The sequence below is a fragment of the Salvelinus alpinus genome, chromosome 21, assembly GCF_045679555.1.
Source record: "Salvelinus alpinus chromosome 21, SLU_Salpinus.1, whole genome shotgun sequence".
NCBI classification, from domain to species: Eukaryota; Metazoa; Chordata; class Actinopteri; order Salmoniformes; family Salmonidae; genus Salvelinus; species Salvelinus alpinus.
The window spans coordinates 23,957,388-24,071,739 of record NC_092106.1 but is presented as its reverse complement, the minus strand read 5'-3'; the positions used below and the strand labels follow the sequence as shown (position 1 = coordinate 24,071,739).

At 42.2% G+C, this 114,352-nt stretch overlaps 4 protein-coding genes and 1 pseudogene across 5 annotated transcripts; 2 read left to right on the top strand and 3 right to left on the bottom strand.

Moving 5' to 3' along the window:
- The first annotated feature begins 47,648 nt into the window (after nt 1-47,648).
- Nucleotides 47,649-72,921, top strand: esamb (endothelial cell adhesion molecule b). Of its 2 annotated transcripts, none has more exons than XM_071357431.1 (7): nt 47,649-47,991; nt 56,334-56,479; nt 59,783-59,984; nt 60,339-60,494; nt 68,485-68,607; nt 68,704-68,833; nt 69,041-72,921. In XM_071357431.1, the coding sequence occupies exons 1-7, from the start codon at nt 47,946-47,948 to the stop codon at nt 69,891-69,893; spliced, it is 1,656 nt and encodes a 551-aa protein (XP_071213532.1). In that variant the 5' UTR covers nt 47,649-47,945; the 3' UTR covers nt 69,894-72,921. The 2 variants fall into 2 exon arrangements, with proteins under 2 accessions (XP_071213532.1, XP_071213533.1); XM_071357432.1 differs by lacking the exon at nt 47,649-47,991 and adding an exon at nt 57,741-57,853 and having other exon boundaries at nt 56,367-56,479.
- Nucleotides 72,922-72,959: 38 nt separating this feature from the next.
- Nucleotides 72,960-80,298, bottom strand: LOC139548092 (isobutyryl-CoA dehydrogenase, mitochondrial-like; annotated as a pseudogene).
- Nucleotides 80,299-80,331: 33 nt separating this feature from the next.
- Nucleotides 80,332-82,593, top strand: thyn1 (thymocyte nuclear protein 1). Its single transcript, XM_071357436.1, has 7 exons — nt 80,332-80,641; nt 80,820-80,870; nt 81,016-81,230; nt 81,599-81,760; nt 81,846-81,941; nt 82,087-82,237; nt 82,348-82,593. Exons 2-7 carry the CDS (start codon nt 80,822-80,824, stop codon nt 82,392-82,394), a joined length of 720 nt encoding a protein of 239 aa, XP_071213537.1. The 5' UTR covers nt 80,332-80,641; nt 80,820-80,821; the 3' UTR covers nt 82,395-82,593.
- Nucleotides 82,594-82,684: 91 nt separating this feature from the next.
- LOC139548091 (vacuolar protein sorting-associated protein 26B-like) lies at nt 82,685-86,272 on the bottom strand. Its single transcript, XM_071357433.1, has 6 exons — nt 85,504-86,272; nt 85,203-85,359; nt 84,740-84,904; nt 84,363-84,538; nt 84,127-84,269; nt 82,685-83,914 (listed from the first exon to the last, which is right to left on the bottom strand). The coding sequence occupies exons 1-6, from the start codon at nt 85,724-85,726 to the stop codon at nt 83,777-83,779; spliced, it is 1,002 nt and encodes a 333-aa protein (XP_071213534.1). The 5' UTR covers nt 85,727-86,272; the 3' UTR covers nt 82,685-83,776.
- Nucleotides 86,273-86,362: 90 nt separating this feature from the next.
- Nucleotides 86,363-100,243, bottom strand: jam3a (junctional adhesion molecule 3a). The gene is made up of 9 exons (XM_071357435.1): nt 99,831-100,243; nt 90,811-90,879; nt 90,595-90,708; nt 90,335-90,487; nt 89,564-89,766; nt 89,313-89,412; nt 88,749-88,881; nt 88,415-88,466; nt 86,363-88,260 (listed from the first exon to the last, which is right to left on the bottom strand). Exons 1-9 carry the CDS (start codon nt 99,877-99,879, stop codon nt 88,225-88,227), a joined length of 909 nt encoding a protein of 302 aa, XP_071213536.1. The 5' UTR covers nt 99,880-100,243; the 3' UTR covers nt 86,363-88,224.
- Between the last annotated feature and the right edge of the window lie 14,109 nt (nt 100,244-114,352).

The window sequence follows — 114,352 nt, the reverse complement described above, 5'->3', positions numbered from 1 at the left end:
AGTGGGTCAGAAATTTACATACACTCAATTAGAATTTGGTAGCATTGCCTTTAAATTGTTTAACTTGGGTCAAACATTTCAGGTAGCCTTCCACAAGCTTCCCACAACAAGTGGGGAATTTTGGACCATTCCTCCTGACAGAGCTGGTGTAACCGAGTCAGGTTTGTAGGCCTCCTTGCTGGCATACGCTTTTTCAGTTCTGCCCACAAATTTTCTATTGGATTGAGGTCAGGGCTTCGTGATGGCCACTCCAATACCTTGACTTTGTTGTCCTTAAGCCATTTTGCCTCAACTTTTGAAGTATTCTTGGGGTCATTGTCCATTTGGAAGACCCATTTGCAGCCAAGCTTTAACTTCTTGACTGATGTCTTGAGATGTTGCTTCAATATATCCACATCATTTTCCTCCCTCATGATGCCATCTATTTTGTGAAGTGCACCAGTCACTCCTGCAGCAAAGCACCCCCACAACATGATGCTGCCACCCCCGTGCTTCATGGTTGGGATGGTGTTTTTCGGCTTGCAAGCTTCCCCCTTTTTCCTCCAAACATAACAATGGTAATTATGGCCAAACAGTTCTATTTTTGTTTCATCAGACCAGAGGACATTTCTCCAAAAAGTATGATCTTTTTGCAAATCGTGTCTGGCTTTTATATGGCGGTTTTGGAACAGTGGCTACTTCCTTGCTGAGCGGCCTTTCAGGTTATGTCGACATAGGACTCGTTTTACTGTGGATATAGATAATTTGTACCTGTTTCCTCCAGCATCTTCACAAGGTCCTTTTGCTGTTGTTCTGGGATTGATTTGCACTTTTCGCACCAAAGTACGTTCATCTCTTGGAGACAGAACGCGTCTCCTTCCTGAGCGGTTTGACGGCTGCGTGGTCCCATGGTGTTTATACTTGCATACTATTGTTTGTACAGATGAATGTGGTACCTTCAGGCGTTTGGAAATTGCTCCCAAGGATGAACCAGAATTGTGGAGGTCTGCTATTTTTTTTTCTGAGGTCTTGGCTGATTTCTTTTGATTTTCCTATGATGTCAAGCAAAGAGGCACTGAGTTTGAAGGTAGGCCTTGAAATACATCCACAGGTACTCCTCCAATTGACTCAAATGATGTCAATTAACCTCGGCAGGACCGAGAAACCCTGATGAGTGCATACATTTTCATACTTTTTTTGGTACTGGTCCCCTGTGTGAATCAAACCCACAACCCTGACGTTGCAAGCACCTTTCTCTACCAACTGAGCCACATGGGACCCTCAGGTTGTCTTTCTATCTCCAACATCAATCTTCATTGTGTGTTACATTTTTCCCTCTTCCTTTGGTAGAATGGCAATCGCCATTTAAAATTAATAATTTTTGGTACTACTGGTGTTAAAAATAGAAACACTACTCCTCCTTGAGACAAAGTGGAGTCGCAATTCAACGGCTCAGACACAAGACGTATGTGGCAGGGTTTACAGACAATCACAGACTACGAAAGGAAAACCAGCTTCTTACTTCCAAACAAACTAAACACCTTCTTTGCACGCTTTGAGGATAATACAGTGCCACCGACGCTGCCAAGGACTGTGGGCTATCTGTGGCCAACATGAGTAAGACATTTAAACGTGTTAACCCTCGCAAGGTTGCCGGCCCAGATGGCATCCCTAGCCGCGTCCTCAGAGCATGCGCAGACCAGCTGGCTGGTGTGTTTACGGACATATTAAATATCTCCCTATCCCAGTCTGCTGTCCCCACATGCTTCAAGATGGCCACCATTGTTCCTGTACCCAAGAAGGCAAAGTTAACTGAACTAAATGACTATCGCCCCGTACCACTCACTTCTGTCATCATGAAGTGCTTTGAGAGGCTAGTCAAGGACCATTTCCCCTCCACCTTATCTGTCACCCTAGACCCACTTCAATTTGCTTACCGCCCCAATAGGGTCACAGACGATCACCATAACACTGCACACTGCCCTATCCCATCTGGACAAGAGGAATAACTATGTAAGAATGCTGTTCATTGCTATAGCTCAGCATTCAACACCATAGTAACCTCCAAGCTCTTCATTAACTTGTTATGGATAGGGGGCAGCATTTTCACGTTTGGATGAAAAGCGTGCTCAGAGTAAACTGCCTGCTACTTAGTCCCAGTTGCTAATATATGCATATTATTAGTAGATTTGGATAGAAAACACGCTGAAGTTTCTAATTTTATCTGTAAAATGGTGTCTAATACTTGTATGTTTGAGAAAATTGAATTATGAGATTTCGGCCCCACAAGGGTGCGTGCTCAGCTCCCTCCTGTACTCCCTGTTCACCCATGACTGCGTGGCCATGCACGCCTCCAACTCAATCATCAAGTTTGCAGACGACAACAGTAGTAGGCTTGATTACCAACAACGACGAGTCAGCGAACAGGGAGGAGGTAAGGGCACTCGGAGTGTGGTGTCAGGAAAATAACCTCTCACTCAACTTGCATCCCCCTATCCACATCGACGGGACAGCAGTGGAGAAGGTGGAAAGTTTTAAGTTCCTCTGCGTACACATCACAGACAAACTGAAATGGTCCACCCACACAGACCTTGTGGTGAAGAAGGCGCAACAGCGACTCTTCAACCTCAGGAGGCTGAAGAAATTTGGCTTGTCACCTAAAACCCTCACAAACTTTTATAGATGCATAATTGAGAGCATCCTGTCAGGCTGTATCACCAGCTGGTACGGCAACTGCACCGCCCACAACCGCAAGGCTCTCCAGAGGGTGGTGCGGTCTGCACAACGCATCACTGCGGGCAAACTACCTGCCCTCCAGGACACCTACAGCACCCGATGTCACAGTACGGCCAAGAAGATCAAGGACAACAATCACCCAAGCCACTGCCTGTTCACCCTGCTACCATCCAGAAGGCGAGGTCAGTAGAGGTGCATCAAAGCTGGGACCGAGAGACTGAAAAACAGCTTCTATCTCAAGGCCATGAGACTGTTAACCTTTACAGCCCCGGCGTTCCGCTAGCGGAACTCCTCCCACATTCCACTGAAAAGGCAGAGCGCGAAATTCAAAAAATATTTTTTAGAAATATTTAACTTTCACACATTAACAAGTCCAATACAGCTAATGAAAGCTACACATCTTGTGAATCCAGCCAACATGTCCGATTTTTTAAATGTTTTACAGGGAAAACACCACGTATATTTATGTTAGCTCACCTCCAAATAGAAAAAAAGCACAGACATCTTTCACAGCACAGGTAGCATGCACAAAACCAACCAAACTAACCTAGAACCAACCAAACTAACCAAGAAACAACTTCATCAGATGACAGTCTTATAACATGTTATTCAATAAATCTATGTTTTGTTCGAAAAATGAGCATATTTGAGGTATAAATCAGTTTTACATTGCAGCTACCATCACAGCTACCGTCAAAAATAGCACTGAAGCAGCCAGAGTAATTATAGAGACCAACGTGAATTACCTAAATACTCATCATAAAACTTTTCTGAAAAATCGATGGTGTACATCAAATTAAAGACAAACATCTTGTGAATCAGGCCAATATTTCCGATTTTTTAAGTGTTATACAGCGAAAACACAATATAGCATTATATTAGCTTACTACAATAGCCTACCACACTACCGCATTCATTCATCAAGGCACGTTAGCGATAGCAATAGGCACGTTAGCGTTAGCGAATAAACCAGCAAAAGATATTAAATTTCACTAACCTTCATAAACCTTCCTCAGATGACAGTCCTATAACATCAGGTTATACATACACTTATGTTTTGTTCGAAAATGTGCATATTTAGAGCTGAAATCCGTGGTTATACAATGTGCTAACGTAGCATATTTTTCCCAGAATGTGCGGATATTTCTATTAGACTCTCACCTATTCTGACCAAATAGCTATTCATAAACATTACAAAAAAATACATGTTGTATAGGAAACGATAGATCCATTAGTTCTTAATGCAACCGCAGTGTTAGAATTCTAAAAATATCTTCATTACGACATAAGACTTAGTTATGGTAAGGGAATAACCAAAACCTGAGCGCAAAGCTACTAGTACACAGTTCGACAGATATATGAAATAGCATCACAAAATGGTTCCTACTTTTGCTGATCTTCCATCAGAATGTTGTACAAGGGGTCCTTTGTCCAGAACCGTCTTTGTTTGGATTCAGAACGTCGTTTTTCCCTCTTGAATTAGCAAGCACACTGGCCAAGTGGTGCTAAGCTCTCCTTCGTGAACAAACGCAAACAACGCAACACGCCTAACGTCCCGAATAAATTTCAATATTCTAATAAAACTATATTGAAAAAACATACTTTACGATGATATTGTGACATGTATCAAATAAAATCAAAGCCGGAGATAGTATTCGCCCATAGCGACAGCTTTCCAGTAGGCAATAACAGGTCCCTCCACACGCCTTGCAGAAAACAGAAAATGGCGTACACGTCGTTCCAAGAGGGTTTATTCCACCTCAGACCGAGATAATCAACTAATTTCTTCTCTCACTTCCTCATGACATCTAGGGGAAGGTGTATGACGTGCACGTATAGTCATACGTATCATGCCCATTTATAGGCAGGCCCTTGAACACAGCATCGATTTCAGACTTTCCACTTCCTGGTCAGAAAGTGTGCTGCCAAATGAGTTGTGTTTTACCCACAGACAAAATTCAAATGGTTTTAGAAACTAGAGAGGGTTTTCTATCCAATAGTAATAATAATATGCATATTGTACGAGCAAGAATTGAGTACGAGGCCATTTAAATTGGGTACGATTTTCCCCCAAAGTGAAAACAGCGCCCTCTGGTCCTCATCAGGTTAAACAGCCATCACTAACACAGAGAGGCTGCTGCCTACATACAGACTTGAAATCATCGGCCACTTTAATAAATGGATCACTAGTCACTTTAATAATGTTTACATATCTTGCATTACATAATCTCATGTGTATATACTGTATTTTATACTATCTATTGCATCTTGCCTATGCCGCTCTGTCATTGCTCATCAATATATTTATATATTCTTATTCCATTCCTTTACTTAGATTTGTGTGTATTAGATAGTTGTTGTGGAATTGTTAGATTACATGTTAGATATTGCTGCACTGTCAGAACAAGAAGCACAAGCATTTCGCTACACTCGCAATAACATCTGCTAAACATGTTGTCCTTCTGAATGCGCTTCAGGCCTAGAGGCTCGTTATCTGCATAAACATGTAACAGTATAACTTTAGACCGTCCCCTCGCCCCGACACGGGCGCGAACCAGGGACCTTCTGCACACATCAACAACAGTCACCCACGAAGTGTCATTACCCATCGCTCCACAAAAGCCTCGTACTCACCTCCGTGACTGGTAGGTGTTTGATGCCCCCATGTATTCTTTCAAGGGTGCTGTCATACAAACAATTGCACACTCACCGAGCATGTCAGTATTCATTGGCGTTTTCATCCACCACTATAAATGGAGTAATTGTCTGAAAGCAGATAAGGCATTCATAGAATTCCTCATACTGTAGTGGAGATCACTACAATATTCATCCGTGCAGCCATGTGCACAACTATACTAAGATGTCTGGACCAATTGAAAATGACTGAATTGGTCTCAAGCTACAGACAGAGCTGTCTGGAATTCTCTGCAATACTTTACCAGCATTGGAGTCTAAAAATCATATACAAAGTTGTTACTCTATTTCTGTCTTTCAACCAATTTATTCTCACTCTTCGAGAAGTCATATTGGAATTTAAAAGGTTATTGAAATTCCTTATTTATGTTTTAAATTTCACACCTGGAATACCTATCCACAGCAGAAAATCTTCAAGTAACTTACATCTCAAACCTACCAAATCCAAGGCAGCCCGCAATCCTAACCATTCCCTTGCCGCAATCTACTGAAGCTGTTCCAGTGAGCGCTGATCAGATCGCTGCTATGATTCTTTGCAAAACACAAATAATTCTATCTCTGTGTCAATTAGGGTCAGCTCGCTTCATACCTTTTATATGCTTTATACTTGCTTTTCACAAATCACTGCACCTGTACATAGCCCATCTGTAAATAGCTCATCCAACTACCTCATCCCCATACTATATTTATTAATCTTGCTTATTTATCTTCTGCACATCTACCATTCCAGTATTTAATTGCTATATTGTAATTACTTCGCCACCATGGCCTATTTATTGCCTTACCTCCCTTATCCTACCTCATTTGCACACACTGTATATAGACTGTATTATTGACTATTTGTTTATTCCATGTGTAACTCTGTGTTGTTGTATGTGTCGAACTGCTTTGCTTTATCTTGGCCAGGTTTCAGTTGTAAATGAGAACTTGTTCTCAACTAGCCTACCTGGTTAAATAGGTGAAAGGTGAAGGTGAAATAAACAAAATGTAAAAAAATACCATGTTGTTCTGCAGCCCTCTGTGGGCAAATATCTGTCCAAGACCAGCATGACATGCAAAGTAGCAGGGCAGTAGAGAGGTGAGATGAATTATAACAGAAACATAGGCTACTGCGTGTAGTGGTTGCAGAGAATAGGGGCTTGCTCTCTCACTTCACGGTTCAATGGTTTGGCGTTTAAAGATTTATAACTGTTACAAAAACTATTCTCCTTTAGGCTATTGTTTACTGCTGCACTGTTAAAAAAGAAAGTGCTTTTTTTTTTAACACAAAAGATTAAATGCTTTAACAAGCTGCCACTATTTTGTGTGTGTTGGGAACCTGAAAGTGTTATTACAGGTAGGCCTAATAATTGATGTACTGTTAAATTAATTGAGTTAATTAAGATGAGCACTTTGGTCACCATGGACATGAAAGGAAGCTTTAGAGTAGTCCTGGGCGATTATATCAAATGAATTTGAATCCAAATATATATTTCGCAAGAATAAATAAAAAAGATGTAGTAGGGTGGGTAAAAAATGTGTTTTTTACTTGTGCACACACACGCACACACACACACACACACACATAAATCATAACCATGGACAGCCACATGATATTTAGCGCCATTGATTAGACTAAATTGTTTTTGGCATCTTTAAGTTTGTTTTCAGTGTATTAAACTAAGCATATATACAGTAGCCTTGTTGATTTGATTATGTTTAATTTGAAATGGTGCTTGAATAACGGTGCTACTTTTGTCTTTGTGCTGACTTGTGGTAACTCTGTGATTCTAAATCGATAGTTGTTTAGTAAACTGTAAGAACATTAACATTGTATGCAATATTTGCTTTGTAACTTCACAGGACAGATGTTGCTCTCCGGTTTTGTGATGAAAAAAATGTGTAGTTTAATTTATTCCGCCACAGTGTGACTGCTGTCTTTTTCTTGTCACGGCCTTATTATATATCACAGTGGCATATTAACGAATGGGTTATAGTTGCGTTGTTTGCTCTATCACAACAAAGGTTGTAATATGGCTTGTTTACTGGCTTGGCTTAGCTTGGCTTCATTAGTGATTTTACCCCACGCACCGCTACTGGTTTGGGCCAACAATTATTTTTAGTTCAGGTGTAACACTTCGACTGAAAGTTGAGTAAAAAAAAAAAAAAAAGATTTAGTTTTACAGTGTAGGGGGCTTAGGTGTTATGTGACAGACTTGTAAAAGTTGTCTTTAAACAATGTACATTTGTCAAAATCGAGTCATCGAGTCATCATAATTTACAGCAACATTTGCTAAAGTTGCCCAATTACCGGGAGGGATGAGGCCAACTTTGTGTCGTGTGCGATGCTCATGTTCAGAACGGCTGTCCAGTCAAAATCCACACAGCTCTGTGAAGTGCAGAGCCAGAGCTCTGACGTCATGTATAAGTAATGTTACTGTACAGCCACTACGTTCCAATTTAGGAGTTTATTACTGCCCAAATCAGCCATTTTCAACCTGTATACGGGTACAAGTGTAAAGGGTTAACCTGTCTAACAATACCCTTTTATGTCTCAACTCCGAAAATTTATGGAGAGCAGACCCTACTAAAACGTCAGTATCAATTCTGGAAAATCAATGCCCAGTTTTTGTTGCGTGCGACATTGCGGTACCATGTACCGCTAGCAGCATTTTAGCCACAGACTGTTATGTGCTAGCTGTTTAATCTGTTTTATAAATGTGCAATGAGCATTTACGCATTTATATAAGCAATGGCAAATTGTTCTCATTCTGAGAAATAAGCATATTCTTATCCAGGTAGGCCACTTGAAAAAACGAAACAAAGTGGACAGCCTAGTATGGTGTTTAAACAGTTGGAGACGGACAGGAGGTGTGTTCATAACAGTTCAACTGTTCTACCTTGTTAGCTAGCAAATACATCCAAGTTGGCTAGACTTGGAAAATAAAGATTAGCTGGCAATTCACTAGCACATGGGCTTGTGATTAAGAGATTGTTTGAGACCAGTGTTAGTGTTCTATAATGCCTGCCACAAGATGTTGATCATTATTAGGGTGCATTAGATGTGCATTGTGCGTAGTTCTGGTAAATTTGTAACAACAACTTAATTTTTATAGACAGACTTGAAAGCCAGATGAGTAGGTATTGCAAAAAAGCCGGTTAAACTATTTTGATAAAATTATAAAATAGTGGAACGTATGGTTGTGGAAGGCTTATATTTACCCTAGGTATAATTTCACAAGCCCTGAATTCATTAGATTATTTTTTGCCTGTTTGATATGCAATGTATTGAGCTTTAATTGTGCAACAAAACGTATTTAGAGAAAACATATTTTTTTTTAGATATCGTTAATCGCTCATCAGTTTGAAAACAAATTGATTGTTACGCCACATCGCCCTACATTAGAGACAGGAAAACAACATGGTTTGTTTTAGAGACGTGGAGAAAAACTATTCCATTAGGTTTTCAGAACTTATTAGAATAGCCATTTCCTTGAATTTGCTTCAAGGCAGGGATAGACAGGCTAGTTTAATCAAATTAGCAATGGCACAAGGTACACACTGTATAAGTGTGCTTGTGTGTGTCTGTGTGTATAGTTCACACTATGTCTTTGAAGGTAGTCACATGATCTGTTTACATATTCCACTAATACTATTTATTTGGATTGTCTCCCAATCAAATTGTCTGTCCAGACTATAATAGTCCACTATGTATGAACTTGAATGCATTTGAACTTGAAGGTTCCAAGTCAATGTGTAATTTGAATCGGGCCTACTTTCTCAAAGGTAAACCTTGAATAGCGGGGATTAAATGATGGTAATACACTATAAATACAGATGTGGACACCCCTTCAAATGAGTATATGTGGATATTTCAGCTGACAAGTGTATAAAATTGAGCGCACAACCATGCAATCTCCATAGACAAACATTGGCAGTAGAATGGCCTTACTAAAGAGCTCAGTGACTTTCAACGCGGCACCGTCATAGGATGCCACCTTTCCAACAAGTCAGTTTGTCAAATTTCTGGACTGCTAGAGCTGCCCCAGTCAACTGCAAGTGCTGTTATTGTGAAGTAGAAACGTCTAGAAGCAAAAACGTCTCAACCGTGAAATGGTAGGCCACACAAGCTTACAGAACGGGACCGCCTAGTGCTGAAGCGCGTAGGTCGTAAAAAATTGTCTGTCCTCGGTTGCAACAGAAACTACGAGTTCAAAAGTGCCTCTTGAAGCAACGTTGGGTTTCCATGGCCAAACAGCCACACACAAGCCTAAGATCACCATGCGCAATGCCAAGCCTCAGCTGGAGTGGTTTAAAGCTCGCCGCCATTGGACTCTGGAGCAGTGGAAACGCGTTCTCTGGAGTGATTAATCACACTTCACCATCTGGCAGTCTGACTGACGAATCTAGTTTTGGCGGATGCCAGGAGGTCGCTACCTGTCCTAATGCATAGTGCCAACTGTAAAGTTTGGTGGAGGAGGAATAATGGTCTGGGGCTGTTTTTCATGGTTCGGTCTAGGCCCCTTAGTTCCAGTGAAGGGAAATTTTAATGCTGTTCCAGACGATTCTGTGCTTCCAACGTTGTGGCAACAGTTTGGGGAAGGCCCTTTCCTGTTTCAGCATGACAATGCCCCCGTGCACAAAGCAAGGTCCATACAGAAATGATTCGTCAAGATTGGTGTGGAAGAACTTGACTAGCCTGCAGAGAACCCTGACCTCAACATCGAACACCTTTGGGACAAATTGGAACGCAAGGCCTAATCGCCCAACATCAGTGCACGACCTCACTAATGCTCTGGTGGCTGAATGGAATCAAGTCCCCGCAGCAATGTTCCAACATCTAGTGGAAAGCCTTCCCAGAAGAGTGGAGGCTCTTATAGCAGCAAAGGGGGGGACCAACTCCATATTAATGCCCATGATTTGGGACTGAGATTTTCCACATACTTTTGGCCATGCAGTTTAGCTTATTTAAGGGTATCCACCCACTCACCCAGGCCACCAACAGCCAGCCAGGTCCCGGTGCCTAATGCAACTGTGTTGGGAATCAAAGCGCAGCGCAGTGGCCAGATTAAGACGTGTTCTCTGTACGGTTGGGATCAGCCTGTCGCAAACTTCCTGCCTCCCCCTTAAAGCCAGCTTGGGCTGATAATAAGATTAGAGTGTGGAGAGACAGCTTAGTGACCTGTACTAAGATACATCAGCCATCCCTCATCTAATCTCCATGAGTGCCACAGGATTGAGCAGACTGGCTGGGGATGGGTTGGCTCAGAGATGGAGTTGGAGTTGGGGTTAAGAGCAGTAAACATCTCTACTCAGCCTTTACACACAAGCATATGCAAATGTCAGCTTGGGCGGTATACTGTGTACAGTCGTGGCCAAAAGTTGAGAATGACACAAACATAAATGTTCAGTCTGCTGCCTCAGTTTGTATGATGGCAATATTTACATATACTCCAGAATGTAATGAAGAGTGATCAGATGAATTGCAATTAATTGCAAAGTCCCTCTTTGCCATGCAAATGAACTGAATCCCCCCAAAACATTTCCACTGCATTTCAGCCCTGCCACAAAAGGACCAGCTGACATGTCAGTGATTCTCTCGTTAACACAGGTGTGAGTGTTGACGAGGACACGGCTGGAGATCACTCTGTCATGCTGATTGAGTTCGAATAACAGACTGGAAGCTTCAAAAGGAGGGTGGTGCTTGGAATCATTGTTCTTCCTCTGTCAACCATGGTTACCTGGAAGGAAACACGTGCCGTCATCATTGCTTTGCAAAAAAAGGGCTTCACAGACAAGGATATTGCTGCCAGTAAGATTGCACCTAAATCAACCATTTATCGGATCCTCAAGAACTTCAAGGAGAGCGGTTCAATTGTTGTGAAGAAGGCTTCAGGGCGCCCAAGAAAGTCCAGCAAGCGCCAGGACCGTCTCCTAAAGTTGATTCAGCTGCGGGATCGGGGCACCACCAGTACAGAGCTTGCTCAGGAATGGCAGCAGGCAGGTGTGAGTGCATCTGCACGCACAGTGAGGCGAAGACTTTTGGAGGATGGCCTGGTGTCAAGAAGGGCAGCAAAGAAGCCCCGTCTCTCCAGGAAAAACATCAGGGACAGACTGATATTCTGCAAAAGGTACTGGGATTGGACTGCTGAGGACTGGGGTAAAATCATGTTCTCTGATGAATCCCCTTTCCCATTGTTTGGGGCATACGGAAAAAAGCTTGTCCGGAGAAGACAAGGTGAGCGCTACCATCAGTCCTGTGTCATGCCAACAGTAAAGCATCCTGAGACCATTCATGTGTGGGGTTGCTTCTCAGCCAAGGGAGTGGGCTCACTCACAATTTTGCCGAAGAACACAACCATGAATAAAGAACGGTACCAACACATGCTCCGAGATGATCTTCTCCCAACCATCCAGGAACAGTTTGGTGATGAACTATGCCTTTTCCAGCATGATGGAGCACCTTGCCATAAGGCAAAAGTGCTAACTAAGTGGCTCGGGGAACAAAACATCGATATTTTGGGTCCATGGCCAGGAAACTCCCCAGACCTTAATCCCATTGAGAACTTGTGGTCCATTCTCAAGAGGCGGGTGGACAAACAAAAACCCACAAATTCTGACAAACTCCAAGCATTGATTATGCAAGAATGGGCTGCCATCAGTCAGGATGTGGCCCAGAAGTTAATTGACAGCATGCCAGGGCGGATCGCAGAGGTCTTGAAAAAGAAGGGTCAACACTGCAAATACTGACCCTTTGCATCAACTTCATGTAATTGTCAATAAAAGCCTTTGACACTTATGAAATGCTTGTAATTATACTTCAGTATTCCATAGTAACATCTGACAAAATATCTAAAGACACAAAAGCAGCAAACTTTGTGAAAAGTAATATTTGTGTCATTCTCAAAACTTTTGGCCACGACTGTATATTTCTATTTTATTTCACCTTTATTTAACCAGGTAGGCAAGTTGAGAACACGTTCTCATTTACAATTGTGGCCTGGCCAAGATAAAGCAAAGCAGTTCGACACATACAACAACACAGAGTTACACATGGAGTAAAACAAACATACAGTCAATAATACAGTAGAAGAATAAGTCTATATACAATATGAGCAAGTGAGGTGAGATAAGGGAGGTGAAGGCAAAAAAAAGAAAGAAAAAAAGGCCATGGCGGCGAAGTAAATACAATATAGCAAGTAAAACACTGGAATGGTTGATTTGCAGTGGAAGAATGTGCAAAATAGAGATAGAAATAATGGGGTGCAAAGGAGCAAAATAAATAAATAAATAAATACAGTAGGGAAAGAGGTAGTTGTTTGGGCTAAATTATAGATGGGCTATGTACAGGTGCAGTAATCTATGAGCTGCTCTGACAGCTGGTGCTTAAAGCTAGTGGGCGGATAAGTGTTTCCAGTTTCAGAGATTTTTGTAGTTCGTTCCAGTCATTGGCAGCAAAGGAAGAGTTGGTTTTGGGGGTGACCAGAGAGATATACTACAGGTGCTACAGGTGGGTGCTGCTATGGTGACCAGCGAGCTGAGATAAGGGGGGACTTTACCTAGCAGGGTCTTGTAGATGACCTGGAGCCAGTGGGTTTGGCGACGAGTATGAAGCGAGGGCCAGCCAACAAGAGTGTACAGGTCGCAGTGGTGGGTAGTATATGGGGCTTTGGTGACAAAACGGATGGCACTGTGATAGACTGCAATCAATTTATTGAGTAGGGTATTGGAGGCTATTTTGTAAATGACATCACCGAAGTCGAGGATTGGTAGGATGGTCAGTTTTACAAGGGTATGTTTGGCAGCATGAGTGAAGGATGCTTTGTTGCGGAATAGGAAGCCAATTCTAGATTTAACTTTGGATTGGAGATGTTTGATGCGAGTCTGGAAGGAGAGTTTACAGTCTAACCAGACACCTAGGTATTTGTAGTTGTCCACATATTCTAAATCAGAGCCGTCCAGAGTAGTGATGTTGGACAGGCGGGCAGGTGCAGGCAGCGATCGGTTGAAGAGCATGCATTTAGTTTTACTTGTATTTAAGAGCAATTGGAGGCCACGGAAGGAGAATTGTATGGCATTGAAGCTCGCCTGGAGGGTAGTTAACACAGTGTCCAAAGAAGGGCCAGAAGTATACAGAATGGTGTCGTCTGCGTAGAGGTGGATCAGAGACTCACCAGCAGCAAGAGCGACATCATTGATGTATACAGAGAAGAGAGTCAGTCCAAGAATTGAACCCTGTGGCACCCCCATAGAGACTGCCAGAGGCCCGGACAACAGACCCTCCGATTTGACACACTGAACTCTATCAGAGAAGTAGTTGGTGAACCAGGCGAGACAATCATTTGAGAAACCAAGGCTGTCGAGTCTGCCGATGAGGATGTGGTGATTGACAGAGTCGAAAGCCTTGGCCAGGTCAATGAATACGGCTGCAAAGTATTGTTTCTTATCGATGGCGGTTAAGATATTGTTTAGGACCTTGAGCGTGGCTGAGGTGCACCCATGACCAGCTCTGAAACCAGATTGCATAGCGGAGAAGGTATGGTGGGATTCGAAATGGTCCGTAATCTGTTTGTTGACTTGGTTTTCGAAGACCTTAGAAAGGCAGGGTAGGATAGATATAGATCTGTAGCAGTTTGGGTCAAGAGTGTCCCCCCCCTTTGAAGAGGGGAATGACCGCAGCTGCTTTCCAATCTTTGGGAAACTCAGACGACACGAAAGAGAGGTTGAACAGGCTAGTAATAGGGGTGGCAACAATTTCAGCAGATCATTTTAGAAAGAAAGGGTCCAGATTATCTAGCCTGGCTGATTTGTTGGGGTCCAGATTTTGCCGCTCTTTCAGAAAATCAGCTGACTGGATTTGGGAGAAGGAGAAATGGGGAAGGTTTGGGCGAGTAGCTGTGGGAGGTGCAGTGCTGTTGACCGGGGTAGGGGTAGCCAGGTGGAAAACATGGCCAGCCGTAGAAAAATGCTTATTGAAATTCTCAATTATAGTGGATTTGTCGGTGGTGACAGTGTTTCCTATCTTCAGTGCAGTGGGCAGCTGGGAGGAAATGTTCTTATTCTCCATGGACTTTACAGTGTCCCAGAAATGTTTTGAGTTTGTGTTGCAGGAAGCAAATTTCTGCTTGAAAAAGCTAGCCTTGGCTTTTCTAACTGCCTGTGTATATTGGTTTCTAGCTTCCCTGAAAAGTTGCTTATCACGGGGGCTGTTCGATGCTAATGCAGAACGCCATAGGATGCTTTTGTGTTGATTAAGGGCAGTCAGGTCTGGAGAGAACCAAGGGCTATATCTGTTCCTGGTTCTACATTTCTTGAATGGGGCATGCTTATTTAAGATGGTGAGGAAGGCATTTAAAAAAATAACCAGGCATCCTCTACTGACGGGATGAGATCAATATCCTTCCAGGATACCCCGGCCAGGTCGATTAGAAAGGCCTGCTCGCTGAAGTGTTTCAGGGAGCGTTTGACAGTGATGAGTGGAGGTCGTTTGACCGCTGACCCATTACGGATGCAGGCAATGAGGCAGTGATCACTGAGATCTTGGTTGAAAACAGCAGAGGTGTATTTAGAGGGCAGGTTGGTTAGGATGATATCTATGAGGGTGCCCATGTTTACAGCTTTGGGGTGGTACCTGGTAGGTTCATTGATAATTTGTGTGAGATCAAGCTTAGATTGTAGGATGGCTGGGGTGTTAAGCATGTTCCAGTTTATGTCGCCTAGCAGCACGAGCTCTGAAGATAGATGGGGGGGCAATCAGTTCACATATGGTGTCCAGAGCACAGCTGGGGGCAGAGGGTGGTCTATAGCATGCGGCAACGGTGAGAGACTTGTTTTTAGAGGTGGATTTTTAAAAGTAGAAGTTCAAATTGTTTGGGAACAGACCTGGATAGTAGGACAGAACTCTGCAGGCTATCTTTGCAGTAGATTGTAACACCGCCCCCTTTGTCATTTCTATCTTGTCTGCAAACGTTGTAGTTAGGGATGAAAATGTCAGAATTTGGTGGTCTTCCTAAGCCAGGATTCAGACACGGCTAAAACATCCGGGTTGGCAGAGTGTGCTAAAGCAGTGAATAAAACAAACTTAGGGAGGAGGATTCTAATGTTAACATGCATGAAACCAAGGCTATTACGGTTACAGAAGTCATCAAAAGAGAGCGCCTGGGGAATAGGAGTGGAGCTAGGCACTGCAGGTTCTGGATTCACCTCTACATCACCAGAGGAACAGAGGAGGAGTAGGATAAGGGTACAGCTAAAAGCTATGAGAATTGGTCGTCTAGAACAGAGAGTAAAATGACATTTCTGGGGGCGATAAAATAGCTTCAAGGAATAATGTACAGACAAAGGTATGGTAGGATGTGAATACAGTGGAGGTAAACCTAGGTATTGAGTGATGATGAGAGAGATATTGTCTCTAGAAACATCATTGAAACCAGGTGATGTTATCGCATATGTGGATGGTGGAACTGAAAGGTTGGATAAGGTATAGTGAGCAGGGCTAGAGGTTCTACAGTGAAATAAGCCAATAAACACTAACCAGAACAGCAATGGACAAGGCATATTGACATTAAGGAGAGGCATGCTTATACGAGTGATCATAAGGGTCCAGTGAGTAGAGGTTGGTTGGGGTCCCGGCGATTCAGACAGCTAGCCGGGCTATCGGTAGCAAACTAGCATAGGATGGAGGTCTGTTTTTAGCCACCTCGTGCATTTCCGTCGGTAGATTAGTGGGGTTCCGTGTGGTCGGGGGGATCAATCCAATTGGCAAAATAGATATAATTATAGTGACCCAAGAAAAATTGTCCGATAGACTTATTCAGATAGCAGCCGATAAGACAGCTAAGACAGCTGATTAGTGGGCCCCAGATGAGCGTTCAGGTAACGTCGCGACGGAGGTGCCAGTTGGATAACTCCCTCGGGCAGATAACGTCGGTAGTCAGTCGTGAAGGCCCGGTGGGGCTCCGCATTGGCAGTAAAACGGGTCCGGATAGGTGATTGTAGCCCAGGAGTGGCTGAATGGAACTCTTCAGCTGGCTAGCTCCGGAATAATTGATGTTTGCTCTGGGATCGACGTAAGCCAATAGTTACACGGGTAGCAGCTAGCTAGCTGCGAAATCAAGGTGTAAATGTCCAGAGCTTGCGGTTGAAATCCGGGGATATGGAGAAAAATAGGTCCGGTATGTTCTGGTCTGAGTCGCGTTCTACAAAAGTGGCGATAGATTATCGAGCTAAAGGAATAGCTGATGACCACAAACCGTGGTTAGCTGAAATACTAACGTTAGCCAGTAAACTGGCTAGCTTCTGGGTAGCTTCAGGTTAGCTTCTGGCTAGCTTCTGGGTAGCTTCTATTGTGGATTTTCAGATTTGAGGTAAATAATATATATTTTTTTGTAATTGGTGAGGCGGGTTGCAGGAAAGCGTTTTGAAGTTGAGTTTTTTGGAAAAGAAAATGTATAAAAGATATGCGAAGAAAGGTGTAAATATATATATATACGGGACAAGACAAGATGAGGACAAAAGGACGTCTGACTGCTATGCCATCTTGGAATGATTTTTTTTTTTTATACCGTATACCGGGGTAGTCCGTCATTGTAAATAAGAATTTGTTCTTAACTGACTTGCCCAGTAAAATAAAGGTTAAATACATTTGGAAATAACCATGGAATGGTTTTTCAATTCCAACAATACCAGTAATTTTTTGGTGTTGACGTTTTTGAATACATTTTAATATTTGTAGCTTCTTTTGAAGTAAATACCTGCAGTCATCGCTGCTCTAATTCACTATATGCAGTACCAGTCAAAAGTTGACAGGCCTACTAATTCAATGGTTTTTCTTTTCTTTTTACTAATTTCTACATTGTAGAATAATACTGAAAACATCAAAACTATTAAAAAACAGGTATGGAATCATGTAGTTAACAAATGTTAAACAAATCTAAATATATTTTAGATTCTTCAAAGTAGCCACCCTTTGGCTTGATGACAGCTTTGCACATTCTTGGCATTCTCTCAACCAGCTTCACCTGGAATGCTTTTCCAACAGTCTTGAAGGAGTTTCCACATATGCTGAGCACTTGTTGGCTGCTTTTCCTTCATTCTGCGGGCCAACTCATCCCAAACCCTCTCAAATGGCTTGAGGACGGATGATTGTGGAGGCCAGGTCATCTAATGCAGCCCTCCATCACTCTCCTTTTTGGTCAAATAGCCCTTACACAGCCTGGAGGTGTGTTTTTTGGTCATTGTCCTATTGAAAAACCAATAATAGTCCCACTAAGCGCAAACCAGATGGGATGGCGTATCGCTCTAAAATGCTGTGGTTGCCATGCTGGTTAAGTGTGCCTTGAATTCTAAATAAATCCCAGACAGTGTCACCAGCAAAGTATCCCCACGCCAACACACCTCCTCCTCCATGCTTCACGGTGGGAACCACCCAAGCAGAGATCATCCGTTCACCTACTCGGCGTCTAACAAAGACACGGCGGTTGGAACCAAAAATCTCAAATTTGGACTCATTTGACCAAAGGACAGATTTCCACCGGTCTAATGTCCATTGCTCGTGTTTCTTGGCCCAAGCAAGTCTCTTCTTCTTATTGGAGACCTTTAGTAGTGGTTTCTTTGCAGCAGTTGGATCATGAAGGCCTGATTCACGGTCTCCTCTGAACAGTTGATGTTGAGATATGTCTTACTTGAACTCTGAAGCATTTTTTTGGGCTGCAATTTCTGAGGCTGGTAACTCTAATGAACTTATTCTCTGCAGCAGAGGTACCTCTGGGTCTTCCTTTTCTGTGGCAGTCCTCATGAGCCAGTTTCATCATAACGCTTGATGGTTGTTGCCACTGCACTTGAAGAAACTTTCAAAGTTCTTGACATGAACTTCATGTCTTAAAGTAGTGATGGACTGTTGTTTCTCTTTGCTTATTTGAGCTGTCCTTGCCATAATATAGACTTGGTCTTTTACCAAATAGGGCAATCTTCTGTATACCACCCGTACCTTCTCACAACACCACTGATTGGCTCAAACGCATTAACTTCGTATGGCTGCAGGGGCAGTATTGAGTAGCTTGGATGAAAGGTGCACAGAGGTGCCCAGAGTAAACGGCCTGCTCCTCAGTCATAGTTGCTCATATTTGCATATTATTATTAGTATTGGTTAGAAAACACTCTGAAGTTTCTAAAACTGTTTGAATTATGTCTGTGAGTATAACAGAACTCATATGGCAGGCAAAAACCTGAGAAGTTCCACTTCCTGTTTGGATTTTTTCTGGGGTGGCAGATTTTCAACCAAGCTCTCATTGAAATTACAGCGAGATAATGATGAGTTTTCACTTCCTACGGCTTCCACTAGATGTCAACAGTCAATAGAACCTTGTCTGATGACTCTAATGTGAAGGGGGTCCGAAGGAGACAGGAATTAGTCACCACTGCCATGAGCTGACCATGCTTTGACCACGCGCGTTCACGTGATAGGCAGCTCCGTTCCATAGCTCAACTGAAGTCAATCTAATTCTCCGGTTGGACCGTTATTCAAAATGTATGTTAACAACATTCTAAAGATTGATTCAGTACATCGTTTGACATGTTTCTACTGACTGTTATGGAACTTTTGGACATTTCGTCACGTTATAGTGGACGCGCTTTGTGACTTTGGAATTGTTTACCAAACGCGCTAACCAAAGTAGCTAATTGGACATAAATAACGGACATTATCGAACAAATCAAGCATTTATTGTGGACCTGGGATTCCTAGGACTGCATTCTGATGAAGTTCATCAAAGGTAAGGAAACATTTATCATGTATTTTCTGGTTTCTGTTGACTCCAAAATAGCGGCTAATTTGGCTATTGTTCTGAGCGCCGTCTCAGAGTATTGCATGGTTTGCTTTTTCCGCATGTTTTTTTTTTTTTGTTGAAATCTGACACAGCGGTTGCATTAAGGAGAGGTATATCTATAATTACATGTGTATAACTTGTATTATTATCTACATTTATGATGAGTATTTCTGTTGAAACGATGTGGCAATGCAAAATCACTTGATATTTTTGTAACTAGTGAATGTAACGCGCCAATGTAAACTCCGATTTTTTTATATAAATATGAACTTTATCAAACAAAACATGCATGTATTGTGTAACATGAAGTCCTATGAGTGTCATCTGATGAAGATCATCAAAGGTTAGTGATTAATTGTAGCTATTTTTCTGCTTTTTGTGACTGCTATATTTCGCTGGAAAAATGGCTGTGCTTATTGTGGTCTGGTGGTGACCTAACATACTCGTTTGTAGTGCTTTCGCTGAAAAGCATATTTGAAATCGGACACTTTGGTGGGATTAACAACAAGATTACCTTTAAAATGATATAAGACACATGTATGTTTGAGGAATGTTAATTATGAGATTTCTGTTTGAATTTGGCGCCCTGCACTTTCACTGGCTGTTGTCATATCGATCCCGTTAGCGGGATGCAGCCATATTAAGGAAAGAAATTCCAAATTAGCTTTTAACAAGGCACACCTGTTAATTGAAATGCATTCCAGGTGAAACTGATTCATGCAACCTTATGAAGCTGGTTGAGAGAATGCCAAGAGTGTGAAAATGCTGTCATCAAGGAAAAGGGTGGCTACTTTGAATAATCTCGAATATAAAATACAACATGATTCCATGTGTTATTTCTTAGTTTTGATGTCTTCACTATTATTCTACAATGTAGAAAATAGTCAACATTAAGAAAAAAGCTTCAATGACAAGGTGTCCAAACTTTTGACTGGTACAGTATATATGTATAACTTTATAAGCTGGATTGCTTGTCTTTGCAATTTGATCATTTTCGTTTGCACTTGTTGCCACATTTAACTAGAAACCTCCATGGAAATTCTCTATTACTTGTGCTTATTTTGTTAGCATTCTGGTAGTAGACACCCAATGGGGTTTTATGTTTTTGGCGCACCCAACTGGTAATACCTTTAATTCCGATGTAAAGGAAGGAATGCATGAGGATATGAATATCTGGATACTGCCCAACACTATGCAAATGTAGCATACTGTTTAGACACGTGTGTCTAGGTGCACAGCATAGACTTCAGACGCACCTCACACACACTTTCTCCCACACTATACACACTAACAACCGCAGATTGTATGCATTCACACACTTGACACACACACAAACTTCCACTAATCTCTGCTAATTATCTCACACACACACACACACAGTTACTTCCCCCAACACACTAGGTTGCTAACTTATCTTCCCTGTTGAACTGTGGGAGAATTAAAGACTTAACCCCTCTGTCGCCAACTGTCACAGACTGTCATCACACAGGCTGTCAGTAATGGGATATTTAATGAATTGAATATGCAAGCTTTTATCAAGACCGAGTAAAGGACTGTTTACAGTAAACTATACTGTAACTCCCCTACCTTTGGTTATGGCAGGTGCATGCATGTTCACTGACAGCTACAAAATAGCTTCCAATACTCTACTCAGCAAACTGGATGCAGTTTATCACAGTGCCATCCGTTTTGTTACTAAAGCACCTTATACGACCCACCACTGCGACCTGTATGCCCTAGTCGGCTGGCCCTCGCTACATGTTCGTCGTCAGACCCACTGGCTCCAGGTCATCTACAAGGCTATGCTAGGTAAAGTGCCGCCTTATCTCAGTTCACTGGTCACGATGGCTACACCCTGCCGTAGCACGCGCTCCAGCAGGTGTATCTCACTGATCATCCCTAAAGCCAAAACCTAATTTGGCCGCCTTTCCTTCCAGTTCTCTGCTGCCTGCGACTGGAACGAATTGCAAAAATCTCTGAAGTTGGAGACTTTTATCTCCCTCAACAACTTTAAACATCTGCTATCTGAGCAGCTAACCGATCGCTGCAGCTGTACATAGTCCATCGGTATATAGCCCACCCAATTTACCTACCTCACCCCCATACTGTTTTTATTTATTTACTTTTCTGCTCTTTTGCACACCAGTATCTCTACTTGCACATGATCATCTGATGATTTATCACTCCAGTGTTAATCTGCTAAATTGTAATTATTCGATTTATTGCCTACCTCCTCATGCCTTTTGCACACATTGTATATAGATTCTCTTTTTTTCTACCATGTTATTGACTTGTTTATTGTTTACTCCATGTGTAACTCTGTGTTGTTGTCTGTTCACACTGCTATGCTTTATCTTGGCCAGGTCGCAGTTGCAAATGAGAACTTGTTCTCAACTAGCCTACCTGGTTAAATAAAGGTGAAATAAAAAAAATATATACAGTGCATTCAGAAAGTATTCAGACCCCTTGACCTTTTCCACATTTTGTTACGTTACAGCCTTATTCTAAAATGGATTACTTTTTTTCTCCATCTAAACACAATACCCCATAATGACAAAGGAAAAACAGGTTTTTATAAATTTTTGCAAATGTATTTTTAAAAATCATCTGAAATATCACATTTACATAAGTATTCAGGCCCTTTACTCAGTGCTTTATTGAAGCACCTTTGGCAGCGATTACAGCCTCGAGTCTTCATGGGTATGACGCTGTAAGATTGGCACACCTGTATTTGGGGAGTTTCTCCCATTCTTCTCTGCAGATCCTCTCAAGCTCTGTCAGGTTGGATGAGGAGCGTCGCTGCACAGCTATTATCATGTCTCTCCAGAGATGTTAGATCAGGTTCAAGTCTGGACTCTGGTAGGGCCACTCAAGGACATTCAGAGACGTGTCCCAAAGCCACTCCTGCGTTGTCTTGGCTGTGTGCTTAGGGTCGTTGTCTTGTTGGAAGGCGAACCTTCACCCCAGTCTGAGGTTCGGCGCGCTCTGGAGCAGGTTATCATCAAGGATCTCTGTACTTTGCTCCATTTATTTTTCCCTCGATCCTGACTAGTCTCCCAGTCTCTGCCGCTGAAAAACATCCCCACAGCATGATGCTGCCACCATGCTTCACCGTAGGGAGGGTGCCAGGTTTCCCCAATACATGACGCTTTGCATTCAGGCCAAAGAGTTCAATCTTGGTTTCATCAGACCAGAGAATCTTGTTTCTCATTGTCTGAGAGTCCTTTAGGTGCCTTTTTGGCAAATTCCAAGCAGGTTGTCATGTGCCTTTTACTGAGGGGTGGCTTGAGAAACATCTCAAGAATGATAAATGGAAACAGTATACACCTGAGCTCAATTTCAAGTATCATAGCAAAGGATCTGAATACTTATGTAAATAAAGTGTGTGTGTGTATATGTATTAAATTAGCAAACATTTCTAAAAACCTGTTTTCGCTTTGTCATTATTTGGTATTGTGTGTATATGGTCCCCCCCCATTCATTTTAGAATAAGGCTGTAACGTAACAAAATGTGGAAGAAGTCAAAGGGTCTGAATACTTTCCGAATGCACTATATGTGCATATAGAAAGCCCTTTCTCCCTGTGAGTAGTAAGGGATCGTGAAAATACAGCACACTGTACAGTATCTTTTTGTTTTCTGTATGTGTACATATGCACTCAGCTGTAAGATTACCCTCAGATGACCCTGTGTAAAGAGTGATTGTGTTCCATGTGTGTGTGGTCTGTCCATCACACCTGTCCATTTTTATTTGATTTTAAATAAAAATAGCTTCTACACCCCGTACCATCAGGCTGCTGAATAGCAACCACTAGGCAGCTATCTGCTTCATGTCCTGCCCCCTGGATTTCCATTCACTTCTCTTTTTGACCTGCACTGTTGGAGCTTAAGAATTTCACTGTACCCTGCAATTACATCTGTGACCCTGTGCATGTGACTAATAAACTTCTATCTCCTCAGTGGTGACCTATTGACCTGTAAATCTCAGGTGCCCATGTCTCTCCAGCTCTGGAGTTGGATGGACAGATGGCTGTCCACAATTAACGGTTGCCTGCCCAGTGCACCTGCAGTATTTTCAGTGCCAGGTGTAGAGCGATGGATAGGAGATGTGTTTGAACACTATGTTATGATGATAGCCTCTTATTAATAGTCTATAGAGACTATATTCTATATCAGATAGATAGACATTGCTGTTGCTTTATTCTTTCCTCAGTTGTTGGTCTTGTCGACAACTTGTAAGCTTGTCTCTAAATCTAAAATAAGAACACAGTAAAATTGTTGGTCTTACATCCCCCAGGATGCTACTTTTCCTGTGTGAATGTTTTTGTACAAAGTAATTATTTTAAAGGTTGCATACATACATATATAGAAATGTATAGCTTCTCATCATGCATATGAATACTAACATTGTTTTATGTTTCTTGGGTGGCTGCGTCTCATCTCCTGACAGAACTGAGTTGTTTCCAATCCTCTGCTGCCTCACCCTCTTATAGCACATGCCTGTTGATCGATTAAACCATTGCTAGGTGTGGCAAGTTTCCCCCTCTTCCCCGGAAAATTACACATGAAATCATGTTAAAACATGTGTTTTTGGAACACTTCGCATGTGGTCATGTTTTCAAATGTGTAGTTTCATGTTATCACATGTTGCTTTACATATTGTCACGTGTTATCACATTAACTTCACATAAGATCACGTGCTCACGTGTTTTTGGAACACTTCACGTGAAATTAATTTGGTTTTTCTGTAAGGGCGTGTCTGCTATCTTCAGCAGTTTGTAGAGAAAAAGCCCAAAACACAACAATTTCTCACTTTTTGTCGTTGACTACTACAGTGGTGAAATAGAATGTGTGTTGCGCACATTTGAAGAAGTTTAGACTAGTAAAGCTATCACCAAAGGATATACCCGTGAATCAAGAAGTGCTTGACTAGCTTTGTTTTTTCATTCATCGATTCCATTATGCATTTTTCAGTGTGTGCTGCCTCTGTCTTCCATATACAGTGGGGAGAACAAGTATTTGATACACTGCCGATTTTGCAGGTTTTCCTACTTACAAAGCATGTAGAGGTCTGTAATTTGTATCATAGGTACACTTCAACTGTGAGAGACGGGATCTAAAACAAAAATCCAGAAAATCACATTGTATGATTTTTAAGTAATTAATTTGCATTTTATTGCATGACATAAGTATTTGATACATCAGAGAAGCAGAACTTAATATTTGGTACAGAAACCTTTGTTTGCAATTACAGAGATCATACGTTTCCTGTAGTTCTTGACAAGTTTGCACACACTGCAGCAGGGATTTTGGCCCACTCCTCCATACAGACCTTCTCCAGATCCTTCAGGTTTCGGGGCTGTCGCTGGGCAATACGGACTTTCAGCTCCCTCCAAAGATTTTCTATTGGGTTCAGGTCTGGAGACTGGCTAGGCCACTCCAGGACCTTGAGATGCTTCTTACGGAGCCACTCCTTAGTTGCCCTGGCTGTGTGTTTTGGGTTGTTGTCATGCTGGAAGACCCAGCCACGACCCATCTTCAATGCTCTTACTGAGGGAAGGAGGTTGTTGGCCAAGATCTCACGATACATGGCCCCATCCATCCTCCCCTCAATACGGTGCAGTCGTCCTGTCCCCTTTGCAGAAAAGCATCCCCAAAGAATTATGTTTCCACCTCCATGCTTCACGGTTGGGATGGTGTTCTTGGGGTTGTACTCATCCTTCTTCTTCCTCCAAACACGGTGAGTGGAGTTTAGACCAAAGAGCTCAATTTTTGTCTCATCAGACCACATGACCTTCTCCCATTCCTCCTTTGGATCATCCAGATGGTCATTGGCAAACTTCAGACGGGCCTAGACATGCGCTGGCTTGAGCAGGGGGACCTTGCGTGCACTGCAGGATTTTAATCCATGACGGCGTAGTGTGTTACTAATGGTTTTCTTTGAGACTGTGGTCCCAGCTCTCTTCAGGTCATTGACCAGGTCCTGCCGTGTAGTTCTGGGCTGATCCCTCACCTTCCTCATGATCATTGATGCCCCACGAGGTGAGATCTTGCATGGAGCCCCAGACCGAGGATGATTGACCGTCATCTTGAACTTCTTCCATTTTCTAATAATTGCGCCAACAGTTGTTGACTTCTCACCAAGCTGCTTGCCTATTGTCCTGTAGCCCATCCCAGCCTTGTGCAGGTCTACAATTTTATCCCTGATGTCCTTACACAGCTCTCTGGTCTTGGCCATTGCGGAGATGTTGGAGTCTGTTTGATTGAGTGTGTGGACAGGTGTCTTTTATACAGGTAACGAGTTCAAACAGGTGCAGTTAACACAGGTAATGAGTGGAGAACAGGAGGGCTTCTTAAAGAAAAACTAACAGGTCTGTGAGAGCCGGAATTCTTACTGGTTGGTAGGTGATCAAATACTTATGTCATGCAATAAAATGCAAATTAATTATTAGAAAATCATACAATGTAATTTTCTGGATTTTTGTTTTAGATTCTGTCTCTCACAGTTGAAGTGTACCTATGATAAAAATGACAGACCTCTACATGCTTTGTAAGTAGGAAAACCTGCAAAATCGGCAGTGTATCAAATACTTGTTCTCCCCACTGTATATCATAACTTAATGGGTCATGATTTAGTGATGAGTCTGGCTGATTTCATAGCAGGATATCTAGGCTAGTCAGAGAGCTGGGTCTATCCCACCAACTCTCCATCAATGGTTGGTGCAATAAAGGTTAAGGAGGCTACAGGTCTCCATTCTACTACAAAGGCACTTGAACCCGTCCTCTGTCGACCCACCACCTGGTACACACTTGGGGTGCTATTTGAACAAACCTAACACGATGGTCAATCTAAGCAGTGGTGGGGGGTTCAGAAATATTTTAGTTATTATGAGCTCGATAGCTGGCGGTAGTTCAGGAAGGCTGGGTTTTGATTAATAAAACAGTTATAGGTGTGACAAAGGCTCAGCCAATCAAGGCATTCCATGGCTGGATACTGCATGCATTTTTCTCAAGGTCTGTAGGTTATTGACGGTCTTTGCGTTGTCATTAACCCCAATTCGGCTGGGGGCATGGAATATTATCATTTTAGGTCATTGTGGATTGATACAACAATTTATTAAATAGCATAGGCTACAGTAATGGGTGATAGCAACAGTAAAAAAAACATGACGTGTTTCCTCAATATGTTTGGAGTGTTGACAGTTAACATTCTAATTGGCTTCAACGAGTATTGGCCTTTACGCATTGCACTTCTCCTCAAATAAAAAATACTAGGCTCCCGTAAATTGTATGTGTGAGGCACGTTATCAATAAGCAAGATATAGCCTAGGACTACCGTTGATATGGCGTCATAGGCTATTCAAATGTTTCAGTCCTATGTTTGGAGGAACTCGTCTTTGGTAATCAGACAAGAGGCGCTCTTTGGAAATGAGATGGAAACAAACCGAATGTAGTATGCACTGCAGGTAGGCCTATGTAAATTGTGAATAATGCAAAAGCATGTTGGCAAAAGCCTTTTATGGATACGCTCGTTGGCTAATGCATGGCCAGGAGAAGAAAGACACCAGACGCATTGCTGTTGAACCAGCTTTCGTTATAGTAGGGTAAGGGTAGCCTACTATAAGGGCTTGCTTGTTTTCCGTTTCGTTTGATTAAAAACAATTGTTACAGTAAAATAACTTAAATGTTTCTAAATCCGAGTATCACTGGATTATCTAATCTCTTGTCCAATGATGGGCATATAGCCTACATGTAAGGGCCATCGGATTATCTAATCTCTGGTTCTACGATGGGCATATAGCCTACATGGAGTTTTTTTTTAACGCACATCCAAAATAATAACAGGAGCTGTTTAAAATAATGTTCAATAGCCTAGATAGATAAAAAGGGCATGTCTGCTCCCTGTTTTGCTGCTGTCAAACTTGAAACCTTTGGTGATTAAGATTTATTTCAAAGCGGTCTCACGAGTCTTGACTACTTGGCGAATGCATTGGGTATGACAAAAAACAACCTTCATTGAGAGGACAGGAGGCTCTGCATGGTTTTTAATTCAATTAAACGAAATGGGAAAACATTTGTTTCTACATACAAGGATTATGGCCACAAAAAGCACATATCTCTTGTTCCATGTGCATATAGGCACTGTGCGTCACGGCTAGATAGGCTTCCACTGTCCAAATCCATGTCATAACCAACCACGTTACTGCTAAAACCAGCTTTCGGTTGGTATTAAATATCCCCACCAGCACATACTGAAATTGGCACTTGGAAGCATGTTTTTAAGTACACACAAGCTCATATAAAACAGATAAATTAACAATCTTGGCAGTAGGGTTTGAAAATAGAAGAGCGCCGGCTTTAACAGGTCGAAATTGCAAATGAGCCTGTGTTTGACAATTGAGCTGTCTTAACGCCCGCCGAAAATAGAGCCCTGTCAGCCGGGGGGTTAGGCGAACCATATAGACCCGCAAAGAGGATTGGGACCAAAAAACCTTCATAATCTTAAGATTTTCACTCTTCTCTTTAAACATTACACAGAGACACAAGGTCAGAGAGAGGGAGAGAGCACTTAAGTTTACAATACACTCTCTCATTCACGTGCTGCTGCTGCAGGTTGGTTAGCCTCAGTTAAAGACCGTGTGAGACCCAAGAGGCTTTAAAAGCCTGTCTCTGTTCATCTATTGTGACAGGGTGTGTGGACGAAACATTTGAATCCATTTAGGCTGTGACATCATCCATACTGATTACGCTCCTCTCGCCACAACGATTTACATCCCCCCACTAAATTAGTTTGAAAGGCTATTAGGAATTATTATCCGTCTCGTCTGTTTACCTTCTTGATTTAACTGTGATAATGTGCAGTCATGGGCTGTGCACATGTTTATACAACATACTGTGATTTTATCATGCACCTTTGGTAAAATAGTATGCAAACTTGTTATATCAAACATAAAGTACAGGATTAGACCTAGCTTCAATCTTTGATTTAGAATAACCCCAGTGCCATTTACATGTAAAGTGGTCCCTATGGATTCTTCTAAATGGTGAGCGCTGGTCTCTCCAATGAGATGTATTATCAGTGAATGACATTCCTTGGTGATGTCCCTCATTAACCCCCTTGATTATCCCTCTTCATTCCTAGAGATTGACAGACCGAGCAAAGGTCCTCTTAAATCATCTTTGATTTAATGTTCTTATCACATATTCCATTGACCTGTAGTTAGGACCTCACCATGTGTTCATTTATTTCAATATTAAACACTATAAATACAAAATGGTGCTTTGAAAACTGCCTAGGAAACTGGTTTAATCAGGAACTGAGTAGCAACAGCAGTTATGAGTCTGCAGGGCTCAGGTGGGGCAATGACTGACAAAGTATTTCCAGTGTTTTCCAAGTACTAGGCTAAGCACGGTGTTATGTCTCTCAGCGTTGGCTAAGCTCCACTGTGGGGGACACAGCTCCACTGTGGGACACATATGTGTGTGTGTCTACTGGATTTGAGTGCTGGCTTGGCATTGATCATCATGTGTCTGTGTTTAGTTTTCTGCGTCTACTGTGTGTGAGTACTGGCTTGGCACTTACCATGGTGCAGGGCCACCTGAGCCCTGGTCCTAGGGTTTTACTGCCTCCCAGCAGCATCCCAGCTAACTATTCTAGGGAGAGAGACTGTTTTTGTAATGTTCCCCTAATGTTTCAGTGTCCAGTTTTCCATTAGTTAGGGGAACATTCTATCTCTGTTAGCAAAAACCTTCTGAGAATTATTTGCATATTTGGGTGTTTAAGGGAATGTTCTAACTTTATGTCAAGCAGAACTTATCTAGAACGTGGTTTTATGGGATGTTGCAATAACATTGTGTCAGGTTTTCTGAGGGTTAGGAGAATATTCCATCAACGTCCCAGCAAACATACACAGCAAATGGTTGCCATGTTCTCATAATATTAGATATTAATGTTCTAGACACATTTCATAAGAACATTGCAAGTACATTTGTGTAAAATAAATAATGAATATTCAAACATGTTCTCAGAATTTACAATATTAATGTTCTAGAAACGTTTCATGGGAAAGTTGCAAGAACATTTCTGTGTATCAGTTGTCAAGATGTCGCCAGATGGTCCCAAAGAGACGTTCTCCCCCCCCCAAAAATGTCGTTACACATCACGCCTTGTTACTGTTGCCAAGCACATCAAGGGAAACCACTCATCTATTCACAACTCTTTTTTATCCTGTTGGCAAGGTTAGGGATACTCACATACTGCTTTTAACACAGTGTTTTCAACTGACATATGAGACACCTGATTACATTGTGCATGTTCATTTATACAGTAATTATTATTCAGCATGTCTTTACCTGGGATTTGAACTCACAACCTCTTGGTTCCAGCCATTCAGGTCTTCCTGCTACGCCACCATGTCTGTCAGGTATCAGTTAATTTGACTTCTCTCTCATCATTTGATTTGATTCTTTAAACAATAAGGGCTTTCTGTATAGTTATCTAATGTTGGTGGGGCATATAAACATATTTTAGTGATATTCCTGAATCACTATGATCAATACACATGTTATACACGTGTATAAAATCGAGCACACAGCCATGCAATCTCCATAGACAAACATTGGCAGTAGAATTGTCTTACTGAAGAGCTCAGTGACTTTCAACGTGACAACGTCATATGTAGGATGCCACCTTTCCAACAATTCAGTTTGTCAAATTTCTGCCCTGCTAGAGCTGCCCCGGTCAAATGTAAGTACTGTTATTGTGAAGTGGAAACATCTCGGAGCAACAATGGCTCTGCTGCGACGCGGTAGGCCACACAAGCTCACAGAATGGGACCGCTGAAGCGAGTAGCGGGTAAAAATCGTCTGCCCTCGGTTGCAACACTCACTACCGAGTTCCAAATTGCCTCTGGAAGCAACGGCAGCACAAGAACTGTTCGTCGGGAGCTTCATGAAATGGGTTTCCATGGCCGAGCAGTGATGTTAAGCTCGCCGCTAATGGACTCTGGAGCAGTGGAAACGCTTTCTCTGGATTGATGAATCACGCTTCACCATCTGGCACTGCGACGGAAGAATCTGGGTTTGGCGGATTCCAGGAGAATGCTACCAGCCCCAATGAAGTGCGAATTGTGAAGTTTGGTGGAGGATTAATGGTCTGGGGCTAGGCCCCTTAGATCCAGTGAAGGGAAATCTTAACGCTACAGCATACAATTACATTCTAGGCGATTCTGTGCTTCCAACTTTGTGGCAACAGTTTGGGGAAGGCCCTTTGTTTCAGCATGACAATGACCCTGTGCACAAAGCGAGGTCCATACAGAGCTCTGACCTCAAACTCCATCGAACACCTTTGGGATGAATTGGAAAACCGACTGCGAGCCAGGCCTAATAGCACAACATCAGTGCCTGACCTCACTAATGCTCGTGGCTGAATAGAAGCAAGTCCCAGCAGCAATGTCCCAACATCTCGTGGAAAGAATTCCCAGAAGAGTGTAGGCTGTTATAGCAGCAAAGGGGGGACCAACTCCATATTAATGCCTATGATTTTGGAATGAGATGTTCAACGAGCAGGTGTCCGTACACTACATTGCCAAAAGTATATCTCTCATTGGGACAGTGGTTAGGGTGTTTGTTGGTGCTGATGGCCTGGGTTCGAAACCTGCTAGTGGAGTCACCCTACTTTCACATTCTTAGCAATATACACTCCATGGCCAGTACCAGGTCAGAGCAAGTAATGTCTGATAAATGCAATTCAAAACAGCAATAGTGATATTAACATACAGTACTGTACCAGTCAAAAGTTTGGACACCTACTCATTCAAGGAGTTTCTTTATTTGTACTATTTTCCACATTGTAGAATAATAGTGAAGAGATCAACTATGAAATAGCACTTATGGAATAATGTATTAACCAAAAAAGTGTTAAACAAATCAAAATGGATTTGAGATTCTTCAAAATAGCCACCCTATGCCTTGATGACAGCTTTGTACATTCTTGGCATTCTCTCAACCAACTTCATGAGTAATTTTATTTTATTTTTTTAATTTTTTTTTCACCTTTATTTAACCAGGTAGGCTAGTTGAGAACAAGTTCTCATTTGCAACTGCGACCTGGCCAAGATAAAGCATAGCAGTGTGAACAGACAACAACACAGAGTTACACATGGAGTAAACAATAAACAAGTCAATGACATGGTAGAAAAAAAGAGAATCTATATACAATGTGTGCAAAAGTAAGTTTCCTTCACCTTGTGAAGATGCTGGAGGAAACAGGTACAAAAGTATCTATATCCACAGTAAAACGAGTCCTATATCGATATAACCTGAAATTGCCGCTCAGCAAGGAAGTAGCCACTGCTCCAAAACCGCCATAAAAAAGACAGACTACGGTTTGCAACTGCACATGGGGACAAATACTTTTTTATTTATTTTTAACTTTTTGGAGAAATGTCCTCTGGTCTGATGAAACAAGAAGTGAACTGTTTGGCCATAATGACCATTGTTATGTTTGGAGGAAAAAGGGGGAGGCTTGCAAGCCGAAGAACACCATCCCAACCGTGAAGCACGGGGGTGGCAGCATCATGTTGTGGGGGTGCTTTGCTGCAGGAGGGACTGATGCACTTCACAAAATAGATGGCTTCATGAGGATGGAAAATTGTGGCTATATTGAAGCAACATCTCAAGACATCAGTCAGGAAGTTAATCTTGGTTGCAAATGGACAATGACCCCAAGCATACTTCCAAAGTTGTGGCAAAATGTCTTAAGGACAACAAAGTCAAGTTATTGGAGTGGCCATCAGAAAGCCCTGACCTCAATCCTATAGAAGATGTGGGCAGAACTGAAAAAAGCGTATGCCAGCAAGGAGGCCTACAAACCTGACTCAGTTACACCAGCTCTGTCAAGAAGAATGGGCCATAATTCATCCAACTTATTGTGGGAAGCTTGTGGACGGCTACCCAAAACGTTTGACCCAAGGTAAACAATTTAAAGACAATGCTACCAAACACTAATTGAGTGTATGTAAACTTCTAACCCACTGGGAATGTGATGAAAGAAATAAAAGCTGAAATAAATATATTCTGACATTTCACATTCTTAAAATAAAGTGGGGATCCTAACTGACCAAAGACAGGGAATTTTTACTAGGATTAAATGTCAGGAATTGTGAAAAACTGAGTTTAAATGTATTTAGCTAAGGTGTATGTAAAAAAAAAAAAAAAAAAAAAAGAATTCCGACTTCAACTGTATATTACCTCAATCGCCCCGCACATTGACTCTGTACCGGTACCCCCTGTATATAGCCTCGCTATTGTTATTTTCTTGCTGCTGTTTAATTATTTTAAATTTTTTACTTAACACTTGTTTTTTCTTAACCAACAATGCTTTAACAAGTTAAGGGCTTGTAAGTAAGCATTTCACTTTAAGGTCTACCTACATCGGTTGTATTCTGCACATATGACAAATAACATTTGATGTAACGGTCATGAGCTAATGGTCATCACGGTGATCAAGGGGAAGCTCCTTTCCTTCACGGTGATTTCCATCTCTTATTGGGATTAGCCACAATGCATTATTCAAGTCCAATCCATCTTCCTGTATCTCTGTGTGTGGGGAATAGTAAGTTTGGCACATATTGATATAGGGAGGAAGACTGTGGCAGTTAGGAGATTTGGAGTGGTCCTCTTTCATTCCTGTTTAGTGTTTTAAAAGGTTCTGCCCACTACATAGAAAAGCCCAATGTGGTTTCATAGCGTCTCTTTCTATGTTTTTCTCACCTTTATATGTCTTTCTGTATGGGAGTCTATGCAATGCTATGTGAATGAAATGCATCAGAAAAGTATTAGCAAGTTCAGGAAAATATCAGGGAATAATTGTGTGTGTATGGAAGATCTGCATTGCTCTATTTGTCATGACCACTAACCATGAACTAGGTGGCGCATTCAGTTGACTTCATTTATTTTAAACCATCGCAGCAGGGCAAATGATTCAGGGCTGACCCTAAAAGCCTGGTCGTCCCTGTAAAGCTTTATTCCATGACCTTTTCCTCTCCTACAACCTACCTGTATCCAACCTCTCCTTACAGGGACCTGAACAATTTTGATTTTCTCTCACTGGCATGAATCTAAAAATCAGGTTTGCTGGTGAAATATTTTTCTCCCTGAAGTGCTTTTCCTTAAGGTGTTTATCCATTGATAAATGAATAATGTGATTTAGCGGTATTTGAGAGAAAGAGGGAGAGCGGGCGGGAGAGCGGGCGGGAGGGAGAGCGAGGGGGGGAGAGCTAGAGAGCCCATGTGTGCATGCAGAATCAATTTGAACACAATCAAAACTTTAAAGGGATTAAAGCGCCTGTGATGAGATAGCATACTCAAAATGGTTTAAAATAGCTGCAGAGATTACGCTAATGTAATCCAATTTAAAGGAGCCTCCTTCAAATATTTATTATTTAAGAACCATCTGTTTGAAGCCCCGGGGTCAGACACGTACAGTAAATGCACACAGTCTTCCACAAAGGCTCTCATTGTCCTACATCACTAACTGCCTCCCACCATCCAGAACCCAACTCACCCCACATATACCTCTCACTCAGTGGAGGCTGCTGAGGGGTGAACGGCTCATAATAATGGCTGGAACGGAGCGAATGGAATGGCATCAAACATGGAAACCATGGCTGTGTTCAAATACTCATACTAACCATACTATTTGTGACGTAAATTGAATATGTAGTATGCTTATTGGTCATAGTATGGATATATTTAGTATACCAAAAGTTCCCGGATGTCATACTAAATTCTCCAAAATACAAAGTATACACTATTTGTACTTTTAGGGCCCATAATGCTTTTCTTCAGAAAATGGCCGTGGTTTTACAACATCTTCAGATTTGAAGAAAATATGCAGCCGAAGTCCGACAAGGGCGGATACAATTTAATTACTTTAACTTATGACAACTTTTAAGAAAATGTTGAGCAATGACAATTTGTTAGCTATGCTATCCTTACAAACTGCATGGCATTACAGCAGTATGTACCGCCGGTATGTTAGCTAGTTACATGATGTTAGTTGGCTACTAATACATCTGGCCATCTACTCCGATTTCAGAACACTCTCGTCTGCGTGTGCCAGAGTGCAGAATAACTTATGAACACTCACCACCCGTTGAATATGGCCGGTGTCAGTAAACGTCAGCAAAAAAAAGCTTAATTAAATTGTTGCCAGCAGCACAGTTACAGTACAGTCACCAACGCTCTGGATAACATGAAAACAGCCCAACCAGCTCTGCTAGGGCGAGTGAAATGGTAAGAGTAAGGTGTTCTCATTTGTGTCTGGAAGTAGCTAGCCAATGTCAGCCAGTTAGCTCGGGTGCTTGACTACCGTTGTGAGGTCAGAACACTCGGATCAACCCTACTCCTCGGTCAGAGCGTCCAGTGTGCGCCATGAGAGCGAAATTTACCAACACACTCGAAATCATAAAATGTCTAGCTAGTCATTTATGCTAACAAGCTAGCAAGAGGTTGTATTGCATCAACATCCGGTAGACAGGCGAAGCGCTAGTACGCTCAACTGAAATGATACCGTTCGTTTACAGTATACTAAAAGTATATACTGTAGTATGTAGTACTGTATATAATCATTAAGTATGTAGAATACAGTATGTTAACATGGTTATTCTAACACAGCTCATGTGTTTGAATCATTTGATACCATTCCACTAATTCCGCTCCAGCCATTACCATGAGCCTGTCCTCCACAATTAAGGTGTCACCAACCTCCTGTGCTCTCACTTTACCTTAATCCTCTTTTTACATAGCCAAACACAGGTTTAGCTTTGTGGCGTGTGGACTGTCAGGACACGTTTTGTAATAAAGCCTCATTTTCCCATCATTGAATGCCTGTTATGAATCCCTTTGGCCTGGCAGTCTAGGGGGGATGGTAACGAGACCGTAACATAACTCATGCAAATTATAGTAGTGAAAAAGTGAGAATGAAATAACCAGACAACTAAATTACCGTCAAACACTCATGGTTTATTTGGTAAACACACGGTAAAGGGGGGCAGGAAAAGGGGCTGAGCTGGACCCAAGGAAAGAAACAAATATCCAAAAACACCCCTAAGCTAGTCTACCTGCTTCAACAACAGCTAGCTAACTAACCAACCAAAAATGGGTGGTCCACCCAACCAAAAATGGGTGGTCCACCCAGTTCTAACTAGTGTTCTTAGACAAAGTATTCCTATGGGTAGTGTACACCCATGGGCGACTTGTCTTGGTACCCCCTTTTCCCACCATCAAACAAACAGTCAAACACCAAAACAAAACTCACAGGGTAACGGACAAAGTGACACGTAGTTGCAAACCACAAGAGATCTAGAGAGAGACTGCATGACAGATCGAGCTGCAGAGAGAACAACTGACAGGGTTTTTAAACCAAGGGAAAGGGGTTGTGATAGGGTAATGGAAACAGGTGTGTCATCTGATTGATGACTGATTGGGGATGATTGCCACCTGTGAGGGGAGAAGGAGAGAAAAGAAATGCACAGGATACACACAGGATACCTGTATCCGTAACACTCCCACCCTTAAGAGCAACCCATGGGGATTGTGAACAAAGTATTACGAAACATCCAAAAATCATTTTTACACACAAGACAAAGCATTGTCTTGCACTACACAAGACAAAGCACTACATTATCAGAACCCTTTGTGGCAGATCTCCAAATTATAATTTTGCACAATAAGCACCCAAACGCATAAGGCGCTGGTTCTAGTTGTATATACGGTGGAGAAACACAAAGGGGTTATGATCAGTATATACGATAACTGATAGGGCACTGGAACCAATATATACTTCATAAAGCAAGAGCTTCTTGTGCAATTGTTGCATAGTTTGCCTGACATTGGTTAATAATCGATAAAATGTAAGACGGGATGATCTGTGTTCAATACAGGATTAAAACCAACTGTAGCTAGCTTTCTGGTCTCACGCCTCTAACAAACAGGGGACTTCGAGTGACCCTCCTTCAAGATGGCCGTACTTCTTCATTACACAAAGGAATAACCTCAACCAATTTCTAAAGACTGTTGACATCCATGATCTACTAATAATATGCATATCTTATCTTCTGGGGATGAGTAGCTGGCAGTTTAATTTGGGCATGCTTTTCATCCGAAATTCCGAATGCTGCCCCCTACCCTAGAGAAGTTAAGAGGTCCAACTTAGTTACATAATTAGCAGCACCAACATTGTCGATACAGTCGTCCAGTCTGGGTAATGGGAACGAATCTGGCATTGTGACAGAATTTACCTTTCGATAATCCGTACATAACCTGGACGTACCATCAGGTTTAGGAACCGGAATGCAAGGAGAACTCCAAGGGCTTGAACTTGGCATAGCCAGGTCATTCTCCAACAAATATCTCACCTCATCCCTCATTATCTTCCTCTTGGAAGCGTTGATACGATATGGGTGTTTTTTGATAGGTGTAACATTTCCAACATTAATGTCATGTTTCAACACGTTTGTGCGAGTAGGAACGTCATTAACCTTTTCTCAATATAGGGGGTGCTGTTTCAACGTTAGCATTTATCGTCTCCAAATTAAACTGCCTCATACTCAATTCTTGCTCGTACAATATGCATATTATTGTTATTATTGGATAGAAAACACTCTCTAGTTTCTATAGCCGTTTGAATTATGTCTCTGAGTGAAACAGAACTCATTCTACAGCACTTTTCCTGATATGGAGTGAGATTTCAGAAATTTTGGCCTCTGGTCCCAGGTCAGTTTTAAAGTCCCTGTAAATCCTATGAGGATACAAACACTGCCCATGCCTTCCTCTAGATGTCAGTAAGAGGTGACAATTTGAATGGAGTCGATTGCGCAATCAGGGCCCGTATAAAACAGAAAAGACCGGATGTACCGTTCTTTTCCTGCTGCGCCTGACGCAAGATGGTCGTCGGACTGGCTCTCTTTCCAAGCGTTGGTTTAGCCACTTATATATCGCCGGTCATGTTTTTACTCGTTATAAGTGTTAAAAACATCATAAGGTAGTTAATTTAAACCGTTTTATAGCAATTTATATCCGTTTAGTGCGATTTTGAGGCATTGCTTTGTGATGCACTTTGAAGCGCCGGGCACGTTTCGGGGTCCCGGTCGAACGTTAGTGGGCATTTCGACGGACAAGAAGACATCTTTCGACCAAAAGAAGATTAGACCCAAGAAAGGATACATTGCCCAAGATACTGATGGAAGAACAGCTCACAGTAAGAACTATTTATGATGATAAATCGCTGTTCTGTTGAAAATTTTTAAACGCATATATCGCCATTTTGTTATGTGTAGCTTCGCTTGGCGGACCCGGTATTGCACAGTAAGGATAATTTTAGAAATGTAAGTCAGCGATTGCATTAAGAACTAATTTGTCTTTCGATTCCTGTCAACCCTGTATTTTTTAGTCAAGTTTATGATTAGCTATCGATTAGACTAGATCACTCTCAAATATAGCGCCCGACATTTTCAGGCCAGTTTTGCTACTATTCTCATTGTATAACCACGTTTTTTTGTGGCTAAATATGCACATTTTCGAACAAACTCTATATGTATGTTGTAATATGATGTTACAGGACTGTCATCGGAAGAATTCTGAGAAGGTTAGTGAAAAAATTAATATATTTTGGTGATCATAACGTTATCGCTCCCCTTGCCTTGGATTCATGCTGGGGTAACGTTTGCACATGTGGTATGCTAATATAACGATTTATTGTGTTTGCGCTGTAAAACGCTTAGAAAATCTGAAATATTGTCTGAATTCACAACATCTGTGTCTTTCCATTGCTATGCTTTGTCTATTTTTATGAAATGTTTTATGATGAGTAAATTGGTAATACACGTTGCTCTCTGTATTTATTCTAGTCGAGTTGTGATGGTGGGTGCAATTGTAAACTATGATTTCTACCTGAAATATGCACATTTTTCTAACAAAAACTATCCTATACAATAAATATGTTATCAGACTGTCATCTGATGAGGTTTTTTCTTGGTTAGTGGCTATCAATATCTTTATTTGGCCGAATTGGTGATAGCTACTGGTGGAGAGAAAAAATGGTGGACAAAGAAAAATGGTGTCTTTTGCTAACGTGGTTAGCTAATAGATTTACATATTGTGTCTTCCCTGTAAAACATTTTAAAAATCAGAAATGATTGCTGGATTCACAAGAAGTGGATCTTTCATCTGGTATCTTGGACTTCTGATTGAATGATATTTAGATGCTACTATTTACTTGTGACGCTATGCTAGCTATGCTATTCAGCTTTTTTACTGGTGGGGGGTGGGGGGTGCTCCCGGATCCGGGTTTCTGACTCGGTAGAAGTTAAAGAGACATGGAAAACTGTGTAGCAGCCTCACAATATCGTCGGCCTGTCCGTACGTTAAATGAACCAGACCTGACTGGAGAGACAGCAGCATTTCTGAGTTGGGCAATCTAACACACTGCTGCTGAGTATTGCGAAACTCTAATCCATCTCCATCAACATCATTAATATGACAGTCCGCTATCATAGCAGTAGAAGCAGAGAGAGTAGTACCTTCCGCTGTTTTTGAACTATCTAACTGGGTGATGGGTCGGGTGTGGTATGCTTTCAACATGTTAATGTGGCACACACGAGATTGGCGTTTTCTATCAGGAGTTTGAAGCACATAAATCAGTTTCAATTAATTTATTTTCAATGAAATAAGGACCAGAGAAACGAGCCGACAGTGAAGATCCTGGAACAGGCAATAACACCAGTACTTGGTCACCCGGCGGTAGTGGACGAGAAACAGCCTGGTTATCATAGTGTTTTTTCATGCTACTCTGTGAGGAAGACAGCGCATCCTTGGCGAGAGCACAGGCTTGGTGTAGGGTGCTCACGAAAGCGACTAACGTAGTCCAACACATTCTCATCTCACACACAACTCTTGGGACAAAAACTGTTCTTTAAGGACTTTCATTGGTCCTCTCACTGTGACAAACACTAGTTCAGCTGGGCTGAACCATAGGGACTCCTGTACAGTTTCACGAGCAGCAAACAAAACTAGAGGAACTCCCTCATCCCAATCTTTCTCAGATTCCAAACAATATTTACGTAGCATAGACGTCAATGTCTGATGCCAACGTTCAAGCGCACCCTGAGACTCTGGGTGATATATGCTTGACACACGGTGCGTAACTGACAAGGATTTTAACACCTGCTTGGAGTTTTGATAGGAAATTGGTACCTTGATCACTTTGTACCACCTTAGGTAACCCGAATGTCGTGTAGAATTTAATTAAGGCTTTACTCACTACCGGAGCTGTAATCCTTCTCAGAGGAATGGCCTCGGGGTATCTTGTTGCCATACACATAACCGTTAACAAAACCTGGTTACCCGATTTTGTCTTCGGCAACGGTCCAACACAATCAACCACCACATGTTCGAATGGTTCACCTATGACAGGTATTGGACAAAGAGGAGCGGGAGGAATAACCTGATTTGGTTTTCCTGTTATCTGACATGTGTGGCATGTCCGACAGAACTGAGCCACATCTTGTTTTAAACCTGGCCAAAATAAATGTTGAAGGACCCGATCATAAGTCTTGGTGATTCCTAAATGACCAGACCACTGGTGATCATGAGCAAGGGATAAAACATTTTGTCGAAAGGCTGTAGGAATCACTATTTGGTTAACAGCATTCCAATCTCCGCCCGCATCAACATGGGATGTCCATTTACGCATGAGGAGATTACCATCAAGGAAGTAAGCCACGTTCTTCTTCACCTCTTCCAATGAGACAACACTAGAAAAACATTTAGCAAGCTTGTTGTCAACCCTTTGGTTAGCAATCAGCTGCTCACGAGTGACTGGTAACTGTATTGCATCAGCAATAAGTTCAACATACTTCGATTCTTCTCTGGGCTGTTTGTCAGAGGTGATCAGCTCCTCAGAGGTAGCACACAACTCATCCTCTTGATCAACCTCTGAACAGAACAGTGTTCGACAAATCTATCACGTCACCCACTTGTCGTGCCTGAGCACGAGTGATAGCACAAGCGGGGAACACATGTGGATAACTCTGTGCCAGCTCTTTGGAGAGAGAGTGGTCACTTTTATCCAATACTTCCAATACGGGTACAACCTTTCCTCCGGCAATATCGTTACCCATTATAAAGGTCACATCTTTTACTGGCAACATAGGACGTACCCCCACTCTGATTTAATCAGTGGAATATTCAGAGTGTACTTTCAAAGTGCAATGGCTGGAGTTTTAGCCTAAGACTCCGATGAGCTTACAGGAGCAGCAACATCCCCTACATGGGTAGTAGGCTCAGGCAGCGGTAACACAAGCACTTGCTCTTCCAACAAAACATTTAACACTAGCTGTTTAACCTCCGCCTGAACTAAGCTCTGCGGGATCGATACAGAATAATGGTCAGCCAAGGTCAGTAAATCAACTCTTCGACATTTGTCAAAACCCTCCCACGTAGGGTTATCCAAAAAGTATTTCAAATCAAATGTAGCCATTTCGAACTACTACACAAGAGCCAACAAATAGCAAACACTAATGCTACATCAGCTATGACGCTCAGCACTGAACTAGACCACCATAACAACCTGCACGAGCGGCATGGGTGTCAGTAAAGACACCCATGCAAATTATAGTAGTGAAAAAGTGAGAATGAAATAACCAGACAATTAAATTACCGTCAAACACTCATGGTTTATTTGGTAAACACATGGTAAAGAGGGGCAGGAAAAGGGGCTGAGCTGAACCCAAGGAAATAAACAAATATCCAAAAACACCCAAGCTAGTCTATCTGCTTCAACAACAGCTAGCTAACTAACCAAAAATACAGTGGGTGGTCCGCCCAGTTCTAACTAGTTTTCTTAGACAAAGTATTCCTACGGGTAGTGTATGCCCATGGGCGACTTGTCTTGGTACCCCCTTTTCCCACCATCAAACAAACAGTCAAACACCATAACAAAACAATACTCGCAGGGTAACGGACAAAGTGACACGTAGTTGCAAACCACAAGAGATCGAGCTGCAGAGAGAACAACTGACAGGGTTTTTAAACCAAGGGAAAGGGGTTGTGATAGGGTAATGGAAACAGGAAGAGGTGTGTCTTCTGATTGATGACTGATTGGGGAATGATGATTGCCACCTGTGAGGGGACAAGGAGAGAAAAGAAATACACACAGGATACACACACAGGATACCTGTATCCGTAACAATGCCACTCAGTCTGAGATGTTACATCGGCCACGGCCCATTTATATACTGTAGCCACCTTGCCACTCATTGTGCTGTCAGTCAGTCTTGCCTAGTCAGTCCCCTGTGAATCCTTCCCTCTCTCCTGTGAAAGACCTTTAGCCCTTCCTTGAGCGTGGTGCTGCAACTTTCACCAGCATCTTCAGATTAGTGGTTAATTTGAAGTCTCCGTCAGCACAGAAGAGGACAGAGAGATGGAGGAGGGTAACTTGAACACAAGACCCTCAGGAGATAAAGACTACGTGAAAAGAGAGATTATAGTGAAAGACAAGAGTGATTCTGTTTAATGACAGTTGGTTTATCTTCGGCCCCGAGGCCTGAGGGCTGGAGGGTGGGCATGGTTGTGTGTTTCAGCAAAATACTGGAATCATTTGATTGTTTTACAGGCAATTTGTATTTTTGAAGGAGCATCCAGGCTGTATCACATCCGGCCATGATTGGGAGTCCCATAAGGCGGCGCACAATTGGCCCAGCGTCGTCCGGGGTAGGCCGTCATTGTAAATAAGAATTTCTTCTTAACTGACTTGCCTAGTTCAATAAAGGTTAAATAAATTAAAAAATATATATGTTGTAGTGATGGTGTTCAAAACGTAGGGAATATTGGTTTGTTGTTTTTCATTGTGGATTTCAGAAGTTAAGTCTATATTTTTAACATACTTGCTTGGATATAATTTAATTACTATCATGGATTATTATGGATTATTGATAATCTAAAAATGGAGGCGCTAAACATTTTGCCTGGCTACCCATCCACATCGCTCCGGGCAAACGCCACACCCACTAACGTTTCTCCTCCACGAAGAGTCTGGATTTGATCTCCTCCCCGACGACTCCTCGAATGCGAACACATTGAAACCGTTTTGATTGGTCCCTGAAACCGATGGGTTGGGCCAGAGCCTGAACACACGTGGGTAGAGCTGCGTTTAGGAAGTAGTCATTGGCTTTGATACTCTGATTGGTTAGAGACAATCCAATCGCTGATGACTTGTTTTGTACAACGCTCCTCACTTAGACGTCAGCAGGAAAGGACTTTTTTGATGGCAGTCTAGCGATATATAGAGCAGTGGAATTAAATTCAGTATGAGTTACCAGGCTACTAAACATTGGCCATTGATATCAAATTACTCCACCACATCCATGTGATTCTAGTCTGTTGCTTAGTTGGTGATTCTTATAAAGATTTGCTGCCCCCTTTTGGCTGCTCATGGTAACTGAGACATATTCTCAGCGGTCTCTTGTTTGAGTTCGACCATCCTGATGGATCAGGCAACCAGCTTGGCATGACCATGACAGTATTTGCTGAGATATTTTTTCCACAGATTTTAGAACTCTACATTTTACTTTTTTTTATATATATGATTAAAGGGCCCACTATACTAATGCCTGTCTGTCATACATTTTTTGGGGAACAGATGAGTCTAGTTTTATTTCATAGGCAGGACACATCTTTACAAAAAATATACCTTAATATAAAACCATGGTAGTTATTAAACATGCCAGTTGACAGTGATGCCTCGCCTACATTGTGTTCTACAGTGGCAGCTTTTCAAGGGTTTATCTGTTGATGGATGTAGATTCATGATGGTACCCATGTCCACACCTTCCAGTGTGTCTCATCTCTCTGCAGCAAAACACAACCCAGATGGAGAGTGGAGACAGAGCTAGGGATTAGGGAAGATATTCCTTCATTTAATAAGCAATTGAATGACACAGTTCCAGGGATAAACCTAGTCCAAGAAGAAGCGCAAGAATAGTCACAGGAATAAAGAGCATTATCCTGCATTAAGGCGGAGTGTATCATTTAAAATAACCATTCCCATTCATCATTCTAATCTACAACACACTCCAATACTCGTTCGCATTAGGATACACTGTATTATTATCCACCAAAAGCCCGGAGGGTTTAGACTTAGCTGCACATAGTTGTATAGAATTGTCCCCATAGGTATGCAGACTATGATAAAAATTCAGGGTCATAAAGTATCACTCTAAATACATTTTTCCATAATGATGCAATCCATCCTAATCCAATCACATCTTACATCTATTTTCCCATAGGGTTCCATGTAGAGTCCTCTGTGAAAATGGTTCTACATAGATGGCAAAAGGGTTCTACCTGGAACCAAAAATGGTTCTCCTACACTCTAAAAAGAAAGGATTCCTGCAAGATCTTTTAGGGGTTCTTCAAATTAAAACTGTGGGGGAACCTCTAAATTCTTCAAAGAACCCCCTTTAATGGTTGCTCGAATAACCTTTTTGGGTTCATTTTTTTACCCCCCCATTATTAATCAGCATAACATAAACAGTATATTTTAGTTGTCAGTGTTTTATGATTTTAGTGGCAAAGCAGAAGTCAAAGATCTAAATATGAGGTAAACTCCCAGCAGAGCGCCAAGTTCAATCGGTATATTTTCTGGCGTGTTAATGTGTTGATATCCTTTGTATCCATAGCCAGAATGATTTTGTAGTGCATGGTGATCGAACAGGTTTCCAGTTATATTAATCAGCCATGTAGGGAGGGTGAATTCTATGAATACAAAAATAATAATTATACAGATGATTAACAAAATGTGCACACGACAGAATTGATACCATGGTTTTTGTGGTAAATGTGAAGGAAACCGTTTTCATACACATACCTTGTCCATAATGTAGAGACCTCTGGGTCTTCATTGAAGAGGTCAGGGAGGAGGAAGATGTCCTATAAAGTTTTAGAGTACTAAAACTAAAGTACTTAAGTAAAAATACTACTTAAGACGTTTTTTGAGGTATCTGTACTTTCCTATTAATATTTTTGACACTTTTACTTTTACTCCGCTATATTATAAATTCCAAAGGCACTCGCACATCTGAGAACTTTTTGCAGGTCAGTGATACTATCAAAAGCAGTGTGCGGTTTCCTTTTTCACTCCACTACATTCCTAAAGAAAATAATTTTCTTTTTACTCCTTACATTTTCCCTGACACCGAAAAGTTACATTTTGAATGCTTAAGCAGGACAGGAAAATTGTCTAATTCACGCATTTATCAAGAGCGCATCGCTGGTCATCCCTACTGCCTCTGATCTGGCAGACTCACTGAACACAAATGCTTTGTTTGTAAATTATTCAACACAGAGTGTTGAACTGTGCCCCTGGGTATCCGTAAATCATTTTTTTTTAAACTAGAAAATCATGTTGTCTGGTTTGCTTAATATAAGGAATGTGAAATTATTTATACTTTTACTTTTGATACTTAAGTACATTTTAACTTCTTATGGCTGGGGGGCAGTATTGAGTAGCTTGGATGAATAAGGTGCCCAGAGTAAACTGCCTGCTACTCAGGCCCAGAAGCTAAGATATGCATATTATTAGTAGATTTGGATAGAAAACACTCTGAAGTTTCTAAAACTGTTTGAATGATGTCTGTGAGTATAACAGAACTCATATTGTAGGCAAAAACCTGAGAAGAAATCCAAGAGACAGTGTATATTTGGTCCAATTGCACTTCCTAATGCTTCCACTAGATGTCAACAGTCTTTAGAACCTTGTTTCAGGCTTCTACTGTGAAGGGGGAGAGAATGAGAGCTGTTTCAACCAGAGGTCTGGCAGAGTGCCGTGAGCTAAATCATGCGTGCGCCCGTGAGAGCTAGCTGCGTTCCTTCTCATTTCTAAAGACAAAGGAATTCTCCGGTTGAAACATTATTGAAGATTTATGTTAAAAACATCCTAAAGATTGATTCTATACATCGTTTGACATGTTTCTACGAACTGTAACGGAACTTTTTGACTTTTCGTCTGGACCTAGTGCTCGCGCCTCCCGAGTTTGGATTTGTGACCTAAACGCGCGAACAGAAAGGAGGCATTTGGACATAAATGATGGACTTTATCGAACAAAACAAACATTTATTGTGGAACTGGGACTCCTGGGAGTGCATTTTGATGAAGATCATCAAAGGTAAGTGAATATTTATAATGCTATTTCTGACTTCTGTTGACTCCACAACATGGCAGGTACCTGAATGGCTTGTTTTTGTGTCTGAGCGCCGTACTCAGATTATTGCATGGTGTGCTTTTTCCGTAAAGTTTTTTTAAAATCTGACACAGCGGTTGCATTAAGGAGAAGTGGATCTATAATTCCATGTATAACACTTGTATTTTCATCAACATTTATGATGAGTATTTCTGTAAATTGATGTGGCTCTCTGCAAAATCACCGGATGTTTTGGAAGCAAAACATTACTGACCATAAGGCGCCAATGTAAACTGAGATTTTTGGATATAAATATGAACTTTATCGAACAAAACATACATGTATTGTGTAACATGAAGTCCTATGAGTGTCATCTGATGAAGATCATCAAAGGTTAGTGATTAATTTTATCTGTATGATCTAAATTGATATTGTTTTATGATGATACCCTCTATCTTTCATATTTGTGCCAATGGCTGTGTTGTTTGGAACTTCCTCCCTTTTAATATTCTTTCTAAAACAGAAAATGGACATAATTCAACGGATGTCAATCAACAAAGTGGTAAGAATATGTTGACGGCTATAGCTGCATTGGGTGCAGATGACTGAACTTCCCACTTATTTCTGCAGGTATACTGATGAGGAGGCGCACAAAAGTATGTACATTTGGTATTGGTTTGTCGCATAATGTTATGCAGATCACATGTAGGCTATCATCACATTTTTATTAATGGTTTCTCTCAGTGGTGGAAAAGTACCCAATTTTCATACTTGAGTAAAAGTAAAGATACCTTAAAAGAAAATGAAAAAAAGTGAAAGTCACCCAGTAAAATACTAGAGGAAAAGTCGAAAAATATTAGGTTTTAAAAACTTCTTACGGCTGAAATCCCGCTAACGGGATCGATATGACAACAGCCAGTGGAAGTGCAGGGCGCCAAATTCAAACAACAGAAATCTCATAATTAAAATTCCTCAAACATACAAGTATTTTACACCATTTTAAAGATAAACTTGTAGTTAATCCCACCACAGTGTCCGATTTCAAAAAGGCTTTACGACGAAAGCAGACCAAACGATTATGTTAGGTCAGCAACTAGTCACAGAAAAACACAGCCTTTTTTTCAAGCCAAAGAGAGGAGTCACAAAAAGCAGAAATATACAAGGGAGAAACCTTACCTTAAATTGAGGAGATCTTAAAAACGCTCAGTTAAGTGCCTGCACCTGCTGTTTTCTCAAATTCAAATCCCAATTTTTCAGTTGGGCAGGTAGTTCTTGGGGGTTCTTGCAGGAACCTAACCTCCTATGGGGTTCTTGGAAGTACCTTTTGGGTGCATTTTTCAGTGGCAAAGACCTTTGAGGATCTTAGAAGAACCCTTGTTGAACCCTTAGAGTGTATTGGGACAGGCGAAGAACCCTTTTAGGTTCTAGATTGTACCTTTTTATCTAAGAGTGTAGCACTGCTCTTTTAGAACACACTCATCATTTCTCAGTAAAGATAATGCCCCCATCTCAAGCAGAAATATTTGTTTTTATCCCTAACAGGTTTAGAGTCAAGCCAAATCAGAAAAAACAATCCAGGGTCTATTATTTTGTGGAATAACACAATGGCTGATACAATGATGATGCTATTAAACTCATGGGTCATCCACTTACTTCAGTCAGTCTGACAGCATCAGCTTCGATGACTGTTTTGGCAAGTTGGGACTTTCATTGGCGTAAGAGTGGACGTTGGCATTCTCCATTGGCGCATTGGTTCTCATTTGCCTTGGGAATTTCTGTGGAACAACAGTCTCTAATAAACTTGTAAGTTCAAGTTGTCAAAGTGACCATGTGTTAGCCTACCTCATCTCTGTGTCCAGCTGAGCTGTTGAACTTGGGTCAGGTGAAGCAAGAGTCAGAGTCAGGTTTGAATTATTGAGCCAGGGATTGTTTAGGGATTAGTCAATAGGTGCTTCACGGCATAAATTAAACAAGGGCCACCATAGCAATTTTGGTCACATGATACCAGGGGAAATAAGTCACTGCAACTATAAGCCCAGAAGAAGATGCCAGCACTTACGTCAGACTGATGCCCAGTTGCGCTCTCTCTCTCTCCCCCTCCCTCTCTATCACTCTTGCTCTTGCTCTCTCTCTCTCTCTCTGTCACTCTCTCGCTCTCTCTCTAACTTGCCCAGCTGAATTCACTTTAATTCCAGAAAGAAAGTAACCGGGGTGCAGTCACACTGCAGCTGTTGAGCAGCCCCTAGCCTAGCTAGATGTACGTGTATGTGCGGACTTGTCCCTCTTGCTGAACGTGTGTTTTTGCGTTTATGGGGACTGGGGGTTAAGACCCTCCTCTTATAGGGTTATTGTTTTTGTGGACTAGGGATTTGAGACCCTCATCACGTCACGCTGAGGGGGTTGTCTGTCTGTGTGTGGAGGGGGTTATTCTGTGTGTGTGTGGAACCTAGCTCCAAGCTGGCAGATCGGGAGGACTCAGATTGCTCGGATCAGATGATCCATCTTCAGCTGACCGTCTCAGGGGACTGGCCAGCACCCTGTGAGTGAGCCTGCCCACCACCATAGTCTAGTTCAATCTAACTCCTCTTTTTCTCCTTCTCTTATCTCTCTAATTTCACTCTCATTCCATTCATTCAATTCTCATCATCCAATCTTTCTCCTTCCAACTCGCCATGCTCCTCTACTTCTCCTCTCCACTTTTATTTTATCATCTGCTCTTCCTCTACCTCTTTTGAATGCTTTGGTTGTAGGCTGCTGGATGATACTTTAGGTTTTATTGCTCTGCCTTATGTCTTTATGATTATCCTGAGTGTAGTTATGAGTTATTTATTGGCATATAGTCTTGATATTTGCTAGTAGGAGATATGGGCTGGTCGTTAAATGTGATCTAGTGAGCAGTTCTCCAACAGTTCAATCAACTAAATGCTTGAGATTATTTTATGCATATCCAGATATTCCAATCATTTCTAATGCTTGACATTAGCGTATGTCTCTTTAGAAATTTCAATCAACTCAAATGTTTGACTATCTTATGTATTTTTTGATTGAGGTAAGCTTATGAATGTATTTATTTTTATTTTTTCTAAAAAGTGTCATTTTGCTGGAGGTACTGTAGGCTATATCATCAATATAACTATGTTACAGTTCAAGTTTACAGCAAACAATTCAGGGTTGTCTGACTACACATAGGAACAAACAGAACTTTGGTAACATAGTACAACATCCCAAATGTGGGTAAATTATTGATTTGTAAGATCTGTGACCTCCATTTTGGTCTGTCAGAACCTCTGTGGAGCCGAGTCCAACTGAATGTTGCCCAGATTACGTAAAAGCCCTCTCAAACAGCTGTGGGGGATGACAGATTTTTATCCACTATTAATCAAGGCACTGTAATTATTCTGCTTTTGATCTTATTTTTTTAAATATTTAATGTGCTCTGTCTTCCCCTTCAATTGACACTGCCTTGCAAAAGTATTCACCCCCTTGATGTTTTTCCTATTTTGTTGCATTACAACCTGTAATTTAAATTTATTTTTATTTGGAAATCATGTAATGGACATACAGTGAGGGAAAAAAGTATTTGATCCCCTGCTGATTTTGTACGTTTGCCCACTGACAAAGAAATGATCAGTCTATAATTTTAATGGTAGGTTTATTTGAACAGTGAGAGACAGAATATCAACAAAAAAATCCAGAAAAACGCATGTCAAAAATGTTATGAATTGATTTGCATTTTAATGAGGGAAATAAGTATTTGACCCCTCTGCAAAACATGACTTAGTACTTGGTGGCAAAACCCTTGTTGGCAATCACAGAGGTCAGACGTTTCTTGTAGTTGGCCACCAGGTTTGCACACATCTCAGGAGGGATTTTGTCCCACTCCTCTTTGCAGATCTTCTTCAAGTCATTAAGGTTTCGAGGCTGACGTTTGGCAACTCGAACCTTCAGCTCCCTCCACAGATTTTCTATGGGATTAAGGTCTGGAGACTGGCTAGGCCACTCCAGGACCTTAATGTGCTTCTTCTTGAGCCACTCCTTTGTTGCCTTGGCCGTGTGTTTTGGGTCATTGTCATGCTGGAATACCCATCCACGACCCATTTTCAATACCCTGGCTGAGGGAAGGAGGTTTTCACCCAAGATTTGACGGTACATGGCCCCGTCCATCGTCCCTTTGATGCGGTGAAGTTGTCCTGTCCCTTTAGCAGAAAAACACCCCCAAAGCATAATGTTTCCACCTCCATGTTTGACGGTGGGGATGGTTTCTTGGGGTCATAGGCAGCATTCCTCCTCCTCCAAACACGGCAAGTTGGGTTGATGCCAAAGAACTCCATTTTGGTCTCATCTGACCACAACACGTTCACCCAGTTGTCCTCTGAATCATTCAGATGTTCATTGGCAAACTTCAGACGGGCATGTATATGTGCTTTCTTGAGCAGGGGGACCTTGCGGGCGCTGCAGGATTTCAGTCCTTCACGGCATAGTGTGTTACCAATTGTTTTCTTGATGACTATGGTCCCAGCTGCCTTGAGATCATTGACAAGATCCTCCTGTGTAGTTCTGGGCTGATTCCTCACCGTTCTCATGATCATTGCAACTCCACGAGGTGAGATCTTGCATGGAGCCCCAGGCTGAGGGAGATTGACAGTTCTTTTGTGTTTCTTCCATTTGCGAATAATCACAGAAACTGTTGTCACCTTCTCACCAAGCTGCTTGGCGATGGTCTTGTAGCCCATTCCAGCCTTGTGTAGGTCTACAATCTTGTCCCTGACATCCTTGGAGAGCTCTTTGGTCTTGGCCATGGTGGAGAGTTTGGAATCTGATTGATTGATTGCTTCTGTGGACAGGTATCTTTTATACAGGTAAGAAACTGAGATTAGGAGCACTCCCTTTAAGAGTGTGCTCCTAATCTCCGTTCGTTACCTGTATGAAAGACACCTGGGAGCCAGAAATCTTTTTGATTGAGAAGGGGTCAAATACTTATTTCCCTCATTAAAATGCAAATCAATTTATAACATTTTTGACATGCATTTTTCTGGATATTTTTGTTGTTATTCTGTCTCTCACTGTTCAAATAAACCTACCATTAAAATTATAGACTGATAATTTCTTTGTCAGTGGGCAAACGTACAAAATCAGCAGGGGATCAAATACTTTTTTCCCTCACTGTACACAAAATAGTCCAAAATTGGTGAAGTGAAATGAAGAAAAAACATTGTTTCAAAAAATTCGAAAAAATAAAAAACTGAAAAGTGGTGGGTGAATATGTATTCATCCCCTTTGCTATGAAGCCCCTAAATAAGATCTGGTGTAACCAATTACCTTCATAAGTCACATAATTAGTTAGATTGCACACAGGTGGACTTTATTTAAGTGTCACATGATCTCAGTATATATACACCGGTTCTGAAAGGCCCCAGAGTGCGCAACACCACTAAGCAAGGGGCACCACCAAGCAAGCGGCACCACGAAGACCAAGGAGTTCTCCAAAGAGGTCAGGGACAAAGTTGTGGAGAAGTACAGATCAGGTTTGGGTTATAAACAAATATCAGAAACTTTGAACATCCCACAGAGACATCCCACCATTAAATCCATTATTAAAAAATGGAAAGAATATGGCACCACAACAAACCTGCCAAGAGAGGGCCGCCCACCAAAACTCACGGACCAGGCAAGGAGGGCATTAATCAGAGGCAACAAAGAGACCAAAGATAACCCTGAAGGAGCTGAAACTCCACAGCAGAGATTGGAGTATTTGTCCATAGGACCAATTTAAGCCATACACTCCACAGAGCTGTGCTGTACGGAAGAGTGGCCAGAAAAAAGCCATTGCTTGTTCGCCAAAAGGCATGTGGGAGACTCCCAAAACATATGGAAGAAGGTACTCTGTTCAGATGAGACTAAAATTGAACTTTTTGGCCATCAAGGAAAACTCTATGCCTGGCACAAACTCAACACCTCTCATCACCCCGAGATCCTCATCCCCACTGTGAAGCATGGTGGTGGCAGCATCATGCTGTGGGGATGTTTTTCATCAGCAGGGACTGGGAAACTGGTCAGAATTGAAGGAATGATGGATGGCGCTAAATACAGGGAAATCCTTGAGGGAAAACTGTTTCAGTCTTCCAGAGATTTGAGATTGGGACTGAGGATCACCTTCCAGCAGGACAATGACCCTAAGTATACTGCTAAAGCAACACTCGAGTGGTTTAAGGGGAAACATTTTAAATGTATTGGAATGGCCTAGTCAAAGCCCAGACCTGAATCAAATTGAGAATCTGTGGTATGACTTAAAGATTGCAATACACCAGTGGAACCCATCCAACTTCAAGGAGCTGGAGAAGTTTTGCCTTGAAGAATGGGCAAAAATCCCAGTGGCTAGATGTGCCAAGCTTATAGAGACATACCCCAAGCGACTTGCAACCGTAATTGCTGCAAAAGGTGGCTCTACAAAGTATTGACCAGGGGGGGGGGGGAATAGTTACTCACGCTCAATGTTAACGTTTTTTGTCTTATTTCTTGTTTGTTTCACAATAAAAAATATTTAGCATCTTCAAAGTGGCAGGCATGTTGTGTAAATCAAATTATACTAACACCCAAAAAACATTTTAATTCCAGGTTGTAAGACAACAAAATAGGAAAAATGCCAAGGGGGTGAATACTTTCGCAAGCCACTGTATGCTGTATGCAAGTTAGGCACTACACCCCTTGTATAGCGGATTTATGTGCTTTATTTTAAGAAGTTATTTGGCCACTTTAGTTGTGATACAAACCTTATGGAAACATATAGGCCTATAGGCTAGGCTACATGAGGTGTGCAACTATGATTTGAAAAGTTGCAAAAATAGGCATTGTTCTGATGCTGGGCATCATTCACAAGTGATAATATATAATTAACAAGTGATAGGCTAGTATTGTCACCCATCAGACCCCTTGACTTCTTTCACATTTTGTTACGTTACAGAGTTATTCTAAAAATGAATTAAAAAGTTTTTTTGCCCTCATCAATCTACACACAAAATCCCATAATGACAAACCAAAAACAGGTTTTTAGAAATGTTGGCAAATTTATTAGAAAACCCCCCTGAAATAACACATTTACAGTTAAAATCGGAAGTTTACATACACTTAGGTTGGAGTCATTAAAACTTGTTTTTCAACCACTCCACAAATGTATTGTTAATAACAAACTATAGTTTTGGCAAGTCAGTTAGGACATCTACTTTGTGCATGACACAAGTAATTTTTCCAACAATTGTTTGCAGACAGATTATTTCACTTATAATTCACTGTATCACAATTCCATTGGGTCAGAAGTTTACATACAGTAAGTTGACTGTGCCTTTGTTTAAACAGCTTGGAAAATTCCAGAAAATTATGTCATGGCTTTAGAAGTCTGATAGGCTAATTGACATCATTTGAGTCAGTTGGAGGTGTACCTGTGGATGTATTTCAAGGCCTACCTTGAAATACATCATAGGACATCATAGAAAAATCAAAAGAAATCAGCCAAGACCTCAGAATATTTTTTTTAGATCTCCACAAATCTGGTTCATCCTTGGGAGGAATTTCCAAACGCCTGAAGATACCACGTTCATCTGTACAAACAATAGTACGCAAGTATAAACACCATGGGACCATGCAGCTGTCATACCGCTGAGGAAGGAGATGCGTTCTGTCTCCTAGAGATGAATGTACTTTGGTGCGAAAAGTGCAAATCAATCCAAGAACAACAGCAAAGGACCTTGTGAAGATGCTGGAGGAAACAGGTACAAAAGTATCTATATCCACAGTAAAACGAGTCCTATATCAACATAACCTGAAAGGCCGCTCAGCAAGGAAGAAGCCACTGCTCCAGAACCGCCATAAAAAAGCCAGACTACGGTTTGCAACTGCACATGGGGACAAAGATTGTACTTTTTGGAGAAATGTCCTCTGATCTGATGAAACAAAAATAGAACTGTTTGGCCACAATGACCATCATTATGTTTGGAGGAAAAAGGGGGAGGCTTGCAAGCCGAAAAACACCATCCCAACCGTGAAGCACGGGGGTGGCAGCATCATGTTGTGGGGGTGCTTTGCTGCAGGAGGGACTGGTACACATCACAAAATAGATGGCATCATGAGGAAAATTATGTGGATATATTGAAGCAACATCTCAAGACATCAGTCAGGAAGTTAAAGCTTGGTTGCAAATGGGTCTTCCAAATGGACAATGACCCCAAGCATACTTCAAAAGTTGTGGAAAAATGGCTTAAGGACAACAAAGTCAAGGTATTGGAGTGGCCATCACAAAGCCCTGACCTCAACCCTATAGAAGATTTGTGGGCAGAACTGAAAAAGTGTGTGCCAGCAAGGAGGCCTACAAACCTGACTCAGTTACACCAGCTCTGTCAGGAGGAATTGGACACAATTCACCCAACTTATTCTGGGAAGCTTGTAGAAGGTTACCCAAAATGTTTGACCCAAGTTAAACAGTTGAAAGGCAATGCTACCAAATTCTAATTGAGTGTATGTAAACTTCTGACCCACTGGGAAGCTGAAATAAATCATTCTCTCTACTATTATTCTGAAATTTCATATTCTTAAAATAAAGTGGTGATCTTAACTGACCTAAGACAGAGACTTTTTACTCAGATGAAATGTCAGGTATTGTGAAAAACTGAGTTTAAATGTATATAGCTAAGGTGTATGTAAACTTCCGACTTTAACTGTACATAAGAATTTAGACACTTTACTCAGTCCTTTGTTGAAGCACCTTTGGCAGCGATTACAGCCTTGAGTCTTCTTGGGTATGACACTACAAGCTTAGCACACCTGTATTTGGGGTGTTTCTCCCATTCTCTCAAGCTCTGTCAAGTTGGATGGGGAATGTTGCTGTACAGCTATTTTCAGGTCTCTCCAGAGATGTTAGATCAGGATCAAGTCTGGGCTCTGGCAGGGCCGCTCAAGGACATTCAGAGATTTATCCCAAAGCCACTCCTGTGTTGTCTTGGCTGTGAGCTTAGGGTCGTTGTCCTGTTGGAAGGTGAACCTTCGCCCCAGTCTGAGGTCCTGAGCGCTCTGGGGCAAGTTTTCATCAAGAATCTCTCTGTATTTTGTTCCGTTCATCTTTCCTTCGATCCTGACAAGTCTCCCAGTCGCTGCCGCTGAAAAACATCCCCATAGCATGACGCTGCCACCACCATGCTTCACCGTAAGGATGGTGCTAGATTTCCTCTCGACGTGATGCTTGGCATTCAGGCCAAAGAGTTAAATCTTGGTTTCATCAGACCAGAGAATCATGTTTCTCATGGTCTGAGAGTCTTTAGGTGCCTTTTGGCAAATTCCAAGTGGGCTGTCATGTGCCTTTTTCTGAGGGGTGGCTTCCGTCTGGCCATTCTGCCATAAAAGCCTGATAGGTGGACTGCTGCGAGATGGTTGTCCTCCTGGAAGGTTATCCTATCTCCACAGAGGAACTCTGGAGCTCTGTCAGAGTGAACATCAGGTTCTTGGTCACCTCCCTGACCAAGGCCCTTCTCCCTTGATTGCTCAGTTTGTCCAGGAGGCCAGCTCTAGGAAGAGTATTGGTGGTTCCAAACTTCTTCCATTTAAGAATGATGGAGGCCACTGTGTTGATTTAAGGCTGCCAACATTTTTTGGTACCCTTCCCCAGATCTGTGCCTTGACACACTCCTGTCTCGGAGCTCTACGGACAATTCCTTTGACCTCATGGCTTGGTTTTTGCTCTGACATGCATTGTCAACTGTGGGACCTTATGTAGACAGCTGTGCGCTTTTCCAAATCATGTCTAATCAATTGAATTTACCACAGGTGGACTCCAATCAAGTTACAGAAACATCTCAAGGATGATCAATGGAAACAGGAGCTCAATTTCGAGTCTCATAGCAAAGGGTCTGAATACTTATGTATATATACAGTAGTGAGAAAAAGTATTTGATACACTGCAGATTTTGCAGGTTTTCCTACTCACAAAGCATGTAGAGGTCTGTAATTTTTTATCATAGGTACACTTCAACTGTGAGAGACGGTTGTATCAAATACTTGTTCTCCCCACTGTATATATATATACACATTTGCAAACATTTTTTAAAACCTGTTTTCGCTTTGTCATTATGGGGTATTGTGTGTAGATTGATGTAATTTAATCCATTGTAGAATAAGGCTGTAATTTAACAAAATGTGGAAAAAGTCAAGCGGTCTGAATACTTTTCGAATGCACTGTATGTGTGAAATTTGTTTTGATTTAGAATGGACCTTTATCATGCACCTGTATTGAAAAAAGGAGCAGAGGGTAAAAATACATCTCTTCAAATGCATCTATGCACTTAAATAGCGAATAGAGGATGCTTATCCGTGGTTAATTTTCATGCCAGCCAGGAAGGCTATACTCCTGTTGTAAAGATTAGCAATGTGCTTAATATTAGGAAAGGTGAGTAATAAATATAGTAGGCTTAGCCTATAGAAAGCTGATGGGATCCTCCTCTTTTTAGTAGAGGCCATCACTCACGCAATTGCATAGCCTATTGAAATGTTGCACAACATGTTTTCATGGGCTCTTATGAAGTGTTTGATTAGATTTTTGATTACATTTGCATTGATGTCAGAGTGATTAGAGGGACAATAGAGTGCTGTGTACCAGGCAGTTAGCAAGTTTGGTAGGCTACTAATCAGCAGCATCAGAGCTTGGAGAAGCCTAATTGCCAAGACTCGTGACCGGCGGTGTGGCGGTAATACGGTCACCGCAACAGCCCTACTTATACCTATCCTTCACATATACCAACACTAAAGGATTAGGGGTAGGGAGTGTATTGGAACCAGCTGTGTGTTGATGCTGTTTCAGGTGAGTTTTAGTGACTGTGTCTGTGTGTTTGCTGTGTCAAGGTAACTCCCAGCGGGTGGAGATGCCCAGGAGAGAGATAGAGGTGGTGAAGGGTCAGATGGTAGTCCTACAGGCCTGGTACAGCCCCACATCTGATATTGGCAGGAACAGCGTCATCTGGAACTTCATGGCCAACGACTCCAAGCAGGTATGTAAGGGATCTCCTCTTCCTCAGACATCATGCATGGTTTCCACAGAAACCACTGTCGCTGGATCTTTTCTGATGAACTTTTCCCTGAGATGTTATGTCCCTCTCGTTGGTGATTTGTTGGTGTGTGGTCTGAAGGAACAGACTAGTGTTGAAGAAACTGTTTATGAACTGTTGATGAAGCTGGTTGATTATTTCAGGGCTGGGAGCGGTTCTGCTCAGGTGTCAGTCAGTTTTAGTTTATTCTCTGAAGTACCGGACCAACCTCCCATTCTCAGTAATCCAATTCCCTTCTTGTAATCCCAGATCTGGCCAGGCATTTTAGCTGTTCAGCCATGCGGCAGGTAGCCTAGCGGTTAGAGAGGGTTGCCAGTTCGAATCCCACGTTCGACTGGAAAAATCTGTCGATGTGAGCTGGATGCCATTCCCTGCTATTGAGCAAGGCATTTAACCCCCTACAACAACAGGTGCCCTGTGTGGCAACCTCCTGCACCTCTCCAATACCTATATGTGTGTCTTTTGGTGGGGTTGGGTTAAAAGTGAAATTTCGGTTGGATCTTCTGTGCAATTGACCAACAAAATAATCTTAATCTTAATGGCATGTACAGTACAGTGCCTATAGAAAGTCTACACCCCCTTTAACTTTAAAAAAAACATTTTGATGTATACCATAATTGGATAAGTCTCCACCCCCTGAATTAAAACTTGGTGGAAGCACCTTTGGCAGCCATTAGAGCTGTGAATCATTTTCATTAAGATTCTACCAGCTTTGCACTCTTAGGGCAACATATATCCATTGTTTTTGTCAAAATTACTCAGGCTCAGTACATTTAGTTGGGGATCATTGATAGACAGCAATATGTAAGCCTTGTATCGGATTTTTTTTTAAAGGAGATTTAAGTCAGGACTGAGACTCAGGAACAGTCAACACCTCTTGGAAAGCCATTCTGGTGTGTCTTTTGAAAAAACATTAATTGAATTGTACCGCAGAAAAATAAACCTATCCAAGGGTCTTCAGAAGACTAACTTTTTACCTGGGCTTTGCTCCTTTCATATTTCTTTTGATCCTAACAAAACTCCCCAGTCCCTGCCGGTGACAAGCATACTCATAACAGGGTGCTACCACCACTTTACTTGAAAATACAAAGGGATCAACAACATTGCATTCACTCCATATTACTGGCCTGTATGACAAAGTGAAAAGAAAGAAACCTGTGTTCAAAAATCCACTCCAAATCATCCATTCTGTTCTGTTTTTCAGTGAGACAACGACATACATTTTTATACCAAAGACACACCAGAATGGCTTTCCAAGAGATGTTGAGTGTTCCTGGGTGGTCTAGTCTCAGTCCTGACTTAAATCAGCTTAAAAAGGTTTGAATATCGCTGTCTATCAATGATCTCCAACCAAATTTAATGAGCCTGAGCAATTTTGAAAAAAATGATGGATATATGTTGCCCTAAGATTTGTGCAAAGTTGGTAGAATCTTAATTAAAATGATTTACAAATGTAATGGCTGCCAAAGATGCTTCCACAAAGTATGAACTTTATTCAATTATGATATTGCAGTTATAGAACATTTTCTTAATTTGGAAAATGTTCTATAACTTTCTTTCATGTAAATGTGCAGTAGGTTGTGTAGATCTGTAGAAAAAAATTAATTTAATCTCTTTAGATTTAATTTTAAAACAACAAAATGTAAAAAAGCTTAAGGGGTGTAGACTTTCTACAGGTACTGTATGTACATAGAGCAACTTTTTTTATACACATTACAGACAACAAAAGGAGCTTCTTCACACACTAGAATATGTAAAGCTGAACAGCTCAACATGGAACAATGCACTGATTGGAGACTACATAGTTGAAAGCTGTCAGATCTTTTTTTGTGCTTAAATATTTATTGAGTTTTCACACAAAATGAAAAAATATATGATAAAGAAGATTAATAGTTCAAAATTGGTTGGTTTACCTCTAATCTCGTCCACCAGCCGGCTCTCTCTGTCGAGCCGTCTGGTTTCACAGCACCTCAGTGCATCCCAATCTAGCATAACCCTTAGAACCTTCCCCCTACATTGGGGAATTCAAAGTGCGTACGCATCTTAGAAATGGGAAAATCTGAAAATACGCATCTTAGAAATAGTTTTCGCATATAAACTTTATATGCCCAAACTCAGAATCAATTGGTCTTCCCAAAGATAACATGGCCAGTGTGATAGATCACAGCTGTAGCAGGCTCGCTCCCACTCCCGCCTCAATTTAAATAACCACACCTCTTTCAAGTCCCACTTTGTGGCACAGTGTTACCAGGCTCTATGTGCCAGACATTTGAGCCTGGGGATGAGGTTAGTTTACCTCCACCTTTTAGAGTTTAGCTTATTTATAAAAAAAAAAAAAAAAATGTAACCATTATTTAAGTAGGCAAGTCAGTTAAGAACAAATTATTGTTTACAATGACGGCCTACACACGTAGTTGTGTGAGACTATATTAGGATTATTCTCAACATCAAGCCTGATGGCTCTTTACTTTTATAGATACAGACAAAATATGTGGTAACAATATGGCACTAACAATGTGGCTGTGTTGCATGTATGTCCTGTATGTTTAGAAAACGTGTGTGTGTGTGTGTGTGTGTGTGTGTGTGTGTGTGTGTGTGTGTGTGTGTGTGTGTGTGTGTGTGTGTGTGTGTGTGTGTGTGTGTGTGTGTGTGTGTGTGTGTGTGTGTGTGTGTGTGTGTGTGTGTGTGTGTGTGTGTGTGTGTGTGTGTGTGTGTTTCTTCAGTGATAATCTCAGTAGTTTCACTGGCCATGGCCTGTGAGCTTATCTCTAACAGAAAATCAGTCTAGAAATTCTAACTCCACCATCTGCACATACATATCAGGATTATCTTCATGAAGGACGTTGACTTCTGTTATAAGGTTAATCTGTGTGGCTGTGTAGACTGTCTATAGATGACACCGAAGATCGTATTTCAGCTCAATATCAGTATTTTATATCTAGAGAACCAGTATTTCTGTAGTTACTTGCATTGGTTTTCATTACAACAAACTCTCTCGTGTTGCAAAAATGCTAGTCTCTCTCCTCGACAAGCAACACAAATGCTGGCTCGAAAAAGGCTAACAATATGTAGGGTTTAGATACAATATGCTGGCGCTACTAGAAGGCTTCTATGGAATGGAGTACTCATTCGTGTAAAATAATTGCTGACAGTACATTTGGTTCCTGAATTGCAATAGGGAACACGATCTACCATTGCATTCCCTATTGTAAACTATTTCCCATGTCTGTCTGTCTGTCTGTGCAGGTCATCTCCTACAGTAATGGTGAGCCAGGGATAGGTAGTCCTGAGTTCAGGAAGCGTGTTGGGTTCAGCCTGTCCATGCCCTCGTCCAATCTCTCCATCTACATCAACAACACCCAGGAGTCAGACTCAGGACGATACCTCTGCAATGTCATCATCCCTGGAGCCGCCGGTCTCTCTGGAGAAATGCGCCTTAATGTCAAAGGTACCAACCGGACCGGACGCCTAGATTCTGGCACTTTCCAAAAATGTTTTTTGGGCCAGGCCTCAGATGGAAACACAAAAGTGTAAACTGTACAGTTTGTACATATGCACTGGGCTGTCTCTATAATATTTTCCCACAGCTTCAACAGATGGAGAGAGAGTGTTGGCAAATTTCCTTTACCTTGTGCAGTGTGGCCACCATTCTTAGAAATACAGTACCCTGTTCAATTGAAATGGATTAATACAATACTTCAGGAGGTCAATAGGGGGTAAATTGTAGTAGACCAAATCCTTTCATTTGTTTCTCTCTTAGCTCTTCTGTTGTTTCTAACTATCTGTTCTCTCTCGCTCTCAGTCCCTCCCTCGCCTCCAGTGTGCACGATGACTGGGTCATCTGTGCTGAATGGCAATGTGACACTGAGCTGTAAGTCCAGTTCGGGCAAACCCATCCCTCATTACAAATGGACCAAGAATGCCCCCATGTCAGAGGTCTTCTTTTCCCCCATGCAGAGTGAGTACTCCCTTATCTTTACCAATAATGTTAGCCAATCCCATTACCTCTCTGCCTCAGTTACGTTTCATCATAATACTAAGTAGTCCCAATCAGAATGGATTCAATTCTTATTGAGTGTACAAAACACCTTTCTAATATTGAATTGCACTGCCTTTTGCTCTCAGAACAGCCTCAATTTGTTGGGGCATGGACTCTACAAGGTGTTTAAAGCATTCCACAGGGATGCTGGCCCATGTTGACTCCAATGGTTCCCACAGTTGTGTCAAGTTGGCTGGATGTGCTTTGGGTGGTGGACCATTACACATTGGAAACTTTTGAGTATGAAAAACCCAGCAACGTTGCAGATCTTGACACACTCGAACCGGTGCGACTGACACCTACTACCATATCCTGCTCAATGGCACTTCAATCTTTTGTCTTGCCCATTCACCCAATCCATGTCTCAATTGTCTATATCATAGTTTTCACCTGGTCAGTCTGTCATGTAAAGAGCAGGTGTTCCTAATGTTTTGTACACACTGTATGAGCTAAGGATCACTCACCAATGTATAGCACTAAACCATGTGATGCAGAGTAGCCACAACTAACCAGCACTGAAAACACCTGCCACTACTGTGGATGGGTGCAATATCATTTTAGCCAATGCAAACTGTCCTCTTCACAGCAGCTTCATATTGGTTATTGTAGTAAGGAAACCTAGTCAGTTGTACATCTGAATGCATTCAACTGAAATGTGTCTTCTGCATTTAACCCAACCCCTCTGAATCAGAGAGGTGCGGGGGGCTGCCATAATCAACATCCACGTCTTCGGTGCCCGAGGGAACAGTGGGTTAACTGCCTTGCTCAGGGGCAGAACGACAGATTTTTACCTTGTCAGCTCGGGATTTGATCCAGCAACCTTTCGTTACTGGCCCAACGCTCTAACCACTAGGCTAACTGCCGACCTGCCTGTCACTAAGATAGTCAAAATGAAAACTAAAATAGATAAATTGATACGCTCTTTAAGTAATACCTAGCTTCTAAATATGCATTAACATTGACATAAGATGGAGATAATTCCAAATGAATAACAAATATATAGTTTCAGAGATTCAGATTGATCTGACAGCGTTTACACAGGCAGCCTATAATACTGATATTTTTCCACTAATTGGTCTTTTGACCAATCAGATCAGCTCCTTTGCCAATAGAATCAGAATTGGGCGGCCTGTGTAAACACAGCCATAGTAGCATATTGATCTTCCATGTTTTTACTGGTAGATGTGTTCAGAAAACCCATTCAGGGTGCATTCTCCCATATGGTGTTATCTCTCCTAACCTTCTCCTCTGGCATGTATTGCCAGGGGGTTCGCTTGTTAACAACTCTGTGAGTCAGGCTAAATGTTGAGGACTAATGTGTGGTGTGTTGGCGCCTGGCGGTGGGATTGCGGATTCTCTTTTTTTTCTCCCCGGTGAGTTTATTTTCTTTGAAATGCCATAACATGCATCACTTAATCCTCTTTATAGACTGGGAAACGTCACCACATACACACTGCATGCTCATGTCAGACTTGCAGAGGGAGAAAAATATAAAATTGAGGTTTATATCTGATACGATATTGCACATATGCCTGTTATATTGTATTATTTTGTGAAGAGTTGTAGAAATACAGTGGAAACAATTATTGTGAAAGCACCAGCTGTTTCTGAGCAATAATGAGGCTTACACTGATTGACCCAAGTATTGGAATAGCTCCTCCTCTGATCTCCTCGCTTCTTCTATAGATCACCCATCTAATACACTATCTGTTTCACTGCCTGATTGACACAATATCCAGGACTATGGGATTGAATGCACCGCCAAACACACACAGACAAATCTGCATAATCTCTAGGAGTTGAAAACACTCTGATCCTCTGTATTTTTCTCTTTGACCTGGCATATGCTCTCTGTGACATTGAGCCTCCACCCCTGTGCTCTACTGGCATTCTAAAGGGCACTACTTTCGACTAATCGTAAGGGGTTGGTATTATCAAACGCAAGTGTTAATTTTGATCGTTTTGGTCCAGCAGTAGGCTAATTCTTTTCGACAAATTTGGCAACTTTGTTGTTTTATGGTAATAACTTTGTCAGTGGTGGCACATTGTGTAGCCTAAATTGCCTGTATGCCCATGGAACAAGAGATGCGATTTATGACACCATGTGACCCGATTCTACCTAGAAGCATTGAAGCAAATAGTCTGCTTGTTTAATTTCATTTGATTTAAAACCAAGCTTATATAAAATATTCTCTTTCGTAATGCTATATCAATGTAACTGCAAATGTAATCATGCTTATAGAACAATTGACATATCCATGCATGGCTCGCACATGATGCAATGCAATTTACCCTACTGTAGCCTATATAAGGCCTTTTCCGCTTACGAAAGTGCTGTGTAAGATAATTCCATATTGAACCCAATTACTTACTTATAATGTAGACTGCATACATTTCTAACATTTAGCAAATAAACTAGATACATTTCTGTTATTACTATTAGGGCCTATTAGGTCACTGTTGGTTTTGAAAAAACTATACTCCACAAATCACAATGGACTAGGACGAACATTCATGCCCTTCCACTGAATTGGAATTAATGACAACACACAATGTCAAAGTCTGTGCATGCCTTGAAGCCACCACATTTTATACCATAGAGCATGTTAAAATTAGCTATGGAGTGGTCAAGCCCTTGCCACAAGCCATCCCTTTTACGTCACCTCCAGGTATTGCGTTCCGGCGTGAAAATGGCAACAATATTTCTGACACACCGTGTGAGCTATTTTGGTTTGTTAAAATAGCGAGCTTCCCTCAATCAATCAGCATGTGTCTCTTGCTTCAATCTAAGATGCTGGGTTTATATTGTGTTCCCAGTCTCTCCTTCTCTCCTACCTCTGTCTCATCACTCTTTTCTTGCAAACTTTTGCAACTATCAACTCCCTTGTAAGGGCTAGGGGTTGATGTCTCTCTTCCCTACTTAATCGCTCTCTCTGTACCAGCCCTTCTTCTCTCAGTCACTGTCTCTGTTACTCTTCTCTCCTGCATGACCACAGAATGGAGAGCCTGCCCCTCGCCCTTGCTTGTTCTAGGGTTCATGGGTAAGGGTTTCACAAATACACCCCCAACCCACCACAACCCCTCTAGGATGCAGAAGCCTGTAGAGCCCCACAGCCTATTTAATATTAGAGCTCGCCAGCTTGTAGTCCTAAAAAACAGAAGTGCGTTATCTCTGGTTTGTCCAGCCATTCCTATAGGGGAAATTAATTGGGAAAGAATGGAGTTTTGGGATAATTGGTGAAAATAAGGTCTGAGGTTAACACAGGCTTATACGTTTTGATCTATGAGATAATATCAGTCAGTTAACATGACTTTTTAGAAATTATGAAGCCTTTAAGTTTGTGTTTTGATTACAACATTCACAAATGTGGCGTTAGCTGACAAAGACTATCTCATAGAACAAACCGTATAAGATATCCTAAGCCTTTGTTTACCACAAACCTTATTTTCGGCGTTTATCCAAAAACCTTCAAAAAGAAAACATTCATCTGAGTTTGTGCCTACGAAAAGATGCCATTACTATTGCTCTCTATAATTTTGCTGGTGTCACCCCAACCCCCCATCCCCATGTAAAAAAAAAACTGCCCCCCACTGGACAGACACAGCTGTAAAGTTGAACCTTTAGAAGAATTTAATATGTTATTCATCCAAAAGCATGTCTGTGTTAATCCTCACCAATGACTTTGCCTTGTATACATCTGCATTGCCCTTATGAGCTCAGTCGATCTGAGATTACATGTCTTTGACCAGGCTGGTTAGGCTTGCGTGATAGAACATTTTTCCTTTGGTATGGATCAACTGATACCACCCTTTGGTCCTTAGCCATCTGGCCATGGCCTGAAAATGAAACTACTTTAGAACATAGCAACCACTGAACTGTAGGTTAACCTGTTCATAACATGCTCAAATAATACAATGTAAAAGTATGAAAATCCACAGTAATTAATATGCTAATATAAAATAAATGGTAAATGACTGTAAAGGCAACAATAAAGTCAAGTAGTGAAGGTAAAGGTAGGCTACATATTAAGGCCATAGATAAAGTGAAAGCCTCAACTTTCCCACAATGGCTGTCATTGGTCCATTGCATCGAATGATATACATTCAATGATTCAATCAAACTATGATTGCAAGGTGCACTCTGCTGCATTTGCTGAGATCATTGAGTTTGGATTGAATCCAGAATAAGTGTTTCCTTTTTGTCTTGTACGTAGACTAAGATTGTGTCTTAACATTCTGAATGTGTATGAAACATGAAGGTGCACAATTAACAGTTGGCACAAATACTGTCAGTGTTCTTAGATCTTGCCTGTAGAAATGTTGGTGATAGTCACTTGCTACTGTAGTTAGTACTGTAGTCAGTATTACTGTAGTTATTTCCTAGTTTGATTTCAGTGTATTTTTTATCAGTACAATACATTCTTGGTATATAGAGATTGGTGATATCAGATCACCTACAGGTCTGTCTTTGGATCTTGATTGCAGTGACATTTTGAGAATCTGCCAAGAATCTGAATGAGCTGATCTGTCGTTAATCTGTAGCAATTCCGTCTGGTTCCTCTCGTCAGAGTTACTAATGGCAGGTGCCTATTGAACACACCTACAGGCACGTCCATCTGGCACAGAAATCACTGTCAGGCCATGTACTTAGTATAGTTGTGTTGAATCCTCATTGACGCAAATGATATCTCCCCAAGAGGCTTTGTTTACTCTGAAATGAAAGTATGTATTTGTATTGTTTATTATGGATGAATGGGTAAGGGTTGGCAGCAGCTACTCTTCCCGGGGTCCAGCAAAATGAAGGCAGTTTGAAGTAGTAGCACCGTTGCGTTGTGTAGTCTGTGTGCTTTGCGTGCGTAATTATTTTCCCCCACCCTCCCAGAGAGAACAACAGATGGTGCATGCTGAGTTTATCAAACAAGAATCCCAGCCAGCAGTTCACTCCTATACTTTGGGAAAGGGACAAACAGCTGTTTGTCACAATGACAATTTAGGACAGAGGACATTGTATGCAATAGTTTATTTATAGGATTTTCTAGTCTGGTTATTAGTAAAGGTACTGATATCCTATTGTGAACTTTAGCTTCTCTACTTGAGCGGCGCTGGTTGAGTTACTGGGTTGCTTTGATACACCATTTATGATATGCATCAGGACATATGATGAAGATATATCCATTTGTTTTCCCTCTTGATTCTTTATATTGGTATATATGGGTGGAGGCTCCAGCTTCTCAAGTCATAGACTGTTCTCTCTGCTACCGCACAGCAAGTGGTACCGATGCACCAAGTCTGGAACCAACAGGACACTGAACAGCTTCAACCCCCAAGCCATAAGACTGCTAAATAGTTAACCAAATAGCATTGACCCCCCTTTGCACTAACTCTTTTGACTCATCACATATTCTGCTGCTACTGCTTATTATCTATCCTGTTGCCTAGTAACTTTACCCCTACCTATATGTACATATCTACGTCAATTACGTCATACCCCTCCCTGCACATCGACTCAGTACTGGTACCCCATGTATATAAAGTGGCTTGCGAACGTATTCACCCCCCTTGGCATTTTTCCTATTTTCTTGCCTTACAACCTGGAATTAAAGTAGATTTTTTGGGGGGGTTTGTATCATTTGATTTACACAACATGCCTACCACTTTGAAAATGCTAAATATTATTTATTGTAAAAAACAAAACAAGAAATAAGACAAGAAAACTGACAACTTGAGCGTGCATAACTATTCTTGGGTGTTCTTGGGGTGATGAGAGGTGTTGGGTTTGCACCAGACATAGCGTTTTCCTTGATGGACAAAAAGCTCAATTTTAGTCTCATCTTTTTTTTTTTTTTTTTTTTTTCACCTTTATTTAACCAGGTAGGCAAGTTGAGAACAAGTTCTCATTTACAATTGCGACCTGGCCAATATAAAGCAAAGCAGTTCGACACATACAACAACACAGAGTTACACATGGAGTAAAACAAACATACAGTCAATAATACAGTAGAAAAAGTACCTTCTTCCATATGTTTGGGGAGTAGCCTAGTGGTTAGAGCGTTGGACTAGTAACCGAAAGGTTGCAAGTTCAAATCCCCGAGCTGACAAGGTACAAATCTGTCGTTCTGCCCCTGAACAGGCAGTTAACCCACTGTTCCTAGGCCGTCATTGAAAATAAGAATTTGTTCTTAACTGACTTGCCTAGTTAAATAAAGGTGGGGGGGAAAAAAAAAAAAAAAAAAATGTTTGGGGAGTCTCCCACATGCCTTTTGGCGAACACCAAACGTGTTGGCCTATTTTTTTCTTTAAGCAATGGCTTTTTTCTGGCCACTCTTCTGTAAAGCCCATCTCTGTAGATTGTACGGCTTAAAGTGGTCCTATGGACAGATACTCCAATCTCCGCTGTGGAGCTTTGCAGCTCCTTCAGTGTTATCTTTGGTCTCTTTGTTGCCTTTCTGAATAATGCCCTCCTTGCCTGGTCCGTGAGTTTTGGTGGGCGGCCCTCTCTTGGCAGGTTTGTTGTGGTGCCATATTCTTTCCATTTTTTAATAATGGAATTAATTGTGCTCCGTGGGATGTTCAAAGTTTCTGATATTTGTTTATAACCCAACCATGATCTGTACTTCTCCACAACTTTGTCCCTGAACTGTTTGGAGAGCTCCTTAGTCTTCATGGTGCCGCTTGCTTGGTGGTGTTGCAGACTCTGGGGCCTTTCAGAACCGGTGTATATATACTGAGATCATGTGACACTTAGATTGCACACAGGTGAACTTTATATAAATAAACATGTGACTTCTGAAGGTATTGGTTGCACCAGATCTTATTTAGGGGCTTCATAGCAAAGGGGTGAATACATATTCACCCACCACTTTTCCGTAGCTTATTGTTTCAAAAAATTTTAAACAAGTTATTTTTTTCACTTCACCAATTTTGACTATTTTGTGTATGTCCATTACATGAAATCCAAATAAAAATCTATTTAAATTACAGGTTGCAATGCAACAAAATAGGAAAAAAGCCAAGGGGGGGTGAATACTTTTGTAAGGCGCTGTAATTATCGTTGTGCATTTATTCCTTGTGTATTATCTTTCTATTATTTTTCTATTTTTCTCTCTGCATTGTTGGAAAGGGCCCGTAAGTAAGCATTTCACTGTTAGTCTTCACCTGTTTTTTATGACGTGTGTGGCAAATACAATTTGATTTGATTTGGAAACACATCTGATGAAAATATTCTCTTGTGACATTTCCAATCTGATTTTGAGAGGATTTGCTTGATAAGACCTGCCCCACATATGTTTATTATTCTCTAGTATCCCCAGTGTTACATATTTACAATAGAGCATCCCCATGCCAGCTATGACAAGTGGACCAAAGCAACTAGGATTATGTAAACTGAGTCCAGCTGTGAAAAGCCACAGTTTCTTCTGATTCATCATTGTGGAGATTCTTTGTCTGGTGTTTAACCATTTGCTAGTGAGGTCTCTCCATATAACCACATTATTTATCCCCGGGACAGAAAAGAGTGATATCATCAAAGAGGATCTGTACTGGTATAAAGAACACTGGGCACATACTGGTTGACTCAACATTGTTTCCATGTCATTTCAGTGAAATTACGTTGATCCAATGTGGAATTGACGTCTGTGCCCAGTGGGATGTCACTCCCTAGGACCAGGAAACCCCTCAATACTTATAGCTTCGGAACCAAGAGAGTATTGTACTTGGTAGAGTGTGTGGTCTAATTATGTTTGTATACATATTGTAGCTACCCTTGTGTTACCTAGTGTAACTGTCTACATTACTGTAGATTGAGAGTGTGTTTGAAATGTGTATAACGTTCTGTGCACTGTACATCATCAACATATTCATGTACTGTAGAGGCAAGAGTGTGTTGTGTAACACTGTCTTTCTCTTTCAGATGAGAGGCAAGGTACCCTCAGGTTGAGTAACCTCACTAAGAGCATGTCAGGGAAATATGTGTGCCGAGCTAGCAACACTGCCGGTTCTGACACTTGCTCTATCAACCTGGAGGTCTTCACCTGTACGTGTAGCAAAGTAACACACACATTCTCATATTAGTACATACAGACTGCTAATGTTTCCTGTTTGAAGCATCTCTGTGTGTCCTCTTCCACAGCCTCTAATTCTGGAGCGATTGCTGCTGCTACTCTGGGGTCCATCATGGGACTGGTAGCCATCATACTCTTCCTCATCTTCATGCTGAGGAGGAGAGACCACGAAGAGGAGGAGATAGCCAATGATATCAAGTGAGATTTTTTCTGTGTTTGTGTGTGTTATCGGAAAATCAGGTGCAGTTGTTAAACACCACGGGATGTACAACTACTAGGACTCTACCATGGACAATGCAGGTGTTCTAATTCCATTTCTGCAGGTTGATGGTTGGAGGATGTGTGTAGCATGTGATATGATCTTGGTTGGTGTTTTCTCATTGGCTCTCTGTCTATCCATCACAGGGAGGATGCCCAGGCACCCAAGCGTGTTTCCTGGGCAAAGAGTGGCACAGGCTCAGACATCATCTCCAAAAATGGCACGCTGTCATCCATAGCCACGAGCCCCCATCCGGGAGACCCCCAGCAGCTCAAAAACTTCCCCTACCCCACTGCACCGGCCTCTGACACAGGCTCTGTGCTCAACGCCTACCGCCTTCGGCCTGGAGAGCTCAACCCCCTGCAGGGCCTCCCAGGGTACATCAGTGGCACACTTCCACCCAGGCACACCAGACCCCTCTGTGTTGCTAACAACATTGATGCCACCTATCCACAAGGGCACAGTCGACCCCCCAGTTCTAACCACATCAGTGGGACTCCACCCCCTGGCCACACCCGGCTCCTCAGCACTAGTATCATTGTTGACACTCCTCCCCATGGGTTCAGTCAACCACACAGTTTTAACCATGTTGGTGTCACCTCTCCACATGGGTACAGCAGACCCCATAGTTCTAACAACATTGGTGCCCCCTCCCCCCAGGGGCACAGTCGACCCCCAAGTTCTAACAATATCGGCGCCCCCTCTCCACACAGGTACAGCCAACCTCCCAGTTCCAACCACAGCCGACCCCCCAGCATCAGTAGCATGCCTCACTATGGACACAGCAGATCCTCCAGTTCTAACGGTGCCCCACTTCATTCCCCACCTGGATCCCATTCCCCACCTGGCCACAAGGTCACAGACCCCGACAAGACTGAGGGGGCCCAGCCCCAGGTACCGCGCCCTCTCACCTCGCCCATCAGCTCCGCCACCCTGGCCCGTATGGGTGCTGTGCCCGTCATGGTGCCCGCTCAGAGCCAGGCTGGATCACTGGTATAGCCCACTGGAGGGTCTCCCGTTTTACTACTGAACACAAAAAACTGAAGCAAATGGATAAAGACTTCCTCAAAGGAACATTGCATAGAGTAGAGAAGGATTTGCTTGGAATTAAAAACACTTTTTTATTGTGATCGTTCAAAATTATGTTCAGAGTAGAAAGAATAGCTCATGCTGAAGAAGACACTTGTGGAATCCCCTGTATTCAAGTCTGCACAAGTTCAAAGACTTAATTGATTTGTTTTGATTATTTTAGCTGTTTTCAAAATCTTTTTTGCTAAATGTTTTTGCTTTTATTTGCCATGCTCGGATTCTTTAAGGTTAAAACAAGGCCTATTCTATATTCTTTAAGGCCTTTTATAAACTGGGTGGTTCGAGCCCTGAATGCTGATTGGCTGACAGCCGTGGTATATCAGACCGTATATCTTTTTACTGCTCTACGTTGGTAACCGATTTATTATAGGAATAAGACACCTTGGGGGTTTGTGGTATATGGCCAATATACCACGGCTAAGGGCTGTATCCAGGCACTCCACTTTGCATCTTGCAGAAGAACAGATAGTCTTGGGATATTGACCATATACCGCATATACCCCCCCCCCCCCCGGGGCTTATTGCTTAATTATTCTCTAAAACACTTTTGTAGCAAGTTGTTTGTGAAGAGGTTGTTGAATCGGTATGCAGTGCATTTGGAAAGTATTCAGACCCCTTGACTTTTTCCACATTTTGTTATGTTACAGCCTTATTCTAAAGTGGATTATATGAAAATGTATCCTCATCAACCTACACACAAAACCCATAATGACGAAGCAAACTGATTTCTAGAAATTTTTGCAAATGTATATAAAAAAAACTAAACATAAATACCTTATTTAAATATGTATTCAGACCCTTTGCTATGAGACACTAAGTTGAGCTCAGGTTCCATCATGTTTCCATTGATCATCCTTAAGATGTTTCTACAACTTGATTGGAGTCCACCTGTGGTAAATTCAATTGATTGGACATGATTTGGAAAGGCACACACCTGTCTTTATAAGGTTTCACAGTTGACAGTGCATGTCAGAGCAAAAACCAAGTCATGAGGTCGAAGGAATTGTCCTTAGAGCTCCGAGACAGGATTGTGTTGAGACAGATCTGAGGAAGGGTAGGTACAAAAACATTTCTGCAGCATTGAAGGTCCCCAAGAACACAGTGGCCTGCATCATTCTTAAATGGAAGAAGTTTGGAACCACCAAGACTTTTCCTAGAGCTGGCCGCCTGGCCAAAATGAGCAAGCAGGGGGAGAAGGGCCTTGGTCAGGGAGGTGTCCAAGAACCCGATGGTCACCCTGACAAAGCTTCAGAGTTCCTCTGTGGAGATGGTTGTCCTTCTGGAAGGTTCTCCCATCTCTGCAGCACTCCACCAATCAGACCTTTATGGTAGAGTGGCCAGACAGAAGCCACTCTTCAGTGAAAGGCACAACAGCCCACTTGGAGTTTGCCAAACGGTACCTAAAGACTCTCAGACCATTAGAAATAAGATTCTCTGATGAAACCAAGATTGAAATATTTGGCCTGATTGACAAGCGTCCCGTCTGGAGGAAACCTGGCACCATCCTTACGGTGTAGGATGGTCGTTGCAGCATCATGCTGTGGGGATGTTTTTCAGTGGCAGGGACTGGGAGACTAGTCAGGATCGAGGGAAAGATGAACAGAGCAATGTACATAGATCCTTGATTAAAACCTCCAGAGCGCTCAGGACCTCAGACTGAGGCGATTGTTCACGTTTCAACAGGACGACCCTAAGCACACAGCCAAGACAATGCAGGAGTGGCTTCGGGACAAGTCTCTGAATGTCCTTGAGTGGCCCAGCCAGAGCCCAGACTTGAACCCAATCTAACATCTCTGGAGACCTGAAAATAGCTGTGCAGCGATGCTCCCCATCCAACCTGACAGAGCTTGAGAGGATCTGCAGAGAATGGGAGAAACTCCCCAAATACAATTGTGCCAAGCTTGTAGCGTCATAACCAAGAAGACTCTAGGCTGTAATCACTGCCAAAGGTGCTTCAACAAAGCATCTGAATACTTATGTAAATGTGATTTTTCCATAAATTTTTTATACATTTGCAAACATTTCTAAAAATCTGTTTTTGTTTTGTCATTATGGGGTATTGTGTGTAGATTGATATGGGGGAAAAAACAATATAATCAATTTTAGAATAAGGCTGTAACATAACAAAATGTGGAAAAAGTCACGAGGTCTGAATGCTTTCCAAATGCACTGTATTTGACAGGTTTGACTTATATACATTGTGTAAAATTGTTTGTTATATGCCAGTTATGACATGTTGACATGGACATTGATAAGGGAGGTGTTGTCTGGAGAGAACATGCTCATGAACTCACATCATGTTGACACTTGAAAGCACATCACTGCCCAGAGATGGGTTAAACATTTAACTTCACACACACGCAAATACCTGATATACAGTAAAGCACACTCCCTTAGTCCTCCTTGACAGTCTTCTTCTCAGGCCAACTGTTCATGTTGATTTGTTACAACTCCAGTAAAACCTGCCATACATGCTCTATCCAGGTATTTTATAGAATTTCAATACTGGAAATGTTTAAAGACAAAGCGTTGACCCATACTTGTATATCTATCTAATAAGAATGACTTATATTACAGAATATTGTGGTTTTATCACATTCATGTATACTGAGAGAATATATTAATCTTAATTAGGTAGTTGGAATGTATAATTCATTTATGTTTGTTCAATGGCTGAGATTCCTGCATTTTAAATATTTTTCCCTTAACTCAAAGGCCCAGTGCAGTCAAATGTGATTTCCCTGTGTTCTGAGGTTGGAATAATACTGTGAAATTGTGAAAATGATCATGGCCGTTCAGTGTAAGAACAATTTTTTTCCACATCGAACAGGAATTTCCATCACAGTAGGTATATAATTGTTACCCAGAAATAATTTGAAATTGAGAAAACGGCTGCATTGGATCTTTAAAACTTTAAATAAAACATGGTTTATCGTAATGTAGTACCATAGCTGAGAAAATGCACAACATTTAAACTTATCTAGTGCTGTCAGACAGTTTTATTTTGAGTGTAAATGACTGATAATCCAGTCACATTTGAGCACCAAATATTATAGTACACACACCATACATGAAACTTCGCAGTCATCCAACCCGCCTAGATACATTTGTTTTAGGATTAAACTGGAATTGTGTCATGAGAACCAAACTTGCTCATGTTTCAAATGTTGCCATCATAACTGAATACACATGAAAGGCCACTTTGCAGGAGAGGCCATGATGTCAAACTAGCCATCTGATATAGATGCATTGTTTTTTATTGCAAGAACCAAACATGTTTGTTTACATAACATTATTTAATTCCATGCAAACAGGACAGGAGGACCTAATGACAGTTTTAGCCTACAGTATTTTCCCCCTTTAAAAGAGGGTGAGTTCAAGACACTTGAGGGATCCAGTCACAGTCAAACACCACATGATGGCTGCCACCACCATCCCTTCAAGACAGGAGAAAGTCCATTTTTGGATGGCCCATGGCATTACATTTATCCAGACTGACAGTAAACTTCTGGCAATTATCATCCGCATCACTTCATTTCTTCCTGAAAGAGAAAGGAAATATAAAAAGGGTAAAACGTCAGTAATTTGTCAGTGCAACAACAGTGCCTAAGTTTATAAAGAGGTGTGCATTACCATTCAAATACTGATAACCATCTGTTATAAAGCAGAATTTCAGAAGGACAGCTTTGTCATGGTAAGCAAGGTGTATACATACCCTCCAGTATCTGGTGTACTCTGATGTCCCGGACAAACTGCTGAACAGCGTAGTCTTTGAGGTAACTGTATCCACCATGCATCTGGAGTGCCTGGTTACAGATCTGTTGAGGGCAGAGATACCGATGTGTGTGAGAGAGATGTCCAGCTACATCTGATAGTCTACATCATTACCAGTGTGCAAAAGGAGACCACTTACTGTAAAACGTCCATTAAATGTTGAGTCTCCAACAAGCATTGGTCTCTTAATGGCCGGGAATCATTTCACATTTTAGCAAATAAACACTGGCCTATAATAAGCTCTGGGTCCCAAAAAAGTGTAATTAATCGTGTACTGTCTGCATTTTGCAGGTCTGCTGCAGTGGAATTTCACTGCATCTCTACCTTGCGTTGAATGACTGATCCCTGCATGTCAAAACAAGTCTGCTGCAGTTTAAGCAAATACACGCCCAGGCTAATAGCTAATGGAAGTTTTACAGTAAATACTAAAATAACAGTATTTTCATAATTATTTGGGGTCTATCCATAAGAACCATTTTAAGAGATAATATTGACTCACGTTGGAGCACTCGTAAGTGACAAAGAGTTTGGCCATGGAGCAGAGGGACACAGCGTCAGACCTGCTCTCCTGCAGTGCCAGGGCAGCCTCGCGTAGCAACAGACATTACGCCACTAGCTTGGTTGCCATCTCTGCCAACTAGAACTGCAGGAACTCAGAATCAAATATCCTATTGGATTACTAAAGGTCTTTCCCAATTCAAAGCCGTAGACTTGATGGGATGCTTACCTGGTTGTTGGAGAGTCTCTCCAAACTGCTTGCGTACTAACAGGTGAACTCTCGCCAGCTGTACACATGTATGGGCCGCCCCAAGAAAACAAGAGGCTGCAGGCAGATAAACCCAATGTAATTTAATGTAGCTGACACCTGAGCATTGGTTGTGTTTTCAAAACCTGTGAATAAAATGGGTTAAGCAAAACCGACTTGAGAGAAATATATAGATGGCCATCAAATAATCATTGAAACAAAAGGTAAATCTGGTGCCATCTCACCAATATTGATCCTGCCTCCGTTCAGGCCTCTCATAGCAATGTTGAAGCCCTGTCCCTCCTGACCCAGCCGACTGGTCACTGAGACGTGGCAGTCCTCTAAGATCACTGCTCTAGTTGGCTGAGAGTTCCATCCCACCTGGAGAGAGAGAATAGAGGCCTCAGTTGGAGAATCACTGCATCCCTCAGGGCTTCAACATGACTATGACTCAACTATGCCCACTTGTGGACATGGCTTCACTTGGACATGAACTACAGACCATGTAAGTTTGTAGGTTCCTGCTTTACAGTTTATAAGACATAATGATTGTATTCAAAATGACCAATTTAAGACAATATCAACATCAATCAAATGCCAGCTACCTTCTTCTCCTTCTTCTTGCCAAAGCTGAGTCCTGGAGTGTCTTTCTCCACCACCACACAGGAGATCCCCTTGGGACCTTTCCCTCCCGTCCGACACATTACTATGTACACGTCTGTGTCTCCTCCTCCACTGATGAAGGCCTGCAGTAAGACACATACACAGTGAGACAGGAACTTCCACTTTATATCACTATTTATTCTATCAGCTATGAATTAAAAACAGTACCTTGGAACCATTGAGGATATAATGGTCTCCTTCCAACTTTGCAGTAGTGAGTAACGAAGCAGCATCACTGCCACTGCCTGAAATGTGAAATGAGATTCAATAAGACAAAAAGATTCAGAAATAAAACTGCTTCATAACCACATTATACAGGTTCATGGTGTCAATGCATGACACACTATCACATACTAGAAAGATTAAGACAAAATACCAACCTGGTTCAGTGAGACAATAAGAGGCAAACTTGTCCATCGTACAAAGCTCAGGGCAGAACTTCTCCCTCTGCTCAGTGTTGCCGAAGGTGTCAATCATCCAGTTACACATGCTGCACAGAAATAAGCATCCATTAATGAATACCCCGTACTCAAGTTTTCATAACAAATCGGTAATCGGCCTTTTTGGACGCCGATTACATTGCATTCCACAAGGAAACTGCGTGGCAGGCTGACCACTTGTTACGCGAGTGCAGCATGGAAAGTTGCTAGCTAATATTAAACTTTATAAAAACAATCAATCTTCACATAATCACTAGTTAACTACACATATTTGATGATATTACTAGGTTAACTAGCTTGTCCTGTGTTGCATATAATCAATGCAGTGCCTGTTAATTTATCATCGAATCACAGCCTACTTCGCCAAACGGGGGATGATTTAAGCACATTCGCGAAAAAAGCACAATCATTGCACGAATATACCTAACCATAAGCATCAATGCCTTTCTTAAAATCAATACACAGAAGTATATTTTTTAAACCTGCATATTTAGTTAAAAGAAATTCATGTTAGCAGGCAATATTAACTAGGGAAATTGTGTCACTTCACTTGCGTTCACTGCACGCAGAGTATATCCAACAGTTGTTCTGCTGGTGTACAGCAATCTTTAAGTCATACCACAGATTCTCAATTGGATTGAGGTCTGGGCTTTGACTAGGCCATTCCAAGACATTTAAATGTTTCCCCTTAAACCACCCAATTGCTTCTTTAGCAGTATGCTTAGGGTCATTGTCCTGCTGGAAGGTGAACCTCTGTCTCAGTCTCAAATCTCTGGAAGACAAACAGGTTTCCCTCGAGGATTTCCTTGTATTTAGCGCCATCCATCATTTCTTCAATTCTGACCAGTTTCCCAGTCCCTGCCTATGAAAAACATCCCCACAGCATGATGCTGCCACCACCATGCTTCAGTGTGGGGATGGTGTTCTCAGGGTGATGAGAGGTGTTGGGTTTGCACCAGACATAGCATTTTCCTTGATGGCCAAAAAGCTCAATTTAAGGTCTCATCTGACCCGAGTACCTTCTTCCATATGTTTGGGGAGTCTCCCACATGCCTTTTGGCAAACACCAAATGTGTTTGCTTATTTTTTTCTTTAAGCAATGACATTTTTTCTCTTCTGTAAAGCCCAGCTCTGTGGAGTGTACAGCTTAGTGGTCCTATGGACAGATACTCCAATCTCCGCTGTGGAGCTTTGCAGCTCCTTCAGGGTTATCTTTGTTGTCTCCCTGATCAATGCCCTCCTTGCCTGTGTTACGCACACCTCTAAGAGGGAACACAACACCCTGCTACAACTCAACTCCCTGTGAAATGAAAGAGGTATGGACTGTAGGTGTGAGTAAGGATGACAAAAGCAGAGAATTTACCGTTTACTAGGAATGTATTCCTTCACACGGTAATATGGGGAAAAGGGGCTGGATGGAACAAAAGCAAAGAAAGTAAATATCAAAGCCCCCTCTCCTACCTTACCTGCCTACCCACTACTTACCTAACTTAGCACCACCTGGTGCGCTAACCAAAATACAGGGGGTGGTACGCCCAGGTCTTACCTAGTGTGCCTAGACAGTGAATATACTACGGGTATATGTATGCCCGCAGGCCTCTTGCCTAAGCACTCCCTAGGTGCCTTCCCCTTCCCCTCTGGGAACAAATGAAACAGAATTATCCAAACAATTTCAATAATCAAAACACTGCGTCCTATTGACACACAAAAGACATAACCAATCAACCAATACAGGTCACACTAATCATCTCCCTCTGAGAACAACCAACACAGTATATCACCCTCAGCCTCCTCTCTCAGCAATGATCTCCCAGTTATGATCTCTTTTTCTGAGCAACAGAACACTGGTTTTTATAGCTGGAGAAGGAGTCTAATGGGATACAGCTGTAACTTGAGGGGGCGGGGTCAGCTCCAATCATCAATGGGGCTGAACAATCAGCTGCTTGGGGAGAATTCAGGAAGCCATCTCCTGAAACACACACTCAAATACACAAACTACAACACAGAAACTGGGGAACGTAACAGCCTGGTCTGTGAGTTTTGGTGGCCGGCCCTCTCTTGGTAGGTTTATTGTGGTGCCATATTCTTTCCATTTTTTAATAATGGATTTAATGGTGCTCCGTGGGATGTTCAAAGTTTTGGATATTTTTTTTTAGAACCCAACCCTGATCTGTACTTCTCCACAACTTTGTCCCTGACCTGTTTGGAGAGCTCCTAGGTCTTCATGGTGCCGCTTACTTAGTGGTGTTACAGACTCTGGTACCTTTCTAACCTGAGATCATGTGGCACTTAAATAAAGTCCACCTGTGTACAATCTAACTAATTATGTGACTTCTGATGGTAATTGGTTGCACCAGATCTTATTTAGGGGCTTCATAGCAAATGGGGTGAATACATATGCACACACCACTTTTCAGTTTTTTATTGTTTTGAATTTTTTGAAACAAGTTATTTTTTTCATTTCACTTCACCAATTTGGACTATTTTGTGTATGTTTATTACATGAAATCCAAACAAAAATCCATTTAAATTACAGGTTGTAATGCAACAAAATAGGAAAAACACCAAGATGGATGAATACTTTTGTAAACCCAGATTTTAGTCTGTAGGCCTATGCCTATTGAAATGACAAGTCAATCTTGCAAATGGGCCATTTATAAAACGTTATAGTCTTAACATCTGGCACATAATAGCACAATTTCCAGAAAATAGCCTAACATTAGTTTATGTTCTTCCAAGTGTTTCTTGCTCAGAGATTGAGATCCTCTGTCCAACTTTCATCACTCAAACTCTCCTTTTGGATTTATCTATAGTTAAACACATAAGCAAAGTGGATTTATTTACAAACATTAACCTGATTCAAGCCCTGAATGCGGATTGTCTGAAAGCCGTGATATAGATCAGACCATATACCACGGGTATGACAAAAAAAATACAATTATGGTAACCAGTTTATAATAGCAATAACGCACCCCTGGGGTTTGTGGTATACGGCCAATATACCAAGGCTAACAAATGTATCCAAGCACTCCGTGTAGCGTGGTATATTGGCCATATACCATACGGCCTTGTGCCTTATCATAGCAGTCAAATTAGTTAAATCGACATCCATTGATAAAAAAAAATATCTGGCGAGTTTAAGGGCAAATTATCTTTTCTGTTGCGACATCTTCAAATTCCTTTATTACGTCATGTCATACATAGCTCACAATAATTATTATTAACAATTTTGCTTCAAACATCGTTATAAAAGTTACTACGATATTCCTTCTTAATTGGCTCGATAACGTTATGGAAAAAGGTTTTATTGTATAAATATGGCAACTCCTCTCTTGCTGAAAATTTGTTTTTTTTTAGCTGTACATGGCAACCCTGGGACAGAAGCCCACCTCAAGACTGCTTCTCAAATGACTGCCTCGCCTGGTTCACCAACTACTTCCTAGAGAGTTCAGTGTGTCAAATTAGAGGGCCTGTTGTCCGGACCTCTAGCAGTCAATGGGTGTGCCACAGGGTTCAATTCTCGGGCCGACTCTTTTCTCTATATACACTGCTCAAAAAAATAAAGGGAACACTTAAACAACACAATGTAACTCCACGTCAATCAAACTTCTGTGAAATCAAACTGTCCACTTAGGAAGCAACACTGATTGACAATAAATTTCACATGCTGTTGTGCAAATGGAATAGACAAAAGGTGGAAATTATAGGCAATTAGCAAGACACCCCCAATAAAGGAGTGGTTCTGCAGGTGGTGACCACAGACCACTTCTCAGTTCTTATGCTTCCTGGCTGATGTTTGGTCACTTTTGAATGCTGGCGGTGCTTTCACTCTAGTGGTAGCATGAGACGGAGTCTACAACCCACACAAGTGGCTCAGGTAGTGCAGCTCATCCAGGATGGCACATCAATGCGAGCTGTGGCAAGAAGGTTTGCTGTGTCTGTCAGCGTAGTGTCCAGAGCATGGAGGCGCTACCAGGAGACAGGCCAGTACATCAGGAGACGTGGAGGAGGCCGTAGGAGGGCAACAACCCAGCAGCAGGACCGCTACCTCCGCCTTTGTGCAAGGAGGAGCACTGCCAGTTTTTTTCTGCCAATTGTACAAAGTGAAACCTTGTAGGTCGATGAAATGCCAATGGTGTAAAATAAAATCTTGTCAGGTTTCATTAAATAAATAAAATAAATATATATTTTTTAAATACTGTAGCAACACGACTACTTTGGCTTCAAAATAACGATTGAGTACAACTTGACCACCAGAGGTTACATTACTACGTAGGTAGTATAACGTTAGTTGTTACTGTCTGTCGTTACTAACTGTGGTCAATATGACTAACTAGTACTTAAGTACGAATGCATTGCTGGAAAATGCACACTAGGCAATGAAAAACAAAATACTAACGGTATCTGCAGTCAGTTACCTACTAACGTTACAGTAACGTTACTCAGCTAACGTTAGCTAGTTTAGAGAGCTTTTCAGCTCATCCCAACTAAGCTAACGCGTCAGATGGTTAGTAGTGCAAGTCTGCATTACTCTACCAACGATTTTGAAACCCAAAATGCTTACGGTCAATACACGAAGCTATTCCTCGTCTTTGTGTGCTGTTAAATATTAACCGCCGACTTCTGCCGATGCAGAACTCAGTCTGACAACTCTAGATAACGTTCCCATGGCCGCCATGTTAGTTATTGGTTATATCACGCTGCTGTGGGGAAATGTAGTTCCATTACGCAAGATACGTGTAGTTGTTATATTGGGGTGCTTGCTTAGTTTTCTTCTATACTTTTTCAGGAAAGGGCACATTTTTCTCGTAATTTGATTAACCACCGAAATATACCCTAAGGTCAATTGCTTGCCTAAACCAGATACATTAAGGGGGCCTAAACAGATAAACAAACTAAAGCGAATTGTTTCTACATCATATGCTTTTGACGTAGCCACAAGCGCGGGAGTTCTTCGTCATTCAGAGTCCTTCTTTTTGCAGTGTTCTGAGTTTTATGGTCCTGACCACTTCGATTTGCATCTTTACAACGTACCAGTAAGTAACAATGCAATCCTCCTCATAATTAGCTGATTTAACGAAACACGTTCTTTTTTTTTGCTGTAAATCAAATGTCACCTACTGTCACGCACCAATGGTTAGATATCATTGGAATGGGACTTGAAGATTCTAGTTCTTCCAAGCCAACCACTAACGTTATTGCTTCATCTCTCAGGCATGGCACCTAAAATGAGAACCCGTGGAACCACAAGAACACTACAATCCAGTAAGTAAAAACGTTCACATTTCTGTGCACTGAATGACATGCCATTGCAAGATTTTTCAACATCCCTGACACTGTTTCACACTCACTTTACAACCACAATGATTTGATTTTAGAATGGCTATTAATAAGGGAATGTATTACACAGGCAACGATGAAGAGACAAAAACTAATGCCCACAGTGAGGACTCCCCATTGGAGGTTGGTCAGGCAGTCAGGGGGAAGAGGAAAGCTTCAGGTTCAGGAAAGACTGGAAAACAGGAGAGTTCAAAGGCAAAAAAATCACCTGAACGACCACAGTATTGTCACTGGCTGATGAAGTCAGAGCCAGAGAGCCGCTTGGAAAATGGCATAGATGTCAAGGTATTCTATTCTGCTTAATAATAGGAAGGTGTCATCTGTGTCAAGACCTGTTGTTGCTCAATAGTGATGTCTTGTTCAGGATAAATGATATCTAGGCTATTCCATGTCAGTTGTTACCAACTCAAGAGGCTTTGTGGTTAATGTGTCCACCCTTAGATTGGAAGGTTGGGGGTTAAAAAAATGGGACCCAATGCATCTACTTAACTTTCAGCATAAATGGAATGGATTGGGAGTAATTCCCTGCGACAGACTAGCATCCTGTTCTGGGTGTATACTTATACATCAAGCTGCCTAACGATATACAGAAACAAGAGATGGGCTCCTGCCCTATGGGTCGTTACGGCTTACTTACTTTTACTATGTCACAGTTTGGGATCGAGGATTTGAAGACTCTTCCCAACCAAACTGGGTGTTGGGATGGTGTTCGGAACTACCAAGCCCGTAACTTCATGCGAGACATGAAAGAGGGGCAGCATGCATTCTTCTACCACAGCAACTGCAAGGAGCCTGGAATAGCTGGAGTTATGAAGGTGAGCCTCTACCTGTTCTTATTTCTGTTTGTAATATACACTGTGTTTCAGGTATGGTGCCTCTCACCTGCTTTCTCTTTTCCAGATTGTAAAGGAGTCCTATGTGGACCACACTCAGTTTGACAAGAAAGATGTCCATTACGACGCCTCCAGCAAGGCAGACAACCCCAAATGGAGTATGGTATGAATGTTTTCATGTTCACATTTGTTTGTGTTCCAAATGGCTTGAGATCAAGATACATCACTGATATGTAACAGGCTTTTTATCGCAATCCAATTTAAACTGTACTAGTGCTCTGCTGGCTTGTTTCATGTTTGACTGCCAGGTTGATGTCCAGTTTGAGAGGATGTTAAAGCGCTTCATTCCTCTGTCTGAGTTGAAGAAGATCCACCTGCAGCACAAGGCCAAAGGCGGGTCCCTGAATGGCATGTCTCTCTTCACCAGGGCTAGGCTGTCTGTCCAGCCCCTCACCAGTGGTACGTGGAGATCAGTGACACTGAGTAATATAGTTGTCAAATTGCCACCTCATCATGGTTTACAAAGCTTTTGTGTAAGTAAAATCATAAATTTTTTATTTTTTTCTCAGAGGAATTTGAATTTGTCCTGAGTTTAGAGGACAATGACCCACTGTGAAGATTTTGACAAGATGACCTGGAGAGAAGTTTTCCTGTCTTGTGTATGATGATGATGATGCTGCTGCTAATATGTTGACTGTAGGTGAGGTCTATTGAACCATTATGCTTGTATTACATGGAAATTGTCTCAAGGTTTCTGTGTTTGTCAAGAGACAGCCTGGAGTTTATTTCTAATATTAAAGATGTTTATACTATTATGACAGTTCATGTGTTTGCCTTCACTGTCTAAAGGGGATCATTTCAGTCTAAACATGCAGAATTTTCATTTCCAAGAGTAAAGGCAATCAATCCATCAGTGAAATATTTATCAGGTGCACGTACACATCAACTTATTTCTATACCAAAACGTGTCTGTGGATAACAAGGCATTTGGCAAATGTATTTAAGTTTTGGGGAAAGGGGTTATAGATTAGAGCACAAAAAATACAGGAAAACCTAAGGCTAAAAGATGTGTTAAACATATTGAGTCAACAGAATTTCATTTGCTAGATTGATACACTTAGGCACAACATTTCAAGTCTCTAACATGGAAGATACAGAAGACTCCTTACTATCAGACCTCAAATACAAGCACTTAAAATCCCTGCCTAACACTATTGGAATGCTTAGGTAACGCATGTGAATGTAATGGTCATATTGTGGCACCATCTGAATGCTATTCACTGTATGACGGTTTAACGGCATAAGTGGGTGAGAGATTCAATGGCTCTTATTTGAAGGATTTACAAATTAATGGGTAAGTAATCATTTATCCAGCCCTCTCACTCAACAAAGAAATTAGATAACACTTAAAATGCAATAGAAACCTTCCAATGATCTCACTGTGCAATCATTACACAAGGACTGAGAGCATGTGTATGTGGAGGAGCAATGGATACATATAATCAGTGCAAAGTTAGAATTTCAGATTTCATTATGACAGACCACATCAAAATGTCAGGAATGCATTTGACTGAGTATGGAATGTTTTCAAAATGCATCACTGTTACTCAGGACTTCAACTCCCTATGACAATACAGTTTTGTATACGGAGTTAGAATCCATTCATATATAAAGCTAAAGCTAGAAATGTACTTTGACGAAGAAAGTTGATCATTTGAAGAAGACAGAGTATAATATTACATTTTAGGGTATCACGCACAGGGGGAGATCTAAACAAGTGGCCGGCTTTGCTTTCACTGGATATGTGTATTGAGAGAGTTGACCTGCAGCGGAATTTTAGGCCCCTGTAATGCCTCATCCTCCAGTCTTCCCTTAATCTTTCCTTTATCCCTTTATTTCAGCAGCCCTAATAAACAGGGCTACTTTATCAGTGATCATGTGAGCTGACAGGTGCCCCCACATCTTTTCCTTCTGTGAGGAGAATGAGTGGAGGCAGCTTTAGCCGCTGTCCTCCCTCGCCGCCTTCTCCAGAGCGCTCTCGGAACTGGCTGAGCCCTCGAACCGCTGGGCTCCGATGGTGGCCTGGCTCGACATGCTCTTCCTCACCACATCCCCTTTCCTCCACAGTGTGATTTCCTGGAGAAGGAAGTGGTCTTGAGCTCATTGTCTTAATCACTAACAAATTTCCATAGGGACACATTTAATGCTAGATAGGAATGCAATATATAAAGTGCAGCACAGTGGATACACCATGTTGAACCTGACACCTGATAAATTCCCTCTAAGGGCACATCATTTTATCTGGGATCACTGCTAACAATTACCCATCAGAAGCCCCTGTTCCATACCTGCTGTTTGAAGTAGCGTCTCTCCTCCTCATCAATCAGCACCAGGTTAAGGTAGTAACGCACAGAGAACTTCTTATTAATGTCTCGCATGGTGGGGGTCATCTCATAGCCAGCCAGAAACAACCGGATTGGAATTGACTCTCCTTAAACATAATAAAAACACTCAGTCAGACCTGATGGGTAGTTGAGCATTGCCATTTTCAAAAGCATACAATCCACTTCACTATATCCTTTACCTCGGACAGGAGCCCCATCCATGATCTCATATTTGGCGATGGTGTCATTTTCATGGTATACACTAGGACCGGTGCCAGTTGTCTCCCGTTTGATGATGTCAATCTCCATGTGCTTTATCTTAATCCGCACCAGCAGGAAGTAGATCTTACCCACAATTACGTCTTTCAGGTGGTACCTGTAGAAGACAGGAGAGATCGTCACAGGGCTGCTATAACACAAAAATACAATACATAGTCAAAGGAAAGGTTCTAAACTACAATGGTTTCTGCATGTTCCTGTGACTAGAGGTGGTGGCATTTTGTTATTTTGTAAATTGAGTTTAAAAAAAATTGGTGACTGAGGGTGTTGAATTTTTAAAAATCTATTTCACCCTTACTTGGATTTGTTGTACTCAAACTCAATGTGGAGACAGTCTTCAATCCCAACTTCCATTTTTATTGACGAGTTGAGCTCTGGGTACGTGCTGAGTGTGTGCACCACAATATCCATCTCTTTACTGATGTCATTCAGTCTCCTGCTCACCGTGGCACGCAGAAAATACCTGCAAGTACAACCAACAGACACTGAGCAAATCTGCTGTAATCTCAGATGTTATCCAACAACATATCCTCATTGCATCCTGAGGCTATAAAAGAAGATAGTCATTATCATAACCAGTAATTATGATTTGTGTGTGTAATGCAATGCATTTGAGCATGTGAAGCACACAAACATTACTCTTGATGAGGAAGTAGTGCTAGGCACATGACTGACAGGTCAAAGGTGAACTTGGGTTAAAGAGTGAGCCATAAAGTAATAGTTATTTTGGCAGAGAATGTTCAGGCTGCATGTTTCCTTACCGCAGCTTCACATTCTGGCCTGTGTAGGTCTCATAGGGCTTCTCAACATGGGTGAACTCAAAGTCGAAGGTCTGTGACTGAGTAAGCTCTCCAGGCCTTGCAAGATCTTTCACCAGGGAGACAAACTCATGATGGTTTCCTCTGTCGTAATACAGCTCTGTGAAGGAAGGACAGGTATACACATCGCAATAGAATCACTCCCTCATAGAAGAATGCATCTAGGCGTATTGGCACATATGACACTACTGTTGTTGATCAAAAAGTCCAACAGAAAAGGGATGTAACTAAGATGTATACTCACCAATCTGGCCTACAAATTCGATTTTGATCCCTTGATGTTCCAGTCTTTTCCCAGGGTTCTTCAGTGTAACGTTGATCTTTCCAGACACAGTCTCCCCGTCATAAAATAGGAAATATTTGTCCTTCTTCCCATCTTCAGTCTTATGTTCAGCCTTCTTTCTCGTCTCAGCATCAGTCAGAACTACATCAATTTCTGCACTTTGGCCAAAACTGAAGAAACTCATGTTTGTGTTCTTTTCTGTGCCGTTTTATGAACAAGGTTAAGATTTATCGGATCTGAACATGAACAGATCTTTAAAGACCAATTTAGGTGACACTTTCAGTGCCCTATTTCTTACTAAAGTAAATGCAGTAGTTCATTCGAAATGACGGAAAGTGCAAAAACACCAACTTGTTTGTTACCAGAGATGATCACAGAACGTAGTATTTCTGAGATGTCTCGAAAAAATATGCAAATGTAGGCGTTATTTTACCTTTGTATCTCTTCTCAAATTCAATTCAATTACACATACGGCACCATATCTTCGTATCCCTATCGATTACATAAATAGCCTAAATACTACAAAGCATGGTGATATCTACAAACACTGAAGAATGTTGCGTTTCCCTCGAACTCAAGATGTATCCGTCATTCATCGAAACCGATTAACAATGTGGTGAGTCTTGATTGTTTCCTTCAGAATTTTATTCGCCCTGAATTGTTAAATTGTATCTTTCCTGAAATAGCATAATGTTGCAAGCGATCATTTCCTATGTTTTTGCACTTCCGGGGTTGTCTGGTTGACTGCATTATTTTTCAAAATAGAGGTTCTACTCTTCTGTAGTCAATTGCAAATAAAAAGTCCCAACAATACAGTAAATACAGTTACTTATGTTATGTCTTTATTGACAAAATGAAGTAAGCATATAACAGTATCCATTTCTTGCACTACAACGAATGAACAATTAACATTTTACAACAGTTCCTGAGTAGTGTTATTTTATAAACAAAGAATACCAATGAAAAAATAACTATATCAATAATGTTTCAAAAAGTCATTTTTAACAATTTCAATTTGAAACATTGTTTAATACTTATGATGTATTGTTACTGATAAAAATGTATGTGTAGACATTTTTTTTCTAACAAAGTTGTATTGCCTGTACATCCATTAATATTGTATGTTGTGTCCATAAAGAAAATACAGTTAATTGTGAGTCAAAACTGGACAATATGTCCAATATTCATAAAGTAGGTAATTAGTAAGCACAGAAGGTCACTTATAAACAGAAACGGCACTCTGAAAAAAAAAATCATAATTACTTGATATACTCATAATACATCTTAAATTGCAGTATTATACTGGGATTATACTGTATAACTGTAATATGTTTCTTTGTTATTCTGAACGCAGAGAATAAAGTTAGTTGGCTTTATTAAGCACAACAGACTGTTTCATTGTGCCCGTTGACTCTGCATGTAACAGATTATCAGCTTTTTATACATGCCCCACTCACTGACTGTATGTACACTACCGTTCAAAAGTTTGGGGTCACTTGGAAATTTCCTTGTTTTTGAAAGAAAAGCACATTTTTTGTCCATTAAAATAACATCAAATTGATGGAAAGAAAGTTATTTGTTTCTGGACATTTTGAGGCTGTAATCGAACCCACAAATGCTGATGCTCCAGATACTCAACTAGTCTAAAGAAGGCCCGTTTTATTGCTTTAATCAGAACAACAGTTTTCAACTGTGCTAACATAACCATTTTGCAGTTTTCTAATGATCAATTAGCCTTTTAAAATGATAAACTTGGATTAGCTAACACAACGTGCCATTGGAACACAGAAGTGATGGTTGCTGATAATGGGCCTCTGTATGCCTATGTAGATATTCCATAAAAAAATCAGCTGTTTCCAGCTACAATAGTCATTTACAACATTAAAAATGTCTACACTGTATTTCTGATCAATTTGATGTTATTTTAATGGACAGAAAATGTGCTTTTCTTTCAAAAACAAGAACATTTCTAAGTGACCCCAAACTTTTGAACGGTAGTGTATATATATTAACAAATATATTGACACAACCTTCCTTCATAATAACATAAACCAGTCCATCTTGCATTCAGAGGCTATGCAAGGCTGTTTTTGTAAAACAGGCTTGGTATATTTTGTAGAAATGTTTGGAAGTCAAAAATCATTGTCCAAAAACAGTATGGGGGAATGTTCCAGCATCAGTTTAGATGAACATGTTAGTGGAAGTTCAAATGTCAAAGCTTTAAAATCGTACTGTAGTTGTAGTTACATTAACGACTGAGGAAAAACATATTTGTGCTACAAAAAAAATAAACAGTGTACTAACAGGGACATGACGTTGCAATTGCCTATCAGAAATTTTGAAATAATGATTGATCTTTTTCAAGATGATAACTTTGGCAAGCTTGTAGGTTAATTGTTGATGCGCACCAAAAAAGAATGTGCAATGTTACAGCTCAAATTTCTCACACGAAGCCCTATTATGGGATTTGATGCACTTTTGACTTCAGTTTGTCTCCTCTTCAGTGTGTCTCCTCTTCAGTGTGTCTTCTCTTCAGTGTGTCTCCTCTTCAGTGTGTCTCCTCTTCAGTGTGTCTCCTCTTCAGTGTGTCTCCTCTTCAGTGTGTCTCCTCTTCAGTGTGTCTCCTCTTCAGTGTGTCTTCTCTTCAGTGTTTCCCCTCTTGACGGTCATCTATCTCAGATTTCAAATTATAAATGATGATTTGTGCCGGAAGTGACCCTGATGGAAATGGGAATATCAATTATTAAAAAAATACATCCACCTGCAGTTGATATTTATTTTTGTTTGCCATTTTGAATAATACATTGTGATTACATTTTAGCTCAATAATAATATAGAATATGGAAAACAGAATTAAGTGAATTTTATTCACCTCATCTGCTTCGGCATATTCAACACCATCATCTGCCGCTGGCGGTTTGTAGCTAAAACACACACACAAAAAAATCCTTAATGTTCACACAAAGACTTACTAAGCAATTCACAGCACATAGCATGTCACTATTAAACTGGTCCAGCTTTAAAAGCCCTGTACAGTACATTCAACCTATATCGTACTTGGGTTATTATCTATATTACTATTATTATCACTGCATTGTTGGAATGAAGCATGAAGGTAAGAATTCCACTGTACTCTTTTACACCTGTTGTATCCTGTGCATGTGGCAAATAAACGTTGAAACTTGAAACTACATAGCCCTACTCACTTGGTTCCTGTGTGATCCTTGCCGGAGGAGAAGCAGCCATGTTTGTGTGCATGATAAACCCCCACCATCACAATAGTGAATCCGGCCAATGCCGCCAACACCTTCAGAAAAATCCCCACTATGTCAACATCATCTGAAAATACAAGCAGGGCATTTTGAGATGAGATCTGGGTGACATGAACCCAAATTTAAACAACTTAAAGCAGGGATCATCAACTAGATTCAGCCGCAGGACAATTTGTTTTATTGAGCGGATGGTCAGGGTGCCGGAACATAATTACAAATCATTTGTAGACTGCAAGAAGCCCAATCAGATATATTTGTAATATAATATAATAAAGTTTGGGAACCCTGACTTAAAGGAATGACCTTGGAATGCATGTCCATGTCAACCACTATGATTTATGTGCACTAGAGTAGATGCATGTGACTCACTAGCAGGTTTGGTAACGCACAATGGTATGTTCAGTGTGGCAGCGGTATGACACACTGACATATTTAAACATAATACATAGTCGCGGTAAGAATGTCATTTGGGTATTTAGTACAGCATGGCCTACTCACAGACTTCCATCAGCTGTGCGGGACACTGTGCATGTCCAGCTTCATTCTTTGCCTGGCAGTAATACTCCCCCGCATCCTCCTTCCTCATCCTGCGGAATTTCTGCAGGGAAAAACGCCAAAATCAACCCCAATAGATCATACAGCTTTTCTCTTGTACTAACATCATCCAACAGTTGGATCTACTGTCTCATTAAACTTGATAATCATATAGCTAGTGTCCTTTCGACCTCCCAGTCCCATTGATTCCTTACCAGACCACCCGTGTCAGCATTAATGGAGTAGGTGGAGTTGATGAACTTGGGGCTGCTCTTTGGGTCCTGGGGAAGCTCCTCGTTGTTGCGGAACCAGCGGTACTGTGAGGCAGGGAAGCCCTCGTTCTCTAGGCAGCGCAGCTCAGAGGACGTGCCAACAGTCACTGCCACAGGCACACTGCACCTGGGCACCACAGGCTTTACTGCATAGACAGAAGAAGAAGAGGAAAAATAAGATTTCTTTGTCTAATTGTACACAAAGGCCCAACTGGAATTCGACTTCCACTTTATCCCAACTGCTCCGTAAGACACACATACACATAGGCTAAGGGCAGAGGCCATACTACGGCACCCATGGAACAGTTTATTTACAGAGAGAAGGAGCACATACCACAGTCTATACTTAAGCAATAAGGCACGAGGAGGTGTAGTATATGACCAATATACCACAGCTAAAGGCTGTTCATATGCAAGACGCAAAGCGGAGTGCCTGGATACAGCCCTTTGCTGTGTTATATTGGCCATATACCACAAACCCCTGAGGTGCCTTATTGCTATTATAAACTGGTTACCAACATAATTAGAGCAGTAAAAAATACATGTTTTGTCATACCCGTGGTAACGGTCTGAAATACCACGGCTGTCAGCCAATCAGCATTCAGGGCTCGAATCACCCAGTTTATAATTAGAAATAGACAACAACACTGAAAAAACACAGCAAACTACTACAGGCTTAAAACTTTACACAGGAATATGAAAATACGTCCTCACCCCTGACAGCAAGACTGATTAGAATTTCATCAAAGTGTTTGTGGTCATCAATGGCAGCGACCTCACAGCGGTACTCTGCAGTGTCTGCACGGCTGGTGTTGAGGATCAGTAGGTTAGCCGGCTGGATCAGCTGGGCTCTGTGCTCCAAGTCCCCTAATAGAGAGGCAAAAACACACTCCAACCTCTCAATCACTTGAGAATAATAACAGTTCTGAGGCCAATTTGGTATTGGTAAAGTGCTTAAAAAATAATCATCTTACCCGAAATTTGATTTTGAAAGTACACATAACTAGGGACACCGTTTTTGATTTTCTTCCATTCGATTCTGGGGTTGTTTGTTGAGATGGACTCTATCAAGCAGGTCAACTCAATAGCTGGGAAGAAAACAGTGATACTACAATGTCAAAACACTGACAGACAACAGAAGAGCCTGAAAAAAAATTCTGAGAGAATGAGTCAGTGTTTCAGTGACTTACGTTCAAATTCATTTGCCCACACAGTCTTGTCTGTGGTTCGGAGGATTACTCCACGTGATGGAATGTAGCCTGTAAAAGACAAAAAATAAGTGAGAAAAAAAAAGAAGCTGATTGACAAGCTTCAGAATTTTCATCCCAGGACATTGCCCTTTTAAACAGATCAGATTAGAGGGTCAAGAGGTGTAGGCCTATCGCTACAGAGAGGGTGAGAAAGAACCATAGGGTCAGGATTAACCATATCTCCGGAAGCATTTCTCGTGTATATATAAGAGGCAAGTGGAGCACATCTCGACGGGAGCACAAGTCTCAATATTAGTCAGTGATGTTTCTTTACTTCTAATTCTACAAAACACTCTCAAATTAATTAATTGGGAGATATACTTAGGGAGGCCTAAGAGTTACTAAAGGAACACACAGTGAGTAATGGAAACAGTCCCTTCTATGTCGGCGTCATCGGTGTTAAGGACTCCAAATGAGGGGTGAAAACAGACTGTAATGTATTGGAGCACAATTCATCCGAGTGTATAAAGTACTTCCAAGGTATAATCCAGACAGATAAAAGCACTCTGCGGTAGGGCTGTTACGGTGACCGTATTACCGCCATACCGGCAGTCACGAGTCATGATGGCAGTAAAATTCCATGTGACCGTTTAGTCACGGTAACTAGGCTTCTCCAAGCTCTGATGCTGCTGATGGTCATTAGAAACATACCAAACATGCTAACTGCCTGGTACTCAGCACTCTATTGTCCCTCTAATCACTCTGACATCAATGTAAATGTAATTGAAAATCTATTCAAACACTTCATGAGAGACCATGAGCTCATGTTGTGCAACATTTCTATAGGCTAGGCCTACTATATTTATTTCTAAACTTTCCTAATATTAAGAATCCCAAGAGTGTGCAAAGCTGTCATCAAGGCAAAAGATGGCTATTTGAAGAATCACAAATAAAAAATATATTTGGATTTGTTTAACACTTTTTTGGTTACTACATGATTCCATGTGTTATTTCATAGTTTTGATGTCTTCACTATTATTCTACAATGTAGAAAATAGTAAAATAAAGAAAAACCCTTCAATGAGTATGTGTTCTAAAACTTTTGACCGGTAGTGCACTTTTCCCACTGCCCCTGTTTCGAAACAGGTGCATGATAATGGTCCATTCTAAATAAATAAAAATGTCACACATATATTATTTAGTATATGTAAAGACAAGATTAAATCAAGAATAGTCTGATGTGTGACAAGATTAGCTATCACTTGTGAATGCTATATTATCACACGCTTATGTGCATTAAGGCAAGAAACAGTGCATGCCTTTTTTTGGTGACTTTTTCAAATCATAGTCAAACCCCTCATGTAGCCTAGCCATTGGCCTTTATGTTTTGGTTTGTATCAAAACCAAAGTGGCAAATTAACTTCTTAAAATTAAGCACATGAATATGCTTTACAACGGGTGTAGAGCCTACCTGGCATACAGTTGAAGTCGGAAGTTTACATACACCTTAGCCAAATACATTTAAACTCAGTTTTTCACAATTCCTGACATTTAATCTGAGTAAAACATCCATGTCTTAGGTCAGTTAGGATCAGCACTTTATTTTAAGAATGTGAAATGTCAGAATAATACTAGAGAGAATTATTTATTTCAGCTTTTATTTCTTTCATCACATTCCCAGTGGGTTAGAAGTTTACCTACACTCAATTAGTATTTGGTAGCATTGCCTTTAAATTGTTTAACTTGGGTCAAACATTTCAGGTAGCCTTCCACAAGCTTCCCACAATAAGTTGGGTGAATGTTGGCCCATTCCTCCTGACAGAGCTGGTGTAACTGAGTCAGGTTTGTAGTCCTCCTTGCTCGCACATGCTTTTTCAGTTCTGCCCACAAATTTTCTATAGGGTTGAGGTCAGGGCTTTGTGATGGCCACTCCAATACCTTGACTTTGTTGTCCTTAAGCCATTTTGCTGCACCTTTTGAAGTATGCTTGGGGTCATTGTCCATTTGGAAGACCCATTTGCGACCAAGCTATAACATCCTGACTGATGTCTTGAGATGTTGCTTCAATATATCCACATAATTTCCCCTCATGATGCCATCTATTTTGTTAAGTGCATCAGTCCCTCCGGCAGCAAAGCACCCCCACAACATGATGCTGCCACCCCCGTGCTTCATGGTTGGGATGGTGTTCTTCTGCTTGCAAGCCTCACCCTTTTTCTTCCAAACATAACAATGGTCATTATGGCCAAACAGTTCTATTTTTGTTTCATCAGACTAGAGGACATTTCTCCAAAAAGTACGATATTTGTCCCGATGTGCAGTTGCAAACCGTAGTCTGGCTTTTTTAATGGCGGTTTTGGAGCAGTACCTACTTCTTTGCTGAGCGGCCTTTCATGTTATGTCGATATAGGACTCGTTTTACTGTGGATATAGCTACTTTTGTACCTGTTTCCTCCAGCATCTTCACAAGGTCCTTTGCTGTTGTTCTGGAATTGATTTGCACTTTTCGCACCAAAGTTCGTTCATCTTTAGGAGGCAGAACGAGTCTCGGCTGCGGTATGATGGCTGCGTGGTCCCATGGTGTTTATACTTGTGTACTATTGTTTGTACAGATCAAAGTGGTACATTCAGGTGTTTGGAAATTTCACCCAAGAATGAACCAGACTTATGGAGGTCTACATTTTTTTTCTGAGGTCTTGGCTGATTTCTTTTGATTTTCCCATGATGTCAAGCAAAGAGGCACTGAGTTTGAAGGTAGGCCTTGAAATACATTCACAGGTACACCTCCAATTGACAAATTATGTCAATTAGCCTATCAGAAGCTTCTAAAAGCCATGACATCATATTCTGGAATTTTCTAAGCTGTTTAAAGGCACAGCCAACTTAGTGTATGTAAACTTCTGACCCACTGGAATTGTGATAGAGTGAATTATAAATGAAATAATCTGTCTGTAAACAATTGTTGGAAAAATTACTTGTGTTATGCACAAAGTAGATATCCTAACCGACTTGCCAAAACTATAGTTAGTTAACAAGACATTTGTGGAGTGGTTGAAAAACGAGTTTTAATGACTCCAACCTAAGTGTATGTCACGCCCTAACCTTAGAGAGCCTTTTTATGTCTCTATTTGGTTTGGTCAGGGTGTGATTTGCGGTGGGCATTCTATGTTTTTGTTTTCTATGATTTTGTATTTCTATGTTTTGGCCGGGTATGGTTCTCAATCAGGGACAGCTGTCTATCGTTGTCTCTGATTGGGAACCATACTTAGGTAGCCCTTTTCCCTCCGTTCAGTGTGGGAAGTTGTCTTTGTTTGTGGCACTATAGCCTTTAGCTTCACGGTTGTTTTTTGTATTTTTTATTGTTTTTTTCGGCGTCATCCTAAATAAAAGGAATATGTACGCTCACTACGCTGCGCTTTGGTCCAGTCCTTTGACGGCCGTGACAGAACTTCCCACCACCAATGGACCAAGCAGCGTGGCCAGGAGTATGAGACAACCTGGGAGGAGGTAGAGAGGTGGTCGGTCGACCCAGGGAGAGTGCCAGAGCCCGCCTGGGATTCAATTGAGCAGTGCGAAGAGGGATACCGGAGAATGGAGTCGGCAAGACGTACACGGTTAGCGAGGAAGAGGCAGCCACAAAAAAAAAGAGTCAGGTTGGAGACCTGAGCCAACTCCTCGTGCTTACCGTGGCGAGCATCGTACTGGTCAGGCACCGTGTTATGCGGTGGAGCGCACGGTGTCTCCAGTGCGCGTTCACAGCCTGGTGCGCTACATCCCAGCTCCCCGCATCGGCCGGGCTAGGGTGAGCATCCAGCCAGGACGGGTTGTGCCAGCCCTGCTCTCCAGACCTCCAGTGCGCCTCCTCGGCCCAGTATATCCTGCGCCGGCTCTACGCACAGTGTCTCCGGTGCGTCTGCACAGCCCAGTGCGTCCTGTGCCAGCGCCCCACATGTGCAGGGCGAAGATAACCATTCAGCTAGGACGGGATGTGCAGGCTCTAAGCTCGAGACCTCCAGTGCGCCTCCACGGCCCAGTGTATCCAGTGCCTCTGCCAAGGACAAAGCCTCCTGTATGTCTCCACAGCCTGGTGAGTCCTGTGCCTGCTTCCAGAACCAGGCCTCCTGTATGTCTCCCCAGCCTGGTGAGCCCTGTGGCAGCTCCACGTACCAGACTGCCCATACGTCTCCTCACTCCAGTGATGACGCATGGCACGAAGCCTCCAGTGATGATCCATGGCAAGAAGCCTCCAGTGATGATCCATGGCAAGAAGCCTCCAGTGATGATCCATGGCACGAAGCCTCCAGTGATGATCCATGGCACGAAGCCTCCAGTGATGATCCATGGCAAGAAGCCTCCAGTGATGATCCATGGCACGAAGCCTCCAGTGAGGAGTCATGGCACGAAGCCTCCAGCGACGGCCTCCAGTCCGGAGCCTCCAGCGACGGTCCCCAGTCCGGAGCCTGCAGCGACGGTCTCCAGTCCGGATCCTCCAGCGACGGTCTCCAGTCCGGAGCCTCCAGCGACGGTCTCCAGTCCGGAGCCTCCAGCGACGGTCTCCAGTCCGGGGCCCGCAACGAGGGTGCCCAGTCCGGGGCCCGCAGCGAGGGTGCCCAGTCCGGGGCCCGCAGCGAGGGTGCCCAGTCCGGGGCACGCAGCGAGGGTGCCCAGTCCGGGGCCCGCAGCGAGGGTGCCCAGTCCGGGGTCGGCGACGAGGGTCCCCGCACCAGAGGTGCCACCAAAGTGGGGTGAGCCAGTGGTGGAGCGGGGTCTGCGTCCCGCACCTGAGCCACCACCGCGGATAGATGCCCACCCAGACCCTACCCTATAGGTTCAGGTCTTGCGGCCGGAGTCTGCACCTTTGGGGGGGAGGGGGGGGGTACTGTCATGCTCTGACCTTAGAGAGCCTTTTTATGTCTCTATTTGGTTTGGTCAGGGTGTGATTTGGGGTGGGCATTCTATGTTTTTGTTTTCTATGATTTTGTATTTCTATGTTTTGGCCGGGTATGGTTCTCAATCAGGGACAGCTGTCTATCGTTGTCTCTGATTGGGAACCATACTTAGGTAGCCCTTTTCCCTCCTTTCAGTGTAGGAAGTTGTCTTTGTTTGTAGCACTATAGCCTTTAGCTTCACGGTTGTTTTTGTAGGCGTCATCCTAAATAAAAGGAATATGTATGCACACAACACTGCGCTTTGGTCAAGTTCATTCAAAGGCCGTGACAGTGTATGTAAACTTCCGACTTCAACTGTATATACGCAGAGCGTGAGTTTCGAGTTTGAGAAAGATAATTTTCACCATAAAAATGCATCTTTATAATAAAAGCAATACATGCATAATCGCTTTTGCGCTCACTTTTGATCATGGTGTTTTCCCGCTAAATGATTGTGTTTTGGAACATTCGCGCGTGTAGCCTACTGCTGTGTGCGCATTGCTGCGCTTCTAATGTGAAGAAATAGCCTAATAGTTTATCAACATTTTAAGCTAAACATTCTGATCTGTTGCATCTGCCTTAAAAAAATGTTTTTAATGCTAGTAGTTTTATTAATTTGGGATATATCGCATCCCACAACTGTCCCAGACTATGTTTGGAATATTTATTTCTCGCACAGAATAGGTCAACTTTTGTACTATGGGGGATTGTAGATTGACATAGGCTAGTGCTTTTACTGTTTGTTAGGCCTACTCATCTTGTTGGCTGACAAAAATTAAATGTGGACGGGCATTGGCTAATAAGAATTTCAGCTATCTGAAAGAGCCATGTCAGTGAGAGGTGCTTCCGAGCACGCAGCCGGGAAAAGGGAATTATAATTATTATATTCAGTCCAAGGGCACAACGGTCACTGGCCGCAAAATACATAAAATTTTTTAGGGGGAATTAAGGCCACACAAAGGTGATGCTGCCGGGAAATTTGAAGCATTATCAAGTGATTGTCAAATTGTGAATGAGAGACCGATGAAGTTTGTGGAGCCTGCGCAAAAAAACAAACCAGAGCTCATGCCTTTCATGCAACTTTTTTCAAATCATCATTAGAGTCGCATCATGCAGCCTTAGAATGTATTAAAAATCTAAACATATAGCCCAACATTTGTATCACAACTAAAGTAGCATAAATAACTCTAAATTAAGCATATAGGAGGACCTGTTTCTTTGTTAACCGCCCAACACAGAATAGCCGCATGTGCACACTCCCTCAAATCATTTAGAGAAAATATCCTTTCTATTTTATTCAATTGTATTCTTCATACTATAAAATGATACCACGGAATTCTAAGCAAATCTTGTCTGCTAAATGAACTAGTGAAGCCCACAGCCATATGGCATAGCCAGATCAGGACCTAACATAAGGACAACTCAGAGTATGTTATTCTGGTCCGACTGAAATAGACTACATTTTCTTCATATTATGTTTCTTTAGGCCTGTCTAAAATAAATAATGGATTTATTGTGATGGTATAGGCTATATTATATGGATTTATTAGACTTTTAAAATGTAGATGTTCCAAAGGTCTGCATCAATAGCTTGTAGGCTACGTGTGGAAGCCAGGATATGCTAAATGTGTTTATGTTAATTAATGGTTAATTACCGTGAGACAGGCAGTTATTTGCTTGACAATCACCAGCTGACAAAATTTCATGACCGCAACAGCCCTACTCCACGGCTGATTTAAAATGTCTCTGGTTAACAATTCATGATCGCACATGAAAGCCAAGTCAGCCAGCACTGAGAGTGGAGAAAACATGGGTCCTGCCAAAGTGGAGTACACAGTCATATTAGCACAGCTGTGGATGCTGATGAGATCCGACTCTTAGGTCTCAGCTTCCGTCTCTGCGGCTGACTTTCCCACCCCTGTACATCATGAGCTATTTTTACACCAAACAGTTACTGGCCATCCTGAGAGACACGAGGAGAGGTGTCCAGCAAATCTTCCCCTGGTAAACAGAGCAAGGACAGCCTATCCCTGTAAAACCACTCATTAACCTTCAATGCCTTTACAATGTACTTAGACTTAGATAATATGAACTACTAGACTATAAATAGCTTAAACTACATGTCTCTATCCTAACTCTCCTCCTTTTTTGCTGCCTACAGACAGACAGACACTTATTGTCTCATTGTATATTTTAGGTGTTCAAGCTTTACTGTATCCCCGCCTACATGAGGCTTTGTTGTCCCAGACAGTTTTTAGAGCGTGGGAAAGAATCTGTGGTTAATTAAGAAGACAATGGCTGATTTGCTATTGTGTGCCTGGAATAAAAGCATTCCATAGCCGAAAGCCCAACTTTACACTGTGTAGCCTACATCAAGAAAGAGATCTATGTGTTTATGTGAAGAATTTAATCAGAACTGGAATGTTGTCAGACAGTAAAATAGATAGAAATGTGGCATATGTTGTTGGTGAATATTAGAGAACATCTCTCTCTCTCTCTCTCTCTCTCTAATCCCTTTGTTGTTTTAATACATACAGTATAGAGACAGGAGGCTATAACCTGAGTGAAATGCGCTCTATGTTAAATAGGTGTTCTACAGTTCTCTTTATGCACTTCTAGCTAAATATGAAAACAACATAAAAAAACAAAAAAACAAGCTGTTGATCCAGTCCATCTAAAAAAAGCAATTTCCCAGACATTCCAGCACAGCCACTGTAAAAGCAGCCAAATAACTTACCAACATTAAAACTGGCCAAATGCAGTAGACTAGTATGTGAATAAAACTGTAATGATCAGTCAATACCACACAGAGACTGACTTGGCTATAATGTTATCTTTCTGACCTGTAGTTGCAGCGCAGCAGTAATGTTGACAGAAGACAATGTATTCAAAACATAGATAGTCCTAGTAAAGTCTTCCTGAAAGCACTTCCGCTGTCACAGTGCTACTTTATCAAATCAAATGTTATTTGTCACATGCTTCGTAGGCAACAAGTGTAGACTAACATTGAAATGCTTACAACAATGCAGAGTTAAAGACAGGATCATTAAAAAAAATATGAAATAGTGACACAGTGAATAACGAATAAAAATAATGAGTAAAAATAACATAGCTATATATAGGGAGTAGAAACTAACATGGCTATATACAGGGAGTACCAGTACTGAGTCCATGTGCAGGGGTACGAGGTAATTGAGGTAGCTATGTTTGAGGTAGCTATGTGCTGTACATATAGATAGGGCTAAAGTGATGACTAGCAGCAGCGTATGTGGTGAATGAAAGTGTTGGTGTGTGTGTGTGTGTGTGTGTGTGTGTGTGTGTGTGTGTGTGTGTGTGTGTGTGTGTGTGTGTGTGTGGCGTCACTATGCATGTGTGTGCATGTTATGTGTGTGTGGGCGTATGTAGTGTGTGTGTATGTTGTATGTGTGTGTGTTGTGGTGTCAGTGTAAGTATCTGTGAGTGTGTGGGTAGAGTCCAGTGTGTGTGCATTAAGTCGGTGCATGAGAGTTAGTGCAAAAAAGGGTCAATGCAGGTAGTCCGGGTAGCCATTTGATTAGCTATTTAGCAGTCTTGTTTAGAAGTCTTATGGCTTGGGGCAAGAAGCTGTTCAGGGTCCTATTGGTTCCAGACTTGGTACATTGGTACAGCTTGCCGTGCGGTAGCAGAGAGACTTTACCAGAAAAAAATAACTCACACAATGAACTGTAGGCCTACCTGACAGCCTGGATGGAAATAGCGGTTGACATCATCATACTTTGAGTGACAGTTGAAGAGAGCCCAACGTTAGAAGATACAAAAGCAGTGTGTGTGCAACTTGTTCTCTCTTTATTTAAATATGAATGGAAAAACTGCTGAGGAATGTGTGAGCGTTTCAATGTCATTATAACGCACGTATAAATTAATTAATTACCATCTAATAATTGTGTGGCTCATCCTCAGCATGTTTACAGACCTGGCCAAGCTATGCTAGGAAGCCCGTCTAGTCAGCGCGATCATTTCCATAACAAAGCATTGCTGTGATTTATTAAATTGTAATGCACAACACGTACCGTTAAACTACACCTTATCTTAGTGGAAATGAAAATAACTTACCGAGAATCGAGTAAAGGATGAACACAGCCGTCAGTCGTTGTAACGCCATCTTGAAACCTTGGTAATGGATCGGTAATTCTGGCACACATAAAGCCAGCTAGCTAGCTATCACACTCGGTGCCCCTGGTCAAAACGGGTGAACAGGCTGGTGGATGTTGCCATTGACGAGTTTCCATAGCTACAAGGGCATCAGGGCGGAAGACGGATAAGTCCCGAGACCGGAAATACATTTACATCTATTTTATTATGATGGTATCCAACAATGCAATTTCATTAATGTGCCAAACAAGATGAATTATCCGTAATCCCTCTCTGACATATCACAGCTTTGATCCAGAGAACTAAACAATGCAAATTTAATTTTATGTGAACATGACAGGTTAAGGTGTGCGAGACAGTACACACTCTTTTCACGCCATTTCGCCCGGTGGGCGGTGCTGTATGTCACCGTAGGCGTTGGTTTCAAAGTGCTTGGACTGTCCGATGCGCGTTCAAATTCAACCGAGAATCCGCCTAGGAACTCAATCATAAATTACATTCTGTCAATCACTGAGATTAATTACTTGCGTTTCTGGCTTCATTAAAAACTGTTAATTTTGGATGACCTTGGTTTTATTGATTTGTTCGAGAGCCTATGCATGTTACCATATTATCCTGGAGGTATACATACACACCCAGTCTCATCACTTTGCGTGAATGATAGGCCATCTCCAACTTTAAACAATGCAAAATTCGAAAACAAATCATATTTGTATTTCAATTAGAAGGTGTGCCTTCTTAAAAGTTGATTTGTGGAATTTCTTTCCTTCTTAATGCGTTTGAGTATATCAGTTGTGTTGTGACAAGGTAGGGGGGTAAACAGAACATAGCCCTATTTGGTAAAATACTAAATCCATATTATGGCAAGAACAGCTCAAATAAGCAAAGAGAAACAGTCCATAATTACTTTAAGACATGAAGGTCAGTCAATACGGAAAAGTTCAAGAACTTGAAAGTTTCTTCAAGTGCAGTCGCAAAAACCATCAAGCGCAATGATGAAACTGGCTCTCATGAGGACCGCCATAGGAATAGAAGACTCAGAGTTACCTCTGCTGCAGAAGATAAGTTCATTAGAGTTACCCGCCTCAGAAATTGCAGCCCAAATAACTGCTTCACAGAGTTCAAGTAACAGACACATCTCAACATCAACTGTTCAGAGGAGACTGTGTGAATCAGGTCTTCATGGTAGAATTGCTGCAAAGAAACCACTACTAAAGGACACTAATAAGAAGAAGAGACTTGCTTGGGCCAAGAAACACAAGCAATGGACACATTTGTCCTTTGGTCTAGAGTTCAAATTTGAGATTTTTGGTTCCAACCACCATGTCTTTGTGAGACGCGGTGTGGGTGAACGGATGATCTCCGCATGTGTATTTCCCACGTGAAGCATGGAGGAGGAGCTGTTATTGTGTGGGGGTGCTTTGCTGGTGACACTGTCTGTGGTTTATTTAGAGTTCAAGGCACACTTAACCAGCATGGCTACCACAGCGTTCTGCAAGTGATACGCCATCCCATCTGGTTTGGGCTTAGTGGGACTATCATTTGTTTTTCAACAGGACAATGACCCAACACACCTCCAAGCTGTGTAAGGGCTATTTGACCAAGAAGGATAGTGATGGAGTGCTGCATCAGATGACCTGGCCTCCACAATCCCCCGACCTCAACCAAATTGAGATGGTTTAGGATGAGTGGGACCCACGAAGGTAAAGCAGCCAACAAGTGCTCAGCATATGTGGTAACTACTTCAAGACTGTTGGAAAAGCATTCCAGGAGAAGCTGGTTGAGAGAATGCCAAGAGTGTGCAAAGCTGTCATCAAGGCAAAGGGTGGCTATTTGAAGAATCTCAAATATAAAATATATTTTGATTTGTTTAACACTTTTTTGGTTACTACATGATTCCATATGTGTTATTTCATAGTTTTGATGTCTTCATTATTATTCTATAATGTAGAAAATAGTAAAAAATAAAAATAAGAAAAACCCTTGAATGAGTAGGTGTTCTAAAACCTTTGACCGGTAGTGTATGTATTAATTTTTGGATGTCCATCATTCATTTTGAATGATATGTTACTATTTAAAAATCGTATGAAATGTTATGAATTGCAGTTCGTATAATATATTACCAATTTGTAATATCTATGCCAGAGGGGTCTATGGGAGGATCTATAGGAGGACAGGCTCATTGTAATGGCTGGAATGGAATAAATGGAACAATATCAAACACATCAAACACGTGGAAACCAGATGTTTCACTCTCTTCCATTTATTATTTTCCAGCCATTAAAATGAGCCAGTCCTCCTATAGCTCTTACTACCAGCCTCCACTGTTGTTGCTAACGTTAGCTAGGTGGCTAACGCTAACTAAGTGGTTAACATTAGCTAGGCTGGGGGTTAGGGTTTAAAGTTAGGGTTAGGAGTTAGGTTAAAGGGTTAAAGTTAGTGTTAGTTGAAGAGTTAGCTAACATGCTAAGTAGTTGCAAAGTAGCTAAAAAGTAGTAAGTAGTTGCTAATTAGTTAAAATTGTCCGTGATGAGATTTGAACACACAACCCTTGGGTTGCTGGACGTTCGCGTTATATGCCTACCCATACACCCTGACCAACCACCCTCTTTAAGTAACCTTCTGTCTTATGTAACCATATCAAGCGTAACATATTATACTAATTTGGGTGTCTCGGATTTACATTTACTATGTTACGTCTAGTCTATGAGACCAGGTTGTAAAATAAGATACATTTTGCTATGAAGAACCACATTTATTGTTGCCATAATCTGGTCACATGTTTTCATTCTCTCATAAATACACCAGGTGGCAGTGTGTGACCAAACATCACTGATTGTCATTCAATCATTATATCACGTGTCACTACGAACACACCCCACATACAGCACAATTCCTCTGTAGTCTCAATCAACACCCAGTAAATCATCTGCCCTTGTGCGAATTGGCTTTAGGTCAGATAATATTATTAAGGGTTAATAAGTGATTATTACAGTGTTATTGTAGACCTATGGTTTATAGTGGGGATTAGTTTTATGATTTATATGACTTTACTCATAGGCTATATGCAAATCCATCAGATGATAGGCCTTGCTGACTTCCCCATTATTCTCAACAATCAATCTATGTCATTCATATTAGTGAAGGGCTACCATGGGCTTCAGTCAGGATAATTGCATCAATCTATATTCCCAAATTGACTTTGGAATAAATGCGTCTTGATCTTGTTTGATATCTAGGCCTATACTGGCATTTAGAAATGACACAGATATAGCCATGAACCCATTGCCCCATCTTGTAGAATGGTCATGTGCTGAGGTGATCATGCTGCTCTAGTCCACCTTAGAGCTGTTGCTAATATGGGTTGCTAGGCAATCGTCCACAGCGGGATTCCCCCTTATGGATCAGGACCTTTGTGGCATCTCCTTGGGAATCTGAAGGTTTTATGGCCTGGCAGGAGTTCAGACTGAATTGACGAAAGAAATATCCTAACTATGAACAGTTTGTTTTTCTCAGAGAATACTGGGGGCCTGGGGCCATTCCTATTAACATGCCCCGCACTCAGATTTAAATGTCTTAGTGAAAGAAAGAATATCCCTCTGATTGCGTGGAGGAGATAATGACTGTCCTTGAGATCTATAGTAGGTTGTGGGACTCCATTTCAGGATCTCAGCTGTTCAGTCACATCAAACTCAAATTAGTACGACAAGTCCTGATGTTATATAATTTAGTTTCATTAAAAGTTTCTGTTTGATAAATTATTTATGTAGGGGACTTAACAAGACTAGGCCTATTCTCCAGTGTTTTGTATGCTTGCTTTTCTCTTGTATCAATGAAGGCACAGTGGACATGCTTGAGTACAGGGGACAATTCATTGGAGACCATGGCCTGCACACTATTTGTTTCTTCTTCTTGCAGGAGTTTCATTAAGTATGCATTATGGAAGACTTCAGGAGGCAATCATGCGCTCTATTTCCTCTATTTTCTCCACATTAGCAAGAAAGAGCACGGCTGTGGACGACATAGAGTGCTGAATGTCTGGAATAAAACATATTTGCTATGTTATAGAAACACAACATTTTCCTTACCACAGGCTGTAAAATAAGATGGCAAGGGAGAAAGAATGTATTACAGATCAGAAAATCAGCCCCAGTGGGGTCCTCAAGTTCCTCATAGAGGCTAATGAATTTATTATTATGCCTCTGTTTGCCAATTTTTTATGAACGTAATTCTTAACATATAACTATTTTAGATACAGTATGTACCTTGCAAAGGGAATTCAAGAGTGGCTTCTTTAAACAAAAAGAAAACCGCTTTTTTTAAAAAGAGCTAATAGCATTGTTGCTTTTCCCCACCCTGGCCTGCCCTATATCTGTCAGGTGACTGAGTGGCCTGTCATGGTTGTTGTCTTTGTTAAATCAGAGGTCTATTCCAGATGAACAGCCCATGGATCAATGATCCCTCTGCACAGTCCAGCTTTCTTGACATTACAGTACATAGATCTCCCATTTATCACCTGGATTCCATTTCCTGAGTTTGAAATACGATCACTGGAATGAAACTGCCATTTTGGCAAGGTTGACAGGACAAGGTGATGAGAAGATAAGACAGTAAAGCATCCTCATGATACTCTATAGCAGTGTTTCTCAACCCTGGTCCTCGAGTACCCCCAAAAGTACACGTTTGTATTGTAGCCCTGGACAAGCACACCTGATTCAGTTTGTCAACTAATCACCAAGCCCTCAATGAGCTGAATGAGGTGTGTTTGTCCAGGGCTACAATGAAAATGTCCACTGTTGGAGAACTGGAGGACCATGGGAAACACTGCTTGAAATGTTAGGACTCTGGTTGAAATGTTTGACTATAGAATTATTCCTTTGTCCAGACATAAGCTCTACAACACTACCATACTGCAGCAACCCTCAAAATGATATACTTCCCAGCTATAGAATATATTTCTGCATGCTGAAAAATATCTCATTAAAGTCAATATTGTTGAATATATATATATTAGAACTGGAAGACTGAGTTCAATCATAAGGAGGACAAATTCTTGCATTTATTCAAATATCAGTGAAACTGAATCCAGGTGAGAGACTATGCAATTTGACTGCATATGAAAACCTGACTCAATGAGTTACTGATGAAATGTAATTTCAAATGACAAAAGTCCTCACCTTTTCATATATCCTTTGTGGAAGCAGGGTTGCCTGGGAGTCTAGTGAGGGAGTGAGGCCTTACGCAGGCTAGAGAAAGGAGTAGTCAGGGAACCAAGGCAACACACAGATATACAACTGTCCGTCTCTCACCTCTTGGACTTCTAGAGCTGAGGTACAGTACAGCTGTCAGACAGATGGAGTGATTTGTGGCCCCTGAGTGATGATAGGGGTATTTCTTCAGTTATCTACAGTTACCAAAGGGAACTGGTAACTGTAGGTGGGACGCATTCCCTCTGGTCCTTAACTCTTGTTCAGCAGCCAATGTCTTGCGGACTCAATGAATACTTAATAGAACACATTTCTATTGCATACAGGACCGGTCTTAACAGTAGCTTTTTGTATGTATTCAGGAATCAATCTTGTGTGCGCTATAAAGCTTGATGGACAGCTACAGTATAACACTAGAGAGCAGTGTGCCCTGCAAAGATTTATTGAAATGAATTGATGACAACCATATCAAATCTCAGGATCAAGCCCATTTGATCATGGCAATATTACAGCTCCATTTCATAACTTTGACCCCATTAAATGAATGTATAATACCCCTGAGTCAGACGGTGGTGTGGCATAAAGGAGCCTTCAGGAACGACCCTTAATTCCAAAGAGAACTTCCATTTCCCCTCCAGCCAATCTCCATACAGTATTTAATTCCAGGTGAATATGTGAGACCTTTTTATAGCTCAGTAATTATGTGACCTGGATCCCCTGAACCTTCTCTTATTTATGAGGCTCATATGTCTTCTCCTACATGAAAAGGCTTTTGTTTTGTATTTGGCTAACAAAGGTAATATATATATTTGTATTTGTGTTTTCTTTTATGACATCCTACATATGAGGGATATTTCAGCTTGAATAGTACATGTATAGACTATTGTAGTTCCCAGGGGAAATGGTGGCTCAAAATGAATTGTTAGGGAAGTTTTCAAAGGAAAGGCTGACCTTGCAGTATCCTCATTTAAAGGCTTTGAAATTCCTTTCAATTACTTTAAACCAGGCTTCCAGACTCTCATACGTAATCACCTAAAACTTAATTTACTGTGACAGTCTCCTCCTCTCTATATCTATATGAATATAATTTGCTGTAATCATTTAACTAAATACTGTATTTATTTATGCTCGATCTCATGTAGTGCTGACAAGGCTGCATGTGCCCTTTGAGTATTGATATCTCCGGTAACATAGTAGCTGAAAAGGACATTCATTCCACTGCTCCGTATGCTAATGGTCAGCATCCTGGCAAAGTCTGTGCTTGAAATTTTAAGAAAGTCATTATGGCAGATGCAAAATGGCTCTTAACATTTGCATCTTATCCATCTCTTTCCTCCGACAATAGATCCTTTTGGTTCAAGAGTTAACATAACACTTACACATGAAGATACAAGTATTTTCTAGTAGGCACATTGAAATGGCAGCTTGAAAGCATGAACCATTGTTGTTGCAGCCATTTACTGTACTGTAATGTATAGATAGAGGAAGCTAATCAATATGCTTTGCTGTGATTATTTTTAAACTGAATTACATTACCACACCCTGCCATCTGTTGAATCACCTCAGTACTGCTTCACTTCCCTTCTCAGGTTATGGGTGGGAGGGTGGGTGGTATTAATGTCAAATTACACAATTTATGAAACTAATGGAATGTTAACCTGCTTGTGTCACGACTTCCGCCGAAGTTGGTCCCTCTCCTTGTTCGGGCGGTGTTCGGCGGTCGACGTCACCGACCTTCTAGCCATCACTGATCCATTTTTCATTTTCCATTGGTTTTGTCTTGTCTTCCTTCACACCTGGTTCCAATCCCATCAATTACATGTTGTGCATTTAACCCTCTGTTTCCCCTCATGTCCTTGTCGGAGATTGTTTTGTTTGTATGTGATGTGCTATTTAGTGTTGGTGTGCGACGGGTTTTGTACCCACTTTGTTATTTTGTACATTTTGGTTGTTTTGGAGTTTGGTCAGCATTTATTAAATAACTCTGTTTATACCAAGTTCGTTCTCCTGCACCTGACTTCCCTGCCACCAACACGCACCCCTTACAGAATCTTCGACCACCTATGGAGTCAGCAGGGGAAGGTACCCCGGCCATGGAGGTGGAGGAGCGCGTCCAAGAGCATGCGGTAATGCTTTACCATCTGGGCGCCGCCATGGATCACGTTGTCCAGACAATGGACCGCTGGGAGAGACGGGGAGTTCTTCCAGCGCCTCCCCCAGCGCAACCGGGTCTATCCTGAGCGCCCCTTTCCCGCCTGAACCCAGTGGGATCCGTCTCTCCATGCCACAGGAGTACGACGGGAGTGCTGCCAACTGCCAGGGTTTCCTCCTCCAACTAAACCTCTACCTGGCCACGGCCCACCCAGCTCCATCGGACCGTGAGAGGGTGTCCGCCCTCGTCTTGTGCCTCACCGGGAAAGCCCTGGAGTGGGCCAACGCCGAGTGGAGAGAGGGAGATGCGGCGTTGGACTATTTTGAGTAGTTCACCCACCGTTTCCGGGCAGTCTTCGACCACCCACCCGAGGGCAGAGCGGTGGGTGAGCGCCTCTATCATCTGAGGCAGGAGACGAGGAGCGCCCAGGAGTTTGCCCTGGAGTTTAGGACCCTGGCTGCCGGCGCGGGATGGAACAACAGGGCCCTGATCGACCACTACCGCTGCAGTCTGCGTGAGGATGTCCGTCGGGAGCTGGCCTGCAGAGACACCACCCTCACATTCGACCAGCTGGTGGACCTGTCCATCTGGCTGGACAACCTGCTGGCTACTCGCGGACGTCCAGATCGGGGTCTGGTGGTTCCATCCTCCCGCACCCCCTCTCTGATACCCATGGAGCTGGGAGGGGCGGTGCGCAGGGAGACCGGAGGGGGTTTCCGCTCGTTCACCATCTGTGGCCGCAGAGGTCACACTGCTGGTCGGTGCCGGGTTGGTTCCTCTGAGAATCGAGGCAGCAGGCAGGGCGCTCTGGCGTCACCCCAGGTGAGCTGGCACCATTCTCACCCAGAGTCCTCTGTTGCACATATGTTTGTGTCTGTCACTTTTCCTGAGTTTTTCCCGCATTCCCAGCATAAGGCGCTCACAGATTCAGGCGCGGCTGGGAATTTCATTGATAGAGTGTTAGCTCAGTTTAGGGACCCCCATTGTTCCCGTGGATGTGCCCTTCCCCGTTCACGCCATAGATAGTCGACCATTAGGGTCAGGGTTAATTAGGGAGGTCACCGATCCTTTGGGCATGGTGATGCAGGGGAGTCACACGGAGAAAATGTGTCTTTTCCTTATTGACTCTCCTGCGTTTCCCGTGGTGCTGGGCCTACCCTGGTTAGCTTGTCATAACCCCACTGTTTCTTGGCCACAGAGGACTCTCAAGGGGTGGTCGCGAGAGTGCTCAGGTAGGTGTTTTGGGGTTTCCGTTGGTGCTACTATGGTCTCCACCGTGCGCATTCCCCCTGAATATGCCGATTTGGCTCTCGCCTTCTCTAAAAAGAAGGCGACTCAATTACCACCCCATCGACGGGGCGATTGTGCGATATATTTCCTGGTAGACGCTGCACTTCCCAGGAGTCACGTGTATTCCCTCTCACAGGCGGAGACGGAGGATATGGAAACATATGTCTCGAATCCCTGCGTCAGGGGTACATTCGGTCCTACTCTTCACCCGTCTCCTCGAGTTTCTTTATTGTGAAGAAGAATGAGGGAGGTCTGCGTCCGTGTATTGACTACCGGGGTCTAAATCAGATCACGGTAAGGTATAGTTACCCGCTACCTCTCATAGCCACAGCGATAGAGTCAATGCACGGGGCGCGCTTCTTCACCAAACTAGATCTCAGGAGCACTTACAATCTGGTGCGTATCCGAGAGGGAGACGAGTGGAAGACGGCTTTCAGTACCACCTCTGGGCACTATGAGTACCTCGTCATGCCGTATGGGTTGATGAATGCGCCATCAGTCTTCCAAGCTTTTGTAGACAAGATTTTCAGGGACCTGCACAGGCAGGGTGTAGTGGTGTATATTGATGACATTTTGATATGCTCCGCTACGCGCGCCGAGCATGTGTCCCTGGTGCGCAAAGTGCTTGGTCGCCTGTTGGAGCATGACCTGTACGTCAAGGCTGAGAAATGTCTGTTCTTCCAACAGTCCGTCTCTTTCCTAGGGTATCGCATTTCCACGTCAGGGGTGGAGATGGAGAGTGACTGCATTGCAGCCTTGCGTAATTGGCCGACTCCCACCACGGTAAAGGAAGTGCATTGATTCTTAGGGTTTGCCAACTACTACCGGAGGTTTATTCAGGGTTTTGGTCAGGTAGCGGCTCCCATTACTTCACTGCTGAAGGGGGGCCCGGTGCGCTTGCAGTGGACAACTGAGGCGGACAGGGCTTTCAGTCACCTGAGAGCTTTGTTTACCTCGGCTCCCGTGCTGGCCCATCCAGAGCCCTCTTTGGCATTCATAGTGGAGGTGGACGCGTCTGAGGCTGGGATAGCAGCTGTGCTCTCTCAGTGCTCGGGTACGCCACCGAAGCTCCGCCCTTGTGCCTTCTTCTCGAAGAAGCTCAGCCCGGCGGAGCGAAACTATGATGTGGGGGACCGGGAGTTGTTGGCTGTCGTCAAGGCCCTGAAGGTGTGGAGACATTGGCTTGAGGGGGCTAGACACCCTTTTCTCATCTGGACTGACCGCCACAATCTGGAGTACATCCGGGCGGCGAGGAGACTGAACCCTCGCCAGGCAAGGTGGGCCATGTTTTTCACCCGTTTTGTGTTTACCCTTTCTTACAGACCAGGCTCCCAGAACGTTAAGGCAGACGCATTGTCCCGGCTGTATGACACAGAGGAGCGGCCCATGGATCCCACTCCCATACTCCCCGCCTCTTGTTTAGTGGCGCCGGTAGTGTGGGAGCTGGACGCAGACATTGAGCGGGCGTCACATGCAGAGGCCGCTCCCCCTCAGTGTCCAGCTGGGCGTCTGTACGTTCCGTCTGCTGTCCGCGACCGGCTGATCTATTGGGCCCACACGTCACCCTCCTCTGGTCATCCTGGGATCGGTCGGACGGTGCGCTGTCTTAGTGGGAAGTACTGGTGGCCCACTTTAGCTAAGGACGTGAGGGTTTATGTTTCCTCCTGCTCGGTGTGCGCCCAGTGCAAGGCTCCTAGACACCTGCCCAGAGGTAAGTTACAACCCTTACCCGTTCCACAACGGCCGTGGTCGCACCTGCCGGTGGATTTCCTAACCAATCTTCCACATTCACAGGGTAACACTACGATCCTGGTCGTTGTGGATCGTTTTTCTAAGTTCTGTCGTCTCCTCCCTTTGCCCGGTCTCCCTACGGCCCTACAAACTGCGGAGGCCTTGTTTACACACGTCTTCTGGCACTACGTGGTGCCTGAGGATATAGTGTCTGATCGGGGTCCCCAGTTCACGTCAAGGGTCTGGAAGGCATTCATGGAACGTCTGGGGGTCTCGGTCAGCCTTACTTCAGGTTTTCACCCCAAGAGTAACGGGCAGGTGGAGAGAGTTAAACAGGATGTGGGTAGGTTTCTGAGGTCTTATTGCCAGGACCGGCTGGGGGAGTGGGCGGCGTTCGTGCCCTGGGCAGAGATGGCCCAGAACTCGCTCCGCCACTCCTCCACTAACCTTTCTCCCTTCCAGTGTGTATTGGGGTATCAGCCGGTTCTGTCTCCTTGGCATCAGAGTCAGACCGAGGCTCCTGCGGGGGACGACTGGTTCCGGCGCGCGGAAGAAACATGGGACGCCGCCCATGTCCACCTTCAGTGCGCCGTACTGCGCCAGAAAGTTGGCGCAGACCGTCACCGCAGTGAGGCCCCGGTGTTTGCACCGGGGGACCTGGTCTGGCTCTCGACCCGAAACCTGCCCCTCCGCCTGCCCTGTCGGAAGCTGGGTCCGCGGTTTGGGGGGCCATTTATAGTCCTGAGGAGAGTGAACGAGGTATGTTACAGGTTACAGCATCCCCCCGATTACTGCATTAAACCCTCGTTCCATGTGTCTCTCCTCAGGCCGGTGGTGGCTGGCCCACTCCAGGAGTCTGAGGTGCGGGAGGTTCCTCCACCCCCTCTGGACATCGAGGGGGCCCCGGCGTACTCCGTTTGTTCCATACTGGATTTGAGACGTCGGGCGAGGGGCCTTCAGTACCTCGTGGACTGGGAGGGGTATGGTCCGGAGGAGAGATGCTGGGTTCCGGTGGAGGACGTGTTGGTTCCTTCCATGCTGCGAGATTTCCACTGTCTCCATCCGGATCGCCCTGCGCCTCGCCCTCTGGGTCGTTCCCGAGGTCGGTGCCGAAACGCAGCTGGAGCCGCATGTCAGGGGGGGGGGGGGGGGGGTCGGTCCCTCTCCTTGTTTTCGGGCGGTGTTCGGCGGTCGACGTCACCGATCTTCTAGCCATCACTGATCCATTTTTCATTTTCCATTGGATTTGTCTTGTCTTTCTTCACACCTGGTTCCAATCCTATCAATTACATGTTGTGCATTTAACCCTCTGTTTCCCCTCATGTCCTTGTCGGAGATTGTTTTGTTTGTATGTGATGTGCTATTTAGTGTTGGTGTGCGACAGGTTTTGTACCCACTTTGTTATTTTGTACATTTTGGTTGTTTTGGAGTTTGGACAGCATTTATTAAATAACTCTGTTTATACCAAGTTCGTTATCCTGCGCCTGACTTCCCTGCCACCAACACGCACCCCTTACAGCCTGACTTTCTTTTTGCCATTCCATCTGTCACCGCCTAAAACGAACACATCTTGTGAAGCTGATTTCCTCACAGAATGATTAATGTAATGAGTGGTTCGAGCCCTGAATGCTGATTGTGTCAGGTTGTGCGCTACTGGTGTAGAAGTCAGGTGCAGGAGAGCAGAGAATTGTGATCAGGCGCACACTTTATTTGGCAGAAGCAAACAACAGACGGACGCAGCTGCGTCAAACAAACCTCCAGCCATAGGCAAAAGTGAAAAGCGCAACAAAGATGCAAAATGTTTAACAATAAACATACTACGGGTTAAACATGGTACCCGGAGGAAAACCAGCCTGGCGCGTCACACAAAACACGTAACAAAAACAATTCCACACAAAGTGGCTCTAATTACGTTGTTAACCAGCTTATAATAGCAATAAGGCACCTTGGGGGTTTGTGGTATATTGCTAATATACCAAGGTGTAGGGCTGTATCCAGGCACTCTGCGTTGCGTCGAGCGTAAGAACAGCCCTTAGCCGTGGTATATTGGCCATATACCACACCCCCCCGGGGCTTATTGCTTAATTATAACTCCAGTAGCATGGTTATAAGACAGAGTTAGAATACCACAATGAACCTACTTATCCCCACACAAAACGCTACCACAATTGTGTTGCACACGAGTCAAAGACGTGCAGATAGATATCATGTCCAAATGTTGTGATGAGAGTTATCCCAATGAGGCAAATACTGGTTTAATCAACATTGTTTCCACGTCCTTTCAATGAAATTACGTTGAACCAACATGGAATAGACGTTGAATTGACATCTGTGCCCAGTGGGATCTCTGTCAGGTATAGAGGCTCCATTTAGATCAGTGTGTTCACAGCACCGAGGCTCACATAAGACAGGCTGCTATCACATCCTCTCCTACCCTCAGCCCTCAGCAGCTCTGTTTAAGCAGACGGTGACCAAATAGACCTGCTCTTTGTGCAGCTGCTGGTGTGAGACAAGACATTTAGAGACTGTGTTAGCTCAGTGACTGTGGCCGATATTAGAGAGGGGGAGCAGAGCTGCCCAGGATAGGATGGTAGCATTGCCAAGATCCAAGCACCCAACCTAGTTAGAGTTCAGATATGAATACTGTAGTGGATTTGAGCACAACTCAAGGTTTAATGCAGGATATACATTACAGAAAGGATATTTTGAGACTATTGCTTTTGAAATGAGAGCGCATTCTCGATTCTGATTGATATAGAGTTTAGTTCCTCCATATGACTTTTTCCCTAATTTTCCAAACCTAAGTAAATAGTCGCCACCGTAGAGACGTTCTATTTCAGTCTGTGGTCACTAGTATAAAGGACATGCGGAAGCTTACCTACCTATGAACAGCCCTATTGATGGACGCATGATAGGAATCAGCATTACACCTGCATGAGACCTGGAAACCATGGCAACCATACGTGCTACTTCAAGCTGCTAAATTGGGTTCAACAAGGTGTGTTAAAAACGTGCGTAACGTCAACCTTGATGACTAAATACAGTACTGTAGGTATACACAGATGGTGTGAAAATGTACAATCCAACCAAGAGGAGAGCACTTTAATCATACTGTACATCATTAAAGGCAGTGTGTTACAGCACCGCATGGCCTTAAGATCTACTCCAGCAGGATTTTATTGAGATAATCATTTGGATGCTTGCTGAGGAGACATTAGATTGCATCTTGAACTAAATTACATGGGGAGCACTGTTGTACTGTGTTTAACTGGATGTGTCGATACAGATGCCAGCTGCTGCAGAGAGAGACTTTCACACAGTGACAGTGAAGCAGGGAATGAGACATTATAAGGTAGCTTCTACCACTACACAGGGAAAGAAAAAAAAGGGAACTAACACTCGCACTTGTCTTGGGCTACTAGCACTGACTTTTCTGATAACTACTTTGAGGAAAAATGTGCTTACTACGACTGTGATATGTGGTTGTCTCACCTAGCTATCTTAACATGAATGCACTAACTTGTAAGTCATTCTGGATAAGAGCGTCTGCTAAATGACGCTAAATGATCAAATGTAAATGTAAGATGGCCACTTCTGGGCTCCCATCCCCCCACTCAATGCATTGATTAGCAGACTCCAAAGAGGACTGCTGAAATAGGTCATTGTAATGAATATCATTCAATTACCTTCATATCCATATGAAAATGGGGGAGAGGAAAGGTTCAATTTGTGGCTTAGTGCTCTTCTTTTGGACTGCTGTATCATGTTGGGCCAGCCAGTCAAATAAATCCATCCCCCCTTCACCAGCTTGTCATTCAGGTCTGCTTCCTGCGGAAAATTCTAGACCTCTACATTTGTAGAACTCTGAAAATAACAGAAGACATTAATGTTTTTAAATTAAGTTGATTGAAAATGCAACAATGATATCTATGAAATATGATGGTGTGTGAATATAAAAATATATATTTTCATTATTTGAAACAAATCCTCATAGGAGGCAGTCAAGCATTAGTCACTGGTTAGCAGACCATGAGATTGAAAATATATGAACTGATGGAACAACGGGGAGTAGTACTTGCATCTTTTCAGGGATTCTTTGGCTT

Coding starts and splice junctions, on each gene's coding strand:
- esamb (XM_071357431.1), top strand. CDS start 47,946: ATGATCCATCTTCAGCTGACCGTCTCAGGGGACTGGCCAGCACCCT. Junction 47,992..56,333: donor AGGGGACTGGCCAGCACCCT/GTGAGTGAGCCT, acceptor TGCTGTGTCAAG/GTAACTCCCAGCGGGTGGAG. Junction 59,985..60,338: donor AATGCGCCTTAATGTCAAAG/GTACCAACCGGA, acceptor TCTCGCTCTCAG/TCCCTCCCTCGCCTCCAGTG.
- thyn1 (XM_071357436.1), top strand. CDS start 80,822: ATGGCACCTAAAATGAGAACCCGTGGAACCACAAGAACACTACAATCC. Junction 81,231..81,598: donor AAAATGGCATAGATGTCAAG/GTATTCTATTCT, acceptor ACTATGTCACAG/TTTGGGATCGAGGATTTGAA. Junction 82,238..82,347: donor TGTCCAGCCCCTCACCAGTG/GTACGTGGAGAT, acceptor TTTTTTTCTCAG/AGGAATTTGAATTTGTCCTG.
- LOC139548091 (XM_071357433.1), bottom strand. CDS start 85,726: ATGAGTTTCTTCAGTTTTGGCCAAAGTGCAGAAATTGATGTAGTTCTG. Junction 84,270..84,362: donor GGATGGGGCTCCTGTCCGAG/GTAAAGGATATA, acceptor ATTATGTTTAAG/GAGAGTCAATTCCAATCCGG. Junction 83,915..84,126: donor GACGCTACTTCAAACAGCAG/GTATGGAACAGG, acceptor TTCCTTCTCCAG/GAAATCACACTGTGGAGGAA.
- jam3a (XM_071357435.1), bottom strand. CDS start 99,879: ATGGCGTTACAACGACTGACGGCTGTGTTCATCCTTTACTCGATTCTC. Junction 90,488..90,594: donor CTTTCAAAATCAAATTTCGG/GTAAGATGATTA, acceptor CCTCTCTATTAG/GGGACTTGGAGCACAGAGCC. Junction 88,882..89,312: donor CGCACAGCTGATGGAAGTCT/GTGAGTAGGCCA, acceptor TTGTATTTTCAG/ATGATGTTGACATAGTGGGG.